Raw genomic sequence first — 144,179 nt, forward strand, 5'->3', positions numbered from 1 at the left:
GTACAGCTGAGTACTAAGACTGAAAAAAAACAGAAAGAAAGCTTATAAACATCCTACCACCTAAAGACCCTGATAAACACATCATGTGTAGTTTGTTGAACCTGCACAATTATTTATATTGTTTAACCAAACAGTTATATATTATTCAACCACAACAACATATAAAAACAACAAGTTGTGCTGGTCAGTCAGGCTAACTGTTTCCCCGTTTTCAATCTTTTAATGCCACGCTAAGCTATTTGTTTCCTGCACATAGCTTCAGATTTAACAGATACATTTGATTTGTAATGCTGCAATCCATTGCAAGTTGGAGGTCGATAATTCAGAGTTGGTATTCCAGACTTACAATCGAAGCGCATCTCAGTTTGTCTGCTAGCCAAAACATGGACACCCCCACCAAACTTGGAAAGTCTCTGAGCTTTAAGAGATGATCACACCGAGATGCATCGCGTCAGGCGTGACTGCTCCAAAATCGCTTAGAAGCACGTCTAAAAAAACAGCTGGGAGTTCCACTGAAGCAGGGCTGTGTGCACGTGGCCAAAAATGACATTGATGAGCCGTGCAACTCCGCGCTCTGAGTAGAGAGGTTAAAAATATTGTAACTTTTCTGCACGCCCAAAAGCCACCAGAAAAAACACAATGCACAGCAGCTAGAGAGAAGCGCCCAACAAGCGTCTTGTACCATAGGGAAACAATGGTTTTGCTGGCGAAGCTTCTCTAGTGATGCGTCTTTACAAGTCAACTGTCTTGCTTATCTTTGCTCATTCAAATAAAGTACAACAGCACAAAAGTTTGTAAACCGCTGTCATACAGTACAAATCACAACAGCTGATAGCATAACATTATTGTGTGAATTGGGTTTGTGGGGACGGAGATACACATGCTTGCAAAGACATCGACTGAACACAAATCAACTAAATGGAAATGGCAGCTACAATGTTGTTCCAGACTGAATCACAACAGAAGCACCATGCAAAAGACTAGAAAGGATTAAAATTGATGAAAAGGTCTTTCTGCTTGGCGCACTATGTGCACCGCCATGTTGCTGTGACATCACATTATATCAGCCAACTTGGCCTTAATGGATCTTGCCTGAGTTTCCGACTTGAATGACCATTTTCTATGTTGGAGCTCATTTCTTTCCAAGTTCTGAGCAGTTCTGGATTGCAACATATAAATCTTCTCATCCAACACTTGGTAAGAATGCAAAGAAGCACATTCCCCAAAATTATTCCCTTAAGACCTGTGTTTGTTTTTTTAGCCATGCTAGGAATCAACAGCTCTCTTATGGCAATGTAGGTTGATCAGTTCGTCCATCATGTCGTTCCAGACTGCAATTACTCAGTAACAATTTGATGAATTGGGTTAAATTTTATACGAATATTCAAGGTCCCCAAAGGAGGATTTCTACGTTCTTTGGGGAACCTTCTGGCTTCTCCTCTAATGCCACCAGCAGTCTAGATTTTCTCATATCTTGTAAATATTTCAATACTGAATGGATTGGTGCTCAATTTGATAACGATAACCATAGTGTCCAGATAGGGCAACTTACTGACTTAGATGATCCCCTGATGTTTTCTGTGGTGCCAAAATTAGCTAAAAGATTATGTTTTTAAATTAAATTTTTCAGGATCTACTGGATGAATTGCTGTGAAATTAGGTAAACACATCATTAATAATCATTAATCAATAATCATTTTTGATCCACTGACCTTTCATCTAGTGCCATTATTTGACCAAAATTTAATTTATCCAATACTTTGGCTTATTATCAAGTACATGCAAAACATAAGACATCTTCATCAGCCTCAGATGTACTTAATGGTTAGACCTAATATGAAATGTCAGCATGCAAACATGGCAAACAGGCTAAAAATTATACCTGCTGCATGTAATTATCAACATGCCTGAATTATGATTGTGCACATGTAAGCACGTTGATGTAAACACTTATTTTAAATACACAGAGCATGCATGGAGCTGCTAGCACGACTGCAGACTCTTAATCTTGTTTATTGGTGTCATGTCAAGGCCAGGAGCGACTTCCAGTCTTTGCTTATAAAAATAATGAATTCTTTCATCTTTTTTTTCTTATATAATTTGATAGAAAAAGAATGGGCGTGTACACAGGATGATGAATACTTGGGAGCAACTGATGGATCACACCTAATAAGGCATAAAGCAAAGAGCCATATAAGTCTCTCATCCTTACATAAGAGAGGAGCAACATATCGACAGCATGCTCTGAAGCTGCCCTCTTACTGCTGCTCTGTAGGAGAATTATTTATCTCTTGCTCTATTCCTGGGAGGATGTTGTTGACAGCGTCTCATCTCACTGTCTGAATACCACTGGTTTCCATTAGGGCAGGAATTGCAATGTGATGTCTTTGTGGGAGATTCAGCACTTGAACTATATTTAAAAGCTTCGAAAGCAGAAGTAATACTGAGGCAAGAAAGAAAACATTTATTGTTTATGAATGTGGTGTCACACAGGTCCCGTCAGAAAAAGAACAGGGAGGTGAGGTCTTGGTTTGAGGTCTCTGAAATTATCCTGCCTCCCCTCTTCTCTTTCAACAGGCAGTTGGACTTTGGAATTGTTCCCGTCAAGAATAATCTGCACATTCGTGTAAAAGCGATACATTGCAATTGCAAAAGACAGTCTAACATTCCACATGACAACTAGGTTTTACATTTGTGATGCCCACTGTAGTTTATATTGTTATAAAAATGTACAGAATAACATTTTTGTGTCTCAGTGCAAAAGATATATTTGAAAAGAATTTCAGAAAAGCCGTGCCCTTGATAAATGTCCCCCCACATCTCCCCCTGATCTGTGCCCCAACAGTAAAATAATTGGCCTGTTTACAAGACCACCAATAAATAACCAACAGAAGCAGTTTTACAGTCACCGTCAGATAGCAGCAGTGTTTCAGCTTTGACTTTAAATACATATTCACAAACAACAGTGTGTCACTGTACACCCACAATTCATCAGAACAACTTTAACTATAGATAATAATAATTACAGTTGTATTGATAGTAATTACCATGACAATAACAACCAAAAAAAAAATAAAAAGAAAGAAATTCAATGTGTCACATCTGCATTAAAGTATTTACATTGCTTTTTCAAGTTCTGTGGCTTAATTTCCCGTGTGTGAATTTCCCAAGTAAAAGAAGGCAATGAAGTGTCTGTAAGGTAAAAGGCTGGGAGTGGGGAGTTCATCAGCTGGTGCAGATGCTGTTGATGGAGATGATGGCGGGGTCCACCAGGCCCAGCTCCTCGTGCTCGTTAACGCACAGCTGATAGCCGCAGCCCCGCCTACGCTTCAGCGGGGTCACCTTGGCATCAGGCTTGGCGCGAGGCGGCAGGAGGAAGCCCACACTCCCTGCGATCAGCATGTGCCAGATGCTGTGAATGTAGAAGTAGTTCTCCTCCGTCTCCACGAAGGCGTAGAGGGCCACTGCAGACGTGGCAATCATGGTGCCCGGGAAGAGGAAGAAAACCCAGCGCTTCCAGGTGGGCGGGTAACAACGCCGCCGACGGATGGTGCGCACCGTCTGACAGGCCAAGAGATAAAATGGATGGATGGATGGATGGATGGATGGATGGATGGGTGGGACAGGACGGGCAAGATTAGTAAATACCGAGAAGGATTTTAGTTATGCGCAGAGATGGGAGCAAGTCATTATTTTGCAAGTCAAAAGTCTCACGTCTTTGCACTCAAATCTCAAGTCAAGTCAGAGTCCTAAATTTTGAGTTTCAAATCCTCAACAAGTCCTAGAGTTCTTCACCAAACATATAGCCACTTTAACAGCAGAGTAATAATATAATACATTTTATTTTTAATTTATGCTTTTTAAAATTGTATTTATTCAACCTCTTCTCAAACCCAACTCATCAAAACCGACATTTGATCAGTGGCTCGGCAGTGTTAATCCAACCGCTTGCTTTGTTTCCTAAGGAAATAAACCTAAAAACAAAGTTTATTACCTATGTTGTAAGTTTATCGTGAAAAAGAGATGATGAATGTAATGAGTGTAAACTGAGCTGCTGTCCCTTAACAAAACTTAGACAGTAGGAGTACCTAGCGTGTCATATTTTTTACGTGACGTGCCACTGACAAAGAGTCAGTATTTGAAGGGTTGGTAATGAGAATATGTTGCTGTTAGAGCTTTTAATTGAGTAATTTTTTAAAGAGAGATAAATTGCAGGATTTCAATATTTAATCTCGATTATCTGATTTTTTAATCACAAGTTTTGAATTCTATTATTTTGCATCACAAAACAGGAAGTCCATATTGACAAGGTATGACAATTCTTAGCAGATTGTCTTGATTAGGAAGTAAATAACAGCCAAAAATTGCATGGGACGAGCATAAAGTGGGCATGTCTGTAAAGGGGATCGTCATGAGAACCAACAGAGCCCATTTTCATTCAGATACTGTATCTTGAGGTCAGAGGTCAACAGACCCCTGTGAAATCACCATGCCAGTTTTTCACCAAAATGTACCCCAACTTTGTAGAATTATTTGGCCCCTTTCTGAAAAGCTAGCATGACATTGTTGATTTCCTTGATTCCTCAGGTTTTTAGTTTCATATGATTTTCATCACTCTAGCTTTAAAACTCAGCAGGATACAACCTCTAAAAGATGAAAAAGTAGAGCCGGTGATTAACATCATAAAAAAAAAAAAAAACGTTATGTACAGACCTTAATCGCATCGCATTGAATGTGTTAACGCTGACAGTTTTATTAGATTTTAAATTTGATTTATTTGTTAAAACGTGCTGGAAGTTGTTTTGTCTCTGTCTGTAATGTTGACCCACATGTTTTACAGACTGCAGTTTGTTTTTTTGTTGACCATCATGCAGTTTTGTACGCGTGAACAATGTTATGTTTGGTTTCATTTTTTTTCCAACTGGCGCTAAGTGACGTAACAATACATTAACATAACTTCTTTATAGCTCTATCCTGCAATTTGATTGCATGCTTTCAGATTGGGACAGCTGGGATAGACTCCAGCCCCCCCGCGACCCTTACGAGGACAAGTGGTTACAGAAAATGACTGACTGACTGGCTTTCAGATTGGTTCAAACAAATCATCTGAGGAAATCTAAACTTTCTGGGAATGAATAGCATGAGGATCACTTATGGCAGTACAGTGCTGAAACCGAAAGGTCAACACTACACATTGCTGAGATATGGGAGGTGTGCATAAAACATAATTCCAGCATAACACAGTGTCTTCGTGTCTTATGCTAGAACCTGAAAAAAACACAATGTGCTGGGCTTTTTTTCTGTAATCATCCTCAAATTAAACAGCCCTTTCCAAGAAACTTGCTAAGAACAGTTGCATATCAATAGCTTTCCAGAATTTTTTAGGAGACTCAGGGACCAATAAAATTTTGCAGTTTATTTCTTTTACAATTCATCTCAAAGGCCCCGGTGTTTAATGTTCTTCTTTCCTTAATTTAATGAACACATTTCATGCAGAAACAGGATATTGAAGTGGGAGATCACACAGGGAGCAGTCATTCAAAAACGACACCAATGGGATTTGAGTGTGGCGAGCAGCAGGCAGTTTACTTTGATTGGAGGAACAGAGGGACGGGATTCTTCATAAATCTCCGTTGGCTTTATTGTCTGGAATTTGCATTCCCGCCTACTGCTGCTGCATAAAGTCACTCACAATGATCATCATCAGCAGATAGATCTTTTAAATTGGCCACCAGTGATTGGCCAGTCTCTGCTTTGGCTATTTTGTTATTTATGCTCATGTTCTGTTTGCCAGTGACTGTACATGATGACTCTCAGAGAATGTGCTCAGTCTTTGTTGAACATGCCGCACAGAGAGACTTGGACGTTTAATTTCGTTTCTTCCTAAACAGCATTTAGAGAGTGCTTCATTATTGAATTCAGTCTCTATTTTCATCGCTTCATAAACACTGATTGCTTGCATTAGACTTTTTTTCCCAAAAAACATTACCATAAAGAATCACAACATTCTCAAGGGAAATGCAAGCCATTCATGAATGACACAATTAATTACATGTACTCTGGCAGTAAAATAGCTCTGATTGAGTTATTATGCTGTATAAATTTTAGGTTGAGAACTGATAATCAACATAAAACCATGTGGAGAGAAACATAAAATGTGTTGTTACTGCTTAAGTCCCCTTGGGTGTGCACATTTTTCTGGTTAAGACAAACAGTTTCCAACCAGGCTGATCCTTTTATGCACAAGTCAGGGACCTCATTTAGTTTGGAGGGTTAGGGATATTTGGCATTGACAGATTTGAACTTCTCCCCTCCCTCTTACTGCTCATGACACCTCTGCAAAGCAGCAGACGTTCTGTGCCCTTCACTTGACTGATCTAATTCGGTTGTGTCTGGGAACATTCAGAATGCCAGGCTTTGCAGAAACATGACAAGTTGAAATGAAAGGGCTCTTGTTGAAAATGTGCGGAGCTCAAACTCAGAGGTGCAGCACTGAGAGAGTGCTGAAATGCAGACATACGCTATTGAACAGCTGATAAATTATGAAGTGTCACATAATCAAAGCATGAGCTCAGGTTTATCTTTAAAAACTGCAAAATTAGCATAAGATCCAAGTGACTTTATAAGGAAAAGTTGCTGTGCTGAGTATTGTGGCTAGTTACTGTGTGCTTCATTGCCATTGGAAGATCAGAGATTTCGTCTCTCTAGCCTCATTCCTACTGCACAAAAAACCCGCTAACACCTGCTAAAATCTGGCTGTTTAATGCAATGGGAAACCGTACAATAGGCATTCACACCAAGGTCAAATGACTCTGCAGTGGTCACATGTTCTTTTTATTGCCCCCAGCTCCGATGGGAGGACAACACCCAGGTTAACACATTAATTTTAGCCCCTTAACCAGTGAGATGCAGTGACGCACCACCACTGATAACCATCCATCTCCTCCTAAGCAGCACTAAAATATCGATCCAAATTAGTCTGCAATGAATTTGAAAGAGAGACTGAATAAGAGATACATAAAGAGACGTAACAGCTATAAAACTTCACAGAATAGTGTCCATGCTGCTTTCTACTCTTTACCTCTTCTCTGTTCCCTCCGTGACATTGAACGTTCACACCAAGGAACAAACCAAAACAAAACAAAAGGCACACTTATCTTTTGCAAAGCCATGCACAAGATCTGCTCTCCTGGCAATGGTAGAGCAGTCAAAAGCCTATTTTTAGTGACTTTACCCGTGTTTGAAAAACCAGCATACACGTGCTTATTTTGGTGGGAAAGGGCTATCTGTTTCAGTCATTTTGACATCGCACAAAATCTGTGTGTACTTCCACTCTGTAGAAACTGTGGCAGTAGACCATAATATTTGCATTTTACATTTGTCAAAAAACATATGTCAGCAAGCCATCTATAATTGAATTACAAATGAGCTAAAGCCTAAAGAAAACCAGCCAAACAGTGGAAGCCAATGGCTTTATGTAAATCTCCAAATACACTTACATTTGAATGACACAGTATAAATTCTGAAGCGCTGTTGTTAATCTCAGAAGAAAAGGTCTATGGTAAAATATACTATCTCCTACCTTTGGTGCTAAAACTGGAGGGTTTACATGGTGGAATTAAACAATACTTCATCTTCCACCGTTTCTGTAGGATCCTCCAGCTCACAGACAGATAACTCTCAGAGCTACAACTCCCACACTTTATTCAAAGCAAAGCTTTCTCCAAGGAAGCCACAAACCTTGTTTTCAAACTCATGTCAGAGGTTTGGTGTTAAAGGCTTTTTTTTTCCAAGAACCTTGCCTGAAAGACTATTATTTTTTATCTTCTCAGTTCAGGGAGCACATTATGACTCGGAGAAGAGTCAGTGAAAGTACAAGCTGACTTATAATGGAACTACAACCCATGACTAATACCCACAGGCTGCAAAACTTTTAAAGCCCCTTCCATGCTAATGTAAAATAGCTTCATTGGTCAGAAACCCACCGTTTTTAGCCATGCACATGTTCCAGCCCCATGTTTTAGCCGTAAGCTTAAATGATGGATTAAATCCTTTTACACTTACTAGCATGAGGGACAATAGAGGGACAGTGTTGACACATTTCATCTGCATGTTTCAACAAGCTTGTCTATGCATGTCAAACACACAAGAGCAAAAATTAATCATCTTTTATCCTGCGTTCAAATCCCTTGTAGGCTAGCTGTTCAGACACTGTAAGAAGTAACATTTAAAGGAGGGAAAAAATATGTCCTCACCTCAGAAACACAAGATTAAGAAACTAATAATTATAATTTTGTCAAACAAAAAAATGCAGTATTTTACAACAAGCTAACTGAATTAAATTCCTTATTTTTTGCCACAATCCTTTTTAACTTCGAATGGTAATTACATTTCTTTTTTTAAAGACAATTTATTTGGCGATTTTGCCTTGTTTTGATAGGACAGAAGCTCGATAGCATCAAATGGGGAGAGAGAGGGGATGACATGCAGCAAAGGACCGCAAGCTGGAATCAAACCCACAGCCGCTGTGGCAAGGACACGGCCTTTATTTATGGGGAGCCTGCTTTATCCACTGAGCCACCGGATGCCCCAAATGAATGGTAATTTCTAAATGTGGCAGCAGCTGTTTTCAAATACAAGTAAGCTCATTATGGAGTAAAGCCATTTTTTAGCTGTAGGCTACTGGTCTATTGTGCAGTAAATATATAAGTTGCCCTTACCCATGCCACGGCCATGATGCCCAAAGCAAACAGACTGGGTCCCAGCAGGTTCCACAGACCGTGACGGTCCAGCTGCAAAGCCATGGACAGAGACATTGCCCCCAGCAGATACAGCACCTTAACAAAAAAAAAACAAAAAAAAACACATGGATCAATAACAGTCCTCCATAAACACCACTGACATTGTTACATCCCCAGTAAATAACAAAATATTTCTGTGGTCAGGAAACAGCAGCTTTTGGAGAGAAAAATACTGTCAAAATTTTAATTTTCTCCCCACTTGTAAGAAAAAAATTGTGACAGAAGCTTTGCAGTTTTTTAGTAATGATTGACAGTTACCAAAACACCAGGAGGCAATTTTCACACACTGATAGTGAACATTTTATTTCTGCACCTGTGTCCTATTTTTTTTTTTTGTTTTTATTGTTTTGGGTTGTGAGAGTTCCTCTTTTTCTAACACAGCTGGCACATTCATGGAGGTCTAGTTTAGAACTGTGTTGCTGCAGAAAAAAAAATCTTGAATGTATCACAAAGTGGCAGGACTGTTGTAGTGTTTAGGGTGGAAGTCAGTACATGAAGAAAAATGAATACAGTGAAGGACTAATATAATTTGTCAGCATTTATTTGGTACAAGTCACTACAATATTGCTCTGTGAACCCTCACTTGAAAAGTGTGAACAGTTTGTTGTGTTTTAAGTTGTTATGTTAGTATGTTAAGAAGCCAGCTATGTAATTTGTAAAACTTTATTTATTAACAGATAGGACTGGAGATTTAATTTTTTTTCATTATTGTCAATAACGGTGTAAAAATCCATAAATGTGGTTGATATATTGATTCAATGATCAATGATCCGATATCACTGATGCAAAATGAATAAATAATTCCATGTAATTATTTTTAAGTTATGCCTTTATTTTGAAATTCCCATGGTTCATCTGTGTCAACATCAAACAGTGCCAGCGCCAGGCAGATAATGGCATACTGCCAAGAAAAAAGACAATGAGGATATTTTACTCCACTTATAAAAAAAAATCCGCAGTGTGGATTTCAGAGAATAGATGGATCAACACACAAAGCACATGCAAAGATATGCAAGTAAGGACATTACGAGATAAAATACTGAGGAAACACATAAAACCTGGCAGGGCATCTCACTCTGCTAACTTTTTGCTCTCGCTATAGCAATATTAGCTGCTCTGTTTCAACAGCGTGAGGCTGCCAGCTGAAATTCAACCATGCTGTTCTGTTGGTAGACATACAGTGATTTAAACCAATGTAGAGTAAGAAAAAGTATAAATAACACATCCACAAACAAGTCCACGAGCTACTAAGGTAATTTATGAAATTTTAGAGGGCTTGAGCTATTAATAGTGATCAGCAAAAAGCAAGCTTTTTCTATGAGCCTTGATGGTTATTAAACCTAATTTTATACTTGAGTTAAATGTTTTTATTTAGTCATACTCCATGTCCTAATTGGTTGCAATGGGAGCGAGCATCAGTGACTAAATCAGTTCAATTGTAATGTTTGCAATTGGGATTTCCTAACTGCAATAACAATAATAAGAAAGGAAGTACTTGTTTATCTTTTTAGTGGTTACGTCTCAAGTCTGGTGTCTCTAAGCGCACAGCTGATAGGTCTGTGGTTTGTTTACATGATGTAACAGAGTTCTACATTTAATGGATTAAGTGTGGGCAGAAAGTGTCTAATGTAATGGGATGCGGCCTTATAGTCGGATGCAGCATGATAGTCGGATTTATGCGAGTTAGTAGAGTAAATTTAAAATATGGCCAAAAGCAAATAAGAAAGGATTGGCAGCTTTGTCTGTAGCACCTTGTGTGAAATGGACATAGTGATACCGTATTATATCGATCGCAGACCCCTGATCTGAAATGAATCGAAATCATATTCTGGCAGACTTGTTCTGTTCTATCAGCATATAAAATGATTGTTGTCCAAAGGATTAACAAAATTTAATTTCCCAAAGAAACTAGTGATTTATACCCCTAATTGTCAACCAATACCATGACAGTGAATTGTTCCTTCCACTGATCAATTGAATTGATCCTGGTACTATAACCTAATAATGCAACATGATCTCATCTACATACGGTCAAGCTATCCTCCTGTGTCAGTTGTTGATATTTGGATGCCGCAACCAAAGCTAGGATGTCAAGAAAAGCACATGGTTAGGTTTAGGACACCAGGCTCCCAGGTGACAGTCCAGGGTTTGTTGGACCTAAACACCACCCCTCCCACCCACTCGTCCAGCTCTCTATATTGCATTGTTACCAGCAGCGTTTCAACCTAATGACGTATCATACTGCTGCACCATGTACTGTATGGTCACCTGGCTGATGGGCGTATCATAACAGCGCAAATGGTTCAGGCTTTGTATCATACCACCACAATGGGCGACTTTTGGCGTTGGTGTTTGACGTCAAAATCACTGACACATCAGCAATATTTGACGACTTTGGGATGAAAATGGGCTAAATAACGTAGTTTTTGTACGTAACAAGTATTGCCTGTGTATTCAAAGCCTCATTTGGCTTATTCCTCTGTGCAATAGACCCCCACTGGCCCCACAATTGAACTGGGTCACATGTTCCTTCTTAATCATGAACACACACACACACACACACAAGTTTATATATGCATATGAAAATAGTCCTTGAAAAATGCATTTTTTTTGTCCTGTTTAAGTAATACAAAACTAAAATGCAGTATTTTAGGATTAACATATTTAATGAACAATATATCTGAGCTCTATTGTTGAAGATATAAATCTTCTATAGGAACAAATGGGCTTGGGGCACTGAAGTAAAAAAGTACTGAGCGATGGTTTACTGAATTGAATTTGTAGGAAATTGTGCCAACATTTTCCTGTAATATCAACAGCCACTATAAGCTGGCTTTCACAAAGAGCAAATCTGTGTTTTTGAAAAAGGTAAAAGCCTGCCATTATGTAAACATGCCATCAATTTAATATATAAGTGGGGAACAGCCAGAACATAAAGTAACTGTGTCTATTAAGTTTTGTAAAAGTGGAAATAAGTATTTCATATTGCTTGCACAGTAATTCACCATCTGAACTTCCTCAATATGAGTAAGAGCCACAATATAACAAAGAAACAAAACACTGACTATAGAGGCCCATGCTATAAATAATGCCACTTCAACTTTTTTTTGTCAAGCTCACAATTTGACATAAAGCCACAGGATATAAAGGAGATAAAGTGAGAAGGAAAAAAATCAATAAGCTGGGCTACACATGCTTTGGGAGAACTTATGCCTGTCCAGGATGCCTGAGGTCTGCATTCTTCTGTCTGAAAGGGAACGTGAGGAGAAATTGGGGATTTTTGAGCGGGCAAGGGATGACCTGTGCTGCAGGAGAACAGGACTAATTGGCACAAACCGAGGAGGAGAGGAGCAGCCTGGTGCAGCCCGAGGACTCTGCGCAGCAACAGTCATCAGTCATGCTGCAACACCGAATCATACAAAGGGAGGGGAAAACATGCATGTATACATGTATTCTATGCAGGCATGAATGCATGGGCGCTCACAGGCAGGGCTTTTGCTGTAATGAATTATTATCTGTCAGAGTGATGGGGGAGCCTTTGGGAATTCTGTTAGGAAGTCTATTTTTATCTGCTACATATATTTTCACGCTTACAAATATACAGTAATAAAGACTAACACTGGCTGTATGCATGTGTGGGCAGTGGATCACAACACGCCCAAGATTGGTGCTATAATATGCTGCGTTACAAGGGCCATACTGAATGCATAACATTTTTAATCATTTTAACATGTACATTCAATCTTGGCTTTTGGTAACAGTATGTGGTGAAGAGCATTAAAGCCCAACGGTCTACTTACGAGCTTTATGAGCGTTCAAACAAATCTCATGGTCATTCACAAAAATATAAGACCTTGGTGCTTCTACATCTCTTCAACATTTTAAATATAATAATTTATTCAAGTTGAAACCTTGTGTGTGTCTGCATTATTGCATGTGCTTTTACAGCTCTTTCCTCTGATTTCTGTGCAGCCTGCTGATCCACCTCTATGATTGGCTGCCTCCAAACTATAATTGTATAGTTTCACACAACCCTTTGTCCTTTGTCTCATAAATCTGTTACATTATGCCTAATTATAACAATAATGTTGAAGTTGGCAGTTTTTGTCAAACTTTCAGAATTATTTATTTTAAAACACTAATTAATGCATCATCAAATTTAAAATGAATAATTTTAAGTAATCTCTTAATTCAAAAGATACAAATAATATTAAATATATTTCATTATTTCAAAGGATAATTCTTTGCCTTGGTCTGGACCTTTGAAGCCGCCAGCTTGATGTATTGGAGTTGACTGATTCCTCTAGCATTGTGACATGAAACAGCGTTTTCAAACACTGAATGAGTGCCGTGAAGGGACTTTGTTAGCCAATCAGCACCACAGGCAGGCCTAATGCTTTAGTCAAGCTTTCATCAAGCTGTTGTTATAACAAAAGTAGCAATGTGTAGACAAGATAGGTGATGCTATCGATGTCATTCTAAATAGACATGTCTTCTCAATACTGCCCCACATCATAGTTTGTTTTACTTTGCTCTGCTCCACCCTTAAAACCGCTGTAAAACACTGGAATATTGATGTGTTGGCATGGCTGCGAATCAGTGTGGACTTAAAATGAGGTTAGATGCAGATGCATACATTGGTTTCTAAAGATTGGTTAGATTGGATGCATGCAATATTGGACTGAAGATGGAGACAGAGTGCAACAAGTTGACTGCTGTTCTTTCTAAAATCAGGCAAAATGATTCTGGCTTTTTTTTTTTTTGGTAATTTAGGTCACATTTTCGTAGTTGTCGCCATCATTCCTATCAGTATTATAACATTGCACCCACCAACTAATTACCTAAGCCTGGATAAGTGGACAGTTTACAGACGAACACACTGTTTCAACTTTGACCTAGCCACTTGCTGTAGCTGTTTCTTCTGTGCAACAGACATTTTAGGTGTGCTCACTTTCCAAGTTAAGCTGTTGAGATCATTTGGATACATTTTTTTGAATGTCTGAATGCTCATGTTTCAGGTCTTGTATCAGGATCACAGCAAGAACTGTGGTGAGAACAACTATCAGAAACTGCCAGAGGTCCAAAACTACACAGATGAGATCCAAGTTGTAATAAATCTTAATTATCCTTTAAATTGATCTATCAGATTCTGACCGGTGACCTTCAGCATGTTGAGATTCACAAATCACCTGAAGCAAAAACACCCTTGCCAAATGTTCTGCTGACATATTTGTGAGGACGTTTAGACCTTTGAAGGTCCGAAAGTCACATACACACACACACATACACACAGACACAGACACATACACACACTATCAGGTGCTCCCAGGTCCTTCACCCTCTGCTGCCGCTGCAGTCATGGACATAAACAAACAAACAAACAAACACAGAGATACACAAACAAACAAACATACACACACACATTGTCTCTCTCTAGTACACAAACACGCACAGCTCCACTTGCCAGTCCTGACATGTGCGATTTGATTAGTGACTGCGTACTGCAGCGCTCAGCAAAAATGAAAACTCTAGAGGACAGCAGATGTTCGTATAGTCTCCCTCCCTCCCACTACTCCTCCCCCTCTCCCCCTCCCCCCTCCCTCTGTCTCATTTATGGACACAGACCCACACACACACACACACACACATACACACAATTTCCCTGAGACTGCTTCATCTTGGTGTGCAGCCAGAGAGTGACCCAGGGAGAAGGTGCACCTGTTAGTGTTTACTGTTATCCGCCGCAATATGTCAACAACCGAAGAATTTAGCACCACGCCATCGCTGACTCTAACACACTGATCTTTTTATTATTAACTAAAAATTGAGGCATATTCGGTGCTCATGTATATCTCTCCGTCACAGCTCTACTTTTCAGTCATCTAATCCCTGTTTGCTTCAAGGTTTATCTCAATTTGTCGACCGCTAACAATGAGCTCGTAGGTGCTGTCAGGCTGCAACACATGACGGTGGACATATATTATGGTCCGCTCTCAGACGTCTGAATCACTGCCCACATCTAGCATTTTGTCCAGAAAATCAAACTTGCCTGGCATTGATCTTGTGAATTGCCACTTCTCCATTTAGAGACACAATCAAGCCAATCAGAGGCTTCTCTAAAGGTGGGGACTTCTGCTCCACATGGCCGTGTCGATGTGCCACTTAGCTTCAAAATGATCTCTATTAAATCATCTAATAGCCCACAGCTCCTACACTTTGTCATGACTTAATCCACTTGAACGCTGTGCCAGTAATGTAGTGTGCTCAACTTCCCATATCTAAAAACTCACAAGTTCTTTGAAGTGGAGGCAAAATGGCCATTCAGGCAGACCATCAGGACAGATGTGCCTACACTCACTGCTCTTTGCCCAACTACGGTTCCATTAAAATAGTCATTTCTCCTTTTAACAAGTCACTTGACTCTCTGTTAGGATAATATGGGTGGAACTACAGAGGGGCACCTACCTGTTTGATGATGGACTTTAGCCTGGCCATTGCGATGACTGTGACCCACACTGACATGAGCGACCCGAGGAAGTCACAGAACTGTAGGACATCATACTCCATGATGCAAAAGACCACAATACCCGGCTGGTCACATGCATGGTAGAACTGTGAGAGAGACGGAAGAAAGCGTGAGCAGTTTAACCAACAAGCAGATGTTTTTTTTTTAAAAAAAAACCATCAAAAACTGATTCTATAAAGTTATTAATTATCCAATTCTCTTTTTTTTTTTGGTGATGCTGTGTCTTAATTTGAATACATCTGTTAGTGCACCTCCATGTGGTACATTGTGTACCAGTTAGTGCGTTACTTTCAACAGGGTAGTCTTATCTCAAGTCAAACACAGCTGTTGTGCACCAACCGGGAAAACGATCAAATTATTTGACTGCTTGTCTTCCTCTTTTAAATGACAAATTGCAACCAGACAGACCACTGCTGTTAACATTTGATCATGATTCTCGCCTGCTAAAATATCTGCTGACTTGTTTATTTGTTTACTGGAGCAACCAGTGCCACTGCAACTTCCTCTGCTGCCATTTTCGCAAGTTTGGTGGTATTTTGCCTTCCACTTCACTGCCAAGATGGCAGCAATTGAGGGTGAGAAGTGTCCAGAGTTCCACACTTAACTTTTTGACTGTTATGAGTACACCATCTGAATACTGATACTGCTCTGCACGTATGCACTCAGAAACGCAGGTGTAAGCACAGAAGAATGCAAACTGAGACACAGTATTTTCTCACCTGAGAACAGCTGACACACACACTATTGTTTGATGAGCTGAATGTTAAAATAGGTTATTTTAGTCACCACTGTCACATCCTGATTCCATTCTGACAACATCTGCGTTTATGTTTGTACATGCAATAATAGTTTCTTACAATTATAAATTTGTTGTTTCTGTATCAAATTGATAAAAATTGTTTTCAAATGTTATTCAACAAAAACTATGTGAATATTAGATATCTGGTTTGTGATTCATCTAGTCAGTGTCTTGAGAGAGCTGCATTTTTTAAGGTTCAAGTTGGACTGACTAAAGCCTATTATACTTGTCCTTTGCAAAGAAAACTTTTAGAATATTTCAAATCTTTCAGTGTTTGCAGCCATGTTTGCTAGCTTGAAGTCTTTTTTTTTCTTGCTGGCACCTTGCTTCCAAGAAGCAACCACTGGGGCTAAAAAATGAAACTAATAGTGATTGCCAAAAGATAGCAGTTCCTCTAATGGCCACTTGAGGCTGACTCCATCAAGCTGCCAGGAAGAGCCCCAGGCTCTGATGCAAATTTTACATAGTGGCCAAAAGTGGATTTACACCCTCAGGGTCGTCACATGATGTCTACTGCTTCAGAAGGACTTTTCCCCTTTGACTTACATTGGGAACGAAACATCTGTAAATCAGTGGATAATTTTTCTGAGCATCAAAACCCTGCGGAACGGCTCATTTCACTATCTAGATTTAAGCCATCCAGTCGGATTAAGTTTGGAAGTCTAAAAGAGCTGCAAGATTACATTTTTTAGACCACCAGTAAAGCTAGTGAAGCGCTAAACCAGAAATCAGACGCTCCACTGGCATAAGTTACCCGCTCGCACACTCCGCGGTGCTCAGCCACCGTAAGTCTCTGTTGCGCAAGCCTCATGGGTAGATCTGGGTATTTAATACCTGGAAAAAGAGCTATTTTTGCTTCATGCACCAATGAGCAGCTCTCATATGAATGAATGAGGCCCCGCCTCCATGGCTGTATCCAGACTTTCTTTAATACATCCATGAGCGAGTCAGTCCCCATAGACCCCCATGTTTAAAAGCTCAACTTTACAGCAGAAATAAAAATGTTAGCCTCGTACAAAAACGGTTTTGGTCTCCATATCTAATTTTAACATTTATGACAACTGTACAGTGGTTAATTAGTTTATAACATTATGTTTAAATTTGATCAATGTTTAAAGTTATGCATAATTAAGGTTGGGGCCACTTTGCAGGTTACTGCTACCAACTGTCTATCAGTAGAACATAAGGAAACCAGTAGCAGGAATGTATATTGTGTCACCCCTCTGCACGATAATGTTGATGTGCGGCTTTGTGGTCGTACACAATACAAATAAAGCATATTTTAACTTGCATTTATAGTAAAAGTATCAGCTGTGTTTACCACTTCTATCACTGACAGAACATTCTAGTTTATCTGCCGATGAAGCAGCATTGCAGCTTTCCAATTGTTTGTGCTTGTATCAGACCCAAATTTATTTAATAGGTCAACTCTGTTTTTAAATATTTTTTTTATAGAGGACAGAAAACCAAAACAATGTTTTTTGGCAGTCACTCACAGTGGAGAAGAACATGGTGAAGATGTAGACTGATGCCTCCAGCAGGTAGTGGCTTCGGATGGCGATGGCCACAGGCGGGACGAACATCAGGTTACTGAGACAGAGCAGCAGGGTGGAGAGGAGCTGGAAACTGTAGGAGTAGGCCTCCGAATTGTCTGTGCAGCCCCAGCCATCCCAGCCTAACACACACAAGCACACACAAGCGCGCGCGTACACACACACACACACACACACACACAAACACACAAAGTCAGTACTGCAATATTGTATCAACTGCACTACTAATAAAATGGAGCTCGAAGAGAGAAGAGAGCTTTTGTGCTTGCAGGCTCTTGAAGTTTGGAAAAAGTTGTAAAATACACAGTATGCAATTTTCCACCACCAGGGGTCAACCAATCACAATATTAACAAAAGACGTAATGTGGGATAATGGGAGTTAGTTAAAATAATTGCTGCCTTTGTCATTAAACAATCACCATTGCCAATGAAAATCTCACTGACATGACTAGATATCTTCTTTTGTAGTCACTTTGGTACATTTTGGTCCCCATAGTTTGGAGCGGAGTAAGCGCTTTTGACTTTCACGCTACTCTTTGGTACAAGCTGCTGCGTAGACGCAGGCAGCAACACAGGGGGGGCTCTGCATGGTAAGGCTCTGGGAAAACATTATGTTTTCTTCTCTGCTGAGAAGTGGTGAATTTACAGCTCACAAAAAGTTAATATGATACAGTCTCAGGTTCTTGTTTGATATCTAGTGTCAACGTAAAATGTTGCATAGTGCCAATCTGCCATTAACGCCATTAGCTTGTTTACATTATTACATGAATGCCGTTGTCATACTGAAGGTCCCGCTGAACCCCGCTCAAATTTTAAAAGCTTATATATATAAAAAACCTTGAACTGTTGTGTAATTATAAAAAAAAGGGCAGGAACTTGTGACTAAAAAACTCAGTGTGTCACTGCACCCTGAAGAAGGCACAAACCGACACATGTTGGTGTATGTTTAATGTCTATAGCCCTATGACTTAAAGGACTTCTATGCTTTTCAGACCATCCTGAGTGCCAGGATCTGGATCTTATACACCACAGTTTTTTTGGTTACAAGTTCCTGCCCTTTTTTTGAAATATTCCCTTTCATGAGCACTGGTGGTTTGAGGGACACAAGAAGTGCTCCTGTTGTCTTCCTTTTGTTGACTAATTATATTGAACAGCCAAATCTGATCTGACTGGCACATTCTGAGCTGGGGAATAGCCCTTCTGTGGAAATCCAGCTTTTTTGGCTTCATGTGCCACTGAGCATATTTCAAAGGAATCAATGGGGCCTGCCTCAAAGGCTGTATCAAGGTCTCTTTATACATACAAGGGCAAAACTGGGTAAAGGGAAAATGATGTCATTGAAAGGAAAATGAAATGCACCATTTCCCTAAAATAAATAAAAGATTTCTCTGGGTTTTAACTTTGTTAGAAAAATAAGTACACACATCAGCAAAATATATAACATAGGTCCATTAATTTTAGACATTTTTCTGTGGAAACCTTTGAATCAGTTTCAGTCTTTCTAAACTGTAAATAAACTTTAGGAATGTCATCTTACATCTTTTGTCTGATGGATGAGACGGAAGTCTAGTGTGGATGAATCAGTTTGTTTCAAAAAGCTCTTCCCTTTAGATTTTACAGTATCTCTTAAAATGGATAAAATATTTATCTCTCGACAAGATGAATGCTTCATCAGCCCTTTCTTATAAACAGGCATTTCTCTGTGAAAAACAGTCAAGCACAACTTTGTGAAGTTGTTTATCCTGTAAACAAAGGAGCCGCCTGGTGTGAACTCCCTCTTAGCCCCTCCCTGCTTTGCCACATGAATTGGATCTTTATCAAGTGGTGGATTGGATAAGACAGTGTGAATTAAATATTCGTGAGCACTGTTGAACAGAGGGTTTGCAGTGTGAGACGGGCCAAGGGCAAGTGCTGAATGCAAAAGTGCCTGCCAGGAAGCAGTCACACATATGAAGTATGACAATGAATTTAACTGAAGAGAAAGCAGCTCTGATAAAAGAAGATCAAAGGCAGGATTTAAAAAAGCCTCAGAGGACATGCTTTGTTTAGCTTCATAAGCTCATCTTTTATTGAAAAGCTGTTCATAATTAAGAGTCTGTTTTATTGGCTTATATTAGGCGATTAATACCGGGCCGCTGTATGACTCACTGGACAGCGGCGCGTACAATTTAATCACTGTATTGCCCGTTCAACTCTGCAAAGAGACCTATGCCACCCCACCTTGCTCTCTCCCATTTTCTTGTCACTCTGCATGATGTATTTTTCAACAAATTCGTAATTCTTTGCCGCAGTGATGACCCAATTTCCTCACAGAAAGTTTTATCTTATCTTGTATGCAAAAAAAAGCTTTTGACTGCTTAAAATCACTTCCAATTATGAATTAATGTTCAAGCTTTTAGCTAATTATTAATTACAGTTTAATAATTGAAGGCATTGTTGAGTATACATCATATTTGTACCATCATTTCTCCACTTCTATAAAACAACTTGCTTTCCTCTGCTTGTAACTGGCTTCCATAACTAGGTTCAGTCAATGAGCATGCAATTTGAAAATAAAGTGGATATTGAAATCAAATCAAAAGGTGACATAAATAGACATTGTGCACAAATTCAAATCAACAAACAACAAAGAAAAAATAACACATTGACAATACAATGCATGGCAATATATTTAATAAGTAAACTATTACCTGCTTTGCATTCACATGCAGCATAAAGGTAGTTGTTGGTACGCAGCAGCTTGCACTGTCCATACGTCCCACAGTCATTGATGCATGGAGTCAGGTATGAGCGCATATACACCTCGGCGGTGATATTGGTGCACGCCTCAAATCTGGAAAAGTCGCAGACAGGCAGAACTTAGAGCATGCAGAACATCACTGCAGTGCCTCTGTTAAATATAGGCACCTTTTTACCAGTGTGACAGCAAAAATGTGCTTCTGTGTCCCTTTAAAATGGATTTCAAGTGAAATACTCTACTCTCAAGATAAACCTTTTTTCATGCAGTTGTTTTTAAATGGCGGTGTCAGTATAATCTGGACTGAAACACCTCAACAAATGTGTCCATTTGTCTGTAAAGTGTGATGTTTTCTGTGTTTTGTCTTCTGGACAGCTACATGTAATTGTGAATTTGCCTTATATTTTATGTTCTTTGTGATACCTGCCTTAGGACTACAGAAGAAATTTAGCTGTTGTACTAATTTCAGCATATTTACAATGATGCGCTGATATGTATGCTGATATATCCCACTGACTTTGGTGATCCCCATAACCTTTTGTTTGTGGCACCGTGAGGTCCACATTTGTAGTTTTGTGTGAGATGTCTCAATAACTATTGGTTAGACTGCTATAAAATACAACTATCAGTCTATCATTTCTTCTCAGGATGAACTACAACTGTTCTGATGATCAGCTCACTTTTAATCTAGTATCATCATCAGGTCAAAATCCTCAAATTTGTCCAGTACTTTGTTTTATTGCTAAATATGCCAAAATGTATCAGTAGAATAGTTCAAACCTTCATGTATAATCTTTTACATACAAATCTAAATCAACATTTGAATGCTGCACAGCTTTTTTTGTTTTGTTTTGTTTGTTTTATTCTGTTTAAACTTGATATTTTTCTGCACATTTGCAGATAAAGATGAGGCTACACTAAAAGCAGTGGCTGAGTCGGATTGTTTCAAACCAGTGTGATCCAAACATTTCCAATGACTCCAGCGTGTCAGGTCAAAAACTCACAATTTTATTGAAAATGATAGATGTCATAATTTCCAAATTACTTTTTTTATTATTAAAAAAACAACCCTAACTTTTTTGATCCAATTAATTATTTTATTCAAACTGTGAATTTAGTTTGAGGAATTATTATTTATTATATTATTTATCTTTAGGGTGGTGACATCATTATATTTAATGACAGAGAATTAAGCTTTATTTGAAACCTCAATAGAAGCTTTTGAATGTAAAAAAAAAACAAAAACATTTTGGCATTTGGTACAGCCCTGCTTATCAAATGCACATCAGCTTCAGCTGTACTTCATGTTACTGCTACTTACCAAATGTTGCTAACATGCTAAATTAAGATTGTAAACATGGTGAACATTATATTTACATAAATATCAGTGTTGTCATTATGCGCATGTCAATTTGCTGACATTCACATTTCACCCAAAGCACCGCCAAATTAAAGTCTCTCACAGAGCCGCTCGAGAGTCTATAGACTCTCAGTCTTGTTGTTTAGTGTGCGCACTATGTCAGAGATCAAAAGGTCGTTTTAAGGGTTGTCAGATGTCAGACATCTTTACTCTGCCAGGCTTGTGCAATCTCTAGAAGCAATTACGAAAGCAATTTTCCACAAATTATGTCTGTGCTTTATAGACCAACGAGGAAGCCAGAGTTCTGCTGTGATAGTTTAACCTTCATTAAGTATCTCAATTAGGTACCTTACTTGGAATTTTTCACAATGTTCTCTACCTATAATGAGAAAGGAGTAAAGTTTTAATGTCGACATTTAATTTGTTTGTATTTCTATAGAACTATTTCAGACTAAAGATACATTATTAGTAATTTCACAGCCTGATGGAGGTTGTTGTTATGCAGTGAACTGTAGCGTACAAACTAACAACTACACATAAAGCTATACATAAATCATTAATCTCTGATACTACATCTGATAAGAGAAAAACCCTGTATATTTGTGCCTTCATTGCATCTTTTCTAATTGCTGTGTTATCCACCAGCCACAGAGAATGGAGCTCCAGGAGGTAACAAATATGTTTCCTTGCCTTCCCCCAGAACCCATTTTTTAATTGGCACAGCTGCTCACTTCTTAATCTTTAAGTTATATCACTCAACTTAATTGAAGCCTTGAAGAGCACCTTTCGTTCACGCTACCTCTTTTCTTCACTAACAAGATCTGATTAATTTAGCATGTGTAAATTTGCTGAAACCTAACACATAGCTACGTGAACGTTTTCCACATTTTCATACCTCAGCAATGCTCTCATGTGAGGATGAGACCATGTCCCGCACCATCTGTTATTATTTGTTATTCAAATTCAATTGGAACTCCCGAGTGGCCGGCAAAAAAATCTGCTTAATTTCATTCTGTTCACATTTTCGTGCCATTAAGGGTTTCGGCAAAACAGCTCAATCTGCTGAATAGCTAATACTTAGGAAATCATGAAAAACAGTGCATTGGACAACTTAGTGGAAACATTTCTCCCTCGCTCTCTTTGTGACATTTCTCACAAATGACTTTAAACAACCCTCGGTGAAAGAGTGTGCATCCATGTGTGCATTAATCTGTGAATGACGGTAGAGATAACAAGATATTTTTTTGTCAAGAAAAGATAAAAGGTGTGCCCTTTATAAAAAAACATGTGTAAGTGAAATGCATTATGGTCTGCTTAGCATACTAAAGCTGGAAAAATTATTATTTTTGCCTCTTTTACACTGAGCTTTTAGCTGTATGAATGGTGAACATTGGCACAAAATGACAAAGAAAGAAGCTCTTGTGTTTAAATGTCCAAATATGCAAATGTGGAAAAATGAAAAAATCTGCTTTTTAAACCTCAAAACAAAACATCCAGTTCATGTCATATGCTAGGTGTGGACCAGAGGCACATTTATGAAGCCAATCCTAAATTAATCTGCTCGGTGACAGATGGGAGAGGATGTGGCTGAATGAGGGAGGCAGCACCGTTTAAACAGTGAGCATGGTGTCTTCATTAGAGCACTGAATTATTCATTTTGGTAAACAAACTAGTGATTGTTATACAATGATGTTTTTTAAGAAAAACTGAATGTCCTATTTTGCAATTGTCTTCCTGTAATTGACAGCAAATGTCTCACAGGTTGCTTTGGGGCTCTGGGAGTAAGTCAAAGAATTGATTATGAGTCTGTCAAAAATTTATGAGCAACAGTCATTCAACTGGTTTCAGTGAATTCTGCTTGAAAATATTTTGGAGAGTTTCTGGGTTGTGTTTTGTTTCCATTTTAAAGGTCTAAAGGAAATAGTTCTGCACTTTGGGAAATACACTTATTTACTATGTTGCTAAGAGTTACGCAAGAAGATAGATAGCACTCTAAACATGAAGCTACTGCTTGCAGTTGGCTAACTTAACTTAAAATAAAGACTGAGAAATAGTTGGCTCTGTCCAAAGGTAACAAAATCCACCTTCTGGCATCTTTAAAGCTCAATAATTAACCAATATATGTTATTTGTTTAATCTGTATGGGGGTAATGGGTTAGTGTCTTTATGACACACACCAGGCTTTCAAATAAGTCCAATCTAAATCCTGCAGCAATACTTGATGCTGAGAGCAAATGGGGTAAAATGCAGAGTGGTAAAGTGTACGTAGGATGGAAGAAAGGGGGGAGAGGTGGTGAGTCAAACAAAACCGTACTTTCATCCTGGAGACTGCTGTTTGTTCTTCGTCAAACAAGAGTCACTGTCATTTTAATGTTTCATTATGTAATTCACATAATGTCGACTGATGTCATTAAAATGATGTGTTTAATTCACATTACGTTACTTAACATAAGAAACATATTTATTTCAACCCAAAACATGATCTTTTTGAAGTAATTTTGAGTCCTAAACCTGACTGAGACTATCAGAGACAACAGTAACAACATGTTTCAGCTAGAAACACTAAAACTGTGAGCATCACGTCACTACCAAATGCAGAAGCGCATGACAAAGCAAAGGTATTCTACGAATTGAAAATGGGTTGCCTTTTTATGCTTTGGCTTTTGTGAGGACTGAATGAACTAGATATAGTTTGGTTATAGTTTTCTTACAGCACCTCTGTAAGATATATCTCAGGCTATCTCTTGCATTTTTATAGAGCCACGCTAGCTGTTTCTCCATTCATGCTTAATGCTGAACTGAGTTGGCTGAGTGCTGGATATATCCTTATATTTAGTTTAGCCATGAGAATGGAATCTTATTTGAAGATCTCATCTAGAGAGTGAATATGCATATTTTACTGAGGTGTCAAACATTTGCTTTAAAGACAAGATTGGTTTTTTTTCATTAATATAGTTAATAATAATAGTAACACTTTTTTTTCATAATATAGTTGATTCCTGTTATCTAGTGAGCAGAGTGTAAGCATAAAGGATATACAAATATTTATGTATATGGCACCATTGCCCGTCTTACCCATGTTCAGTGGCACATAGAGAGCGCAGACTGAGATACCAGGTGCCTGTTTGCGGGTAGGGAATCCTCAGTTTGGTGATGTTAGCAGAGGCATTCAAAGAGAGGAAAAACCCTGCAACCGATTCTGCAACAGAGGAAAACAATGATGGAACAATGACCTGTAAACCAAGCTTTACACAGGAAAAAACAGCATTTGCGTTTGGATCATCTGAATAATATTTACATTCGTTCACTTCTGAAATTTTGCAGGTAAAACATTTGAAAGTGGTGAAATAGTGCTATCGAAATAATGGGAGAAGCTGAAATAGCAGTTGGAACAGAGTGCTGAATGAAGCTGAAGTTTAGTTTAAGTGTAAGCTGTAAGGTTAAGTTGAAGTAGCAATTAACAGTGCTGAAAGGAGTTAAAAATTCACTTGATATGTCAGCCGTGTGTAGGTGATAAATTGAGCTTGAAGTGTCAGTTTTAGTGGATTTTCTGATAGAAATTAGCACCAGTTAAAGTGATAAACTGAAAGGTGGTGTCATCTGAAATGTTAGTTTTAGTTTGAGCAAAAATGTTGCAGTAAATTGTGTGTGATACATCAAAGTTTTTAAGGGTTGGAAGTGTTTTTATAAATGTGTTATCATGCATGATAACATCGGGACATCAGCAGCAGCGGCAGATATTGGCTTTTAAAATGAAATATCGGAAATATCACAAACCTTTCTTTTTTTGACAAAGTGAACATGTACAAAAATCAACCATAACTTCAAATATTATTTTAAATTTTAAACACAATGAATGAATTACATACTTTGAAAAGCATTGTTTTTTATGTGTCCATCTGCTTGTGGGCCATCAAGATAAGCGTATGAATAATATGATGTTAATTCCATTACAGAAGAGACCTGATGATCACTTAAATTTGGTAGGGAAAAAAAGTGTATATATCAATACTGATATCAGTTATCGGCCAAATGAGTAGTTATAAACTGGCATGTCGCATATCGGCAAAAAATCCAGTATCGTTCATCCCTATTTTTTATTGTTCAAAGGTGAAGAGTCTTACACTTATACAGAAAAAGCAACAGTTACTTTCAGTATTCTTATGTAACAATAAACATTTTATTTAAATGGAGGTTATTTTGTCAATGTTAAATACCTGATTCACATTTCAGTGATGAGTTTTCCCGTAAGAAGAGCGGCATCCCGTGGTTCAGGCAGCCAAACACTGTGACATTCGCTCCTCTCAGCGTCGACTGCAGGAGGAAACACAAGCAAATGTCACCCATCCATCCAGCCATCAACCATCTGCTGCCATCACGCTGGTGAGCTAACACTGTCCATGATTACCTCAGGTCTCATTTCAGTCGCGAGATAGTAAACTTTAAAACTAACAAATCAAGTGAAACTGCTCTCCCCCTGTCTGCCCGAGGCACCTAAATGAAGATGTTGGCAGTTTATCTCCTTAAAGCATCAATTATACATTAACACGCTCAGGCATTAAAAAAAATCCTGGAGAATTATTCAAGCGATGGGAGCTGCATATGCTTAAACAAATTGGCTTATTCTACAGAGAGGTGAAAGGAGACCAGTACAGTCCAATTTGGTGTATCAGTAAAAGGACAACGGGAAATAGCAGCAATATATTAATGCATGTGTTCATAAAGTATCAGTGTGCACCCATGTGTTTCTAAATTCCTTCAAATATATTCAGTATCTCTGTTTTTGGGAGTGAAGAGCGTTGAAATGTTTTACAACTACTGCAAAAAAGTGTCCAACTAAGTTACAGTACCTGGAGCTGCTGATCAAAAATAGTAAAAGTGTTTTTTTTTTTTCAGATAAAAAAAACTTTGCAAGATACAGCACTTTATATTCATTTGCTTTGTGTCCAGAGGGAAATGCGCTTGGTGGTAGGGATAACTTTAGGCAATTATTTCTTGAATAAATAAGATTTCTATCACCCCCCAAGCACAAAATGAGCATAATGTATATGCAGGGAGTTGGCAAAGTTGTTGATTAATGCAATGACTCAACAAACACTTTGCCAGGTGCTGAGATTTCAGGCTTCCTAAACTCACCATCTGGCCTGTACTCTCTTGGTAGTAAGACTCAATCACGCCCACTGGCATTTCAAGATAGTCCCTCCCTCCTCCTCCCCTCTTCCATCCCGACTCTGCCCTACAGTTTGAAGATGAAGGACTGAATGAGAAACACTCGTGGATGGATTATCAGACGGACCAAACTGAGCTCAGGGGCTGCAGAGGGATCAGGAGGCCCCAAAAGCCAGACTCTTGATATGAATTTCAGAGTTTCTGGTTGGTAAGCTCAGTCGAAAACAGGGACGTAATTTAATGAGGGGACACAGAGGACATGTTCCCTGTACTTTTTTAAGAAAACAGCATTGGACCCCTACACTTTTTGCACACTAAGTCATCAAAGAAGAGTTAGTGCCTTCAAACTGAAAAAACCCTCCCAGAAATGTATTTGCCAATGAATGAAGATGATGTGTGGTAATTGTTCACATTTGAACCAATACCTGTACCTCAGATTCGGTACTGGTACCCACTGGTACCCACTGGTACCCACTGGTACCCACTGGTACCTTTTTCGGTACATTACTCTCTCTATAATAACAAAGCTGCAGTCACCAAGTGATTCTGCTCCTCTTTTCTTTTCTAGTCACACGTAGAACTAATATACCTTTTCCACCCAAATTCCACCCGGCATGTGTATGCAGGTTTTTTTAAACACGGGAAAATCTGCTAAAAATAAGAAATAGACTGCTTTCGCATTGCCAAAAGACTGGGGCTGTGTACATGGCTCTGCAGCACACAAGTATGCCCTTCTGTACTGTGGTGTGTGTGTGTGTGTGTGTGTGTGTGTGTGTGTGTGTGTGTGTGTGTGTGGTTGTTGTTGTTGTCAGTTCCAGGATTTAAGGACTTATTCCTGCACCATTCAATAATGACAGATTTATTCTCTATAAATACAATATTTATTTTCTATATCTATTTTTTATTTTTCCACACAATATAGTGACACAGTGCATAGCCCACACATGATCTGTGCCACGCAGTCCAATGCCCAAAAATCTGTCAATGCAAACAGCAAAGACCAGGAAGTCACAACACCAGTACTGTTATAGGAGTTTTTAAAGACAGCCCTATTAAGCCTGTATGACTGAGAAGACACAGTACATAATGAAACAGGAGGAAACAAGGTCCCTTAAAGTTGTTGCCCCTCCCCATGGCCCAGATAAAATGACACCTTATTGGAAAAAACAGCAAAAGGAAAGGCATTTTCTTATGTTGTGGTTCAAAACATCTTGTTACTTGTTCTTTCTGGCAAACGGAAAATCTAAAAATTGACATTACTGCGGCATGGGGAGGCATGCAGGAAGAATCCAGCCAAAAATAGCCTTACGCAATTAAAATTGAAGAAATAAGAATAAATAAAATGCCCTTTCCTACTCTGACTGTTATGCTAGTTTAATAAAATTATGCTATATTATTCCACTGATAAAATTTACATGATCAGTATATCCTGGAAACATTTTTATCTCAATCGAAGGTGAAAATGCCCCAAAATGAGAATACAAAACAACCCTATTTTGAGCCAGAAAATAACACACCTCAAAATATAGTTCTTGTAGTCTTCCATATATTTTGCACTTTTACCTGTATTAAATTCAAGAGTTTGTTCTTTAAATGGCATTCAACCTATTTTGTATGACATAATTTCTTTTATTATCGTCTTATCTGTTTATGCATATGGTTATTTCTTTTACTATTAACTTTAATCTGCTTATAGGTGGCAGGGGAGGAAATAAATGAGTTTCTAACATCTTATTCTATTCTGAAAACCTTTTTATCTAGGAGGCACTTCATGCTTAAGCTTGAAAAGTGCTATATAAATAAAGATCATTATCATTATTATTATTATTATTATTGAACCCTTTTGGTTACACTCGTAGTCGCAGTCTCTTCTGATAGGAATTTCTTTGGAAAATACTAAAAACTAAGACTGTGTCTAAGAGAGTTTTAAATGATCCCACCTCCTGTTGTTCGCCACCACCTTGCTGCAAAAGGAAACATCAAATTAAGATGCTCTCAAGATACAGATGATTATTTTGTGATATGTTTGATCTTTCTCCAATCTATCATCTGAACCACTCGTGTGCTGTCGACACCCGGAAATGCCTTTGTTTTCGACTCCACTCTGCCAGTCTGTGTGAAGTTCAAATTAAGATTTTACTGATAACTTTGGAGGCTCGATCCGTCTTCCAGCTCCATCTCATATGATGTCCCCTCGAGCTGAATGCTGACCCTGCACCCTGCATCTGTGCTGTCCGGTAACCAAAGATTCGAAAAGGATTTCACTCGCTTCTTAAAATACCATTCTGTTGTCAGGGCATTGCTGGTAATTTATGTTCAGCTCAGTTTTTGGTTTTTTTTTTCCTGTGTGGCCCATTTTAAATTCATGCCTGGAATTTTGATGTTAATTTTGTTTGGGGTTTTATTTATTGCTGTTACTTGTAAAGCACTTTGTAACATTGTTGTGAACATTGCTACATTAATCGCGTTTAATATTGTGATTTATATGCCTGATCCATTATGCAGCTGTTAGTTAGGGATTGTGGAATGTGAATTGCAGAGGCATAATTCAATCAGGAGCACCATCTTCCAGCAATGCAATGCTCAAGGTTACTGACTAAAGCAAACTACTATATAAAAACAAAACCTCAGAGTAAACACACCTTAAAAACAATTACCTCAACAGCACAGATTTCTGACTTCGACTCTCATAAAAATGCTTTCGGTGAATGCCAGTTCATCTCTGTTGTGTACTCATGTGGCTTTTTGCTTTGCTAAATTTCCCAGGAGTTACGTTTGTGACATGCCAGCCAAGACACAATGCCAACTGATGCGGGAACATGGATGAGGCTGGCATGTGTACTATACGCTGCACATTCCAGTACCCAAATTAATTAAAATAAACTCCAAGATGACTTTTAATTTTGCTCAGTAAAATATTAAACTGCCTTCTGTTTTGACTCATATTTCATATTCTGATTTTTTAAAAAAAAAAGGTTTTGCAAGCATCTCCTCCTCTAGTGTTTTATATTTCATCATTTATTTATTTATTTTCTATTTCATGACCCTCCCAGGAGCTAAAAATATTCCTCTCTCCTTTGACCATAAGTAACAATATTTAATGGTTTCTGGCAATGATAGATGGTGTGAGTTTGGACATTTTTAAAGAAAACATTTATTTATCTTTTGCCACATTTCCACATCTCTTGTATGATTATGAGTGTTGGGCAGTAATGCATTACTGGTAACATGCTACAGTGACAATAATTCTTTTCCCAGTAAGGATTAGTGTAATGAATCGCTCGGAAAAAAAAATCAGTAATAATATTACAGTTACCACAAAAACAAATTACACGTTACAAACTCATTTTTGTTGTCACCCCCTACTGATTCCAACAATTAATGCCTGGATTCATTTTAGTAACCATTCTGCTGCATGTACATCACAAAACAGCCGGAAAGAACGTTTACATCCAGCAACTGGATATATTCTTTTTGCTTAGATTTTGTGTGGTGAAAAAATGACGTGAGCATTGCTTTTCCAGGTAACTTTACTAAGACCTTATTCCACTACAAAAATCAACAAACCTTCTGTAAAACCAACCACTACCGTCAGCACAACAGCCTGAAGCTCGTGGAAATACACACCACCAAAGGTGAGCCCTCCTCTGCCGCAGAGTATGGCTGTAATCCTAAAATGGCTAAATAACCAAAACTGAATTCCAATCATGGATGAATGCAAAATACAAGCCACAAAGAACTGATGTTGCCTATCTCCACCACTACTACATCCTCCGCAACTGACAAAAAAGTAATAGAATTAGGTAACTTTTCAAAAGTGTAATAAGTAAGGAATAATAAATTACACTTTTTAAAATTAATTATAAATGTGCAATTGTGTCACAACTTTATTAGCTGGTAATATGTGTGGAAATAAAAAGGGACATAAACACATATAAAAATGAATATTTTAATAAATGTAGAGATAAATAAATAATAATAATAATTTTTATTATTATCATTATTACTATCATTATCATTATTCTTGTTGTTTTCAACAAGTGCCTCATGTTTGTGCCAGCACTCTCAGATGATGTGTGTATTACTGTGAAGAAAACAAACAAAACATTAACATATAAAAGCTAACAAGGCATACATTGATAGTCTCAGGGACTAATGCTCGTTACAGCTTATAGTGTCTTTCTCTGCAAACAGTAAGCCCCACCTGAAGAAAACTTTGAAAAATGGATCTAAAGCGATTAAAGTGATCCACCGCCAGTTGCGGTATCAGTGGAAATAAAAGCCATATGCATTCCTTTCACACTCTTTCACAGAGAGTGATGCAAGGCAGACAAGCAGCTCCAGCTATTGTCTCCTAAAGCCCCTGCAAATCTGCCAGAGTCCCCCACTGGCAGCAGCTGACTGGATTCTGCGCCTGTGACAAGCGAGTGACAGATCATCGCCAAGGGGGGAGAAATCTGTCCATAGAAAAATATAGCATGACAGTCTCTCTGAAGAATACATCTCGCGGCTCATACAGCAACTGCAACCAGGTTTCATCACAGCATACTGTCTCTGTGACATCCGCAGAATCCACCCAGTTAAAATCAACCGATTATACACACTGGGGCTTTGGGGTAGTGGGTTGGAGGGGTCAGGGTATATCCCAGGATGCATGAAGCAGGAAAAAGAAGGATGCTATTAAAGGGCAAACACACAGACATTCAAACAAAGGAAAACCTTCCGTTTACACCAGGATGATCTCACTGTGAGGTGACAGTAGTCACTAAGCCACCAAGCAATCAATCAATAAACCCTTGGATTCATTACAGTCAATTATTTCCTTTCCGTTAAAGTCAACTATTTGTGTTTCTCTCTGACATTTTGGGAAATAAGGCTGTTTGCTTTCTTACCGGGGGTTAGATGAGAAGATCGATTATCAATTTCATCTCTGTGTGTTCACTGGAGATGAAAGATGTGTTTAGCCTAGCTTATCACAAAGTCTGGAAGCTTGGAGAGACGGCATAGAGGCTGCATGATAACAACCTGAAACCTGACACTTTTTACAAGACTGGCTGCAACATTTGATCTTTTGTATTATCAAATAATCTGACATTGTTTTCTTAATTTATCGATGAATTGTTTTGTCTATAAAATCTCAATCAGCATAGTTTCATAGAAAAATGATGAAAACCGGCAAAAATCCATATTTAAGAAGGTGAATCCAGTAATTTTCTGCCTACTATAAATCCCTTATTGAAACTTTTATCTGTTCAAAAAACATATATATACTATACATATAGAGGCAATTAAGTTCCCCCTTGACAGTAAAACAATACTACATCTTAAAGGTGGATGCTTTGATTTTGGAGAAAGATTGCTTGTAATTGATCTCAACATGCAAACAAATACACCTCTTCCATCAGTGCTCTTTCAGGAGCTCCGGTAATATCTCGGATGCTTTTTAAGTTCATTACTATCAGGGTGTAACTTCTTTCCATGGAAGGACTATGAGAACTAATACTATTCACTGAATTTGACAAAAGTGTATTGGATTGGAATCGCAGACTCCCTCTCTAAATGAAGTAAAACTAGTTGCTTAATTAATTAATTTCCTGTAGATCAATTAATCAATTAATTGACGGATCCTTTCAGCTCTGTTTGTTTGCTGTATACTGATGTGTGTTCAGAGCAATTAGATTATGTATTGAGAGTTTTCGAGTGACTAATAGCTGAATCAGCTGCAGTGGAAGCTCTGCATGCAGCTATGTGAAGTTGTTGTTTTACACTGCCTTTTCAACCTAACCTTAACCCGAATAAAACTCTGGTGATTTGTGGTTAATTTGGGGTGAGCATGAATATAGATCGTTTTCAAATCAAGAAACAGCATACAAAACAATCTCATCACAAGGTCCTTTCAGTAGCAGTTTTGGAGCTTTTGAATGTATCCACACTATTTTCTACACAGTCACAGTCTTAATTAATAAGCAACAATGTACAGAAAAAAAATGTAATTAAAGGAACAGAAAAATATGGAGATTTTTATATTAGTATATCCCAAAATAAAAAATACACAATTTCCTCTGACCTGTAGTGCTAGTGAGAGTTGCTGAGTGTTGGTGATATCTGTCATAGAGATGTCTGTCTTCTCAAGAATATAATGGAACTAGATGGCACTCGGCCAGTGATGCAAGAAAAAGTTTAAAAAAATGACTTCACTCAAGATAATCCACAGACCTTGTTGTGAGCTGTTTCATGTTGGAACTATTTTCCTTCTACCAATCCATAGTGCTAACTGTATCACCGTGCAGAAGGTAGCATGCATCTACTCATGGACAAGAGGCTCATGCTGAAGATGCAAATTTTAGTGGCGATCCCCTCGACTGAGCTGTAGTGTAAGCTAGCGCAGTGGTGCTAGGTGAACTAGCAGTATGCACGCTTCCCTTTGTGTGGTGATACAGTCAGTGGTGTAGTTTGGTAGAAAGAAAATAGTTTCTACATGAAACTGCTCACAACAAGGTCTATGGATTATTTTAATGACCAGGTCATGATTTCTGGAAAGAAACATTACTGTTAAGTTTTCCAAAAGTAACTGTTGGTGCTTTGAGCACTACAAGCCCAGTGCCATCTAGTTCCATTACATTAGAGAGAAGGCAGACATCCCTGCGACAGATATCTTCAACAATCTGAGACTCATACCAGAATAATCTGAACAGCACTAAAGGGAAAAATATGAGTTTTTGATTTGGGGGCTAATTGTCTCCGTCTTAACATCTGAGATTCCATGACAACAGGGTAGCTCCACCTGGCAAGGAAGATCACGTGATAAGATCAAAAGCCCCAGAGCAGCTACTGAATGCACCTTGTGGTGAGATTATGTTGTTCATTTTGCAATTGTTGTAAAGGCGTACTTTTCCTCCCTTTTCTGAAAGTCAGCTGTTTCCTCCTGCTCCTGCCTTTTGTGCTAATCTACAGGTGCAGCAGGCTAAAAATATCCTTGACCAATATCTCCTCTGAATGCAGAGAGATGAAACTGATATCAATCTAACTCCCAGCAAGACAGCAAAAAAAGCATATTTCCCTAAATGTCAGGATATTCCTTTGAACTGAGCAATCAAAAGATATTTGCTGGGGTTTTATGCTTCATCCTCGAGTAACGTCAACACTGGCTGGCTTGCTTTCTATTAGGAGTAAAATGTTCAAAAGTCCATCTGCCAGCCTGCAGCTCTCCAGTTTCTGGCTCCCTGTAGACCTCTAGAGCCACTGCAGGTGCATTCCTAATGCCATTACTATCTGAAGGACAGCTTAACAAAGACATGTCAAATCCTGCTTGGCTGATATTTGCATTTTGTTCGCTCTCAATTAGAGACATATGTCACAAGCCCAAACACTGGCGCGTGTTTCATTGTGAACCTTTTCAGCTCCCACAGCAAAGTCTATGACTATACAAGCATCCATATTTAGCAGCCTAGCTCAGCCAGACATGTTTCTCTGTTTCCCCATGCCAACTGTTGCATATTTATTTAACTGATTAATTTGATCCTTTGCAATAGTGAAGCACACAGCACATTAACCATGAGGGAGGCAACGAAGCCCTGTCTAACATCTTGAACCAAAATGACTCCTTTAAGGGTTAAGGGTTCCTCTAAGAAACATTTTCTGACTGATATACCAGGAGTACAGTTATACAATATACAATATATAAGTTATACAATATATATTTAACACACCTGTATATGCCAATAAATACCTCAAGCATTGTCAAGATGCCAAATAAATAAAGGGCTCCAAACATATGCAAATGAATATATGTCACCATAAGTTATCCTTGCACTTACAGGCAAGTCTGAATGTATTGTTTTGTGTTGTTTTGGGTGAAAGCATAAATAAAAAGACTAACCAGCTTTTTTTTGACTATGCAATGAAACAAAGATACAGGTACTAAAATCGCTGCCATGCAGCTGTATGCCTCCATGAACCAGTCAAATTGCATTTACAGATTAGATCCTTGTCTGTCCAGACTCATAAGTAGGCATGACATTTGACAATGCCTAAAATACATATTCTAAACAGTGGATGCTTCACACGCATCTTTAACCCGGCAGCAAAAAAGATCCAAACAATCAGCACAGTTTCAAGATGGACATCCAACATCAGTGTCAGCAATTCAGTATCTGACCAAGTGTCTTCTCTTCTTTTGAATAAGGGCCTGAAAAGTGTTTTTGCAGAGCATTATGATGTCACGTTGAAGCTGACCTTTGACCTATCGGATATAAACTGTCATCCCTTCATCATTATATCCACTAAGACATTTGTGTGAAATGCTTCCAAAGTTATCAAGTATTTTCTTGAGTTACAGCCAAAAACACATTTTTCGAGGTCACAGTGACCTTGAGCTTTTGGTGTTCTTGAAATGTCATATTCACAGGAATCAAACAATCCACGACACCTCAACTTAAACCTTTCACCACCAAAATTCTAACCAATTCATCTCTGAGTGCAAGTGGATGTTTGTGCCTAATTCAAAGAAATTCCCTCAAAGTTTTCTTGAGAAATCGCACTCACAAGAATAGATTGGACATACAGACAACCTGAAAATATAATGCCTCCAAATTCCCGCTGGCATAAAAACATTCTCTGATTTATCGTGTGCGTGAACTGGAACAGTGTATGATCAGTAAATCAATGGCCCCCTCTGTTCTTGGGAAGGTCCATTCAAAGACAAATTATCAGGCAAGAATATTCCAAGTTCCTGGATAAGGAGACCATGAGGACATAAGCTCCATCATTAGTTAGTTATTATAATCTGCATTGCTTCATACAACTAAAAGCAAAAAACATAAGCTTAAAAAAGCCCAGAACAAACGAATACTGGTCATCCTTAAATTCAATCCAAGAACGCATAATAGCCCCAAACATTTTAAGAGTTCAGTGACTCCCTGTTGAAGGTAGAATTTAACAGTTAAAACTTATCTTACAAGGTTTATGTGAATTTATTTCACTGGGTTTGTTTAATATGTTCGGGACTCTCATGGCCTGAATAAGAGGACTAGTGTATCTAATCTGAAACAACCCAGTCTAAAACGTACAGCAGGGAGAAGCACATTCCTTTGCACAGGGGAGACGAGTGAAATGAAATCTCAAATGAATTAGAATCTGCTCATTCTCTGAATCATTTAAAAAAAAAACAGCTAAATAATAATGAGTAATTTAGTATCATAAAACATCCTATCAATAACAGTTCTAAGTTTCTGGTCTGGTTTCTGAGTTTAAGTGTTTTCATCATGACTGTGACTGTATGACTGTATAACAGTGTTTTTATGTCTTTGCATGAGGTGTATTAATAATAAAAATGGGTCATAAGTAGTATATATATGTAATTCCTTACTCCTTTCAGCCTCCTAGCCTTCAAGAATGCAATGGAAGTAAGTCATATGATTTAGTTGCATTATCCTGATAAACTCATCAAAAAAATAAGTAATCAAAATTCTCAATGTTGCCCAACCTTCATTTTTTTTTTGTAAATAACAGAAGCAAAATTTGCAGACATGTACCCAAATGAAGCACCTCAATGATAAAAAATAATAATAATTTTGAAAATATAATCTTGTTTCTTCTATAAAAGAAAAAAAACAACCAATTTGAATATAGCAATTCCTTTTACAACTGGATCATGGATTTTACCTTTGAAACAAGCAAAAATAGTGTCATCAGAGTGACTCACCATGTTGAGTTTGAGCTCCATGTTGAGGACTCCTCCGCTGTCTAAAACAGGCATCAGGTTGATGGCGAACACAGCGGCCCTGTCCGGCGGGATTGATATATTTGGACCAAAGAAGACGTAGAAGTGCACAGAGAAGGTGTCCAGCTCATTGCGCAGAGTCGGACGAATGGGCCAGCACTTGTTAGTGTCGGCAGTGGGGGCGAGGTAAATGATGCTGTCCTCTGAGGTGTGCAGGCCACTGGCGTTCTGCGACAGGCTGGGCAGGGACGCCATGGACAGCGTCTCAGACAGTGAGAAACCCATCGCTGTTCCGAAAGACTGAGGCATGTTCATGGAGGAGCTGGGCTGTGCTTGGTCCTTGGACAAATTGGACTTGGAACAATCTAGTTGGAAGAGACAGACATCAGATACACAAAGAAAATTCATCCAACTGATTCCCGCAGGATGGATTTTCACTGCAGAAGCTTTTACAAATGCACCTTGCAAAATCTTGTGCAATGCAATAATCCTTACCATAAAGTCAAACAACCAATCCCCAGCAAGTCTCAAACAAACAGGCAATAACCAAGTCAGTTATTTTACTTGCGTTATTATGCATGCTAAGCAGCCAAGTCTTTTGCAAATGTTTGAAATGATCCCCTTCGGCTGACTTCCGTAATGTAAACAGCAAAGTTCAGTGCTGTACACTGCTTTTTAATGAGACAAAGATTCACAGTAATTGCAAACAGTATGCTTTCACTCAACACAAAGCAACTCTGCAAAATGGTCATTGATGGCAACTGGCAAAGTACCATCACATACCGCCAAACCCCAAGGGCAAAGGATTTCAAAGGCTTTTCTAGCTCAGCCTCGTTTGCATAGTGTTGTCTCTGAAAGGGTTTGAAGTATTTTGATGTCCGCTCAGGCAGCTGAAGCACTCCTAAAAATACCGAAATACCAAATACTGCTGGCTCGAGGCAAATGTAAGTTTGGTAGAAACATGGAAAAATCTGTGTAAAATCAGTCCAAATATGTAGCACATGTTTATGTATGCATGTGTGTGGGAGTGGAGGGGCTGTGTACCGTTTCATAACATTCATAATCCAAAGGAACTGGCTTCATTTTGCTTTTAGTCACAGCATAACACTCTCTTCAGTGTCTAACTATCTATTGAGGGCAAGACACCTGCAGTGAAAATACTGTATAAACAACAATAATAAATAATAAAGTGCAACCTAGTTTCACCACTTCCTGTCTTGCCTGAGACCGTGATATTTGTAATTGGACTGAATCCAAATAAGTGCACATATTTCTGAGACAGCTCATAACAACAATAACAGCGAGAAAGCACGAGAAGGTGAGGACTCCAGATGGTCTTTTCCCCTGAACCTGAGGTGTTCTTCAATTTAAATCCACAAAAGGTCAAGTAAGATCTGCCTGGCAGGCACGGGGAGAGAAAGAGTGTGAATAATTAGTGTCTGTGTTGCCATGGTGATAAAGTGCACTGTACAGTGTCCAACAGAGGGAGGGGATCGCTACACGGGAGAGGACTTCCCACAGATTTGTGAGCCATCCCCGTGGAGTGAGCATGAAAAAATATCTCAGCTCTCCACAACCCCAAAACAGCATGTAGCACTTAAGCATGGTATCACTGGCCTCTGAGCAATCCCATGTGAATCCTCACAGTTTGCGCTCTGGTCTTTACTTGAACAAGCCTCTTAATGGTCCGACTGTGTCTGCCCTCCCTTTTCCCACTGAAAAACGTTCTAAAAGACTGTTGCTTTGATACAAGAATATTTTACATTGCAATCAATGATATTCTAAGAGCACCTGTACAAAAGAAAGCAACAATCCTTTTTTAACCTTGATTTTGGACATTCGATATGATGGCTGCAGAGATCTACTTTGAGCTTTTGTTTGGCCTAATTCATGACTTTTCAGGTTCATAAAAAAACACCCTGGCATCATCTTGAATTGCACATCAAAAGCAGCAGGAAGATAAATTATGATCAAAGCTGCGAGCAAACAGCCCACAGATTGTGGCGATAAACATTATCACAATTTTAGCATTATCTATTATTTGTTTTTAAATGATGAGAGGAAGATAGAAATCGAACACATTACGCCTCATAAATCATTAAATAGTTTTGATTAAATGGCATAATACTCTCATTTCAGTGGTTTGCACAAGACCCTGATGGGATGAATGAAACATTGCAAGCTGTTTTCACAATAAGACAAGATGCAGGAATACCAGAGAGCTCAAATATCATGCTTAATTTTAAAATCAAATCAATTAATCCAAAAAAAGATAAATTTGCTCAAACTTTTGCTCCATTGGCAATTGTAAATTTAAGCAATGAACAGAGTAATCATTATGAAAAATCAGGAACTCACTTAAGAGTTTTTATTCATGCTTCTTCTGATGTGATATGTAAAAATCTTATGTAACATATTATTGTTGCACACCACTGTATACAGACACAAGTCTATACTGTAGCCCTTGCAATTATTATGACTAATGATTGTCAAAATGATGATATTATATGACAGATAATATAATATATATGGAGGTGCCAGTACCCTGGTTAGAGAAAATGGGCAAAGGTCAAGGTTAACTTTGAATACATAATTAAAGGTAACAGTATTGCCAGAAAAAGTTAAAGCCAACCTCAGATTCAATCTCATTTTGGAAAGGGCTTTGTCTGCTTGGTGTTTCACTTTGCCTTTTTTTTCTCCACCTTGTCTGTGATTTCTGTAGCCTATTTTGATCAACATCACTATAATAACACCAGGGGCTGCCATTTAGGTGGTATATTGAGGGGGACTCACGTGGATAAGTAGGGTTAGATTAGGCAATTAAACCACTTGGTTAGGGTTAGGAAAAGATAGTGGGTGATATTAGTTTCATGAGAAGACTCACAGACCAAGAGAGGGTTGGCTGTTAGGTTTAGTCGACAAAATTATTTTGTTAGGGTTAAAAAAAGATTGTGGTTGATGTGACTTACAAATGCCTCACAACGACAGACATGACAACATAATTCAACATGACTTTTAGTTTCAGTTGTGACACAAACAGTCTCCTGGGTCAAAGTCATGTGCTTGTTAGGTCAATCCAACTTAGCAGACTTTCATAATCTTAACACAAACTGTAATGTTTTGACTGTCTGATAATTATTTCAATTTTATTTACTTTTCAATTTTATTTAGAAAGCCTGATATCACATATAATATATATAAATCACAATTTGCCTCAGAGGGCTTTACACATTTATGCATATGTGTTTATAATGGATGTAGTTTAAATCCTTGTGCCTCTCATACAGACGCTTAATGGTGACCCCAGAGTCACTATAATGACACCAGGGACAATGCCCAAACGGTATGATCATCAGTGACGCCTCTTGGATGTGTGCTGTTTACGGTCTGGCACCTGGTAGCTCCCTTTTTCTAAAGTTCCGACCCCACATCTGCACTGTTACTGGCTACACACCACTGCCCGAAGGCTACAGCCCATAAACGTCCAGAGCAAAACAAAATAATTATAAATTAAGAAAATACAGGATGATTGCAGATAAATGCGCCGCCATACACCTCTGGTGGGTCATAAGTGATGATTAAGAGGGATTACTTTTGTATGAATCTATACATTTTAGGAAAATCCTGAATAGTATCTTTATATCTTTAATGTTTCAAAGACTTTCAAGGATGAGGGGAATGGATGAGTATTCACATCTTCTCAGCATCTCAATATTTTAGTTCGATGTTTGTTTTTAATATGAAGAGAATGCAAATTAATGCTTTATTCTAAGCAAAGTAATCTGTGAAATGTAAAGTGAGCTCTATAGAAACTAAAAATCACAACAAGCCAGAAAAAAAATCATGAGAATAAAGAGAAAAAAAAACAACTTAAAGTTCATTAATCACATTTTGCCGGTATAATAGACTCACCTGTGACCTGCACCCCGATGCGGAAGTAGACGTTGCAGTTACTTAGATATCTCTCCACCAGGATGTAGTACCATTGTTCCCAGGCAGGTACGAGAGTGTCTAATTCACAAGGGTTCCACTCCCTGCAGTCGAGGGCACTTGAGTTATGCACCGGCGGCGCCCGCGCTCTTATCTTCAGCACCACGGGACAACTGTCACTACTCTTGTTCTTGGTGCTGCAGTTTACCAGCTGAACTTTCACCTTTGATATATAATTGGGGATGAACACTCTGCACAAGCACAAACACACACACAGAGCAAAACGAACACAGACACATGTTTTAGACAGTAGTAGTACCATCAAATACTATATCAGACAGCAAAATGTAGAACCGCACTGTATATAAAATATATTCAAGGTAATGTTTATTAATGTTTATCAGACAAAAAAAAGGCCCCAATAATTATTTCTAGAAGTGTTTTTCATTGTTCTTTGTCATTGCTGTTTAAATTATATGAGATACTTTTATGATACAGATTTTGCTGTTTTTTTTAAGAAGGTAAAGCGGTACATTTGCAGCAACTTTATAACTAATATCATTTGAATTAGTCTTTGGGCATTTTGCCTGTTTTCCCTCTAACAGCAATACTGATATTCTGCAAAGAATGATGCTTTAAAATTTAGAAAAGTATAAACATTTCATACACATAAACACAAAACACATAACTTAAGATGTTAATAAATTGATTATATAATATTCAAATAACCTTTACATCATTTCTTTTTATGCAGAACAACTGAGTCTCCTTTCATTGAGCATCCTTTAAAGATCATGAGCAACAGAACACAGACTTTGAAAATTCATATTCCTCTGCTCACAAGACTGAAGTGACTTTTAGAGAGGAGGAAGTTAATAAAGATGCTCAGACTATGAGCACACACTTGGAAAACAGTATCTTTTTCAACATGAAAATGCAAGATAAGCTTACAGAGAAGACTCCTAGAAAATCCCTATTTAAGAGACAGGTGAGGAGGTAGATTTTGCAAAAGAAAGGGAATTTTTCTCTTAAATAGTTCAAGATAAGGTACTTACGCTGAAACCAACATGATCTCACAAAAATACACAAAGTGACCACAACCTGTTAACACTGCATTACATAGAGGTGGCACATAATGTGTTAAATCACATGTGGGCAGCACGGCTGGGTTTCAGCACCAAAACAAAAGATTGTGTTTTTGGTAAAAATAACTGTTTCTTATGGGACATTAGTATGTCATGTAACATGAAATAACAGTGTAAAGGACGTAACTACATTAAAATAAGTCAACACTGACTTTCAGTTTCAGACAGGACATCAACAGTGGTCTCCTGGGTGAATGCCATGTGTTTGTTTGACAGGTCCACCATCTCAACTTCATCCCTCACATACTTTCTTGCTCTTTATACTACCTATAGCAAGCCCCAGCGATGACGTTGTGTAGACCAATGCAGATGTTAGCATTGCCCTGGTTCCCTCTTCAAAAAACCTATGGGATTTTTCCATTGTATTTTGGATTACTGTAGCAAATAGGCTCTGTTGCAAACAAACATTTCTGATTTCTGGTTTCTGACTTTTTGTTCAGCACGAAAGTCATCATGAATCAACACTTTTATGGTTATTAAAGCCTTAATGCAATTGCAAGGCTATAAACAAATTACACTACAGTCACACATATAGCAATTGGCTTTTTGAAGACACATAAAAGCTTCAAAATTCATGTACACAGTATTTTATGTTGTACACAAAACATGAAAGTCTCTTAAACTTGTGTTAACCACAGACCTTATCTCAGGCATCTAACCAAAAACACATTTACTTTGGGAAAAGGAAACAGTGAGTGCTGAAATGCTAGCTTATTTCTAGGTTTTAAGTCTCATTCCTGGGCTATTCTATTGCGTCGTAACATGATCCACTGCCACTGTGTGACATCATTGAAGTGAGGAATTTGTGTGTTCACCATGACAAGCGATCCTGATTGACTTTCATTGACATTATTTCTGTGTTGCCAGCATGTCATTTCCTCACATTACATGCCACTAATGGGGTGTTAAGAGGTTGTGGTAATTTCACCTATTTCTGTGGGACCTGGTTGCCAAACACACACCAAGTAGCAGTGAAGTGCAGCCTGCGGTGAGCTGCTTTGCAACATCTATGGAGAGCTGCAGCAGCCACTCTGAGCTCCCAGTGTTTGATTCTGGGGCAGGGGAATGTGGAACCTTTAGCGGCAAATTGTGACCAGCAAACACCTGTAGCCAATAAGTAAACAGAGTCCTATGACTCCCGTTGACCTATGTTATAAAAGATTTCTTTTAGCCACAAAATAAAAAGGTAGTTATTGCAGAAAGGTGCACACCACTGCTGCTTGGTGTTTCAACATCATTTATCTAAAAGCCAACCCATACTGACATTTGTTTTTTGGAAGCTCAGTTGAAAAACTTACTTATAAAGTGCGGATCTGTTATGGACAGGGATCATCTGGTCGATGAAGTAACCGGGATAAATCACTGAAATCCCAATGAGCCTCTGGACAATGAGCTGAGGTTGGAACAAATACTGGCATTCTTCAGACAGACCCTGCAAGCATAACACAGCAGCAGCTCAGAAGGTATTTTAGTGGTTAACTCACCAATATTTCTTAAAAGCTGGTAAAAAGGAGATTAGATATCACTCAGACTGGCTGAAAATTCCTAATGGACTGTGTGTATAAAGCCTGTCATAGCATCCTGGATTAATATCACTCTGTCCTCCCTCTGCCTGCCACACAGCGTAACATGCACCCACTATTTCAGTCATGTTGCTCTGAACCATTAATGCTTGATGTGCATTACTGTGTGAGATGAGCCGAGCAGACAGAATGACTTGGAGCCAGGAGGCCATGCATTGTTTCTCCACATGATCTGCTGTAAAAATTTGTTTCAGAAAAGGAATGGGGGCGTTTTTGTACCTCATTCAAAAGGACAGGTGTGAATGCCAAATGAGGTCCTTCATTCCTGTCAGCCGATCACTGACCCCGCCTGCTCGAGCCACAATTACCGTGGCATGTCATTAGTCCAGGAGCTGCTGGGGTGACCCTTTGATTTATTACAGCCTGTCAGTTGGACCTGCACATGTGTCATGTAGCGCAAGTTGTGTTTTAATTAAGGCTCTCAACCAGTATGGGCCTTTTAAGGCCAATGTTTTTACACTATAAGTGCAGACATCTTTTGATGGTGTTCAATAGCTTTAAATTAGACCATTTTCATGCCAAAAAAGATATAGGCATTAATTTATTTCCCCCAGAATTTGAGTCTTGGCAGGATGTTAAAGCCTCTAAAACCCCATTTAGGCCATGGAGCACTAAAAAAACCCATTGAAACCCTGACTAATTGCATTACTTTAGCTCTTTCAGTCAGAATGACCCACTGAGACGATGCGATTTTATGGAAAACTCTGGGGTATACACTGAGCTTCCACTTTATTAGGTACACCTGAACAATCTAATGCAATCCACTGCAACAGTACTGCAATAACTGCAACATTTGAAAGCTTGTGTATGGAACTCATACAAGCTTGGTCATTTTCGAGTCTAGTTAGTGGTGCTTTTGTATTGAATTTCATTGTATTGACACTTTTATTTCGAATACTCCCATTTGCACATTATAATGAGACAGGAAAGAACCCCTCTAAATATAACTTGAAATGGATAGTTTGCCTAAATTTCAAAAATTGTTTTTTTTTCTTTTGCCTGTGTTGCTATTTATTAGTCTAGATTGTTGTGTGAGTTGCTGAGTGTTGAAGATATCGCCGAAGAGATGTCTGCTTTCTTTCCAATATAATGGAACTAGATTATACTTAGTTTGTGGAGCTCAAAGCGCCAAAAAAACTAAATAAATCTGAAAAACTCAACAACAGTGTTTACATATCATACTGTTACAAGCACAAGTCCCTCATCTGTAAGTAGATGCACACTTTCTTATGCACAATGATACTGCTGAAAGAAAGTAGTTCCTACCTCCAACTAAGTATAAGAGGTCATGATTTCTGTAAAGAGACACTGCAGTTGAGTTTTTTTAAATGCATTTTTTGGGCGCTCTGAGCGGCACAAGCTGAGTGCCATCTAACTCCATTGTATTAAAGAAAAGTCATGCATCTCTGTATCTCCAACATTCGACATCTCATACCATAACAATCTAGAGTGGTAAATAACACTACAGGTAAGAGATGCTTTCATGATTTGGAGGTAAACTGTCTATAAGGCTCACACAGGAAGAATTTATTGTGGGAATAATATGTTAGATGGCATTAGACTTCAGCAGCTAAAATAACTTAGTGCGCCTGGTCTTTAGAAGAAGAAATATGCTAATTTGCAAAACATGAACATTTGAATTAGTAAATACTGTGTGAAAAAGATAGTCAGTTGCACCTTTTACAGACTATTTTTCTGTATTTGCAGTCTCGGACTGAGCCCTATTGTACTGACAGTCGACGACGCTGACTGGCCAACATCCAGCATTTAATAAAAAAGCTAATATATCATGTCAAAGCTTGATTTTAATGATCATCATAAAACAGTAAGATCTTTTTAAGTAATGGGTAAGTGAGAGAAGAGAAACCCCTCCAGAACTGTGATTGATGATATTAAGAGTTAGTTTTCCTCACCGAATCCCCACAACACTTGTTTTAATGAATACACTGCAGCCGGAAAACTAACTAGCGACACCACTACCGAGATAGAAGACAAATAGGTTGCCCTAAACTAACACTAAAAGATGGATGAATGCATGGGTAAACATTGTTTATCATGTATTACTCATTTCCCATTCATTTCTCATTTAATTTCCCTTTGCTTGAAGTGTAATGACTTCTAATTATGATATGAGACATCTTATCTCGATAAGGAAATGATGGGGAGAGTGTCTGGACAGTGACCAATGTTGCGCTTTTTTCCTCTTAAAGAATTTATGCAGTAAAAAAAAAAAGAGTAAATGATTAAAACAATCTCTTCATTTAACAATCTGTTATTCCAATACAGGTCAAATCACTCTGATGAAATATGGATGGTCATATACAGCAAATCTTGACAATCATGCAATCAACATTTCAGCAAGTCAAAAAACATATTATGGGAATATATTGTATATAATGGTTGGTTGGTAAAACCTTATGTCCCGTGTGCTAAGTTCAGTATTTGACGGAGATCGTGATAAATGCAGCGTGCATCCCTTCTGTTCTGCTTGCATTGCTTCCATCCGTGTTTCCTCTCTGAGCTGATAACATCACATCTTGGTGGCTAAAAAATTGCTTCAGACAGAAAAATGTGGGAAAGGTGTTTTATTTCCATCTACATAGTGTGTCGCTGGATGCCAGTCACATTTTAGCCACAGAGGTTTCTATTCTCAGTGCCCCCAAAGCAAACCAATTATTTCCTACATGCAATGTTGATAGCAACTTTTGATGATATTTTTGATTGTTGTGTATTCCAGGTGCACTTTTGCCAGCCAGTGGAAACCACAAAGGAAGCACAACCGAACACCGTGCCAGTCACAAATAAATTGCCTGAAATGGAAATCAGCAGGTGTTTTTATGTGGCCAAAATAGGAGAACATGATGAGATGAAGAAAAACTCTCCGACACTGTTCTGCCTCTTTAAGCTCTGCAGCACAAGCAGGAATACTAATCCCAACAAACACTTACATCATTTTTATCATTACGGGGAGTTAAGTAACCATGAAGTAAATATTTTAGATGTAGATCTCATTTGAGCTATCTTACATAACACTTCAACATAAATAAGCTTCCGTTTTACCAGTCTCCATTAGTGAGTGATGTATAACAAAACACCGTCTCGAGCTTTTTATGTGCTGATCTAAACAGCTGATGCTGGATGAGATTTTTCTTCACCCTCACTATGGTTCAAGGGCAATGTTGGTCTATTAAGTCCACCACTTTGGTCCAGACTGGTGTATGTCAGCAAATATTGGATGGATTTTTATAAAATTTTTTACAAACATTCATGGTCCTAAGGATGATGAATCCCAATAACTCTGGTAACAGTGACAATTTTTGGTAATTAATGACAGGGATTGCCAGTACAGACATTCGCGGTACCGAGAGGATACATCCTACGGACTTTGGTGTTCCCTTGACTCCAGCTAGCTCCACCCGCTGGTCAAATTTTCACTTATCCATTAAAATATCTCAATATCTGTTAGATAGTTTGGCACAAAATTTGTGTCTCCCACATGACGTTTCCACTGGCGTCACCAAGAGGTTGACATTTGTAGTTCGGAGTGAAACGTCGACAAATATCATAAAAATGTCACAGTGGGGCGAGGCGTTATTCTGTGAGCAACTCGTGGCGTGTATCTCTCCGTGTGTTTGTATGTTTTTGATGGTTGTTTTTGTGTTTTCCGTAGTAAGTTGAGCCATGTCTAAGACGGTTTTCTGTCACAACAGACAATAAAGGTTTTTGAATCTGAATCTGAAAATCAATGTCTTGAAAACTTTTGGTGATATTACCATGAAATTTACTTCAGATATTTGTGTAATAACTTTGGCCGAGTACCTCCACAGAAAACACTATCCCCATCAGCCCCAGGTGTACTTTGGATTTAGTGCAAATTAGCGAATGGTAGCATGCTCTTACACCAAACTAAGATAGTTATCTGGGGAGCTAGTTTTCATTGGTAGTCCCTTGCCTTATGTTAATAGTCTTTCTAAATACAATGAGAAAAATACAATAACTCTCATCCCAGCATGTCAAACATTGACACTTTCTCACGCCCCTTGCATGTTGTACCAACCCAAAGGCAATCTTCTGCGTCTCTATAAGATGCATCCCTTAAATTCTGCATGTGACTCACAGCTGTCTCCTGGGTGAAACATGTTGAAACACCTGATTAAAAGTGTCAAACCATCGTGGTCAGGTTAAGGTTATAAAACTATTTAATTAAGTTTGGAAAAAACAATATGTTTTGAGTTAGAATAAGTATGTAGTGTGTCTTAAATACCTCATGTTAATGACACAAGTACGTCATGGACGGACATAAGTTATGTATATAAAATAGCATTGACTTCTTGTTAAAATAACACCGACTTAGGGTTTTACACAGGACATGAACAGAGGTCTCCTGGCTAATAGTCAGGTTTGTGTTTGTTTGTTTGACCCATCCACCACGCCTCCCTCCCAGCTAATATGCACTTTTTTGCTCTTTACACTACATCAGTTGCTCTAAGCATCAAATATTGCTCCAAATGGGTTTACACTGGAACGCCTTCAGCGTTGGTATCATACACCAAGGGGTGTGACAAAGTGTGGACATGAGACCAAGCTGCTACCAACTGATAATCTCACAGAGCTGCTACCATGGTGGTAGACTCCTAGTCTTGTTAGAAGATAAATCTTGTTTTCTGCTTTTTTAATAAAAGACCATGGCTATAAAGACAAACAACACAGGAGAAATATTCATCCACTGTTTGTTTATAAGTGGACCTCTTGTAGGTGCAGTGCAGAAACAACAACGTGACCTAAGTCCGCACCAACAACACTGCCAACGTCCCAAATTCTATCATGAAACTGTAACATTTGTTTGCGATAAATGTTCAGGCTCACCTTGACTGAGATCTTGCCTTCATCCTTGGGTAAATGTGCGGCTAGGAACCAGTCTCCAGGGAGCGGGCTGGTCACGTTGAATGCTCCTGTTGTACGGTTTGGAAGAGTCCAGGTAAGAGTCACAGCAAAGGATCCTGGGACAACTGTGTCCCGGGGGAAGCGGGTGTACAGGGGGTTTATTACTGGAGGCGCCCCAGACCTGAAGTACCTGTTAATCACAAAGCCAAAATGTATTCCTTGTTAGGACTAATGCTTTCACAAGCAACAGAGGCATCTGTCAAATATAAAATTCCTCCATAATAACAGCTGACAGCATGAGCACAGATGGCATTGTCTATTAAAAATATGAAAAATTCTAATCAAAACATTAATAATCATATCCAGTTCTACAGATTTGAATGTGATAACCATGCTCACGTCAATCACAACATCACAGGGACACAGAAGAGTCACCTGAGATAGCAGCTCTCATGACAAACACTGCTTGCTAATATGATAAATATAGACAGACAAAATTAAAAGTTAAATGCCGCTAATGCTTTAACAGCAGTTCCTCCATATGTCAAAGCTGCCAGCAATAGCTGACGCTGCTCACGTTTACCCAGCTGCTATAACCCATTTCCCAAAGGTAAAGCGTATAAGGTGCTTATTGTTATCTTTTTATACCCTAGAGAAGGAGCGGCATCTAAGTGTCTTACTTCAACAAAAGAACAACAAAGGAAAGGCTTTGAGCTAAACACAAGCAGCTCCAGAGAAAGAAAAGAAAGATGCTTTGACAAAGTCTTTGTCTTACACAGTCACATTGCGGTTTGGGCAGCTGTCTCCAAACGTGCCCCCTTGCTCCTTGAAGGTGATGAGGTTCCATACGGCCATCATGGTGTCGTCAGGCACATTGAAGTGGAACAGTTCCACACTGGCGAAGGAGTTGAAAGCATTCAGCTTACGAGGCGTACGGGTGAAGTATTCAGTCACAAAAAGGCAATCTGTAGGAGAACAGAACCAGAGGAGAACGTCTCTGAATACTTGTCAATATAAGCAACACATGAGATATCCTCATTTAGAAAATTAAAGCGTTGCCTATATTTGATCAACAAGATTAAGAGTCTGCAGCCATAATAGTAGCTGTGAGGCTGTACTTCAGTCCAACCAACACCGTTTTGAGCTTTGAGTTCACCTCCTTTCCATCAACGAGAACCTTGTTCTCATTCTGGATTGGTGCTAATGGTTCAATTTACAAACTCTCTAAAAACCTGCTTGCTTTTCCACGGGCCTGAGAGCCACATCAATACATCACTGCATATGTCTGCATATGGCTTCATTTTCCCAACGACACTAGCACCAACTGCAACAATAAAAACAATAACCACCTTGTTTCTTTACAAGTGTTGCTCCTGGCTTTGCAAGTCTACATTAGCATCCAAACACGACTGATCCAACACATTTTTTCTTCTCTGTGCTGACTGCTTTGACTCGTAACTATGTTAAAAAAATAGATTAATAAATACATTAATGACAAAGTTAATGTTAGCTTTTGCTAGCCACCTAGCACCTACACTGGTATCTATCAAATCGCAGTCCAACAAATCTGTTAGCTTGCTAAAAAGTTTAAAACGATAAGGCTGTGCTATTGTAAACATGATAAGCATTATACTGTTCCTGCCTAACAATCTAAACTTAGTGTGTTTGCATGCTAGAATTGACAGTGACAGATGCTCACATGCTGTTAATAAGGTTTAATGTTGACCATCGTAGTTTTGCGTGTTAGCACACTAACATTAGTTAATTTGCACTACAAAGTACATCTGAAGCTTGTGGGAATATCATTAATTTGCAGGTATTAAGTCATAAACCAAAGCATTTGACAAATTTAAATTATGACCTGATGATAGGGCTAGATGAAAAGTCGGGGATTACCTAGAATTTGTCCTTAGAGAACCAACGGGCAATACTTCCCTCCCTTCCCTCACTTAAAGGATGTCAATTTTTTCTCCATCAGACCTTCACTTGAGGATCTGTGGAAAAACACACCCTGGAAAATCCATTCCCCTGAGAGCCTTCTTTCAGTTTAACATTTAGTCTGCAAATACAAACAGCAAGATAATTTGGCTATTTTGTCTGTGTTGTCAATTTGCTGTGGTTGTTGCTTGTTATGTGTTACTTTGTCTGTTTTAGGTAAAACATTTCGGTTCAATTTTATTATTAGGAATGCAACAAGAATGCACTAGTTTTGTGAATTATTCTTAAGGGAACATACAGGTGTGCACAAAGAAATGCCTGGACCCCTGAAAAGATAAAAAAAAAAAAAAAAAAAAAAAAGAGCCTTGGTTTCTGCTCACTATGCACAACTACCTTGTGACTTGCAAATGATTTGGTGCCCCGCTTGGATCATTGTTGTGCTAATCTTTCCAGTAGATGTTGAGAATTTTACAGAATAAATGGAAACTTTGAGATTCTGGTGGGATAAGAAGTCATGAGGTCACCAAAGTTATTAGACTTTATCCTCTGGGGACCACTGGTATCCTCTGACAGACAAACTGACAGACTAATCAACATTGCCACCCCTCGCCACGCTGCTAGCATGGCTGATAATGAGTTAAGACTTTTGCCTATAAAGACTGAATCCCGAGTACAAACATTTTCCAATTTGTCAGCACTATCATTCTTGTAAACAGTACAAAGGCATAAGCAGCCTCTCTGTCCATAATGACAAGCTTTCCCTTGAACCTGGCAAACTGTAGAGAGCTAGATCATCTAAATATGTGATCACAGACTTTAACTCCCTTTAAAGCAGCACAGGGAGATGTATGTATGCAGGCTCACTCACGTCCTGCATAATGTCAAATCCTTGGATTACATCCACCAAAGGCTCTGCATATAAAAGCAGCAGAACAAGTGGCAGGTGTAATCTGCCATATTACCTACATGAGCCATCGAGCTAGACCCAGCGGGTGGGCAAAATCTGGGGGAAATGGAGTGTGAGTCATTTAATTGCTATACCAGAACATACTGCATCTCGTAGAAGTGTTTTCACAAATATAAACATAAGTAGATAAAAAAAAGACAGTTGTATTTCATTAGAAAAATGTGGAGGCTGGATGTTTCACTGAAGGAGAATGATTTTCATTTGTAGCAAACTGCCTTTGTCTACCATCTGTACTTGGAATACCTGTGGTGATGGTGTTTCGCTGTTCTATTTCTTTTTGGAGACAATTTATCTCACCTGCAATTTGTGCAAATTTAGTAAAAACTAGGATATTACAGTTATACCAAGGACGCAATGAAAAGCCAGTGCCTCTAAAACAGCATGAGCCCTATTCATTTAAGAGTTGCAGCGACACAGTAAGCAAGCTCACTTTACTACAGTAATGCTGTCATTTGCAGCTGCATGGTTTGCCACTGCTTCTGCTTTTTACCTTGATGATGGCACGGGCGAAAGAAAACCAAGTGACCCTCTACAGTGACAAGGCACCGAGGCGTGCATGCATGAAGGAAAAGGTTGTCTTGAATGTGCAGTGTGTTCTAATGTGTGTTAGGAAAAAGAGAAAAATGGCTCTGCTCTGCTCCTCTCCCCCACGCTATTACCAGTCCTCAAAGCTCGCGCTGGCTCTCACCTATGGAAGCAACCTTGAATACTAAAGACGCAGAATAAGGAGGCAGAAACTCAGAAGAATGAAGCAATCTTACTGTCAAGAACTGAAGCTTAATCCCATACAAAGCTCCCAGCCTTAATTTCACTCTAATCGCAGCCTTCTTCTGCTACACTATCTTTGGAAATGTGAGCCTTCTTTACATTAAGGTTCTTCTTTATCCTTTTATTCGTGGATATGTATGACTGAGGAGTAACTGGTTCAATGTCACTGACTGAAGCGTCAAAATTCAATAGGTGGAGTGTGGCACTAACACTGCAGGACTTTTCAGTAAGCCAACCATATGTTTTGCTTGTCTGATTAAAAAGAAATAGGGGTTTTCCCAGCTACAAATTACAGCCAACAACTAAAACTTAATAAAATACTGTAACCACTTCATTAATTGTTATTTAGACAGACGTTTGAGAGGAAAAAGTCACCAATTTTGCACAACTGGATATAACATACAAGTCTTAATAGTAGCATGAATTGTGCATCGCCACATTATTCAAGCAATGTGACCTCAGTTACAAGAAAGTCGACATTTATTACACCAAAAATAAGCATCCACACATTCTCTAAATCAGTGGTTTACAACCTCATTGTCAGGACCCTCACAAGAGGTTGTGAGAAGATTAAGCAGAACTGAGAAAATCTAACCCCTGCTACAAAAAATATACTTATACTCTGACTTTTGTTCAATTTTTACCTTTTTTTTTTGTACTTTTACCTCTTCAGCGTAGAAAAATTACTCAGATATTTCAGTACGGGAAAGTCCCTCTTCAGCTGTACAGCTCACAAGTCAAAGACATGCACCTTGTGATGGCGTTTTCAAATAGCCGCTGCTTTGTATTAACAACAAAAATCTGGGAAGCAATGGTTTAAACAGCTTTGATTAGGTATGTGGAAATGCCTGTCAGAGTTCACTGTACTGAAATGGAGCCATTTCATACATTTAAAATAAGTGTTGACAGTGTGCAGCAGTCTATTTTAGTCACAATTTCTCTCCTGCACACCCATCTTTACAGAGGTGTGCAAAAATACATTCTTTTACTAGTTATTTATGTTTATAGATGGTGTATTTGCCAATATTCTAAAAAAAGCATTTTATCAATAACTGTCACAACCTTGTGTTTGCCAGATTTCACATGCCAAAGTTGCAATTCTTAAGGTTTTGTAATGCGTAAGGAACATAAAGGGTGGATACACAGGCAAAAGACAGGCTACATTTCAGACATATCAGCATCTTAGCTTGTTGTGACAAATTAAAGACACGCCTGAAGCCTGCATGCCAAGTTATTATTAGAAAATTAGAATAATAAACATGCATGTCTATTTTTAACTCTCCTCCTCTATGTGGAGAAGAAAAAAAGATTCTGCAAAGGCAATGTCTCAGTGACAATCCAGCAGCCACACGCTGTAACTGCACCTAATGTGAAGGTGTAAACACACCAAAATATTTAAATATGCTTGTTTGTGTGCCAGCTAAATAAAGACATTTAAAGATAAAGGCAGCAGAGTGCTTACAGGCATTCTTACAGCGCGGTTCTGAATTCAGTAATCTCAGTAATCTTCAATGAGCACCTCCCAACCACTGTTTTACTCTGTTAGAGGCTTAATACAGACATAATCCTGCTTTTTGTCATCTCAACTGGAGATTTACCCTTGAATGCTAAGCGGGGTAGTATTTAAACTTTGTTTTTTGGAACGGTGTAGGTAAAAGGCCGCTTCCTTAAAATTCTTCCTGTATTAGCTCGATCTTGTAACAACAATGATAAAATTTGGCACAAAGTAGCCATCAATTCTCACTCTTGGTCAAACACAGTATCCTAACTATATAAACTGACTTCCAGCTGTTCGTCAAGACAATGAGCATTTAAATAACCAACAAAAAACACTGAATTCTGCATTTGCAAATATCACTCAGATCCTCCTAACTGTAATACTAAAAAAAGAAGCCCAGCAATCCAGGAAAAAGAGGGTAAAGGGGGACACTGATCTCTTTGACTTCAACCAAGTCCAAGGATTTACCAAAACGGATGGAGAGAAACAGCAACAAGTCCGTCAGGGACTGCAACATCCTCAGACAGACCTTTAAGGTCTTCTGTGACCACAGCCAGTACAGTGTGTGCTGTAGGTATGGATTCATTGTTGTCTCACAAGTGAGCTCTGAGGTTTTTTTGTCTCATGCCTGTCTTGAAGCAGCGGAGACATCTTGGAGGATAGACACCAAAAACAGCAGAAAAACACTCTTCATATCATTAATTTTTTTAAAAAAAATTAAATCAGTGTACAGAAAGAAAAATATATTGTACTTTTTGGTGGTAACATTTTATAATGAAAGGAGCCGAAATTCAAGCGATTTTAAAGGTTTTACTTCAGTGGTGTTATTGAACTAAGTCTATTCGTTTGCAATTAGGGCACATTATAAACAGGAAATAACAACTCAAGCATTGCCCCATTGTCCGATGACTCCGCTCATGTTTTGCATTATGCCAACGTGTCTTAACTTGTCTTTGCCGTCTTTAACAAAGCAAAACAAATTCACGAACAGCCAAAGGCAACAACAACGAAAGCGTCCAGCCTGATGTGTTTCCTTGTGGCCACATTCAGCCCGTCAGTATCGTAGCGTGAAACATACAGGAGCATCTGTCAATGTGTTGCGTGCCATAATTAGCAGCAACCTTCCCCATGCATCGCGTAACTGAAGCCAGTCGGTGCTCGTGAACACGGTTTTGTTCGGTGGCCGAGACTAAAAGCAGCAGCTGTGGATGTTTTAGGAGACTGGATTGAAACCACAAACGGGATCGGATGCTGCTGCTGCTGCTGCTGCTGAGCTGCTGCTCTCTGGGAGGATTTCAGCACCTCCGAGGAGAGGAACAGCTCCCCGCGAATAAAAGCAACACACACTGAACAGAAAGCACTCACCTCCAAGAGCGCACAGATAGGTGTAAACAAGCAAGAGGAGCCTCGGAGGGCTACATCCTGAGCCCAGACGCTCCAGTTGCCACATCGTTAAAAGCAAAATATTTAGTGGAGGGCTACAGCCCGGGTGCAGTTCTCAGTCGCTGTGCTGGTCTACATTTTTTCAGATTTTTGCCAACGACCAGCTGTTTGTGCATGACGTAATTCAGACGACGATGGGACAGCGCCTCCCCTTTGGCTTTGATTTGACAACCTCAATATGTCGACTTATTTCATTGGACCTCCGGCCCTGTCAGTCCGGGGACGGTGCAGACGTACATTGCACCACAAGGCTCGTCACTTCGGCGTCCGAGCCACCACACACACACACACACGCACACACACACACACACACGGGGCAGAGTGAGGAGCACAGAGGCTGCAGCTGCCCCCGGAGGATGCAGCCTCTTCACCCGGGAGCCCGGACACAAAGTTGGGGGGAAATAAAGCATCTGACCTCATCTGATCCTGTGCGGCCCTCTTAACTCTTGCATCCAGATAAATATTTCAATTTTATCTTGTTGACATTTACAGCTTCTTCTGCATTGCAGTGCATTTCATTCGCAATAAAAGTGAGACTGCGTTTAGACGATTTCTATCTATTAATAAGTTGGAATCATTTAGTATTTCCTGTGTATTTCCACTCTTATCTCCCTTGTGCCCTCTTAACAACTAAAGAAAAAATTCTAAATATTTTTTACCCTGATATTTCTAACTTTTACTGATTTCATGAGACTTGCATACAAAGATGATTTTGTACTGCTGTTTTAACATTACTTCTGTAGGACCTCTTAAAGACCCCAAACTGTAAACTATGGCGAGATACAGGTTTTTTAAACATGTATTTGTAACAATAATTATTACACAGCACCGCCACTTCCAAACCCCAAACACGTGTGTGTATGGGTTTTTGTCACTGTTTGTTACAGTTTGACATCTTACTGACCCCAAACATTAAAAGCTTCAGTGTGCAGGATTAAGGGGTATATATTGGCAGAAATGGAATATAATGTAATTTGGGCTGTCAAACGATTATTTATACAAAGCCCCATTAATCGCAGACTTTTAATAGTCAATTGCGATTGATCACAGTTTTTAATCACATTTTAATTCCATTGTTTTGCATTTAAAAACAGTTTTGAAGTCCGTATCGACAAAATAAAGCAATTCTTACCAGATTTTCTTGATAAATAATCAAATGACAGCAAAAAACTGCATGAGAAACTGCATGAAAATTTCACCTAACTTTGGAGGGTTATTTAGCAACCTGAGAAGCTAGCATGACAAGGTTACCACTAAACTTCTCAAGTCTTCTAGTTTAATTTGATACCAATATCATCACTGTAGCTGTAACACTCAGCCTGGTATAGCCTCTTAAAGACTATACCGTACGGACCTTAATCGCATCACGAATAACACAGTAACGCTGACAGCCCTAAATATAACACCTATGTGTTCTTTAGTAATAATCACCTGAAAATAAGAATCTTTGTTTTTTGTTAGAATAGGCTGTTTTTATCTACATAGGGAGTGGGTCCTCTTCTGCAGAGATTGCCATCTTGAATCGCCATGTTTCTACAGTAGCCTAGTAAGGACAAACCAAACACTAACTCTAGACAGGGCCATATGTGTTTTTACATTTCTGCGTCAGCCACTATTGTAGCAGCCTCTCTCTGACCAGAGTAAAGGAAACACACTAATGTTTTTTACATTAAACTGCTGTATCCATTGTTTTTAAGGAGAATCACTAATTTGTAACATGAAACTGCTTTGTTCAGCAGCTCTGGTCTTTTTGGAGAGACAGATACCTCTGCAGGTAATCTGGTGCATAATAAAAACCTCCTGAACAATGAACACTGAAGGAATTCTCACCAGGAGAAATTTTAGCTGGTTACATCTAAAATACACTGATAGATGCCACTAAATCCGCAGAAATCTTAACACACTGAACTTAAGTGATGTTAATATGCTCGATAACATACTGTATATTTCTCAGTATTTGGCAAAACAAGCAGGATATACATTTGCTTTTGAAAAGCTTGTATAACTAAAACTTGATATAGTTCCTGTTCGGTGTTGAAACAACGCTTATGGTCTTTTTTTGTCACCTCCTGCAAATATTTAATTCCATTTTGCAGCTAATTGTTCCACAGGTCAATAACTAAATCAGCATAGTTGCACTAAACTGAGAGTGAATTCAAATTATTGCATTTTTGTTATTAACTTGTATTCAAATTGAAAAACAAGGCATATCTTTTCCCGTTTAATTAATACATAATTAGTTCTCCTGGACTTTGAATTATTCATTTCGAGCATCTCTCTCACGTTCAGCAGGGGATTGCAGACTCTTTGGAGGAAAAAAATGAATTTTTCACCAATGTCCCCATCTGACAATAAACCATTTCCCTCAAGGAGCTGGACATTAAGACCTTCTCAGTCATGATTATTTTTAGGCTGTGGAGTGACTTCAACATGAGTCATAACTGTCCAAGCAGATCTGTCAAGAGAGTGAATGAGCTCCTGAATCAGGTTGGTTATAATTCACTTAACATTAAATGAATCATTAAACCATGTTGTTCGCACTGAACTAAGACCACATTTCGCAGAGGCCGAGAATGATACATAGGCTTAATTTCAATTTCACAAATTTATTGCTGACCTCAAACTAACCTGACTCACAACACACGTTTAGGGGGATAATTGTGTCCACAGTTAAATCTCTAAACCTGCCTGGAGTTTATTTCACATCTAGTGTTCTAGGATTTAACCTAATCTCAGTATTTTAATGCATGTATGAACAATAAAAGAGCCACATAACCAGGGTTTGCTCTTTGCAGACTGGCAGGGATGTTTTGATAGTTTATTGATCTGAGATGGATCAAATCTTCCACTTGGCCTCCACGGGAAGGTCAACAAAATCTGGTATGCTGATATTTCCTAACACATTTTGGCCGTTTGCCAATGCCAGAAACAATATATGCACAAAAACTTTTCAGCCTTATCACAGAAAATATCAAGTCAAAAATACAATTCTGATTAAAATTTGTTACATAAGAATAAAAATACAGCATGTTTTACACCTAGTTCTCAGATGTCAGCTCGGTTAGTTACGCCCTTCATACAATCCTTCGAAGAGCCAGAAAAACGGCAAATCTGACCTATTTCAACTAATTACAGTAACATTAAGGCCTCATTATCAGCCTGTCATTTCGACAGAAAAGTTATCTCAGACCTATGCCGATATTTCATTTTAAAGCTGTTATCTGCCAATGCCGATGTCGTGCCGATATTATTATGCATCCCTACAAAACAGAATCCTATTCAAGACCAAGAGTTTATACTGTTTTTGTTTGTTTGTTTGTTTACCTTAACTGGAAGACTTCAGACTTGACACAATTTCAGACAATTATTCATTCCCATCCTTTCAAGAACTAAAAATCAACAACAACGATTACGTAAAGTCCATTTCAGTTACCAAGTGAGGAGAAATTAGGTGGATTCTGAGAACACATCTAAGGTGTGTGGAGTAATATAATCCTGTAATTTGATTAGGGTATGGAACAATGCAGCAAGAATGCTGATAGCATAGAGCTGGCAGCAGTCAAAGTTTACTCTCAAGTTTCATTCAAAGTTGCAAAAATGCCCTGGATACCAAGACCCACGCATAGCAACCTATTGTGTACAGCTGGCCTCGCCATTAAGTGCAGCAATCATCAGCTCAACTAGAATACAGCTCCACTGTGTCTGACTGAAGCAGCCTGGTGTGTCCTTCTTTATCTGTAGACACTATTTATCCCTGTAATGCAGTGGCACTTTAAAGATACAGTGTTGATAAGACATGGACACAAAATGGATTTCTAAGAGAAATAGCCTTGTGGTCTTCAAAAGGTTAGCGTCACATTTGATACTTGAGCCCTTTGAATTCATGCTTTTGAGGTTTTGGTCCCAAGACCTGAAGGCAATTTGTTAATTTCTTAAAGGGGGACAACTCGATTATAAGTTTGGATTTAGCTAAGTCTGTGTCCCGACCCAGACCCCAATGGAAAGGGATGGCAGGTTAACAAGGGAGACACAATTTGGTCGTTTTGCTAACAAGGGGGATGGTATCTCCTCATCCACCCTCAAATCGCCTTCTGCCTAAGACAGTTAAGTCTGGATACACAGAAAACCCTTTTCTTCCAAACTGGCTCTGGTTATTGGGCCAGTTCCATTCAGGATTTCTGGAACATTTGTGAAATCTAGCAAACCAGCCTGTGTTTCAACCAGTTTTGTAATCAAGCGTAATCAAGGGTGTGTCATTGATGGAGGGCGTTGCACAATGGACAAGGTAAGTATCAGCCTTAGCAAATCCCAGATCACATTGATCACCTGGAAACTTTTGTTCTTTTATTACAAATATTTGTTTTTACCCCCACAAAAAACCCAAGCATGAACCAACCATTAATGAAACTACTGAACGCTCCTTTTGTCTAACGATTTCTCACTCGACATCCTCATTGTTGCCATCTCCATTCTCTTTCTCTAACCTGGTGAATATGACAAGCCCACTGATGTCATTTTAAGTAGCATTTTAGGTTGAGAAAAATGCTATTTTTTGGTTCCAGCTGAGAACCTTCTTTTTGGTTGTGAACAAATTAATTTTTAGTTGAAATGTTCTGATGATTTAAATTTAGGTGCAGGAACTGGAACGTAATATGTTCCATGTTGATTGAAAAGGGTTATCAGTCTGATTGAAGCAGCTTGGTATGTCCCTCTTTAGCTGTAGATACTTATCCTTATAATGCAGTAACACTTAAAAGATACACTACGCTGATATATCCTGGACACAAAATGGGATTTCAAAGAGGAAAAGTTTTGCTCAAAAGGTGAGTGCCGGGTCTAACACTTGACCCTTTAAATGCTAAATTCCTGCTTTGGGGGTTTTAGTCCAAAGACCAGTAAGCGATGTGTTAATTTCTTAAAAGGGGAGGGGGACAATAGATGGATGGAGAGGGATAGCAGGTTAACAAGGGGGTCACATCTTGGTCACATTGCTAACAAGCCCTTATCATTCCCCCTCAAATCTCCTGCTGCCTTAGACATTCAAGTTTGGACACGCTGACTGCACACAGCTGTTAATGAGAGCATCTGTCTGTGTGTCTGGCAACCTGATTGCCATTAAATCCAGTGTATGCTGGGGAAGGCTGTCATCCTCTAAGTTGTGAAGTGGTGTACAACCTCAAAGCCAAAACACTCGACATCGAATCACAAGCTTGCCAGATATTCTGACAAGACAAAAGGACGACCTCGTCCTCCAGTAAAAGGAGGCCACTCAGTGAGTGATTATTACTGCAATTAAGAGCAGTCACAGTCAGACAGAAAGGTTAGGTCATCAATCTTAAGTAAAACCCTTGATCTTTATAAATCCCCCTGATTGATTGATATACAACATTTTCTGCTGCCTTTTTCTTTTATCGCATGAGACAAGACTTTTCAGAAACATTAGATCTCAACATCTTTGGACAGTTTCTCTCACTTCAATGAAATCCAAACTTTTTAAACTGGTTCATGCTGTTTGGTAATGATCCCAGTCACATTTGGTGGAACAAGATGAAGCATAACTAGCAAACCAGTTTTAAAAACTGGTGGTAGGAGGTGGTGTAGTATGTGTGTGGCGCACGCACGTACACTCGCACGCACGCACGCTCGCACACACGCACGCTCGCACGCACGCTCGCACGCACACACGCACACACCATGGGCTGAGTTATTTCTGCCTTTCCCTAAGGTGAGGCTCTTCACAGCCTCAGTGTCGAAGCCACACAGTTATACACAGAGGAGCATGAAGGGCTTCACGTTAAGCATTTTACCCAGCTGGCTTCATGGGGAGACATTCAAACATTCAAATCCACTGCTGCACCTAATCCCCGGCCACTAAAAGTCCTATAGAGGGAAAAAATGGAACTTGTTGCCAAAGTGAACTCAAGATGGTCTATACCAATATGTGAGCATACCAACTGTGTGCAGTATGTTCAGTTAAAGAGATAAATTGACAAAATGGAAAAGAGGGAGGGAGAGAGGGAAGGACAGGGTGGCCAGCTGGTAAAGTTAAGCACTCTTTCTCAGTGGCTCAGCTTCGGTACACAGCACTCTCTGCCTGCAGCATGCAATCTGTAAGACTACATCCTATTCCCGCCTGCTATAACACAATATTTGAACAATTATTAACATGAAAAGCAAACATTAGGCTGGCTGAGAAGGCATAAAAAACCCACTAGTGCCTCTGGACCAAAGATTTTACTCTAAGTGTGTATATAGAGATAATTACACTGAGCTTTGCCATCTTCAGAAAATTTTGGTTTCCCTAAAAACAGCTCCTCTGTCAATACCAGAACAAAAGCATTTAGTTTGAAAAAGGTTTCTTCTACCATCCCTCTGTGGCCAATCAGATATTTATAGCTAAACAGCGCCCCCTCATGAAGGTTGTTTTCCTCTGATATTCTGCTCACCAGTAGTGGTCCTGAATAAAAAGATAGCAACTTGTGTTTTCATGTATTTTTCAAAATTCATCATTTACAGTATCTGATTGAAAAATAAAAATAAAATAAGAAAACAATCCAAGTATGAGGGGGAGGAGTACAGTTTGCATTTACACCGGAACAGTAACAGTTAAGGCACAACTCATTGGTGGAAATATCCCACAACAGCAGCACACCATCCAATCACATCCCCACTGATCCGAGGTTGTGTGATTCTACTTCAGTGATTTTTCATCTTTTTCTGTGTTTGTTGCTCTAAATAATGTGACACAAGGAAAACTACAAATACTACTTTAAGCACAGTACATGTCCAACTCTGACAGGTAGATCTATACCTGTACAGCCTACATGAGCATTACATCCTGAACACTCCAAAGCGTGTCTTCTGTGTTGGTGCATTCAGTGCTGCACTGAGGCTCAGTCCCAAAACCATACGAGTATCAGCGGGATCGATAATCCCGTCGTCCCACAGTCTGTAAAAGAAATGCATCACATTATTAGATAGTGCATTACACCTCACTTATCTGATGCCTCTTGTAGTACTTGCGCTGGTCTTATCTACTTCTCAAGATTTGTGTTCCTTTATCTGAAAGACTCCCTCACTCATCCTCTAGTTTTAATATATTTGTAGAGGTTTTAAAAGGGATTCTTTACTTTTCTTTTTGTTTTGCTGGGGAAACAAGAGGTTTTTTTTTCTAGTATCAGTTACCATCATTGTGACAGTTGTATATCATACTTAAAAATAAATATTTATTTTGCATTTTTTTTTTGTAAGAAATATCAGAATGGTTATGAATACTTCACTGCTTTAAAGATGCTATTTCAATAAAACTAAGCTGTCTTTGCAGTAGAAAGATGCAGATTTACACATGCTTCTCACAAACTACAAAGCTGGTTGCTCTCTAAATTTTTGTTTTTTACTTATTCTTACTTATTCATCTCAACTGCTTTGTGAATCTTGATTATCCTCTTTTTAATTTATCTAATACATTTCAAGGCCGTATTATGTGCTTTGAGCCCTCTTTGTCGTTTGCTTTATGTTGGCCACTTTATAATACATTTTAAACCTTAGTGAGGCCATTTCCCAGTTGAATTAATATATATAAAGTATGACTAAATCTAACAGGCAATTTTCCAACATATGGTGCATTTTTTGTTTGTAAGACCTCTACCATCTGATATGTGCTCAGCTCACATACAGCATGAAAATAGCCTGCAGGATTAAATGAAAAGCAAAGATGGTTCATATTAGCAGAACAACGGGACATCTAATAGAGCAGAAATGCACTTACAACACATCACAGCATCAGTCCTCACACATTAACAATCTTTCGTATGACATGGAAAAGCAGTACAGCATGATATACTGAAACAATTTAAAACTTCATCAGTAACAAATGCTGATGCAAATGCAAATGCACAGTCCACCTCTGCACAATACTGTCATTCCACAAAGCCCATTTTCTCTCATTAAACTGATTTACTTCAAGCATTGAGTCAATGTCGTAGACAGAGACATACAGTTTGTTGTGTCTTGACGAAAGCTCACCTGGCACTTGAGTAGTAAGGACTGCCCTCCTCTTCAAACCGCTGCACTATCGGTTTCTTCATGGCAGCTTCTTGTTCTGCTGTGAACTGTAAATACATTGTTAAAACAAAAGAATTCGGGCTGTAGCTCTGCCAAAGATAACTGCTGAAAGAAAAAAGAGTTTACAGTTGTGTGCATTTAAATGCAGAATTAGGCAATAAGGAACTCTGTGCCAAAGCATTTTCAAGGCTGTCTGAATTGTGCAGAGCATGGTGAAAAGTAGAACTGAAATCACATTTCAGTATTTCATTTGCCATGGGAGTTAGTTTCCTTGGCTTGAATCCTGGTGGAAATTATACAAATAATGAAAACACAGAGTCAATGCTGAAAAGCTCTTTCAGTACTTTTAGTTTATCCTCACTGACATAAAGGGGTTGATCTACTGCAAACATAAATCATAATTCAACAGCAACACAAATTGCAGCATCCAGAAGAACCAGAAATAAATCAACACCTTTCTAAAACTGTTTAAAAGCTGTAACATAATAATCATCATTTAGTTTAATTCATTGCAAGGGGGTTGAACCAGACTGCACAAGTTTTAGTGAGGAGGACTGAAAAACTGGCATCTGGGTATACACTGTATAAAGACACAATGAAATAAAGAAAATAACATTTTTTCAATTTCTGATCAGGTGTCACTGTGTATTATTCAGTCAGCTCTTGTTATATTTTATTTTTTAAATCAAAGTTCCTCTCTTTTTTCAGCTTGAGAGTCCTGTTAGTTAGAAGAGTGAGTCCAAGTACAAGTACTGACTACTGTTATGATTACTTAATACAATTACAGCTCAAGCAATGATGTATTTTCACCACTCAGAGGGGTAATCAATAGTGAAGCCTTTTAGAGGGTCAACAAGGATGAATGTAGGAGTGTTAATCTTGCAGCTGTGTTGTGTAGCTGCCTTGGGATGCATCAATACATCCCTAATATATACCGTTCTGTCATTTACTGCACCAAACTTTTGGAGCGCAGACCACACTCTGGGCACAGACAGAGCAGCAGAGCGCCAAGTGACGTGAAAATGAATGTTAACCATTCATTGTGTTGGGTTTAAAAGTTTGCATTCACTCGCCTCTACAGGTGCTGCTGCTCTTATCCATCGATCCGATCAGCTCTGACCAGATCAGCAGATTAATTATCCACCTTGCAACTCAAACTCCTCAAACTGCTGCTGAGGAAAAAGAGAACTCACAATGTGTTCTACCTGCACTGTGTTCATGGACCGGAAAATATGTTTTAATTTAGAGAGGGGACACAGAATGATAAAAAAGTAGGAAGAGCTTCTGCCACACATAAATTCAGTTTCTGTGGGAAACACTGGTATCTTGTTGCTGTATTCGAAAAGCCAAGCCATGTCTACATCAAAAAAGACTACATTTGAAATTCATGAAAGAAAAAAAATTACTAATGACTGGTTTCCTTTTCGGTCTATTTAATGCCATACATTCTTAAACCGTCTTAAATGTCGCTGAGTGAAACGCCTGCTATCAGGGCACTGATGTGGGGTTTCATTCTGAAGCTATTAATGCACTCTTAATACACCCATAACAGCATACCTGACACAATTTAATTACAGCTGTTTGATGACTGCACTATTCAGGATAAGTCATCACTGTAACACTTAACACTGATATAATTTTATCCTTGTATAAGTGCCATGTCAAACCATTACTGAAAGAAAAGTGTCTTTCATAATGTTTATGCGTTTGGCAGCAAATCCACAAAGGCTAATTTAAGCCTTTCTAGTGAAGCACAGACGGGATGATTAATGTGAATCGTTACCTCCTTTCCCTCGCGTGCCCTCTGATCCTTGGTGATGGTGGCCAGGACGGTGGCTGCCTGCTCACCACCCATTACAGAGATTCGGGAATTTGGCCACATGTATAAGAATCGGGGGCTATGAGAGGAAAACAAGGAAGTGTCAATGTGCTTGTGTTTGCTGAGCCCGAGCAGTCAGCCAAATCACAGAATCAACAAAGATTGCATTAATGAAGATGTAATATTCAATTACTAGTGTATTAATCTGATGACAACTACAGGAAAAAAACATGATTTATGAAACCTTAGGCCGAAAAAAAAACCACTTAGGGAATGCTAAATAATTCAGAAAGCCTAACCAAAGGTGAGCATAAATTTCCCAAAACCCTAAATCATCAGTGCGGATTTAAATGTAACAAGAAAAGTTTTGCGACGAGGTGTTTTGAATATCTAAACTGATGGAAAATAAAAAAGAGAAAAAAGCTGAATGAGTCATAGATGAGAAAGGTTATATTTAATGAAATCGACAAAAAGCTTATTTCTGAACTATTTGCAAAATACATGCAATTTTTTATACTTTACTGAGAAAGGTATAAGCGTGCACGACCTGTTTACTGGTCATCAAAAGGTACTACTGCATATGTGGGAAACTTGAATAGAGCTTTTTGTAGATCTAGACACCATGAAATAACCTGTCTCATACCTTTAGAAGTAATGCTGTCTGGGGACAACTTGGATGAATGAAGAGGCGAGGAGTTCATAGTCAGTGTCAGAACAATAATTAAAATGGATGTTTTTATTCTTCTAAATATATTCTTAGCATTTAAGGTTCAAAATCAGGGTTCAAGGTTCAAATCTAAAAGCTTCTGTTGTTACAAAAGGCCATTTCAACCTAAATCTAAATATCCAAGGGCATCTGATGCAAATTATTCTACATACTGAACAGTATGCACGGTATACTGTATATAATACATTATACATCGATTCAGACACAGCTAATGATCTCCATAATTATGTAACAGGCCTTGACCACACTTCCATTGTGTTCATTCATGACGATACCATTGCACTCTTTTTCATTAACTTCTTCATACCTGTAGGCTCTGCCGCACATGCCGTAGTTTCCTGCACCATAGGAGCCGCCGATGATAACGGTAATCTTGGGTACATTGGCACAGGCAACAGCAGTTACCATCTTAGCTCCATCCTTGGCAATTCCTCCTGCTTCATACTCTCTACCAACCATGAAGCCTGAGATGAAGATAAAGAAGAAGGATTACAACTAAGAAGACTAAAAATACATGAGCAGTGATTAACAGGTAAAAACATGTTAAGATAAATGTGTACATCTTGTCATAACTGACAAGATGTAAACCGTGATCATATGACTTTGCCGTTTATCACATATGATTTTGCAGTTAGTGATTACAAGCTTGTATTAAATACACTGTTCATTCAGTGCCTTAAGCCCTATTCTCACGGGACTAGTATTACCATGGGACCTGATGTGATTTAGAAATTAACTCCCCACATCTGTTTCGTGCAGCATATCCACACAGGATAAGCAGGGTTCTCACAAATTTTCAGCATTTTAACATTTCAAAACCTCTCCATGACATTTCAGTGACCCATGATAAAATTCCCATGACTATTCATACATATAAGAGGAACAAAACTGTATAGAGAACTTTACTTCTCATAAATTATATTATTATACGCGGTCAGCAAAAACACGAAGCTCAACAGTTCGGCTGGCTTGTTCAGTTAACGTCTTCAAAAAAAGATGCTGTGTGCTGTGTGTACTGCTCTGTACCGTCAAACTACTATGCTCTATTTTCAGATCAGTAATACTAAATTAAAGTATGTTTTCCTGCTCCAAGTGACAATTTAGCACTCTAAGCTGTCCATTTCAATTGCTTCATCTCAAAAATGCGGTACAAACAGCAAAGTTTTTCAAGTTTTTCATGACTGTGGGAAAAAGGTATAGGTAACAAGGTATAAGTGAAGTCTGTATTTTACTCAAATTTACTGACATCACTGCCTTAACCTCCTTTTTTTAATGTAGGTTAAATAAACAGAACCGATTCTGACACACACTGTCACATTATCCCTCTCATTATCTTTTAAGATTTGTCTCTTCTGATGGATTTGAACTTGCTCTTTCTGTGAAAAAGTCTCCATGCTGTGTAGTGAGGTGAGCCTCCTGCACCAAAAACGCAGGCAGGACAGAGGTGCAGGAAAAAAACCCTAAATACCCATATCACAGAGATGTTGATTTACACGGGACTAATATTATCATCGCTGGTCAAACAGAAGGTAATTTGCAGCAAAACATTTACTTGACAATTTACTGACATTGTGGATTCATACTGAATTTAAATTAAGATCAGACGAACTCCTGAGTTCCTGCAAATCATGTGAGGTCCACAGAAAATTTTAGTTCTACATGAGTATGAGATCCCATTAAAAACCACAACACTAACATGATATTTTCAGTTACTTAAAGGTGGAGCCAGTGATTCTTAATAAAGCTTGTTGATATTTAAACTCACTTTACTTTAATCATATTAAATACCCTTCATTATAGTTTTCACTCATAACCGAGGAAATGGAGTACTAGGAAGAGAACACAAAAGCACCACAACAGAACAAAATCTCAGATGCCAATAATCCCCAAACCCTAGAATTCCCACTGACCTGTTATGTTTTGAAGAAAAATGAGTGGAATGTTTCTTTGGCAGCATAATTCGATAAAATGTGTTCCCTGAAAAGGAATTCAAATACTCAGTGAATCTTTTATAATCCCAGTGCAACAGAAAGATTGCCCAGAGGACAAAAACACAGACATGTACAATCACAACCTTAAAATTAAATGATAGGATGGTAATAATTTTTTTTCTTGGCACCTTAAATTATTAACAGAAATATAAGCTGCACCAGCAGAAACAGATAAATATATATTCAAAGCACACAGCTGGATATACTGAACTGCCTCAAGTTTTAGACTAGTGCCTTGGTATACCTACATTTCTACTTCTGGAGAAGCTTAAGGCTGATCTGAAAGGCCAAATCAAACTAAGTGTAAAATTGAAAACTGCTTCATTTTCATCAAAACATTTAGTGTGTATCTTGCAAGCAGTTGGCCTCTCCTTTGTCATCATCTTCATCTCAGTCGAGACCAGTCAGGACAGAAATTTATCAACTTGGGAGGGAGGTCATCGAGCTTCAACACTGGCTCTGTACTCGCTAGGTTTTACTTTGAATACAAAGAGCTGAATGGCCTTCAGCCTTGCCAGAAAAAAATGCACTGAACAACAAGAAGCTGCCAAGAGCTATTGCACAGGAAAACAAGCACAAAGGACCGTGCACTGTGCGGAGACACCTAATTTCCATATACTTTGTATTGCTGAATTACTCAGGTGTTTTCTTTATTTTGGCAGTTACCTCTGCTGGCTTCCTTTCAGTGAAGCAGCCTGCCTTGCATTAAAAAGCGTAAACAGAAGTTGGAGAGAGCATGAAAGACGGCTGCCTATTAGAAGCTGTCACTTGGTGAAAAATGATTCATCAGTTTGCTCCCAAATGCACGCACAACAACAGAAATCTAATCATTTCTCTGTTACCTCTCCCTTTCACAAACACCTGGGGAAAAGGCTTTTAACAATTTAACAGTTAAGCATAATAGAAGCCTGGGCACATCTTAAGTGGTGACAGCGTGTCTCAAAAATGCATCTCGAAATGCAGGTGCTGTATTGATTTTTCTTGGATATGCTCTCTAAGCCTGTCTGTTCCACATCTGTGTCTGTCTGAAGCACTGTGTCGGTCCCTTTCATCAGCGATTACACTGATGAAATAACCAATGCTCATATTGTCATATTGAGATCTCACAGAAAAAATGGATCACAGAAAGGTTTTGGGTTTTTTCAGGTCAAGCTTGTTATCTAATTTAAAAAGGTGTTTGAAAAACATATTAGTCTATAATCACAAATTCAGCTTCTCATCTTTCCTAAGCCTGTGTAAAGTTCAGATGTTCACGCCAGACTGGCTTGCAAATTAAGCGAATTATATTGAATAAAAATTATGATTGTCCCTTGTCCATGGTTTCTAAATGCTATGTTATTACAATGCCATTCATCAGAGAACTCCTGAGATGGTCCAGACAAGTGCAATTTGAGAGCTTATTGTATGAGAGAAATTTGGCGCCTTGACTGTGAAAGGTCAGTACGAACCATTTGTTGTAAGTAGCAAATCTCTGTGGAGAATACTTTCTTTAGGGCTTCAGTATTAAGTTAAAGTCCTTGACATTTAGAGAAAAACATTGTCGGCACAGTGTTTACTCCTTTGAAAATTCCACATGATCATGAGGCTTAGCTTTTTACACTTCACAAAGGTTTTGCCTGTTTGTTCATAATATCACAGGATCAAAGCTGTACCACGAGTCTGAGCGTTTTGAGAAGCCAGAGGCAAGTCTTAGGTTTTCTAATAACACTGTGGAGATAGTGGAGATACTTCTAAAATCCAGATTTATTCTTTAAAGAACATTCACTCCACAGTTTAAGTCATTTTTGGGTATAAATGATATTTACCTTTTTCGCAGACTCTGAAAACAAGACTCCATTGTTGCCAATGATTCCGACAGGGTAACCGAATACTCTTGCAAATCCTGAACAGGTGTATATTGAGAGTCAAATGTTAAGGTTGCTAGATTCAATAATAAAAAAAAAAAAAAACATAATAATGAGCATAATTTTTTGGGTTGTAGAAAAAATGTATTTCAAATACCTGTAACAAGTGTGTCTCCATAGAAAGCCTTGAACTCATCAAATTTACTGCCATCTACAATTCTAGCGATGACCTGCAAACAAAGGAATAGAGGGAAGGTGTAAAAGCCAATAACACAAAGCCAAGTAAAGGACAAGAGACAGGAAATGGTTAGACTTGTATTACAAGTTAATGCTGAGTTTTTTTCTGTTAACCTTCAATTATACTATATTTACTGAGCGCTTTACAAATAATAAAATACTGACCGTTTGCTATTTAATAACATTTACGTGTACATTTACTTTGATTACTTAAGTACATTTAATATCACAAAATTACTTCTGATAATGCAGTACAGTACATTTCAGATACTTTAAGTACAACCAAAGTCATATTTTGGTAGAATATCTGTACTTTTACTCAAGTATGGCTTTAAGGTACTTCATCCACCACAGGACATGTTACAGGGTGAAGGCCTTTGCACACTGTGTCTGAATTTTCGTATGTGTGTTTTTGATCTGTTATCAGATAATAATCATTATGCACAAAAACTTTGCACACTGACTGCAATGTGATTTATTGTTTTATTCATTGCCAAAATGTGCAATGTGGGACAAAACGGAGACATCAAGCAGTGAGGATGATTTTGTGATCATCTCTCTTCTTAAAAGTAGAAAAAGAAAATATTGAGATCATCCAATCCTGAGAAAGCATCCAGAGCAAGGAGTTTCACCTGCATATATGTAAAGCACTTAGGGTTGCCTTTGGGTATGAAATGTACTATATTATTATATTTGCCTTGCCATGCCGATAAACAAGCTGCAGAATTATCCCAACCGTCTCCACTTCCATTTCAGGATGTCAGTGATCCAGTTTGATTTGCTGCTTGCAATATACATACACTAAATAACAGACCTCAAGTTTCTGGGAACTAACTGATCCTGAACAGCTGCTGGCATTACGTTTTAGGTCGGGACACACACACAGGCGGATGCGCAAAAATGCAGAAAATAAAACCTGTTCCAAAAACCTTTGTTTCAGTTTTGGTGTGTAAATGTGATTGACACAACGTGAGGTTGTGCATATTTCTGAACGTGACCATTTTGAAGGAAAAATGCAGAATTGGCGTGCAAAAGCCTTAAGGCTGGCTGTATTGCATTTTGTTACTGTCAACAAAATCCAAAGCCCCAAATCATTCATTCCTACTGAAGATGCACATTTTTTTTTAATGAGCCACATACATATAGTTTATTTTTTAGTCATATTCTCAAACAGCTGGGTACTGTAATCTTTCGCAAAAGTTACTAAAGCAGGAGTATATTTGTGTGGGACCATTTTCAGCAACTGATTTGGTGGTACTGAGTATTTCTAACAGCAGGACAGTGTGTGTTCAACTAATTCAAAATAAACTACAACGGCCATGTTCATGGTAATGAAGGAACACGTCATGCAGTGTAACAGTGCTGCTCACTGATGTGTTTATAATAGCTTTTTGGCAACAATGGAGCTCTATGGTACAGAAGAATAAGCTACTCAGATAATACTCATTAGGTTTAAGTCATTGTTGGTTTTGGTCATTTCATAGGAACAGTTAATAACAAGAAAAGTTTACAAAATAACCAAAGTGATACTTTAAACAGCTTTCACTGTGTTGATTTAACTTAAGTGATTTAAGCGTGCCTTGTGTTGAAAAGCCTATTACAGTCGAAAAACTCCAGTAAAGTGGGAACAGCCGCTTGATCTTGTTTCCTAAACGGACTGCCAATACTGTTCTACACTACAAACAGTTTGACATCTCTGGAGTTAGCAGTAATTCTTGCTCCTGGGTCTACATCAAGAATCAAAGGCACAGGCTTCAAACCAAATGAGAACATCTGGCAAGCCCTGCCACAGAGAGCAAAAACCAAGTGATTGATGCCGGCTGTCTTTTATCGACCTAGCTCCTGACAGAGACACCTGACAGCTAAATATTGTTTAGAGTGCATTCTGAACTTGTAACCGTCGGCTTTGTCTGTATTTTTCACAAATCCTTGGTATAAAACAGAAGTGCACAGTGTGTGTATCTACTCTAAAATATTGTTTTCTGGTGGAGCTAAGGAATCATTTTAACAAACAATAATATATTTGTTTATTAAGTGTTTTACAGCTTCAAACATGTCTTAATCCACCAGGAGAAAATAACCTACATGTTTAAAAAACCGCTGTATCAATTGGTTGAAAATAATAAATATTAGAGTGTTTCTTTGTTCAAATAATATGTGAAAATATGAAGGCAGTTCTTCTTGAAGTACAGCTTATAACTTTGTGTTCTTGTCCCTTTGAGACACTGGACAGGAAACTGGTCAAATACCTCTCTGACATCAAAGTTGCGTTTCAAGTTATCTCCGACTATGCCATAGAGTTCATCTGCAGGATACAGCGGGGCTTCAGTAGGTTCGGTGGTGACCTGAAAAGCACAACATACTCCATGTCAACAGAAAGTACAGACAGCGTAAATCGGTAGACGATTAAAGGTGATTGTTGATAATTGTCATAACTGGACTGACCCCAATATTTTTCTTGTAGTTGAGACTTCTCACCGCCTTTCTTGCTAAATGGAGTGCGTGGTTATCGTCTAAAGCGTAGTGGTCGGTCACACCAGATTTTCTGTTAAATAAGCAACAAATCAATCACTGTGGCATTATTACAGCACATAAATCATTACTTAGAAAATAATAACACTGATGTGTTTCATAAATGTAAACAGCATAATGTCATCATATAACCATGTGACGAAGCAGAGCCAGTCCGGACCTCATAAAGGCCTCAAGCAAAATTCACCTAGGGGGCCCTCGTACCTGACCCCTGAGCCATGTAAACCATTTGCCATTACCACACTGTCACGCTTGACACCCCATTGCTCCCTCTACAATTCTTACAATTCTCCCTCCTTTGCAGCTGTTTGCTCAATCTGTTAGTCTAAGAATATTAGATCTATGAAGAACACAATGAGGTATAAAAACAAAATATTTACTGCATTGAATACTCATCCCAGATTCCTTTTACACATTTTTAAATGTAAAATACTATTTATACTGTGGCTTGGCTTTTTTTTTTTTTTTTTTTTTTTACAGGAACGCTGCATATTTACCCTCTCCTTCAGATGCCAGCAGAATACCAAGCTAATCAACATTTTACATTCAACATTTAATCAATAGTCAATGTTAAACCATTGCTTTCCATTTCGCATTAGTCTTTTTTTTCTCTTTGTTTTTAAAACACATTAAATTTGTACATGTGGACCTCTGGACTCATCTGACTGTTTTGTTGTGTTATAAAAAATACTGAGCTCTAGGTTGCAAATGATGAGAAGAGTAATGCCTGCACACTGACTCCAAACCACAATTTTATTTAAATGAGCAACGTTTCAATCCCAGTTGGGTCTTCGCATATCAGTAACACTTTGACCTGACAAAAATCCGAGTTTGAATTATTCTTTTCATCAGCTCTGCTTTCCAATAGCTTTTACATGTAATGTGCACATAATTATGCTCGATCCAAAGTGAAACACAAAGCGCACCAACAGTTTTAACTATGACAAACAATTCAATGAGGATCACAACCTACTTTGTGTAAACCCAGCCTGCAAAAGCACCACTGGAAAATGTTTGCAATTTGTCAAAATTGTTATCTAACTTAGATGGTTTTGAGAGTTGAGTCACTGCATTCTTATGGATAACCGCTTAATGTTATTCTAGCGTAGGTGAACAACCTTTCTCTAAAGCCAGGAACATGAGATAAAAAATAAGGCACGCAATGCAATAAAAAATACTGTTATTTCCTACTTGCAGTGAAGATCAGCACCACCAAGGTCCTCTGCAGAAACTTCCTCCCCAGTGGCAGCTTTGACCTATAAATACAAAAGCACAGAGACATATCAACACACGAACAACAAACAAAATACCAGTGAAGTGTTTTTTGAGAAGTGTATGCTCCCTGGGTGCCATTTACTGCACAGCTGTAATAAAATTACAACAAAGACAACATGGAAAAAATTATTATCTCTTGAGCTTAATTTATGACATTGGTAAAACTTATATTTATTATGTAAACCACCAATCGACTGTGAGGATTACAAGTCAACTTGATGCTCGCACTTTCATCCTATTCTTATATCATTTAACAGCTACATTTGTCCTACCAATGGAGGTCCTCCGAGGAAAATGGTTCCTTGCTTCCGCACAATGATGCTCTCATCTGCCATGGCAGGTACATACGCTCCTCCAGCTGTGCAGGAGCCCATCACAACAGCAATCTGAAAAAGTCAAGAAGAAGTCCAATATTCACACTGGATGTCACGCAAGCTTGATAGGACATAAAAGTTCTGATATCAGACAAATGGCTGATCTCTATAAACAAATATGAATTGCATTTACTCCAAGGAAAACTGAGCTTAAAGAAAGTTTGTGGCTTTAAACCTGATTGTAAGAGTGGGAATTCAGATTCAGTTTCAGTTTATCACTCCACAACAGCCATGTCCTGGCAGGCTTTTTTTAGTGAAGATTAAAATTTTTAGTACCATTAACAACCCTGTTAAGGGCACTGGCAAGTGGACATATAAATTTATATACAGCAATCTAGTGGTAAATGTGGGAGTAATATTAAATTTGGCCATGGAAAAAACTTACGGAAAAGAATGACTGCCACAGAAGGAAAAGCCTAGAGTAAAATATTGTTTAATCAAAGACATTATTGGGATGGATTAATTGGCATTTGGTTTGCTGAAATTGTATAAGCTAGTGTTGTCATGATACTGGAATCTCTAAAAATTGACACTGGGGGCGTAACATTTTAAATTTCCATTAAAATCTAAATATAACAGGTGAATAATATGACAACAGTGACTTCTTTTTTCTTGGTTAGTAGCAGAGAACAACAGAATGACTTCAGTAAATACTGACAATAAGTCACAGTGAGAAAGCACAGCAGGTACCAGTGTATTGTTACTGCAGAAAAATAGTATTTAAAGTGTTTCAAATATTCAGGTCCATAGATTACTATTTTTGACAACAGTAATATGATAATATCCACTTGTTTTTATAATATCTGGGTCTACTGGAGAGTGCTAAGCGCAAGACCTGAATCCATCACATTCATCAGGTCTTACACAAACCGACTTCTCTTTGTTTTATTTTTAAACACAAGGATGTCTATTTTTCAGTAGTCAATAGCAAGATGGATTTCAGTTGTCTCCAGACAATGAAGAGATGAATAACCTACAGTCGTGCAGATCATTTAAATTGACCACCTCGGCTCTTTTTCATATAATTTTTCAGACAACTCTGTCTGCTTCTCCGAACGGATGCATTAATCAATGCAGTTATTTCAAAAACAACAAATATACCATCCAAGACAACAACAATAGGCTGCAGTAAAACACAGAGACCAAAGGGAGATGAGGAAATTCTAAGGTCACGGTAAAGTCTCAGCTGCTTTATACGTTATTGGTTATCAAGCATCACCTGCGCTATTCCCTCTGAAGACAGTCTGGCCTGGTTGAAGAAAATGCGTCCAAAGTGATCTCTGTCAGGAAAGACTTCAGCCTGTCTGGGAAGATTGGCACCGCCTGAATCCACTAAAGGAGTCAAGAACATTAGAACATTAAGAAAACTTGATGATTAGAATTAAGATCTGGCTCTCGCTCTATTCCAGACACACAGTCTGTATTATAAGGTAAATAACAAAAAGACAAAAAAACATTACAGAGTTTTCCCAAAAGGCCTTTAAACATCTGCAGATGAGACCTGGCTGATGAAATTACTGAATTTAATATTTCATAAATCACAGAAAAAATACAACTGCTAAAATGCTTACTATATAGAGTTACTGATACATATTTTTCTTTTTCTTCAGCGTGACTTTCATATCTGTAAGTTTAATTCTTGTGGTGAATGTCTATTTTCCTCCTTTTTTATGTCAAAGTTTTTTATTTTACCAAACTCTTACAAACACAGAACAACTCACCTAAGTAAATGCATGGCAAGTGGTTCTGCTGTGCTATCTCTTGTGCACGAAGGTGTTTCTTCACTGTAACTGGGAAGTATGTTCCACCTTTGACAGTAGCATCATTTGCAACAATAACACATTCCACCCTGTGTGAAAAAAAGACAACTGAAATTTGCACCTGGAGCACTCAAGGGAAATCAAATTAAACAAAAAAACTAATTGCAAGTCAGAGAGATTAAATTAACGCCCCATGCAATTATCATAGACTTTTAAATTTGAATATTTTACATCTAGTTTTCGGAACTTAGGATACAAAGAGGAAGAGACAGTGACTTTAAACTTTATTTTGTAGTCTGTTTTAAATATCTGCTTATTCATGGCACTTACCCTGAAACCCGGCCAATCCCAGTAAGTATACCGCCAGCTGGGACTTCCTCTTTTCCATACAATTCATATGCTGCAAACTGAGAGAATTCCAAGAAAGGAGTCCTGCAAGACAACCAAAAAAACATGTAATACAGGCTTGCAATTTAAAATAAACCATCTACATCGAGATCTTCAAAATTTTTATGCATGAAACTGTGCTGTCTGTTAGGATGGTTGTTTATTTTAGTAGTTCACAACTAGCAGTGAGATGAGAGAAAAGCAATCCTCCTCACTTTGTTCTCTGAAGTGTGTACGGCTATAACTACCTGCAGCATGGTTTGCGTAATGACGTCAAACCAGAGCACTACAAATGTTTTGCATCTGGTCTTCTGGGTGTAAACAGCCATTATTTTGTATCAAAGATGTAAGAAAATGATACTGTACCCTGGATCCAGCAGTCGGTCTATACGTTCTCTAGGCAGGAGTTTCCCTCGAGAAGTGTGAAGTCTTCTGGCTTTTTCTCCCCCACCTGGATGATTAAAATAAACAGCATGCTAACAAAAAATTTGGCAACACTTTGGATAACCCAGTGTTGACTTTCAAGTGATTGGCAGTAGCCAAAGTGAGGATTCTAACTCAAACTGTCAACATATAACCTACATACTCAAAACTAAAATAAACATTTAGTATGTGTGGACACCTTTTCACAATATGTATCAAATGTCATGAAACATATTACAATTACACACTGTAATCTACTCAAAGTTAGATGAGTATCAGCACTGAAATATAGGCAAATAAACTTGTGACTGGCAATATTTGCACATTAGAAGAGATTAGAGCTTTTTACCTTTTATAATTTAAACGTTCGTATCCAGACCCTGAGCAGTTTTATCAGAACAGATAGAGGTAGCTAAAAGGTGTTCAACACTTTAAGCACTCAGATTGCCTCAACTTGGACACAAATTCCACTGTTGGAATAAAAACAAAAGTAATGACTCTAAGTTAGCTGTACTGTGTAATTCATCATGAACTCACACCTACCCAATTTAATCTTCTCCGTCCGGCACTTAAGTTCATCAACAAGAGCTTGCATCCGCTCATAATTCTCCTGAAAAACAAGAAGAGTATAAACAGACATTTGTTTATTCATCCTGTACAATGATTTCTACTGTAGGCAATGTTCTTCCCATTACAAACAGGAGAAGTTATGACTGTGGAGCTGATTAAATTGCTCAAGTCAACACATAAGTTTAATTCCCCGTCAACACAAAATGCATTTGCCAGGAGTAATAAAAAAGTTAAAGAACATAGCTTCAATAACAATGATTTAATGTGGGACAGGATCACTTAATAGATGAGTTTATGTTAATGTGTTTTAAACAAGTTTTTCTCCAAGTTGGAAATGTGAGTAAAATGTGCCTGTGGTGCCATCAAGTGAGATTTTTTGGTTTTGCATCAGTGAGAATGAATGGGGACACTGTGTAACAATAGTTACACTCCAGGGAGAAGATTTCATTTCAACATTATTCAACATACAACACATAATTCTCTGTGTTCATTCTGTGCAATAACCATAACAAAAGCCATTCTGTGTGATAACCAGATTTACACAGTTTAAAGTATTTAATAGCCTTTCATTTATTGTATGTGTACCTCATATTTAATTAGTTTTTGTCATTGTTTATAGTTTTAATACTTGCACTGTTTCAGAAGACGCACTTTCAGATTTCTTTGTACTTGTACAAAAACAATAAAGGCTTTGTATTCTATATTAAACAGTGTATATGGAGTTCCTCAAAAAAAATTGGAGAATCAACCAATTAATTACATGCATTCTGATCATTTTTTATACACCATTTTTTTGCATCAATTTATGGTATAAATGTTTTTTTTTAGTTCTCAGTGCTGACAGGGATGTGTCCCCTGCATAACCTTAAAATGTATGCCTATGGTTAAACTGATACACCTCATGGTTAGAATTATTATTAAGTTATAACTGCAATTGCTGAAAAGCCCCAAACCCTTTTTAGAGTGGAACACATGGAAGACAATGAACGTATTATATTATTATGAGCTTGTATCTGGTTTTGCCAACAGAAGAAGGAAATATCTGGAATTTCTAGCAATTTTTCTTGGCAATCTTGTGTTTCTCACTCTGCAAGTGAGACTTTACTATTTGGATTTTTTAACACAAAATTAGTGCTACCAGTTATTTTGAGATTTTACAACACAGTGTCATAAAAGTTATAAGGTCATAAAGTCTTATTTCAATATCCATTAAGGCCTTGTTTTAAGATTAATGAAACCATTGCCTTTTAAGACTTTTAAAGGATCCTTAGGAATCATGTAAAACCATAAACATGTAAAAAAAAAAAAAGGTATTCCTAACTTTTTTTATTTCTAGTATACGTTGCTGGTACAGGGTCGTAGATTTTGCTCTTTATGTATTTCACTTTTTTACTTATTATTTTTACTCTTGGGCAGATGTTCTCAACCCAACTGATTATCACTTTAGCAAGCTATTTTTCTATCTCGGATGCGCTGTGCACCGTCCTAGTTATGGAAAACTCAACTGTAAAAAATGAGGATTAGCCTACTTGAGAAACACAGAAAGTAACCATATTGGGGAACTAAAAAAACAGCATGACTACGTTTCTATACCATGGCTGAGAGTTACCAATTGACATGTTATGACATGTTGATAAAATGAAGGGTCTAACTGCTGAAAAGCATTAAAAACGTAAAAATGTCAGACAGCAGAAATGTAGCTGTGTGGCTAGTGTGATGATGCTAAGACCTTAGCTGAGCACCATGGGGTCTCAAGGTTCTGACCTCTTCCAGCCAGTTAACAAGCTAAAAGTAGCTTCTGCGTAATTAAGACGCAAAATAATATATACTCTTAATAGTCGTCAACATTATATTTGACCTTAGCGTGGTTCTGCCAGCTGTGTAACAGAACAGTAACCGTTGACATTAGCAGAAAGCTCTGTTACACTTTGGCTAGCTGACGTTAGCAACATGCTAACCTACCTGATACTCAGAAGATTGTTTATCCGGCTGAGACCCGAGTCGGGCGACTTTGTCGGCGTAGTAAGACCGTGTGCAAGCCGAGGGTAAACCCCTGCAACGAAACAACCACGGCCTGACCGTCTGGAGAAGCATGTTGGTGCTCACGTTTATCGAAACGTTCAGTTGTAAAGGACTAGCTTGCTAGCTAAACTAGCAGCGATCTTCTTCTGTGGTTAATGTTTGTAGGCGTAAAGCTCCACATCGCCACCTGCTGTTTATGGAAACTGTCTACATGTGCTCAATATAATACCAAATGTATCAATATAATTAAAATATTTGACAAAATATAGGTATTTTTATATTTGCTGTTTTATTGCTTTTTTTGCTGTTATTTTAATATATATTTAATATATTTCTCATTCAGCTTGCAGACTTGTTATTCATTTGTTTTTTATTTCAATTTTTTTTGTCGCTTAACAGTTTTTACTGCTTTTTATCATTGTTGACAGAGATCAGAGCTAGTATTTACTATTTATTATGATTTATTTTCATCATTTTGTTGTGGTTATTAATAGAAATTATATGTCCTTCTTGCCTGTATGAATATGACTTCAGGCATTGCTGTAAAAGAGCTTAATACTCTGTAAGTTTTCCCTGAATAAATAAGGGTTGATTATTCTTAACTCTTAAGTCCATTTACAAGCTTTTTATGAAGCTTCAATCTGCATCTCATGAATGGAGACCATAATGTGCTGCTGAAGTTTTTTTTTTAAAAAAAGGGGGGAAAAAAGCTAGTAAGTGGACCTTGAGTTCAGAATATTTTGTAACAATATTATTCCCAAGGTAAAAAATGAACCCACTTCAAAAAAATGAAAACATATTGTCCCTTGTGGAAAAAAACACATTTAAATATAAATTTATCCATAGCATGTATACCAAAATATGGTTTCTGAAATAAAATGTATATACTTTATAGATCAATTAAAACTTAATGTTTTTAAAGCATTTAACCTTTAAATATGGTTAATTTTATGCAAACACAAACACACACAAAGAAGATGTGGAACCAAAAGGAGAGACACCATTATTTAGATCCATGCTGCCATCATGTGGATTTTTACAAGTATTACAGTGCCAAAATCAGTGCATCATCTCTGTCTTTGTGATGAAGCTTTTACTTTGGCAAGAGTGCTTTTTTGTCAAACTCTACAAAAGAAATGTAGAAAAAATGCATTTGATGAATTTGAAGGCAAAGAGTTTATTCTTCGATTCTTTTCACTATTTGCCTTAGTAATAAAGCCATGCAATAGGAATCAAATACAAGTGCCTCGAAAAGGAATGAAGAACATTTCTATTTCACTGCAACATGTTACAGAAACACTTAAAGAGATGCAGAGATAAGGCCTTGTCTCGTTTAGAAATGGGAACTAAAGTTGGTTTTAAGTGGGAATCAGAGTTAGCCTAAAAGCTTCACAACACATCCCTTCTGACCTGAGTGCTTTATTCGAGCTAGAGTACATTTGGCAGAGTATGGGCTGAAGAGCATTCAAACCAAGAGCTTTTAGTTCATTTAGTTTTAAGAGGCCTTTCTCCTCCAACGCTTCCACCTATTCCGTCGGCATGCATAGAAATGTCCATGACCTCCACTCAAATGGCTGCTCCTGTTTTCTTAGGAAATATACAATCCTCCACTCTCTCTGCGAACTTAAACCCTCTCACTCACCCAGCTCTCTCTACTTTGCTGTGGCCCCTGAACCCTTCTCACTGCTGCAGCACTGAAGTGACAGAATAGATGTAGAGGCATGAAAAGCCTCTTAAAAGTAAAAAAAAAAATTAATAAATAACATATTTTGATGACTGTGAGTGGAGTGCAGAAAAGTGGTTGAAAAGCACACGGGTTGGATGAAAAAGAAAAAAGAACAGGGTATCATTTAGTCAGGGAATTTGGCGAAAATCATAGGGTTAAGTTGCTAGGCCACTTTACAGAAATATACAGGAATGTGTTTTAGGGTTGTTGGTTTTTTTATATAGTATTTTATTAGTATTTATTAGTCAGTTTTATACCACAGAGAAGCTTCTATGTTTTCTTGATTTGAAGCTAGAGCTGATACTTATTTTTCATGCTCATGGCTGGAATAAGGGCATGTTTCAAACCTCAGTACTTTTTAGGTATGTACTGAAATGTGTCTGTTGCAAAATAAATGAAAGGTGGTGTTTTTTAATGTCTGGTATCATTTGCATTTTTGCTCACTAATTTCTTTTATTTAGATGACTCCTGATTTAAATCCAGATTATCTGCCAGCGTATAATAACACCACAACTGATTCTCCCGGGCCATGCTTTCAGCTGATACCTTCCAGAGGGGTATCATGCGGATGCAAAGGTGACTTTTGGTGTTTGGATCTTTCGCCCAAAGCACAGACACACTGACTTTTTGCGACTATTTGACGACTTTGGAATGAGAATGGGCTGGGTTTTTTTTTTTTTTGGGTCTTGACCCTTGCTATGGACTAAAAGTCAAGAAATCTCAGCCACTGGCAAGTCTTCAAAGTTTATGGAAGTGCTATAGAAAAATAATGCAATGCCCCTTTAATCCAATTTCAAAAGATTAATCAAGAGCCAGTGCATCCCTTTTATTTAATTAACCTTTTTGAAATGGAACCTGTTTCAACAGCAGTAATTGCTGTTTGGGGTGAACTGTACAAAGAAAAGCTGCTTCTTCCATCCTTGCAATGCAAGGCAATGTTTAAGTGTCACACACACGCACACACACACACACACACACACACACACACACACACACACACACACACACACACACACACACACACACACACACAGGTCTAACAGTGACAGATTCCTCCCCTGTCTTTATACAAGCTGAGCTGAAATCTCTCATCCTTCCCTTTTTGAAAAGAGATAATGATGCTCGTTTCACAGCTCAAAGAAGTCATTAATGTGTGACACAGCCTTGAATGTAGGATATCAAAGCACTGCAGAGTGTGGCCCCCTCCCGCCCACTAACGGACACAACCTCGTTAAGACGGCAGAGACATGAATTAATCATTAGTCCACCCTGTAATAGGGCAGGAAATTGTAAGCAGCAGCATCAGTTGTGAGAAATGCCCCTTTGAATTGCTCGAAACGTATAAAGCGCCTCACAAATCTTTCATCTCATTACAGGATCACCATCGAATTTACTCCACCAGATAAGCTGATGGAAGCGCTCCCTCCTATCCTACCATCACCCAATCTCTCTCACAGATGAAATGAGAATGGCAAGGTGAGAAATGGGAGGAGAAATTAGTAAGTCAGATACGACAAGGACAGATTTGTGTGAGTTCAAACGCAATACAAGGCTGTAAAAGAGAATACTGTGAGCTGTATAGCTGATATAATCCTCAAAAAAAGTACGTCCTGAATACATAACATAAACTGTCCCTGCACCAAAGAAACAAATCTCTTTTCATAGATCTCCTCCTCCCAGTGTAGTAAAAACACATCTTTGCAGCACTGCGAGCATCGGGTTTTTTTAATATTTTTTATATTTTTAGTGGGGGCAGGGAGTGACAGAAATGAACTTTCATCCTAGCGTTCCACTAATGTGAAAAGGTGGGCTGAAATGGTAGCACTGTGACAAAGTGTTCTTTTCTAATGCCATGCTATAAAATGCCACGCTGAGTTATTGTCCCGCACATTAGTTGCTTCTGCTGAAAAATCCTGCAGGTGCACATTAGCCTCAGGTTTCTGTTACTTTATTCATGTCTGAGAGCAGAGTTTGTCTGATCCTGGGTTATAAGGTAAAGTATTGTACTTGGCAAAAGTTGTTAGGTTGCCAGCAGTGAGCTCATGTTCACAGCTAATACTTACTAGTACTCACTAGCCATATCACCGCCACCATCACCTGTGGTCAGATGCTACAGCAATTCATTTATGCTCAATATTAAAGTGGAAAAAAAACAAACTGACAGTTTCAGAATAATTGTCCTTTTTGTGCAGACTGTGTCTTCTACAGGGAATAAAAGAGTAAAGATACACAGCGGCGTATCCACAGCTGTCTCCTGTGTAACCCATCAAAAGAATGACCAATGTTCAGCTGAGGTTTTATGATCAAAGCAGAGTAACTACTGAAAAGGGATGGTGTTGTTCACTAACCTCCCCAATCCTGTTATCAGGTGTTAAGGTTTTGTTAAAAAAAAAAAAATCTCCTAGCAACCAGGATGGTTACTGTGCCAAAAGAAAGAGCGCTTTTATAGAGCGGTTTAATCTGCCCTGAGAGGGCAAATAAGCTCTGCTGATGTAGTAATTGATCTGGAAATCATTTTTGATTGAACATTAACTGGTGATGAAACAGCATCTGATGTGGGTTACATTGAATGCTGCTGTAATTTGTGGTTTATTTTACTGATTAGCTCTCACTAAAATCAGCTTGTATTGCATTTGGTTTGTTTTAATGGCAACTCTGCCTATAATGACATAATTCTGAGCTTCTTCTTTTTTACATTTGCAAAAAAAAAAAAAAAAAAGGTTTAGCAGTTACCTGTGAAAGAGAGCTTTGTGTTCTTTGATTTTAGCTACGTTAGCTCTGGTCTTAAGGATGACAATATCTACCTGGCAGTCTGTTTGAAATATGTCAGCAACTGATGGATCACAGATAAATTTGTACAGACCAAGAGGCAACCAGCAAAGCTGAAAAATGAAGTCAATGTGGAAGTGCTATAAAACTGCAGTTCCTTGAATGGCCACTTGAGGCTGGCTCCAAAAAGCGAGTAAATCCCCATTGATATCCATATTAATAATGCCCAACAACAGACTACAAGTCTGATCCAAAGAAATTGTTTTTGTCTCTATAGCTAATTTCAACATCCATGACAACTGTACGGGGGGATTTTTATATAACTGGCTCGTTTAAATGTTTTTGGGCGTTAAAGTTAAACATAATTCAAGGTGTGGCCACATTAAGTGACTTCAGTCTTTCAGTCAAGTCCACCCTTTGCTCCTCCACAGCTCCACTCTCTTATTCAAATATAGTCACTTCTGGCTTGTTTTTACATCCAGTTCTTTAGTTTATAGAGACGGTGCACAACATGTCATAAGCCTACCATGAAAATCACACCCACCAGGGGGGAAAACAGACCCCAAGCAGATTTGGTCCCCCCTAATGTTGACTCCATGGTTACGGACGAAGCTGAATCATTACAGCTTCACAAAGCCATTGAAACAATTGCAGACTCGTTTAATGCTTTTTCAGTGAACTGTGCTCTAAAGGACAGCATTTCATAGGCCTACTTTGTTTTGAACTGCAGAAAATATTCACTCTATTGCATCTATGGCCCTCTTCAGGAGACTCCAAAGTGTGCTGTCAGTGCTCTTAAAGTGAATTCATTAACAGCGATTCTCACAGTGCTCTGAAGTTAGCAGAGTAGTATTGTAATGGTTTTGTAAAGTGGCACTTTGCAAACATTATCCTAGCAGACTGTGAGGTCACTAACATGGTCATGACAGTTTTTGGAAAAACAACAAACAAGACAGCGGTGGTCACTAACATACATACTTATAACATCCAAGTGTGCCATCTCATTAGAAAGTAAGTCATATCTTTGCACCTTTATGAGCCAAATCTGCCAGCAAGGTGATGCAACACAAGATAGCTAAAGCCATCTTGCTATTGTGTGGCCTGTTTGTTTAATCCAACTTCTATGTCTGTCAGGAAAGTGGGCAATTTGCAAACTGCAAGTGCTCTTGATATAAAATGTTGAAGTAGGGTTGGCTCATTCCCACATTGCATCCCCACCTTTCCTCCTTCTCTCCCACTTTTGCTTGTTTGAAGTGCCGATTGGAGAGCTGTAACACGAGTATCATTCACTGTAATGGTGGAGCGTCCTCCTCCACAGCCCTCACTTAGATCACTTAATCCACTTCAACAGTCCAGCGCTGTGCTCTGCGTGAACACAGCACGTTCACAATAGGAGGTTAGACATGGACTTGCATTGACCTGTCAGCTTGCACTAAAATGCCACACTAAAACACTTGAAACCCTTGTTTCCCAGCTCACTTAATATGGATGTGGAATATGCCTGCCACAAACTCCAAGTTAATATCCAGAGATTTATGGGCAAAAAAGTTTGTCACAATATACTTTAAAGATCCAGTGTGAAGGATTAAGGGAGATATACTGGCAGCAATGGAATATAAGTATTTTTTTTAGTGTATAATCACCTGAAAATAAGAACCATCATGTGTTTGTTGCCTTAGAATGAGGCGTTTACCTCTCCATAGGGAGTGGGTCCTTGTCCACAGAGTCTGCCATGTTGTGCAAATGCAGATGTTTTTACAGTAGCCCAATGGACAAACCAAACACCAGCACTAGACAGGACCATTCCAGTTTCCAGCCACTATAGTTAGCACCCCCTCTCCGACGAGCCAAACATCAGAAAGACTCTCATATTGAATGTCAAACTACTTAATTTAGTGTTTTTATCAGGATAAAACACTGGGTCCATTTACTTTGGAGATGAAGATACCTCATTGGGTAATTCTGCTTCTAATAAAAACCCACCAAATGTATGGATATTAAGTTATCAGAGAAAAAGGTTTAGCACACCTTAGCAGGTGTGCAAACTTCAGAGAAACACAAATTTGTAACGTTAGACTTCTTATCCAGTGTATTTGCTGGTTTTAATCATGTGGTCAGTTTGTTTGGGATAAGAGGAGACCTCTGTAGGTAATTCGGCTCCTGATAAAAAATCCTTGTGAACAATGAACACTGAAGGAACTCTAAACAGGAGTTACCGCTTAGCACACTGATGAAGTTTCAGTTGGTTGTAATCTGCGACGTCACCACTAGATGTAAATCCAGCACAGTGGCCCTTTAAATAGAAGAGCTGAGTACTTCTTCCACCACTGTGCATCTTTTCCATTTAAACATCAGGACAATGAATCACTGTTGCAACGCTTCTCAGAAAGCCAAAGACAAAATACTCCACACAGTAATTTAATAAAATCAACCACAGACTAGAAAAAAGAAAGCAAAGGCATTTTGTATTGGAGAAGAAAGAAAAAACTCAACTAGGAACAGGACGTTTCTTTCCACTGTAAGATTGAATAATTACATGTTTACAGTCAGCTTATAACACCTTCATGAGTTTAGTCAAGCTAAATGCTCTACACATCATTATGTATGCAAGATCATTTCTGCATCGGGTCATATAGCCAGCTAACATAAATGAAATGAGTAACACTGAGGTTTGACTCTTGACATAACCAAAATGTATTTTATATTTTTCCATTATGAATGAGGATGAAGGTTGCACAGTGGCTATTTAGTACAGAAAGTTCAGATTTCATGACTTTAATTCAAGAGCAGAAAACACAGCTGAGCAGTCAGTGACAGTAAGGAGAACGAATCAACATTTTAATTCGAAAGCGTAAAGCTGACTGCAGCAAACACAGAAATGTTTCAGATTTAGAAATAAAGCACAGAATAAGGCAAACACTGTGAAAAACAAACCAATATCATGATCAGTCCTTCAGAATATACAGTGTCACTGTGTGTCTGTCAAAGAAAATACAAAAATATCAGTCATAGCAGTTATATCTTACATAGGGGTCCCTCCTGTATCAAACTCATGAGTTTGAAGTGGCTTTGCTGTGAAATGTCTCTTTGCATTCACACCAGTGCAGGTATTATCAGTAGTTTCTTCAGCTCATAGAGATCTGTCTGTGTCACAGCCACAAAAACTATTAATTTGGTAGAGAAAATTATTTTTTTTAAAAAAGAAAGAAAAATAAACGGCAATCCTCAAATGGGCTTCTCCGTGGCATTTAACTGAACAAAAATCTCATTCTTTCCACTGCAATACAGTATCAAGTACGAAGCACATTTAAATTCATCCATTTGATCTTTCATAAGGCAGTCAGTACTGAGAGAGGGTGCCCTTGTGAAAGGTAAGTGAAAGGAAAGACTGCATTGAACCAGATAAATAGGTTTTAGGCTATATGACACCAATGATACTAACATTTAATTAACATGTTCTAGCACATATGAAATGCGCCTTCTTATTATTCTGATCTTATTTTAGTTCCATTAATCTAAAAACCTTTCTCTGTTCTTTGCCAACTTCTTGATTTTTATGTTAAAAATGTATTTTTACACTCAAAGGGTTTAGAAGTGGAAGATGAAGCTATAATGTGCAACTCCTGGGATTAAAATAACAATACAAGTGATATTTTGTACATTAATAAGTCTCATAATAACCTTGTGGTGATGCAAAATCAAGGAGGCAAGTGAGAAAAAAAAAAAAAAAAATTCAAAATTGTTTTCTCTCCTGACCTTAATGATAGAGTGGGAAAATGTTTTGCCAGAATAATCTTTCAAAGTCCTTTCATTTTTTTTTCATTTCTTTCTCTCCGCAGGTGATTTTTTTTGGTAATACTCATTACAACTACAAGCCGCAGCAGTGCACCACTAACCAATGTTTTCCAGTGTTTAACCAATTTTCTTCCAGGTGAGTATGAGTTTCTCAGTGCACTCAGAGGCAGATTAAGTTATCACATGTGTGAATGTCTGTAAAGTTTTTAAGTGTATGTGAAGCTGAAGATGAATTTCCACTTGAGTGGACAATAAAAATGGCTATTATATTCTACTCTAAACACATGGTACAGATTGTGTGTTAGCAAGTTATGTAACATTACTGCCATGTCTTTCTTTTGGCTATAAATGTATTTTATATGGTGCTAATCTGCTGTTAGCGTAAATTGTACTGATGTTGGCTGTTAGCCTGCTATCTAGTGAATGAAAAACATACTGTTTGAGGCTAACCAATAGCTACAGTTAAGTAGCAGTTAGTCAACTACAGAGCTAACAATAGTTTACTGTAATGTTAGTCATGGTAACAGGGACAATTAAGTCTTTATGGGATGTTTCACCTATAACGTTTTTTTTTTAAGAAATATAATTGCATTAATTAACCCCTTAAGACCTGATTGACATCACTTTGCTTGTATTTAAAAAATATATATGAAAAAAACAGAGGAAACTTTCCAGAAAACCATATTATAATTATCAGAATTATATAGTCAAAATTATGTTACAAAATTATTATTTTAACCTTTTTTGTAGGTTATATCCTTGTTTGGTTTTGACTTCCCTTTTTGTATTTTTTAAGCAAGTGTCTTATCCCTTTTTTTGTAAATTTTTGGGTCATTTCTTCTTAAGTTTCTAATTGTCTTCTTCCTATGTTGAAAAAACAAAAGTCAATTTGCTCAGATTTCAAAGAGTTAAAATACATTTCTAGCCAATAGAAAGAAATTAAAGTAAAGTAATAAATACTACTGAATAAAAATAAAAATATATATATTATATATAAAAAATATATAAAATATAATATTCACTTGGCATTTTTTTTTTTACAGACAAAACAATATTGTGAAAAGTATGAAATAGAAAAAATGAAAAAAAGGTACTGAGAAAGACTATACTGGCAATGCATCTGTGTGCAAAAGAAAATGACAGAGCATTTTTCTAGGATCTCAGGTGCAAAATACAGAAAAAAAGGAAAAGTGAAAACAATTTAAACTGGACTTAGAAAGTGGATAACCAGATATTTTTTGTATTTTTACTCGCTTGCCTCTCAGGGCCTCCGGACCAAAAAGTAAAGTTCTATAAGTTTGTTTAGGTTAAGATTAGGGGTCGCTGGTGTCAGGTCATGTGTTCAAAAAATCTAGGAACTTGCACCTCTGCCAATAACTAGCCTACTGATGTGTTTACATACAATGTTTTCTTGCAAGTGTCATTTGGGCATGGAGTTGTAAAACGCAATAGCAATGAGAAAAAAGCTTGAAATCAAAAAGAAAAAGGACAGTGAAGAATATTGAAGCCTCAAATATTTCTGGTTAATGGCACCATGCTTTAAACAATCAGACTGACATAGCCATAGCCATGAATTGTGTATTTCACATGCACGTGTTCAGCAAAGCAGGCGACACAAAAAAAAGTTTGGTCCTGATTACTCCAAAATGGATAACAGACAATTGATACAAACTGGACTGGATAATCTGGGTTACCTTTGTGTTCCTTTGCTCATGACTGATCTTTTTCAATAAAATCCATCCTTAACTGTTGCACTCAAAATCTGTAATTTTTAAAAACCATTCCATCAACAGAGTTCACCATGTTTCATATCTCTGTGTAGTTGAACACTCAGCGGGACAAAATGGAGTCAGAAGCGCAGCAGCATAAAGGCACTGTGTTTTTTCTACAAGCCAACAGAAGTAAATCCAAGAGAAATCATGAGCGTATCGCTAACAGCTTGTTTTTCAAAGAAGTGTCCAAAAGGTCCAAATGAAAAGAAGAAAAAAGAAAAATCCAGGCAGGAAATGGAGGGCCGGTTGACCTCCAAACACCAAACAGTTTTACTGAAGTCTGACAGACAGAATCCTGTGAGCATCCAGAGGAGTCTGAACTGAGGGGGCAGAACCAAGTGCAAAGGTAACACAGTAGTGAGGGCACTGAGGGCAATCTTGTTAGTTTGTTTGTTCATCGCCCACAGGGTCAAACACACACACACATACACACACACACACACACACACACACACACACAGCTCGCGCCTAACTAAATTATGAGTTATGAGAGAGAATAAATAAAAATATTCACTTACACACATACAGAGCTGGTAGAAAATAAATATCAAAGGAAGGCTAATAACCATAATATGCATTTAAAGGGATATTAAACATTTTGGGTAATATGATTGTTTGCCTACAGTTAAATGGGAATATCGATACCACTCTTGTGTCTGAACTGTATAAAGTCACAGCCAGCAGCTATAGTTCCTGCAGGATGTTGTGATGTTGCAATTGCAACAATTAATGCACATTCAGGGTGAATTCTGAACAACCTTGCAATTCTGTCCAATCACTGCAACTTTATTCTACATTTGAGTATTTAAAACTGATAAAGAGAGCTGTGTGCCTGGGACAAAGTTACACACACAGTGACAGGGCTAACTTTTAGCATCACACAGCTAACTTTACCCTACGGTTATTAACAGGTTTAATGACAGAGTCAAGTTGTTTTGGTGTACGATTGTTGAGATTGTTTAATGACTTGGTGTCAGATTCTAGCTGCTGCTGTTGTGTTGGTCCATGTTAACCAGGCAGAAAGAGTGGTGAAGTAATGAGTCCTAAAATGCAGAAGTCTGTTCGCCTCTTAGCACTCCCGGTTCCCTAGTCTTAAAGTCTATGGGTTTTTTTAATGGGTTTTCGGTAAAATGCCCTAAAAAAGGTCTGTGGTTAACACAGGCTAAAGATATTTAGACATTTTGTTCTGCAACGTAAAATACATCTGCTTAAATACGATCTTCGAACTTTTAAGGTTTTACTCGTCTTAAAAAATGGCAGTTGCTAACAAGTAGCTAAATGGGAGTACAGTGTTTGTCTGGGACTATAGACGTCATCACACCAAACACAGAAACTCATTAAACCCAGTTGCCCGCCGTTATGGCTTTACAGACTCGCACTCGAACTTGTACATTTATCTGTTTATAATATTTTTCAATCATCTTTTAACGTGTTTTTAAAGTGTTTGTAGTGGTGACGTTTAATAAGTGCGACCACGATGTAGTTCGTGCATAGCCTAACAATAACTTTTTGCTTCTGGTGATTTAATTTACGCTTCAAAACACACAAAAGTGGTGTTCATCTGTGAAGATTATCACGCTGAACAAAATGTGTAAGTCTCATAAACTTGTGTTCGTCACAGAGCTTATTTATGGAGATAACTGAAAATCCCATTCAAAAACCCCATAAGGTTTTTGATGAGGGAACCAGTGCGATGCGTTAAAATACATTATCCCTTCACGACTCTATTGAAGATGGTCCTTCAGCGCTGCTTTGAACAGCAGCAACAGCTGATTGTCATGAATCAGCTGTAAGCCCCCATGCAATCCCAAACCATCACAAACAGAAACAAGGGGAAACAGCCTGGCATGTCAAAATGATAAAGGAATCTGCTTAACAGCTCCTCTAAAGCTTATTAATTTTGTATCTAATTTGTTCAGTAGCTATGTTCAGCATGCATTTTTTCACGAATTAAATTTTGATGTTTTTCACATGACGAACGCTAATTTACTGATTTAGACAAATATAACAAGAAGTGTCTTAATATCTAAAAAAAGAGGCAGATTTGGTATGAGGTATTAACAGACAGTGCCTGAAGGCAGGAATGAGAGAGCCAAAATACAAAAAACAACAATACTGCATTCAGAGCTCATAAATAAAAGCTGTGCAGCTCAATTAAAACACAATTAGAGTTACAAAAATACACCAGAAGTTGTCACTGAATAAAGCCATGGATACACTTTTTGAGTTGTTTCTTTTTCTTCCACGTGTGCATCTACAGAAATGAACGCTGCACACCTGAAAGATAAGTACATACTTGGTAGTGGCAGTACATCAGGATGTGGAATTAGGTTAGCAGGGCACTTTGAACGCATCAATGACATAAAGTTTTGAAGAGAAACTTGATATTTACATTAAAGGAGCAGCGTGTAGGATTAAGTGGCATCTAGCAGTGATGACTGCTGATTGTAGCCAGCTGAAACTGTTCCTGTTTGCCAAGCCTTCTGGTAAATTCCTTTAGTGTTTATTGTTCAGGAGGCCAAATTATCTGCAGAGTTCTCTTACTATCTAAAACAAACGGACCAGGTGATTTAAACTAGTAAAATTACTGAATAAAGCTGTTTGATGGTAAAATTGGTGTTTTTCAAATGCTGTTTGGCTTGTTGTGGAGGGGCTGCTAACTACGCACAGTGGTGACGCATAAATGCCCCATAGCCTGTGAGTGTGGTTACATGTACATGAATAACCTGTTTATGAGGCTTATCCGGTTTATAATCATATTCAGGATCCAGTGTTTAAATGAGCACAGAGAAATTGGGTTATTCATATTTAGCGTATAAATCCCAGTTTCTTTTAGAGTTCTTCCGTTAGCATATTTGGGTTTCTAATGAACAGAATATGCTATTTACATGCTAAAACACATAAACGGGTTACTCCAAAGGTTAGGTTATAAACAGGGTATTCATGCCCATGTAGATGTACACTGTGTTTGGTTTGTCCATTCTGGGCTACTGTAGAACCATGGCAAACTCCATGGAGTAGGATCCATGACATAGATAGATATAAACTGCTCATTTTAAGGAAACAAAAATGCGACTTTTTTTTTTAGGTAAATATACACTTAAGAAAGCATACTTATTTTATCATATTTTATTTCTGCCAATATCCCCCTATCCTACACACTGGACCTTTAACTCAATAATAACCATCTCAAGTTTTGTTATCTTTAGTTAAGTATGTTTCTGTTGTGTAAAATCTAAAGTTATCAGAGAAAATATTCTGGGAATGGTCCGGCCCCAATTCTTTTTAAGCCTTTAGGTAAACACAAAGTATGAAGGCAAGTATGTTATCAACGATGCTCATGGTTTAGCTGCTAGCACGTGCAAACGTGCTGGGGGAAAAAAAAAAAACGTAAAAGTGTAAAGGAATATTATCTGGCCAGCGCTGTCTCAACAGCATCCTCTCAAGATTCATTGGACATGGACATTCACTCCTCCTCACAACAACACAAAGATACTCAGTAAGAAAAAAAATCTCTGTGCTTGGTTCTGCTTCTTCGTTTTGATCCACGACAGGCTAAAAGGTCAAAAGGTCTCTGTCCCAGAAAGACTCAGCGGTTTGGTTCATTCCATTCAAATCCGTTTTATACATATTAAAAATTGTACATGGGTAACGGAGACATGGCCAAGTGCCTGGATGGAGAGGTGGCCGTGCCCTCCTAGTAGTTGACCTCGTAGACAGTCGCTTTCTTATCTCCCGAGCCTGTCACAATGTACTTATCATCTATGGAGATGTCGCAGCTCAGCACTGAAGACGACTCCTTTGACTGTAAGGGGAATAAAAGATTTGAGAAAATGTGAAAAGTGCTCTTGAGACTGAAGAAGAAGCCAAGAGGGGGCGAAGGCCGTGTGTGTGATAGACAGGTGTTGAACAGAAGATATGATTTATTTTTCTGTCTAGACCACAATATCTGCAAAAAGTGCGGGGACACACTCAGCTCCCACTGCAACTTCATCTTTTCTTTCTGAGACTCTGACAAAGGCTTCTTGTTCAAATGTTTGTGTCCTCGATATACAATGAGTTTTACGTTTAAGATTTCTGAGTTTACTGTATTCACCGCCTTCACTTGTGTTTTCAACTTTTTTTTACAGACCATCTTCCTCATAAAAGCAGAAAGATGTTTGAGATCTCGCAGAGATATTTCCACAAAATCGGCAACCTCTTAGCTACTGGACTGTACCATTTTGGCCCTTGCACTTTGTGTCGTCTGTGTTTATCTTGTTTTGATTCGTCCTTTCACACTTACCTGGAATATGCTGGCTCCATATGGGGTTCTCCATGCGTTGAGCAGATTGTCTTTCCCTGTGCTCACAAACCACTTCCCTGCAGAGGATGGCAAATTACATTAGGCCACAATCAAGTAATAATATTTGCTCCAAATTTTAAACATGTCTCAAATACTCAAACAACTCAGATTAGTGGTGGTTAACCTCTGGTCCACAGCATCTACCTTTACTTGTGTGTGAGATTTACCTTGTTGCACTGCTGCAGCTTGCTGCTGCGGCACCGCTGCTGTCTGCAAGCCCGACCTTCCTACATTGAGTTTGCTTTGATCGATGATAATAAAAGCGTGTTAACAAATTAAGGGATTCTGTCCACACAGACAGTGGAGCGCTTTTAATTTCAAGAAGTGTTTAGTTAAAAACAAATGTTTATACTTTAAAACTGTAGTGAAATATAAATGTAACTAGCAACAGATCATTTTCACTGTCCATAATTTTTGTGAGCTGCACATGTCATGCGCAAAATAAACGCCAAAATCGGAGTGTAGCCGGATCCAGATTTAAAGCATTAAGACTTTTTTTAAATTTTGTTATATTTTTTTTCAGTGATCTTATTTTTGCACAAAAAGTGACTAATTTTCTATGGAACAAGAGCATTTTTTTGGGAGCTTTTGCACTGTAAAGGCTTGCTGTGCAGAATGGACGTCATAATGTCACGACAATGGAGGACCTGTTCGTTTTTGTACCTGTATTATATTACAAATTATTATTACAAAGCTGTGATAACACATTCCAAAATATGTCCAAAACCGGCTGTCAGCTCCTGTATGAAGCAGTGGGACTCTGTCTCTTTCTCTACCTCATAAAAAGAGATGTACTCAAAAATCCTGTTTTGTTGAGTGAGGAGAAGGAGGAGGACAAGGTCATCATAAATGTATGATATTGAATCCACTGGGTTTTATTTTGTTATTTTTCTAAAGAATGCACTGGCGTGACTCTATTGGAACCTTTTTGACGTGAAATATTCAAAGGCCAGTATTTGGTATTTTTATGTTGTTTTTTAGTCACACCCCCTATGTGTTTAGGCCTCCAGTGGGAAAACATACAACACCAGCATATAATGCTCAAATATTGACAGCATGGACAGGCAGTTTACTTTTTTCTGTCTATTATACTTACATAAATACAAAAATATTATTATGTTGTGATATTTTTAAAATATGGTATGACTGTATATTAGCTATCTATGATACAGTGCTGGCAGACAAAGCAGCTTCAAATAAGACAAGTTGGGAGAATGGCCACTTCAAGAAACTATGAAGTGATGATAATGCAAACATCAAAATCATTTATTGTTTCCTGCGGATAGTGTATACTACTGCTCCATGCTAACACCTGTTGGCTGATTCAAGCTCATCCAAAACTCTAAATCTTCACTATTAGAAAGTCCTTATTGCTTTGCAGTCCTGCATGATTTCTGGCTATGTAATGCTCTCTTCTGAAAATCGCCTTCATTTACATTGTAAATTTCTGTAATCACATCTCCTACACAAAGATGACACATTTAGTCGCATTCCCATATCCTTCACTTACCATGCAGCACTATAAACGTGCTACAAACTGAAGCGTTCTCTGGTGCATATTAACACTCAATATAGTTAAAGCTAAAGCAGCAGCTCTCATAAATTAATGAATTTGATCAACAAGTCTATTTCCCCAAGACTCTGTACATACAATAAATTCCTTCTTTTAAGACCCTTTTAGAAAGATGGATAGGAACATGATTCAAAGCAGAATTGTCTCCATGGATTTGTGTTTTCTTACCACAGTGAGCAAATCTGAGTGAGAGCACGCAGCTTTCATGCAGGTGGAGCTGGTACTTGTCAGGTTTGGTGACATGTAGGACCTCCACATTATTGTTCTCCATCCCCACAGCCAGCCACTCACCCGTTGGACAGTATCCCAGTGAAAAAATCTGCAAACAACAGTTATATTTCTCATAGTTTATGAAAATGTAATACAAAATAATCATGTCTTGTATTAGTCTACTCTTGATTTTTTTCAGTGCATGATGACTGTGTTTGTGTGTGGGGGTGGCTACTGACATTAACATATCTATGGATGCTGGCAAAAGTTCAATGTATGCTTTTATACACCATCATAAGCATTTCATACTAATCTGTCAAAGCAGATGGCTGTTTCAGTTTCTAAAATCATATTAAGTATGCAACATTTCCTGCCAGCAGGTCTGTTGGAAAAAGCAAGTATACATCATGACATAAGGTGGGCGAACAATCTCATTTGGGAAACAAATCATAATATTTTTTTTAGCTGATGATGACACCTGATGGCTTGATGAACCTGCTAAACACCATTGTATCTTTTTCTTTGCCAATTTGCTGGTGTTTAACTCACTGGAGCTGTTAAGGGTTAGAACAGATATTATTGGACAGCATTAGCTTTTTGTCGGCCATGTCTCTGCCTGTCTGCCCTGCTCTCTTTAATGCACACTCACCTCCTCCTGTGCACACTGAGCTTGTGAAATGGGTCTTTTCCTGAAAATTGCACTAATGGGCTTTTATTGCTGATCTTTTCCTCACCTAAAAAAACTAAATTCTAACTGCCAGTGTTATTAGCGTTAAAGGTATTTGAGCAGAGGGCAGAAAGCCGGACCTCAGTCCGGCCTTCATGGTGGGTTAAATGTTACAAACTGAGCTTGTACAGTAAATTACTGCAATAAAGAAAAGCCTGAGAGTGTAATCACGCAAACTGTAAATGGCTGTAACTTGTACTGGGATGCACATTTTTTAACAATCTGTCCATGTTACTTTAACCACCAAATAATAGTGATTAAACCTGTGTAAAATCAAACTTACATGCAGCTTACACCTACAAAGTAATTCCACTGTACTGCAAAACAAACTATGGTCCTGATCCATATGGATTTTTTTACTCCTACCTTTAGACCTTTGTATCAATACAAATTGTTCTGGTGTGAGTTGCCAAGTGTTGGAGATATCAGCCACAGAGATGTCTGCCATCTAGTTTTATTAAACAAAATAGAAGTTCCATTATATTCTATCAAAGACAGATATCTCTACAGCTGATATTTCCAACACTCAACAACTCACATCAAAACAATCTAGACTGATAAACAGCACTACAGGTAAGAGGAAAAAATGTGTATTTTTGATTTTGGGGTGAAATGTCCCTGTAACATACATGCAGTGTAAAAAGTGTCTTGAGTACCTGGGAAGTGAAGTCGTGCTGCTGCAGCTGTCGGCCCTCTCTCAGGTCCCAGGATCGCACAGTGTTGTCCAGGCCTCCAGTCCACAGCTTGGTCCCGTCATTAGAGATGTCTATACAGCTGGCTCCGTCTGTGTGGCCCTGGAACTGCCTGCAGAAGAAACATAATCAGACAAACCCATACCTAACAGTGGAGCATTCACCATCAAATCAAAGCACACCTTTGAATATTTGTATTTAATCTTGGAGAGAATCTCTTAAGACAGCAAAGTTACAGTTTCAGTATGTCGGCCTAACGTTGTCAGATTTGTTGTTCAAGTTGGTTAAAATCAGCTGAGTCAGCTCTCAAAGCCAGTTTGAAGGTAAATTTGGAGGAATTTTGGAGGCACAAGAATGTACAGAAACACATCCTGAGCACAAACCATAGACTGACTGGCAGCACTTAAGTGAATAACACATTAGCACGAGGAAAACTTATCGCTGATCCTGCGGGATGGAAAACTGACTGGCTTAATTTACACTTACACTCTGTCAAGCATTCAACATCAGACATGGGTGTGAAATAGTGCTCTACGTATGGCAGTGCCAGTTCAGACAGTGACCTTCGCTGACACATTACCATTTAAAATAACTTAACTTCCGATATAATCATAAAAGGTGGGCATTTTCATTAAGAAAAAAACTGTGAGAACATGTCAGATTAAGTCAAGATTTGGGGTTACACAGTAAGAGCTGCTACTTGTCTCCTCACCACACACACACACACACACACACACCCACACCAATAAAGGTATACATAAGGGCATATGTAATAAGAAATTGTTGCATGCAGTGGTACAAACAAGGACAAACAAGAACAGTAACAACAATTGGAATATTATGTGCAAAGAGAGTAAAAAAGCCTAAGAACGCCCTATTCATTACCTAAATATTATAAATCAATATTAAAAATGTCAAATATAAACATAGATTATGTAAGACAAACATATTAAATGACAAAAATTAACTTTATAATGCAGAGAATGAAAACTGTACAAAAGTTATCCTCATTTTTATTATTTCGATAACTTATTGCTCCTACCTGCATGTTTGCACTATTGTGCGTTTTTTTTGGTGTATTATGTTATGTGTTTGTATGCAGCTTTGCTGTTTTTGAGCGAGTTGGGCAATAAAGTCAATCTAATCTAATCTTTTAGACAAATTTCAAGGGTATGTTCTCTCTTGAGTAAAAAAGTGAATGATGTGTTTGACCAATCATTTGGGGACTTCTGGACTGGACTGGAGATTCAGACATTTGTTAGATGCCATTGGTTGTTTTGTTTTTTCAGCTTAATTGTAGGGGGTTCTGGCAACTGGTTTTAAGTTGGTGAGACATTCAAAATGTGGTTCATCAAAACTGTCACACTGTACACATCACCCTCCCCAGCTCCATACCTAACCAGAGTCTGGTTGTGAAGATCCCACACGGCTATGTTTCCGTCAGAGCAGCAGGAGAAGCAGACCTTGGAGTCAGGGCTGATGGCCAGAGCGTAGCAAGCAGGTGCTGATGAAGTGAGTTCAGCCTTGATACGTGGAGTTGGTGTAGCCAAATCCCAGATTGACAAAGTACTTGCCTCGCCCCCGACAATGAGAGTCCGCCCATCCGGAAGTAGCCGACAGGAGCGGATGTAGTTATCTCTGTTCTGATGTGACAGATGCACAGAAGTGGTTTTGTACTGACATTAAAAAAGTATCACTGCATAAACTAGTTGCTATACACGGCAAAATAACATGTTCTGTGTTTCAACTACATATGAAGTAACACGGCAGTATCATATAAGAAAGGCTCACTGCACTCACAAGGCAGTCCAGCTGGGATACAGGAGTCTTGTTTCCTGGGTGACTGATGTCCCACACCTTGACGCAGCCCTTGCCCCCGGTGTAGACATGACGCGTTGGGTTACTGATGGTGACAGCACACACCACCTCCCCATGGCTGAGAGTATTGATCTGCCGTGCGTGGCGCGGGATGCCGGGGCCGATGAGCGCGTCCGGAGGAAAAGGCACAGGCTGCATTTGTCCATCAGCACTCACATGAAAGGAGTAGGCTCTAAAGGGAAGAAAAGGGACATGTGGAGAGAAGAGAGGTGGAAGTATGGGTAAAAGGACATGCAAATATGACAAAGAAGATTAAATAAATGGTTATTAATTAACAGAAACAAGACATACGGTTTTCCACCAGGAATGCCAGACAGGTTGGGAGGAAGGCCAGGGACACGTATGTGGTGGTGAGGATCAAATCCAACCTAGAGATATTAGACAGAGAGTTAAGAAAACAATTTAATCATTAACAAATTACACAAAAAAGTATGAATATAGCATTTTATTTTGCCTGTTTAAGTTGTTAATGACAGTTTTTTGGCAGTCTTCTGCAGGCAAAACTTATTCATTCCATACGCTGACTGAGTATATTGGCATGTAAGTGTACAGAGACAATGTGAATATGTTTGTGCATGTTTGGGTACCACTTGTGTGCGTCCGTAAGCTGCCACTGCAGCAGCAGCCACTGCGCTCATCTGTGGAGAAATGTTATGCAGGCCGGTGTATGCTGCTCCGGCACCACTCAGTTCTCCATTCATTCCCGGGTGGGGAACCATTCCAAACGGACTGGGGTACGAGCAGGGCACCGCCAACGGCGTACGGAGACCTGGAGCTGCAAGACAAAATATGCACAAAATATTTAGCTTTTTACCCTTATTCTAAAAAAAGATGATATTCCTTCTAAGCTGTTTATATGTCTAATGAAAATGAATACTGCACTAATATTCCCTTTTTCATGCAACAGTGCATACTCTGAGAAATATGCCCCAAAATGTTGTTTATCACATCAAAATATGGAAAAGCTGAACAGCTGGAGACACCCGTGCCATTTTATGTCTTTGTATCAAAAAATACATTTTTCCATCTTCGACTGTGTGAACGCTGCTTCCTTCTTTCTGTTCTTCAACCACCTCTCAAAAAGCTCGCAATTGTGATATTTGCTCAAATCCAGAAACATATTTAAAGTAGTTGTGTTTACCCTTATGACCAAAAATATGGGGGCTCTTTTTTGGGGCATGCATCTCCACACCACAGCCTTTGTGTCCATGACAACACAGAGCTGACCATAAACAGACAAAGGCGATGTGTTGCAAACTGCTGCAAAACCCCCAGTTGAGATGCATATTCAACATGCACTGCACACATACCCAAAAAAATGCTTCTAATACCTGAATAATACCAGCATATCCCATGTCTTAATTGGAAAATGCTATTAGTAATAAGGCAGAATTCAGAATATCCAAACAGAATACACTGTTTACATAACTTGTATCAAATTAAGAATACTGTCTTATTTTATTTTATTTTTTTTAAATGCGCATGTAGACAAAGTCACTGATACATGTGAAGAAAGTTTCTGCTTTGTTTGAAACACTCACCCAACGTCTCGACTCCTGGTGGCTTACTAGTTACAGACCTCAGGCCCGGGGTGGAGGTGCTGCTAGGTGTTGGGGCGTCAGAACGGGATGTGGGGGTGCTGGACTTAGACACGGGCGTTGTGGACTTCTCATTCTATCACAGAAAAAAGGCTCAAATCTTAAGCACAAAAGCTTTTAACACTAGTGTAAACATTGACCTTGAATGAAGCTGATAGCTCTTTGTGGAAGGGTTTTTTTAGACACATGCAGCCATTTACAAATTTAATAGCAGAGCAGAAAGATTTAAATAATACAGGAACTATTCATGCAGTGACTCAGTTTATGACTCATAAAACTGATAGGCTATAAAAATGTATTAAGTGTTAAACGATTTCTGCACTTGAATTAATCCTACATTTTGCCATTAAGTTACAAACCAAACCTACATTCTTTTCTATACTTTACTTACAATAATGACATTTTTTTCTGAATGCCTAAAATTAGAAAACTACCCTGAGAAATGATTAAAAGAAGATCAGGGGCTTTAATTACCCCAATGACTCACCAAATTAATCTCTTTGGATTTGGATGAAGGTGTGCTGCTGGAGGAGGCGATGGAGGACGGACTCAGCGGAGCGTCCTTCTTTAACAGGCGACTTTTGTCCAATCCGTTCTCCCGAGGCGAGTGGGCAGGACTTCCTCTAGGAGATGCAGGATCCTGTGGGTGAACACAAACAAAGATGAGAGAGCGAGATGGAAATATTTTTTCTGATCAGGTAACAGAAATGACAAATTGCTGCCTAAACTGTTTTGTACCTCGTTGGAAACGTCCACGACCAAGTTGTCATCACTCTTCTCTCCATCACTTTCCTGTGAGGAAGACAGCAAAGGCACACACTTGACTTTCACTCCTTGGTGAAAACATTTTGAACCTTTTTTGTGCTATATTTATATACACTGTTACAGAATAAACTAGTGCAGTTGTTCCCATCTGCTCCATCCACTCGGTCCAGATTTCTCCTTAGTCATTAGTTCAAGGTCTGCACATATGAGAAATTACTAAATTTTCAAGTTGTTTTGACAAATATGAATAACGTGGGCTTTAAGAAGTAAAACATATTGCAAGAACAAAATACAATTAAGGAAAAACTAGGGGTGTTTCTAGGATGTTTCTTCTTTTAAAATTTTTGGTGATTTTTAAAGAAATCATGCCTTCCAAACCTGTAGGCCCGTCAAAATAGAAATCATTGCATTTTCAAATTTCCAACAGTCCTTTAACATATAATGTGTCACAACACTCAAGGAGGCTCGGGGAAGAGTATTTGTAGCTTTCGGGAGTGTGGAAAAAAACACAGCCACCACCCTTCTCTGTTAAATGAAGAACAGTCCTTCAGGCCTAAAACACACTTCAAAATAAAAGCTCTGTGCTGCAAATTCAATGCACTTTAAAATGTGTTTTTCACACAATTTGACATGGTCGCCAGTCACTTGCGATCCGCAAACCACCAGTTGGGAACCATAGAACTATGTGTGTATGTGTGTGTGTGTGTAAAATTTGCATGTGCAGTTAATGTACAGAGAATTGTGTTTTATTTTCAATAAAATGGACAGATGTCAGTGGTAAAAAAAAAATTCCAATGTCACCCTTCAGAGGTATAAAAAATATGTATAGATGTGCTCAAATATGTTAGTGCACCTCCACATTAAACAAGGAAAGCATTTTTTAAAAATAAATTAGCCTTTTTCCCTTCCTATGAAGCATTATTTCAGTGAGCTGTTACGCTACCAACAAACCTGTGCAAGACTGTAATTAACTTAATGCTCCATCACTAAAAATACAGATAATCAGGGCTTTTATCAAATTCAGTATCCCATTTATTTTACACATACAGTCATAAAAAGGGCGATCATAAAATCAAGGTTTTAATTAATGCTCTAAAAGAAGGCAGCAAAGGCTATTTTAATCATTCCTCTGGCATTTCTCCTTTTGTATTTTCGCTAGTTAATTATCAGATAGTAGTGGTCGAATGGTTCCACTGTGCAGCATCCAGATGGCTCATCTGGATGAAGAGCAAGTCATAAACTGAAACAAGCTGAGTTCAATTCCCAGCTAAGACCTCTGACATGTTGGGTCTCTCTCTCACTGTGATGTCCAAAATAAAGAAAGCGTGGGTTTGAGTTTGGCTCACGTGAGATAACTCCTCATACTGTCCACCAGGCTGCTTTTGGTTTGTTGGGTATTTTGTATTTGAAAGTTGGCATCTCTCTTTTTTCTGTAAAATGCTTGAAATTTGAGCCTATTTTCAATTTTCACTAAAAGTCTAGGTAATGTAGTTATGAACACAAAACAATCAAATAAAGAACTTCCCCCTTTCCATTCTCTCAGCCTCAGAATTATCAAGTCAGAAAAGGTAAAATTTATGTTGACTCACGTAGCGTGTAGAGGCCAGCTCCTTATCATCTGTCTTCTGTTTCTTGCTGTCGGAGGAGTAATCGCTTGAACTCCTGTGCTTCTCTCGGGTACGAAAACTGGCTGAGGGAGACACTGATGAGCTCTGGAAGACACAAGATGAGCTAAATACTTAGAGAGGCATTCAAACACTGGAAAGATAGTCTTTTCATAAAAGTAGGCTGTGTATGCTGTATAAAGAAACAAATACTTTTGAAATTGTTGCTACATCACCAGAGAAACTGAGAAAAAGGACTTTGGCATTCACTTTGGCTCAAGAGGTAGAAAACCTACAACTACCAGAATGAACTGATCTTCACCGTTTGATCCAAGTTTTACAGCCTCTGTTTTCACACTACAGGAAACAGTTTGATGCCATCGTCCTGTTCACAAACTCTCACTATTGTAGCCACACAAGGCCCCGTGTCTGACCACATTTTAGGCAAGAAATAGGTAATGCAGTAACATAATCTTGGTTTATATTTGGCATTGCCTCGTTTTAGCATTTGGACTGAGTTCGGTCTGAGTTTGAGAGATAGAGGCAGGTCTGTCTCTTGATCAACTTTTAGGGAATACAGCCCGTAGAGCAACAACCCGAGAACCACTGAAACTCTACTGGATAATGTGTTTTGAGAGGAGAGCAGTAAAATCAAAGAACTGGTTAGATGGTGGGAAGTTTACCACATTGTTATGATACAAAGCTTTGTGAAAATCGATGGAGTTCTCTAAAAATGTCCCTGGACTAAGGATTGTCTTTTACAGCGCAAATTACAATACATCAACTTTGCGTGTACAGCATGACAACGTACGTGACCCAGCTGCCATGTTGGCTACAGTTAAAGGGGGTACCAAACACCGCCCAGCAGCTAGACCAACGTTCTCATTTTACAGCTGAACAGTATAGTAAAATATGATTTCTGAAGACATTTGAGGCGAGAAATAAACAATGCAGTAACAGAATCATGATTCATATTTGATCAGTGCTGCCTCGTTTGAACTGCAGATCACGGAGTGATTGACATAATTGAAAGCTGCGTTAGAGTCTCCTTTGCACTGATTGGTTATTGCTGCCGTGTCACAGTCTTATTTTAGCAAATGCCATTAGAGGCAAAAGAAGGGGGTGGCGAGACGATTTATAGATGTAGTAACTCAGGCTCCTGGTGAGGGAGGTAGAGAGAAAAACAGAGATGCTGCCTCGCCATAGTGTAATCTATATCAGCTGTGCACACGCACAAGAGAAACATGTCGGAGAAAAGTTCACATAAATGCTCAGACGGCCACAGAAACACTATTGGTATGTAAATGTTCTTATATTTTTGCTGAACAGTAAAGTATGGCTGCAAGTTTATTCTTTATGTACTGCACGAGCTGTGTTGATATGCAATTGTAAGCAGTGATCCATTCATTCATTCATTTATGCCATTTAATTTCTGTGATTTGTGTAAAATTATATTTCAGAGCTTAGGTGTAAATAAAATGATGTACATTTATTTTTACAAATATTTGATTAAGTGATTCACTGATGTGCTTTATGATTGAGTCATAAGCACTGATAGATTTTGTTTGGACTTACATTATACATTATTTCAAAGGAGCATAAGTATTATTTAAGGCAAACCATAAATATTTAAAAAATTGCATTGCATATGTTAAATAAATATGTGGCACACTATGGTATTGATAAAATGAAATATGGTATTCAACATAACATGATGTTTACATTTAATTGTTTGATTGGAATCAAGTGACTTTATTTAAGACATAGATTGTTTGACGTACCTGACATGATTTATGTTATTCAAGAAATGAATTTATTGGCTGAATTAACTAGCATGATTTGTTTTTCACACACTTCTACTTCAATCATCATCATTTCAATAAATGGAGTTGAAATGAATGGAGTTGTCCTCTGTGGTTTTCTACGCGGGGTCGAGTTCAGGCAGGCATTGAGGCTTTAGTGCTGTCATCATTGTAATCATATGAAAGTATGCACAAGGTCTCTTAGGTGAAATTATTATTTATTAAAGTTAATTCTGGTAGATAACAGGTCTCATTTGCTTACAATTTAGAAGAGGAGGAATGAGGAATTCTACAGAAAGACATACCAAAGACATGTCCTCTCTGAGTGGCTCTCTGAAGAGGCTCTTTAGTGGATGCAGTCTGAGAAACTGAAACAACTGAGCAATAAAACAAAGACGTTCTTTTCCTTTCTAAACGCTGTAATAGGTTGAGGAAAATTACTGACATTTTATGCCCAGGACAGGGTGAAAAGCACAAGTACAACTTAAATGCTGCAAATCCTCTGAATGTGTCAAGATTTTGAGCTAAATTAGGACCAATATCATGCAGCCAGATAGAAATACAAACAGCACAAACGCCACTCGATGGCTTAAAAACTTGTCCTGTCAAACCATTTCATTTGACTGCATCTCACAGAGCAGCGCTGCATCCTTGACAGTTTGACTACACCATCATGGCTTGAACTCAGCGGCATTATTTTTTGAAATGTGGGTGAAGCAGAGGGGGGAGTTGGTCCACTGATGTCTCTCTTTTGTTAATCAAATATGGCATCCTTTAAATACCATTACTGAAGGATTAATCCTCTTTGAGAAGCAAAGATCAAAATAAGGTCAACTAAACATTTCCCCTCTTGCTCGGCCCGTCCCTGCTGATCTCTCTCCCTCTCTCTCATTGGGAGGCTCTCCTTACCCGGAACACGGCGGACAGAGAGAAGAAAAATAAAGCAGGACCTTTAACTCGACCTTTCCACTAACTCACGCTTGTAACCTTTCCGCTGCCCTTTGCCGTGCTGCAAGTGTTGATGACAAAGATTCTGTGGGGGAGGAGTGATGTCCGGTGTGTGTGTCTGTGTGTGTGTGTGGTTGGGCAGCACTTGTACCTGTTTACACTTTAGTACTCCGTATGTGCAAACAATGTTGAGATGTCAGTGCGTGCACAGGTGTCTCTCTTTGAGTGAGACAGAGCAGGTTGAGCCCCCCCCCCCTCTCTGTCTCTCTCTTTGCAGACTGATTAGATTAATTAGCCTGCAAATTAGCTCTTTGAAAAACATCAAGGCAAATTAATTTTGCTGCAGAGACAAATGGAGCCTCCGCTGGCAGTACAAGCACTGAGTGTGAAAAAGCGTGCGGTGTGACTGGGTGAAAGTATTAATTTACCAGCACATCATAATTATATTTGCCTCCCCGTTTCAAATTGATTCTTCAAGTCGTAATAATGATACCTGTAACCTTCACTGCTTTGCTCAATTTCAGGTTTCATAATGAAAGGCCCAGAATGACCAAACTTCTATTGCATATATTAATACTGTTAAAGGGAAAGCTCACCCCATAATCACAATTACACATATTTCCCGTTATCTGTAGTGCCATTTATCAATCTAGATTGTTTTGGTGTGAGTTGCAGAGTGTTGGAGATATTGACTGTAGGGAAGTCTGCCTTCTCTCCAAAATAATGGAAGTAGATAGCACTCGGCTTGTTGTGCTCAAAGCACTAAAAAAATAAATCTGAAAAACTCAACAGCGGTGTCTCTTACCAGAAATCATGACCCGGTTACTCAAGATAATCCACAGACCTTGTTGTCAGCAGTTTCGTGTAGGAACTATTTTAACCATATTACTGGTAGACTGTAAAAATAATGGATGTAGCTACTGTGAATCCAGCATTTTGGCAGACGTCACCTTGTTTTTTTGGAGCCATAAGTGACCATGTTTGGACAATAGGCTGGTGCTGTGGGGGAGCAAGGGGTAGATCTGACTATGAAGCTGAGGACACTCTCAGCAAACATCCTGTCACTCAAAGCAGCCCGCCCTTAATTATGCAGAAATTTGTGCCTTCAATTAGTGTGTTAGTGTTTGGTGAGCTAGCAGTTGGCAGGCGAAATATGAGAGAAAGAAAATAGATCCTACATGAAACTGCTTGCAACAAGGTTTGTGGATTATCTTGAGTATCTTGAGGTCATGTTTTCTGGAAAGAGAAACTGTTGAGTTTTTAAAATGTATTGTTTTGGTGCTTTGAGCACCACAAGCCTCGTGCTATTTAGTTCCATTATATTCAAGAAATGGCAGACATCTCTACAGCCAACATCTCCAACTCTCTGCAACTCTCACAAAAACTATCTAGATTGATAAACAGCACAACAGATAAGAGGAAACATATGTATTTTTGATTTTTAGGGGTGAACCGTAAGTATCATGAAGTCAAGGAATCCACAAGGTGGATATTTGGGCTGCTTTACACATTCAGAACAAATCAGAGAGAAGAAACTCAGTGTGTCTGTACTTTAACTGTAGAATTTCTTATGCTTTATCTATCCAGGGAGGTATCACTGATTGTAACACTCTCCTTTTATGGAACCTCATACTCACACAGCTCACATCTAAAAGCAGCTAAAGGGATATTTTGTGAATTGTTAACCAGGTCTGTGGTCTGTGCCTGCAGCACTGAGTACTCTTCACTCGTGCCATGAGCAAAAATCTGCAAGATGACATGAAGTGTACTGTTTCAACGTCAGTGATGTCATTTTTTGCATCATCTGAAAGATATTGGCTGGCCGATGGGCAGGAAGCTCCAGGAGCTGACAGCATAGGGGATGGGGCCTTCACACCATGCATTTGCGCACACACTCCCCACAGACCTGGTTGAAAATCGACAAAGTATCCCTTTAAGGGCCTTGTTTGCGGGCCCTCAGTTGTGGTTCTGCTTTCAGTTTTTACCCACATATATCCTGTCAGTCTGGGGATTGTACCAGCACAAACTCACTTTTCTGCTCTTTCTGTTACTGCCCCTGAGATTTCTTTTTAATAAAATACATCCATGATGTAAGATGTGATGTATGTGTTTTAACATCACTTAATATAGCTCTAGTTTTCTCTGCTGCTGTTTCAAGGTCAGAAATTAACTCCGAATCTCAGTTTTTGTGCCAACATGGATGAAAATTGCTTAAAGTGCTCAGAAAAAACGTGAACATCTACATTTCTATGCCAACAAGGCAAGACAAAAACAGCTTCTGAATGGACTCAGTGGTGTGGGGTTTTCTTAAAAACACTATAATTTGTATTAACAATAAATTCAGCCAACTACACAATATTTTCAATGGACTCAGTTTTGATAGTGCCATTACTCTATATTAAAACTTTACTTCCTTTGACTTTTACTTTTGTATTGTCTGTTTTCGTCCCTTAACTAAGATATTACAAGTTTGTAATTACTATTTGGAAATACTGTATTGCATCCCCTTTGTTTCTCAGCTTCTTTTGCTCACTACCCTACAAAACCAATGCTTCCATTCACACCAAAAAAAACAAACCTTTTTAACTGCAAGTTCAATTCAGTTGATTCTCTCTATAACCTCTGATCCTTCTGTCCGACTCAATTTGTTTCTTATTCTGCAGCCAACACAGCATGGAGGGTGCGACTGAACACCGCAGACACAGTTTTAAAAAGAGCATCCCAGCATTAACAAAAAGACTGACTGCAGCTTAGCAGTGACAAAAAAAAACTACGGGAACAAAGTACAAAAAAGAAGTGTGATGGCCACCACAGCTAATAACAAGCTGCAGTATGTTAACTTTCGACATGTGACTCGTGCTCAAAGGTCAGTCTAACCCTGAAAGCAGCCTCATTAGGAAATCATTCTCCATCTTCTTCTAAACATACAGTACATAATCAAGGATGCAAACTTTGTTAAAGAGGGATTTTACCTCAGATCATTATTACAAAAAAGCAACAATCAATGGCACTGACAACTGAACAAGCAATTAGCTTCATGAGATAGGAGCGTCTGATAGGGCTGCGGAGTACTTGAACATACCACGACTACACAATAGACCGTCTGTACTGGCAACAATACACAGACACATATGACGGTCTGCACCCACATAACTTTATCAGTGTGCAAGGTGCAAACGCCAAGGACATTAAGGCACAGATGTTCATGCAATTCAGACACACTGTACCCCGTGGACTGTTGCCAAGGCAACTGTAGACCACTGACAAGGGGCTTATTGGTTTCATGAAGTGACTGTTGGCTGTGTGTTCTCACAGGGTGCTAATAAAAGGCATTCATCATTCTGGTCCCTCTATCTTTACCACTGGTTTCTGATGCCCTCACACACACGCACACACACACGTGCGCACACACATGCGTGCGCGCACGCATGCACGCACGCACACGCACACGCACACACACACACTGCTAATCGCTCCCATCATGGTGCCTACAGCTGTGTGTGTGTGTGTGTGTGTCTGTGTGTGTGTGTGGAGGAGGATATACTACATGGGGGGCACAAGATAACATATTAAACATTCCTCCCGTCTCCACCTCCTCCAAAACCACCAGAGAACACCCACAACCTGCTTAACTCATTCATGTGTGTGTGTGTGTGTGTGTGTGTGTGTGTGTGTGTGTGTGTGTGTGAGCGAGCGAGCTGCTGGAATAAAGAAATGCTAATCTGCTCATTGAGTATTCACCAAACCAAATGTTTGCCTTGGGAAAAAAAGCTCAGTTTAAGGGACTAATTACTACAAGTGCTGGATGTAATGTTGCTCTGTTGAACTGAATCTTTTTGCCCCCTCCTTCTCTCACCAGTCAGACATGTACTTTTATCTTTTCGTCTCTTTTTTATGCGCTTCTTTTTTGTCTCTTTGTTTCCATTTGCACAGATGAGAATGTTTTAAAATACATGATTTTTTTTTTCAGGGAATGTGGGAATACATAAATGCCTAGTGTCAACGTTTTGATGACTGACTGCCAATTTAGGGAGCAAGCATGTGATTAAGAGCAGCACAAGAAAAATTGCATACAAAAAAAGCAATTTTATTCTCTCACTTTCACATTAAGCCGCTGAGCTGTAAACCAAAATTGCTAACTTTAGCCAGCATCATGAGCGTCGATGACAGAACATAATTCCAGATACGCTCGCGATGTGAAGCCAGTGACCATGCAGCCAGTACCTTTATACAAGTTGACATTCCTCACCTAACAGCTGCTTATTCCGGTGGTGCAGTTTGACGTAGTAGCCAAGTATAGCATTAATAAAAATAACTTATAAAAGTGAAAACCAGTGTTTCAATATTACATAGTAATAATACTTTGCTCTAGTCCTGTTCTTGTTCTGTATTTTTCACGTTTACTCCAGAACATTTCCTAAATAAAATGTACACTTTGACTCTATTTCTACTAAGCATCTTTGTTACTTACTACAAAATATAGGATGGTAGGAAGAAAGATACTTAGATACAGTAAATATCAGATACTTAAAGACTTTTAATCTAGTAATATTCTAATAGGTGACATTAACTTCTACCCAAGTCATTTTCTGGTAAGAGATCTGCAGTTTTACTTAAGTATGGCTTTTAGGTATTACATCCACCGCTAGTGAAAAATTCTAATGCATGCATTTCATGTCATGTTCAGGGGCCGCACAAAATGTTTTTGAGGCCTAAGCGCTGTCATTCTTAAACTTTTTACACTGCGTACCAACTTAGAAATATTAGGCTCTTCAAGTAGCATCACTATGAACCACGCTAACATGCAGTAGCGTAGAGGCTTACGCTTTTCAGCTATGTAGAAAGCAGGTTTATTCCTAATCAGAGGATTATTTATCGTTAACTGTTATCAGCCACAATGTACAAAGGTTAGCACTAAAACTGGCAGTCTTCCAAAATCTTTTATAAACCCAGAGGACTAGCCCCACACCAGGTGCTGTGGAGACTTCACTGGAACTGCTTAAGTAGCCAAGTAGCACTTAGTGCTCAGTTGATTGTCATCCACTCCAGTTTAAACAAAGCTGCTCGAAATATTTTTCTCCTGATCTGCACAGCTCCTTCTAATAGTCCCCACTTGGAGCAATGATTGCAGTGTACTTAAACCATTTTTTTTAATTTTTTTTTACCTGCGCTTACTATCTTGCCTTTACAGTTTAGCTTGTAACTAATCATATAGAAATGTGTGTGCTATGTTCATGAACAAAATAAAATAAACTTATTTTAAATCAAATTTCAGAAATCTCAAAGTATTATTATTATTCGAAATATTGTACAATCTCAATACCAATACATATGTTTAAATTATTATCACTATTTTCAACTGTATGCCTCAACTGAACATGCAGTAAAATCTATAACTATATAAAAGACAACAAGTTGACAAAAAACATTTGAATTACTTTGACAAGGAAATCATTAGCATATCATATTAATCAGAGCATGTTGGGACTCTGGTTTTGTCTCACGTTTTCCTACATAGTTGACACAGTTTTGCAGGAAGGTAAGTATCATTTATCAGACACACTTCATCCGGTTCATGTCCTTTGCATATGATATCAAATATTAGTCTTTTATATTTTTCAAACTCAGTTGAGTGAGAAGAAATGAAACTCTGCTACACAAACACGTCAGTATGTAACAGAAAATAAAAGGAAGGACTTACCTTGACTGAGTCTCTGTCTGAGGAGGCGGAGGGCAAGAGACAGAAAAAAAGACTAATTAAGGCATATGATGTGTGAGCAATAAGTGCAATAGTGCATAAAGCAAAGAAAGACACAAGGAAAAATGGACACCTACACACACACACACACACACACACACACACACACACACACACACACACACACACACACACACACACACAGAAAGCTGGAGAGAGAGGAATACAGCTAATGAAGGACTGTCACTGATTCTCCTGCTTGGGGATGATATTACCTGATCTTTCATTAATGCCAAATAAAGCTTAACATATATTAACTTAGAGCTTTTATGTTTCTTTTTACATGGAAGCCTTCAGCATGTTAAGTCAAATGATATGATGGAAAACAGACGCAGAAATACATTTTTATACTAACTCAATATACTTTGTCGGAATACAGTGTTTGCATGAAGAAAAACATATACAGCAATGCAGCAGCATGCTGGCAGTTTAAAGCTGGCCGTCAATCGACTCAGTTCTGAAAATATTTGTAAAAGGCTGCTGGAAACCTGCAAGAGGTTATAAATAGGGTTGCACTGGTATGAGGATGTTGTCAAAAAGGTGCTGGATTTGTAAATTAAGGTTTCCAGGAAGTCAAAATGAGACTAAATTTGTCAAAGTGACCTAAATGGACACGGCATGCATTAGAACAAAGACATGCATTCAAGATATCAATCAAGAAAGCTTGTTTGCCTACATACTGTACACGCTGATTCACAGGAAGTCAGCTGAAGGAATCAGGAATTATTGATTGCTCCTAATGGGCGCAAGTATTACCTGAGTTAGGAGTTGTTAGCTTTACTGCAGCTACAGGGCAAGGTTAACTGCTCTACTGCACTGTAAAAACCCTCACAGTCATTCTGCAACAGAGTAATTAAGAGCTGGCACACAGTGTTTTACACACACACACACACACACACACACACACACACACACACACACACACACACACACACACACACACACACACACAAACGGTCTCTATGTACTGTAATTAAATGCTTGAGCTGAAAGTCAGCTCGCAGAAGAATTAGAGGCGTTTTGCGTGTACAAAAGAAAAGAGGCATCATGGTGGTTGTGTATCACTCTCTATTAGGCCAATTAAAACAGCATAATGACAAATCAGTTTTTAATTGCTTTAACTGCAGTTCATTCAGAGCACCAACAATCAAGCATCAGCCAGTAGAAGTGGAGGTATAATTCATAACTTTGACTGAATATTCCACACATGTAAAATTAGTTTGAGATCATTAACTGAACCAAAGATAAAAGCTTCAGTATTTATGTCTATTAAACAAAGCTGTTTATCAATGACATAAAACAGCACAAGTTTGCGCAATTTGTATTGCATTTTGACATGTTAAATTGGGTTGTCTGCATTTAAAAAAAATCTCAGATAAACAGAGCAAACATTTTAGACTAAACTTTATGTAGACACATAATCTGTCAGTGGATATGAGAAAGAAAAATGTAAAGCTTTACGCCTTATAAAGCTCTTATTTTAAGTTGTACAATGCAATAATGTGACATACTACAAGTGTTAACAATAAAAAAAATGAAATGAATGAAAAGACTAAATGAAGCATGGAAGATGTACAGTTTATTGCTCTCTCATATGTCTGCATTAGTGACTATAAGTAGAAAAAAGCAAATGTTCGCATTAAATAAAAATGGAAAAAGGAGGGAAGTCACCAAACAAAAACAAAACTTAACTTTATGACTATAAACATCAGCAAAGCATGCTGAGACTTTTTGCAGACATGAAGACGCCAACATCTGCACACACACAAAGACATAAACACTTAAACACCTACTGTACACACATGCAGAGGAGGCCTCACCTCTTGGGTGTTCGCTGTTGTTGTCGTGGTGTTTCCTCTCATCTTTGAGCGGCAGTTGGTGGCTCAGTGCGGAGGACAGAGCCAGCAGGCTGGCAGTACCGGCCCCAGGGGGCAGCGGGGGCTGGAGGCCCGCTGGGTGTGGCGTGAGCGGGACGGGGATGGCGTGGCCGTGCGAGAGGTGCTGAGCGTGGAGCTGCTGCTGCTGAATCACACAGAAGTAGTGATTAGTGTGAGTTCTGACTTGATGCTGTCTGCATGGTCGAGGACAAACAAGAAGCTAGGAGAGACAGACAGATAGACAAGAAGGAGGACTGGAAGACAAAATAAGAGCCGGGAAAGGCTTTTAAGTATCTGGACACCTGAATATGTGACAGGTGTGTCTGAGGAAAGAACAACATGAATAAATATGAAAAAAACAACGTGCTTACTACTGGTATATTTATATATTAACAATGTATCAGTGTGTTCCTGATGGAAGATTAGAGCCAGCAGTATTTTTATAATAATTTTTACAAAAAATCTACATATGAAAATATCACCCAAGTTTTTTTGTTTTTGAGATGTTTATTTAAATAGAGCCCTGTGGGTTTGGTGACGGCAGTGTTTCTGGTTAAACAAAAAGGATCTCACTCTTAAACAAGAAGGTTTTTTTCTGTAGGGATCTTTTCCATAATGTTGTCAGACACTTACAGAATATGATGATACTCATAATCTGCGAAAAAATAAAACGGCCGGTGATATAAAACCAACTGTAGAAAGCAATCAACAGGTGCACTGACATTAAGAAATACTGGAAGGTCTATATTTTACATTGTACATCTCAATATTTAGAAGATGATCCAGGATTTTATATGGACCAGTTTACTGAATTTTGGTGACAGAATAAGCTACAAATATGTCAAAATCTGTCATTTTTCTTGTTAAATGTTCATGTCGATGAACTCTTCCTATTGGCTTTAACTTAAGTATTGTTTTTAAAATGTATTTTTCTATTACTCTCTCCGTATAACCTTTTTCTCTAGTAGATCTGTCTTGCAGCATCCTCTACCACTATGTCTGTTCATGTGTGTGCGTGTGTGTGTGTTTGCAATACACCCACTCCTATGATGGCGTTGAGTTCAGCCATGGTGACCTGCTTGGCCCGCTCCACTGCCTGCACCACCTGCTGCTGATGCTGGAAGAGAAACAGACAGAGACGATCAGACAAAGTGAGACATCGAAGCCACAGTTGAGACAGAGAAAAGGAACTGTTAAATTCTGGATTTTTAAAGAGGGACTACGTTGGTTATAACCTCTATGGACAAACAGAAGGAACAATGACAACAAATATAAATAAAGATAAGACTTTGTGTACACCTCACATTAAAGTGATGCTTTTTCCATCTGTAGAGATAAGTCTGCCTTTTCTATCAAACCTAAATCACAGCTAAATGGCAGCTGTCAGTCAAACACTGTTACATTACACAGCCTGACACACTGTTATCAATCAGCAGTGCACTGATAATAAAACCTGACAAACTGTGCACATCTCATTACACCAGCCATAAATGTTCAAGTTTTTCACAATGGCCACTACAGTTAGCAGCCCTTCCACGACAGGCAATGTCAGGAAAACACAGATTTTTTTAACATCAAACTGCTTTATTTAGTGTTTTCACTGGCTTAAATCACTGCTTTTGTTTGTTTTGAAGAGGAAGAGGCCTCGCAAATAACTCGGCTACGGGTAAAAACCTCCTGACTGTGTAGATTTTTAGATTTTAGTTATTATAGAAAAAGGTGAGCACACATTAGCAGGTGCTGGGCTAGCAGCCCATCTACAACATGCTAAGCAGCATCTAAGAAACACTGATTTATAACATATAATTGCTCTATTCAGGGTTATTATTATTAATTATTCTTTTTTTACCAGTTTTAATCACCTGGTTTTGTTACTGAGAGAAAGCAGATAATTCGGCTCTTGGTAAAAAACACATAACCATACATAGTTCACAAAGCACTGCCAGAAATTCACAGAGAAAATGTGCTGCTCTCATCTCCCAAACAACTGAAGCAAATGGTGACCAGGATTCAAACTTTAAAAAAAAAAAAACCATAATGAAACAACAAAATGTCTCCTCAGTGCTCGTCCAAAGTAATGCAAGTGTCCTGAAGCCCCGACGTGCCAAGTTGGTTTGAAAAATGTCACTGGCACCATCTTTTTAGCCTTGTTGTGTAGCCTGTAGCCTGTGGCACCTAGTGTGGAAGCCATGTTCACGTACACGCCCGGACAAGACCAAAGAGAGCTCATGGTTTCTGCGCACCAGTGTTTACATGCTACCCAGAAACCTTCCCCACACACAGTAGTTTCTAACCAGACAAGAGGTACCTGCTGCTTGCTGTTAACTCGGGAAGTCTGTGTCTGAACGTGTTGGAGGCTTCCACAAGCTCTCGTTGGTCTTGCTCACGCGCATTCATGAATGTGGCTACCACACTAGGAGCTACAGGCTGCAGGCTACAACAAGGCTAAAAGCCTGACGCCAGTGACATTTTTCAAACCAATTTGGCACGTTGGGCCTTCAGGACACGTGGATTACTTTGGACGAGCAGTATGGAGACATTTTGTGGTTTTATTATGTATTATGTTAATGTTTGAATCCTGGTCATCATTTGCTTTAATTGTTTGGAAGATGAGTGCAACGCCTTTTCTCGTGAACGTCTGGCAGTGTTTATTGGACTATGAAACTTTGCCTGACTTTACATCAGCAAACGGGTGAATAGATATTGACTGAATTTTCGTTTTTGGGTGAACAATCAAATTTCACTTTCAAATATCATCAGAAAAGAACCAGAGAAATCTCCCTGTTTGTTAACACTGCTCTTTGCACTTCACTTGGAAAACAGATGCCCCTCCTCACAATTTGATGTTCATCAGTGTGTTCATTAAACTCACAAAGAGAAGAAACGAGCAGCTAATTAGGGTGAATTAGTTGGTCAAGTGTAACTTACACAGGCCAGTTAATTCCTCCTTTGGGGGACTGATTTTTTTAAACCAAACCAAACCAAACAAGTGGAGGCCTCATGGGACAGCTCAAGGTCTATGTTTGCAAATGTGTCCAAGATACATTGTAACAGAAATGTTCAAACATGTATAAACACCTACAATATCTTACAAGAAGCCAAGTGTGTATGCATGTAATTATGTACAATGTGCTGGAGATGATGTTTTACTTTTGTGATGGTAAAACATTTTCAATCCATCAGTTTTTCAGTTAATGTGGTTATGGCATAGCAGCTACAATGTACATAGTTTGTTTTCTGCCCACACGTCTCAAAAAGGTGTACCTGCAAAAACATCAGAGAAACAGACAGAGAGAGAGACAGAGAGACAGACAGCTAACAGGGCAAAGTCATCCAAAGGGTAGAGAGCGAGAAAGCCAGTGAGAGGGAGAGCAGTAAAGATTCATCCAGGAGCGCAAAACATCAAAGTAGAGATGAAAGAGCTCATCCAGTGTGGAAATGAACCTGACCATCGAGTTCAGCCGCACCTCTGCAGACTAAACCTGCCTGAACGTGACTCACACACGTGAAAAGATCCATCAGTCTGATGAATATTGGCAAAGAGCTGCTGAACCATTGTTATCAATAATTCTAATAATTGTCGACCTGGACACCAGATATTCAATAAACAACAAATTTACTTTTCCAGCAAATCAGATGCTTTTCATTTAATCAAATTGTCATTAGAGTTTCTGTTATACATGAAGCTTGAGGCAGAAACAGCTATCTGAAACACTGCTTTATTGGCGGCCCAGATTTATTAAAACACTGTGCCTATGTGTCTGCATTAGCTTAAGGGAGATGAGCACAAATTACTTCAACTCAAATGAAAAACAAATGCAAAAAAACCCTGATAATGTTACTTTGGTCATACTTTTGTTAAACGTCTTTATTGTTGTTGTTAATCTAAAGTGAGTGGATTACTGAAAGGCTCTGTCAATATCAAAAGTTTCCTGCAATCATTACAAAAACTTTGTAAAATGATCGCAAAGTAAGATATTACATTGCACCATGCAATAATGGGCTAGTAATTGTCACATTTAAGCAGACATAATAACCAAAACAATTAGATCACTCAGCTAAATTATGCTGAATTTAAAGCTGGATTTTTTTTTTAATCTAATACCAGTGCCACTATGATAACTGTGGTTTTTAATTTGCACCGCTGGAAGATATTTTGCTCATTCTCTGACTCGAGAAGGGCTTTAGACATATAATTGTACAAAATTGTAGATGTTGAATTACAATTAATAAAATGCTTCCCATTCTCCAGCTGTTTGAATCTCTCCTGTACGCGGGGGCAGATGTAACATTTAACAACTAGTGTTTTATCAATTTTGCTACGACCAGTGGTTGTAGAAACTGATGACTGTTAAGAAGTAGAACACAGATGCAAGTCAGCTGCATGAAAAAATGTATCCTAATAGTTCAAGAGGTTAAGAGTAATGACAGCAAAATCAAAAAGTGTCGCCATGAACTTCCTGTTGCAGTGACAAAATGACCGAATCCTGATGCAAATGAGAAAGAGCTGGTATATATAAAGATGCTATGTCAGTTTTACCACTGATAAATACTTAAAGGGGAAACACTGAACTGAGCTTTAAACACTAAAACATTAATTAATTGAATTCCATTATCTGCCAGACACAAATACTTCTCTTTAAAAAAAAAGACAAACATGAACAATAAATTGCTTTTCCAAGAGAAAATGCTGTGTACATTTAACAAAATAATGATTTAAGTTATGACATATCAGATCGAAGAATGAGCATAATGTAACTGCATTTCTAATCAAATTTAAAAGGAATACTTCACCCCCCAAATAATCATTTGTATAACAATTGTTCACCCCAGCTTACATGACTTCAGAAGGAAAACTTTGTATTTCTCAATTGTGTCCACAATGAACAAAAAAATGATAAAAAGCAAACATTCTTGATGAATTGAAGTAAAGGGTTTTTGAGTTTCACAACAGCAAATCCAAACATCTGTTTACAAACTCTCACATAACTAGTCCAGTGTAATCCAAGGCTTAGTTTTACAGTCATGTGATCAGTACCATCAGAAACACATCATATTCGCAAAAATTTTGATATTTAAAACACTTGTGTATAAACATGGAAAAGTACTTGCGCTGTTTATGTTTAAATGTTACCATTTTCACAAAAAATGTGTCTTAATGTGGTTTTGCTGTTGTTATACATGGCCCCCTATTACTTCAATTTCTTTCACTGTGGAGGCATGAAAAAAATGTCTTCACCAATTCAAATTTACCATGGAGTGAGTAACTGACATAATGATAATTTGGGGGGTGAAGTATTCTTTTAAGGTGTGAGACATATCCTGTCTATATATGCTAACTATAACTAACTATAACTATATTGAGTCCTTATGAGCACATATACAGGTCGACTGATTCATTATCCTATTAGTGACAACAATGACCCTGTCAAAGAAATTCCCAAACGACAAGCAGTAACAATATCAGAAAATGACAAAAATAAAAATAAAAACAAAGAGCTCTCACAGACAAATGCACACACAGTCGACATGATTTGCTGCACAATAATAATATGATTTTTGTTACATTTCATATGCACACCCTGTGAACGAGGCTGTGCATCAAAACAAAGCAGTAAAAGCCGTTTCCTCTCCCTGCCTCCCCTCTCTGCGGGCCTCAGGGCTGTGTAGCAGCGCCACAGTCTAATGCCATTATTCCTAATCCACCCTAAACCCTCCTAATCCATGGCTAATCTGGAGGAGAGCTTTGGAGTCCACACTCACTCCTTCCTGCTGTTCCCACCCCTCAACACACACACGAACACGCACACACACACAAACACTTTTAACTCCTCCAGAGAAAGGATTTACCAGTTAAACACACAAACACCTAAAGAATCCATAATAAACATACTGTATAAAACACACCCACTACTGTACGTGCACACATTTACAGCATATATAAAATGCGTGCAGGTGGACAAATACACAAGCACACAAAATGAATCCAAACACAAAAGAATTTTCTCACACACACACTCACACTCAGCCGCTGGCTCCTGCATATGTTAGTGGGAGACATTTAATAAGTTCAGAGCATATCTGCCTATCCCGAGCAGGGAGGATTAGCCCAGGATAATCTGTGTGTACAAGGTTGTGTGCATGCATGTGTGTGTCTGTATCTGTCTGTTTTGCCCCACAATCCACCACACACTTCTCCTCCTTCTATGGTTCCTATCTGTCTCCCTTCCTACGTCTCTCTCTCTCTCCCACCTCCGTCTTAACTCACAGCGACAGGCATTTTTGAGTCTTACCTCTTGAGAGAGGAACGGGATGACTTGGGCGCAGATTGCGTTCAGCCGTTTGACGATCTCTGCCTGCAAGACAGAGAGGTAGGTGCAGACAATACAATCATCTTCAAATTTACCAACAGACAAGAAGGCGTCGTCCTCTGCACACAACCTACAAATGCTCACATCAAGTCAGTTTAATACGTTAAATTAAAGCAATAGCCCACATTATTTTCACATAGTGGCCAGTAATGTGAAACAAATGATTCATTCTCAGTTGATGAAAGCTTTTACTGGTGTTTTTTTTCCAAGAAAAATCTTTAGCTCATGAAAAGCCAGGTTTGCAAACGTATTCACGAGGATCGAAATGCATAAAACACATTTGTTAGACCTCAAGGATTTACAAAATGCATTTTAATAAGTAAACCTGAATGTAAACATAACTTTTGTTTGTTAACAAAAAACTCCACAGGGTCTCTTTAAGTTCAGGATTTTAATGAAAAGAAGACGACGATGAACTGGGAGGATGGCATGAGCAGCAATGGCCATGAAAAGAGCAAAACCACCAAAAACTAAAACTTCATCTTCAGAGAAATGGAAGATAAAATACATGAAAGTACCGCCCACGTTGTGTGTTTTAAAGACGATCTCTGGGAAGTGCAGAGCACAGACAGCTCTGTAATGAGCGCTTAGCACCAATGTCATCAAAACAGAAGAAACAAACCTCACAGAGAGGGTGCCCTCCGAAACTTTTGTGTGATTTTTGTAACAAAGATTGCATCTGCCAAGAAGTCAGACTATAAAGACAGAGTGTCACTTTTTAGACCTAAACAAAAATGTAGGTAATGACATGGAAGGATGATTAATTGATTAGTTGATGGACAGAAAATCAACCAGCAACAACACTGATTGGTTAAGTTATTAATCAAACACAAATGCTTAATGATATCTGGTTTCTGACTCCATTCCCATTGCCAGGAGATCAGAGCCGTGTACACAGCTCTACAGCAGACAAGTATGCCCTTCTATGTTTTTTTGTTTTTATTTTTCTAATGTGTCACATTAGGCATCTTGGACAGGCCAAAATACAGCAGAAAACAGCATAGAAATTGAAATTGTACCCTGCCTACATCTTTTTTCATATCTCTTAATTATTGTGTTTCTCTCCGTGCAAACTAAATTTTGAAAGCCATTTGAGCACTGCATGGAAAAGAGTGGCCGGTAATTTGTGTCACATTGCAAAGGGGCAAAAATTACTTCCCTCACCACTGTTCAGAGCAGACCAAAACACGAAGACACGCAGATGCCAAATAAAGTGACTTCAACATGAAATTCACAGGTTTCCAAAAGATGTTTAAACAAAGTTTTAAAAAAATTAAATTACATTTATCCTTGATCCTGCTACATCTTTGAAGTTGAAGGATGAGTTCATTGAAATCAGCAGCTTCTATGAAAAATTCCATCCAGTTGTTTGGGCATATTGCTGCTGGTGGCATCATTTAATTCCTGCAGTGCATTTTTTGAATTTGCTTCAGAGTCTTGTGTCCTGTCGGCTCTGAACAAGGTTCGCCCATCCATTGCAGCAGCTTGATCCGGGATGTTAAGTGTTAATCATGTCTCTGTGAAGATGTGTGCAGAGCAGTCTCTGATTTCCTGCTGCTGAGTGAGCCTCAATCACATCAACTTTTCCCGATGTTGATAAGTGCTTCTCTATCATAGAAAAGTCGTGCTTCAGCAGAAGGGGCCATGGAGTCGAAAAAATAGAAAAATATAGCAAAAAGGTAGCAAGGATTTGAGGAGCTGCTGGCTGCTGCATGTGCATGCACTGCCGTTGTCATAGCAGCTGCTAGCTGTTTTAAAATCTTGTAGTATTTATTCATTGAACTCATGCCTCTTCAGATAATTAGTCGTCTGTCCCATAAGTTTCAAGCAAAAGTGATTTTGTTAATTTATTAAAAACACTGTTGCAAGCTATAAATATTATGTCATCAGTGTCATTTGTGCCAAGATAACTTGGCCTGTGCATCCTGCTGCTGTCAAAACCATTTGAGACAGGATACTGAAACAAAATAATAGTCTGTTCAACAAAAGCCAGAAACAAAGAACAATGTGTTTTGCATGGAGAGTTGTCGACTTTTTTATTGTCCTTCCTTGAAAAAACCTTGTGCCTACATTACCCAAAATGCAACCTGAACACTGACAGCTCAGTCAGACATTTGGGTGTCATTTCTAGATACAGCTAATAGTCGTAGCTGTTAGAAGTACCAGCATCATCCTAAAATTATCAGGCTGTACTATTTAGCCTTTAGTATCACTGTAAGTTATTCTACTACTGTTCTCTCTGAACATCAATTAACATCAGTCTAATGGATGATTTGTGAATGTAATACCAGGATTTGGCCCTCTTGAGAGTTTGGAGGAGTACAGAGAGAGGAGTCCACTTGAGCACACAGCTGAAGGAAAACATGAGATTCTTCTCGATTTAATCAGCTAAATTAAGAGATTACTGCTGAAAAGATAATTCAACCAAGTCCAAACCAAATGCAAAAACAGTTACACGTCAAGCGCTTGTTTCATGTATATAACCTTGACAGAGGTGAACTTTGCTCTGGTATCAGTAGTAACAGAAGCCTCCTGAGGGTATGGGGGCAAACCTGCAGACACACACTGATACAAGCCCTAAAGACAGACGCACAGGCAACACTGCAGCACAACACACAACCATTTGCGCACAAGCTCAAGAAGATACACACTTCCACAGCCTTCTCTGTATTCATCAGATGGTTTTACTGAACCCAAGGGGTGGCTTTTAAAGATTATACTGCACTCTCTCTCTCTCCACATCAGGTAGGATTTTTTTTAACAGGAAATTGCCTGATCCACTGTCCCAAAGGGAGTGCTAGTAGTGCAACTCAAATCCAAACACAAACACAGAAAGAAGACAGACTCACACAGTACACAGTGCTAAACGTCACTCTCTTTATTTGTAAGACTAAATACAAACCACTACAGAGCAGAAAATCTGTCTTTGAGAGAGAGGTCACGTGACCTGCAAGCACAATAACTAGAAGACTCTGGGGCTTTTCTCAGATTTTATAAATAATTTGACTTCCAAAAATATTTTCCTTGGTTATACAAACTATATTTGATGTCAAGCAACAGGGATCTGTTGACTTGACGATTGAAATACAATCAGCAAAGCGAAAAACTACAGGATGCAAACAGCACTGCAACTACTGATGTTAGCACAGAAGAAGTCGCATCCATTGTGCTACCTAAACAGTAAGTTTTCCTGGAGGTGGTTGTCACTTACAAACTAATGTGGCAATGTGTAACAATCTGTTAAAATAAAACTCAAGAAAGAATGTGATGCCTCTTTGGACAATGTGAGGGATTTTGTAACTAAAGTCAACAGAGTACAAGGACCGTGAAATGCCAAGTACTCATCAACGCTTCAGGGAACGAAAAACTACAGCACAAGTTTGCCCTGTTAGAGGACCAAATGTCACATCTGGGGAATTCTGTCAAGGAAGGGGAGAGAACTCAAACGCAGGCAAATACATTTCAGGTGAGCAGGTAGGATAAAGGAAATTTAATTCAAGGCACAGGTCAGGAACAGGCTTACAGGTTGGCAAAAGAATGGCAGTCAGAACAAACAAATCCAAGACAGGTGAGCAGGTCAGGTACAGAGCTTTGATTCTCTGCCAGACCTCAACTGTGCTTGGCTGTAATTTCTCACTATTCCCTTGGGCTTGAATCGGGTCGGGTTCTCGCCAAATTAACAAAACTGATGTGAACTGTCTTATGCTTAAATGGCACTTTGGCAGGAGTTTTAATGGACTGAATCAAGACAGAGGGTGGAGAAAGAGAGAAAGTGAGACCATGTGGAGATCCGGGGGAGAGAGAGAAAGCACAGGCGAGAGAGGGACAGAAAATGAGAAAAAGAAAAAGACAACTGGTTGTCAGTTTCTGCTTCTCTCTCCCCAGCAGTAGAAGAGAGGTGAACGGTATTTATCCTCTGCGTGCTGCATCACCATCATCATCACCGTGCGTCCTAGTTGGGAAGTGAAGGCTTAAGAATCATTGACAATAATGCCAAATGGTTTTCCCATTATGGAATAATGTTCTGGAATTTATGGAAGATTGGTTTAAATGTTTTCTGCCCCGATCACCACAGCTATGTCTCCTCGGAGATTAAACAGTTGTGCCTAATTTGAATTTGAAATATTCATGTAGAATTCTAATAAGTGGATTGATAACATGTGCTCGGCTAATTCTTTCGATGTTGGAAGGAGCCCAAAACCTTGACGCTAAAAATGTGGAAAGAAGAAATGATGGCAATAGTTTCATGTGAAAAAATGCTTGGAAAACTGACCTGGAAAAATCAGTTTTCTAAGGAGCAATGGGAGTTTCAGCCGGTATATATTAGAAGACTAGAACCTGTTCTAGGTACTGATGAACCGCACAAGCACATACATGCAATTGTGCGTGCATAATTATGCATTTATACATAATAGTCAATAAAGGTTTAAATTATAAAAAAAAGAATCACTGACAAGCTTTCCAGACACTAAAGGAAATGGGACGGTTATATACTGAGGGGATGATGAGGGGAAGTGTAAACCGGTGAGAAAGTGGGCGGGAGAGGAGTTACTGAAAGAGTCAGGTGAGTGGGACAGGTGGAACAGAGAAGGTAACAATTGATGCATCCTGAAATTATACCACAGGTCCCAAAAGTGTCGAGATAGGGTTAAAACACAAAATATTTGCACATAAACTTTATAAAATTCAAGGACATAGTCATCGTGACGTCACTTATTAGTTTGTGGACTCCGCCAGAAGTGACCATATCTAAATGAGGGCGTGAAGCTGTGATGTGACCGAATACCCAAGGACACTAACTCAAAGTGGCAATGCCCTTAAATACGCATAATTTTAAGCCTCAACAAAATCTAAACTGGTGAGTTATTTGAAAATTCACCATGTCATGAATGGGAAAATTAGATATAGAGAGCAAAACCATCTTTTGCCAGCATCAAGTGGCCATTCGAGGAAAGAGAACTGCAGTTTTTGGTATTTTCATGTTGGCTTAATTTTTCAACCCCCCAAGGTCACAGCTTAAATTTACAACTCAAACTTTATTGATGTTTGGAACCCAGGCATTCTAGACAACACTTTTTTCACATTCCATAAATTGTTTTCAAGGACTGACAATTTTTTACGATCTGAAAGACACAACACCTGTTCAGTCTCTACCAACCACATCGGGTGACCACAACCCATTAAGTTCTCAGCATCGATTTAAGTTTCAAATCTGAAAAAATATCAGTGATGGTGCTTCAATACTTTCCTTTGAAATGGCGGGGCCATTTACGAAGTTTACAAAAAGAACTGTTGCATTCGTTGATGAGAAATTGCAAATACCAGGTTGCGGATGGCCACAAAGGTTTTCTTCAGTTATTTCACAACATTGTACAGTAAACATCACACCTGAAAAGATTAGAAACCTCAGGATACAAAAATCTGAGGAAAAAAGTTTACTGTTGGAAAAGACGGGTCATTCAAATACAATAAGAGCTGAGTTGCAGGTGGCTAAACAAGAGTTGAATGGCCGACTGTTGAGACACACACAGAACCAGACAAAACTATAATTGTAATGGCAGCAAACAGCAGGCTACTACTTCTAAACTAAAACGGTTTGAATCCAGGGCTTTCAGATTCTATATAATATCCTTTAAACAACTGGGTCCGAGGGAGATACACAACACTTTTTAAACGTATCCCAAAGATTTGTACACATCATATTTCAACCCAGTTAATGTAATAATTTTTGCAAGGCATGGATCTGTAACCGGGGAACTGGAGGAATCTGCAAGCTCATGTTTGATATGCTCTGGCGGATACGTCTGGTTCCCCTCGCATTGCCTGGGTCAGGCTACATTAATAATAATAACATAATAATAATAATAACATCTAATATGGTGTGTGTTTCAGACAATGACTTACAACTTGCAAAGCTTTGACACTTTTTGCAGAATACAAGATGATGTAATTTGTGACTTATGCACATTTACGCTGAAGAAACGTACATCTGGCTTTTTAAAGAGGAGCGCCGTTGAATTGTTTTCAAGAATAACCAGGTGACTGCAACTGATGTGAACTTTCTTCTAAATTACAATTTTACAATTCAGATCACGAAATTGGCAAGACATATTCATGCTACACCATCAAATTTCATCTCTGCACTCTGCTGTCGCTTTACATTTGTCCGTTGCTCAGTGCTGCACCACGTTTTGTTGCTCTTATTGGTTGTAGGTCTGTTAAATTGAGTCCAGACATAGTTTGATCTACAGCCGTTAACACTCTTGGAGATCAAAAATGAACTGAGGGGTTTCAGACTTACCTGCATTTGCAATTTGGTCTAGCAATGTCATGCATATGACCTTTGTTACAAGAGCATGACACAGCAGATTTCTCAGTGTTTCTACAGGAACTGAAGACTGCATTGAGCAGGATGTCAAGAGGGAAATCTCTGGGCCCTTAGGGGATCCAATTTTAGTATTTCTGCACCTTTGGAACCTCTTTTGGCCAGCACTTGTGAGCTCCATTGATTTTCTGTCAATAGACTCATTGATTAATCCTTTCAGCTCTATACCAGAGATCTACAAAACATCAGAAGTACCAGAAGTCAAGATAATCTGCCTTTAAATGCAAAAAACGTTCACTTTTTAATATTATGTCTAACATCTCTTCCTAACACACAGTTTGCAAGAAAAAATGGATGGAGTGCAATAAAGGTGTTCAGATTTACTATGGATGACAACAACATTCAGGAAGCCTAAGGAGTCCTAAGTGAATCTAAGGAGCAGCTTTCTGTTGTTTGAGTTCGCAAAGCTTCGCTAAAACAGAGTGAAAACAAGATCATTTCAGTGGCTATGGTTACATGCACATCAATATTTCCTTATTATTTCCGACTATGATAATATTCTGTATTTGATGTGGGTCATAGAAACAGCATAATCCATTTAATATTCCGAATTAGGCCATTTTCCAAAAATTTGCATTTTCCAATTACAACATGGGATATGCTGGTATTATTGTAGAAGTGTCTCAATTGGATTTTTTTCTGCAGTTTGCGACACACTGCCACTTGTCTGTTTACAGGCAGCTCTGTGTGTTGCCATGGATACGTTATAAACAAACCAACTCAGTCCTTATGAAAGACCTGGAACAGGTTTTTTGGATGGCCATAAAAATCACAGCGCCGACTTTTTGAAGGCAGTGATGGAAGGAAAGTGGGAGTCCAACAAGTCCACCCCTGATAGGAAACTGAAAAAAAAATCCTACTTGATGCAAAGAAGCAGCATGAAGAGCGTCTCCAGCCATTCAACTTTTTCATATTTTGACGTGATAAACGACATGTTACGGCACGTTCAACTGAGTCTGTATTGCTGCATGCAAACAGGAGAGGTAGTGGAATATTCATTTTCATTAGCCATGTAAACAGCTTAGTGGGAGTATTACCTTTTGAGAATAAGGGCAAATCTGCAATATTTTGTGCATGTAAACATACACAGTCTTTTCCATGTCCTAATCAGTATGATGCTTATTTGAAAAACCACTTCCTGTGTTCAATGAGACACCGAGCAGACATCTTCATTTTGAAAAAAATGATACAATGAAATGTTTATTTAGTTGAACGTTTGCATCGCGTCTAGTTAGGCAGAGGTGTAATACTTCAGTCCAGGACTCAGAGTTGACTTTTACATGTATGTCTTTATCTTCACTGAGGCAAAAGGTGTGTTCTGACAAAAAAGCAGCACCGGCTCATGTAAATGTTTTGCGTTATGGTTTTACGTTAAAAGTAAATGCTGCAGAAAATGTTCAGCCACAGAGCAGACAGACAGAAAAACAAAGGTGCAGAAGACTTCAGGCTGAGTCTAATCCATTCTGCCGACATCTTTCAGTCATTCCTGAAGATTTGAGGGGTAATGCACTGAGGAGGTTTCACCGAATACATTGATTCATTTAGTGTTAGCGTTTCATGATTCACTTACTGAACACCAATGTCAGAAAATACCCTAAAACACATTTGACATCAGAGCACTTTCATTCTGTCTGATGATATGTTCGTATCACTGAGCGTTTTACAGAGCTTTTAAGACAAGACTTGAGAGGCAATAAATGTAGATCTTAAAAATATCTTTTGTGAGACACAGGATGTCTGAGCACCGGCTATCATTAGAGTTAGAGAACCATTTATAGTCGAGCAGATGGGGAACTCCAGGGAGGGTTGCAGTTCAACATACCTGTGATTAACACAGTGCTGCAGCCGCTCACGCTCCCACAGACAACCTAAAACACTGACATTTTCATTTTTATATTTAATGTTTATTCGGGGAAGACTTGCTTTGCACACATGCCCTTTTTCAGCTCAGTTATGCGTCACATTCATACACAGCAGGGAGCTGCCTGGTACATATTAGCTTCTGAAAAACTGTGCTGCATTAGATAATTGGGGTTTAAGTGCCTTGCTCAAGGGCGCCTTAGTGTTTGAGGCCTAAGGACGTCAGTGTTTGCACCTTAAGAAGTGAGGAAATAAAAGAAGTGCTTCCTGGGGTCTAGCATAGGGAAATGGATGTTCAAGGATGCAGTGAGTGGACAGCAGACGGCCACAGAGGTGAGAGTCAGGCTGTATGAGGTATGACATCTGCTTTGATATGAGATCGCTGCTAAGCAACGCCACAATTAATACAGCATCACCTGTGGTTAATGGACTGCATCTATATAGGACCCTTCAGCCTCAGCAGACAAAGGGCTTTACAATTTGCCGCTCATATTCTGGCAAAGCTGCCATGCAATGTGCTAGCCTTGCCCAGTGGGAGCAACTTGGGGTTTGATGTTTTGCTAAAGAAAACTTTGACATGCAGACAGGAAGAGCCTGGGACAGCCTGCTCCACTCAAAAATGTGTTTTTCTGTGTTTATGTCTCCTAAAAGATTTGACCTTGACTTAATTTTCCTGTAGTTTGTTACTTGAGAGGTGTTTTCACATTCCACTAAAGAAGGTTGCAATGTCTGCGCATTTCCCTTAAGTCAGAGATTCAAACGTGCGCCTGGCGAGCGGGATTAGGTAAATCACAACTATGAAAGCCAAATGCTGTCTAACATGGGAATTACGTATTGGAGAAGAAACCTACCTCAAGCTGAAGCAGTGTGCATGGCAGAGGCCAGATCCTGAATTTCTCAAAAAGGGAGAATCAGCAGATCTGCTTTCAGACCCTTTTTAGAGTTTTTTAACTACAATGTGGGAAAGCCATGCCAAACTAATTATTAGTGTATGTGCTCTAATATATCTCAATGCATGTAATCTCCTTATTGCATGGCACTTTGTGCTGCATTCCTTGTGTGAAAGGTGCCACAAAAAGCAAGTTGTTGTTATTATTATTATTATTATTATTATTATTATTATTATTATTATTATTATTAATGTAACTAAGGGGCAATTATGTTTCAGTTAGACAGGGCATTAAAAGAGGCAGGAGTTCTTTCAATTTGAATTTAAACTGTACCTTCTGATGTTATAACTTTGACCAAAATTAATGCAAAATGTATGCTTACTGTGATATTTTAAACAACTTAGTATCTGCTAATTGAGTCTCCTTAATAGTCTACAAATTCATTCTTAAAGAAATGAATTGAAACTGTCTGGAACACAACTATGTGGTTTTCTTAATAGTTTTTATGTAAAATATACATAATTTAGAGGTGAAACATAGTTGCATAATCAATTCAGTATTCAAGAAAAAAATTAATTGGCAGAAATTTTGATAATAAATAAGTAGTTAAAAAAAAAGTAAAAATGTCACAGACAAGGCAAGCTTCTCTTCTTGATTCATCATGGCAATGTGTGTGTGTGTGTGTGTGTGTGTGTGTGGGGGGGGGCTGTACAGATTCAGATCTCCACTAACAACTCTACAAGCTGCAGCTCCAATCGATTCGTTTTGAAGAGTTGACCCTGAGATGTTGGCACAGAAAAGGAAACAAAAGCACTGGAGCAGAAAAGGAAATGGAGATGCTTTTCCACGAGGCAACACAACCAATTTCAGGTGACATTTTACATCAATGGCAGACAATCGTGACCGTCGGCCAGAGTGCAGGGGATGTCAGCCAACACGTCTGTTCACACTACAGAGACCAAAGCAAAAAAGCAGGGCTCCTTTTTTCTGTGTCCTGCAGTTTGTGTAAACCGAGGACATTTTTTTTCTGCGGCAGACGGGCCTCGACTTCGACCTGTCACCGTCTCAGCGGTGAATAAATAACAAGAGACGACTTGCCAGAGAGTCCTCTAAGGTTAGGACTCAAACTCGGGTCGATCCATGGAGCTTATTGCAAGATTAGAGGACTCTGTGGTCACATAAAGCCCAGTAACCTCTAAGGCAAGATCATGCGCGCTGAATTTATCTTTGACCCTCTGTGTGAGTCGCCAGAGAAAATGTTCAGTTGAAAAAAGAGAAGAAAAAAAAACAGCGAGCAGTAAAACATCGTACTTCTTATTTCATGGTTTGCCCTTTGTGATCAGATCAACAACATGCACTAAATGGTGTGATCTGACTGACGAAAAAAGGGCTACTGCACGATTTCCACTGAATATGCTTTCATTATTTACCTGAGAGCACCTACTTGCTATCTTTTAGCTTCCTGGATTACCGTACTCTCTTTGTGATAACAGGATGGTGAGCTAGCGCAGCACAAAAACAACCCAGCATAACCACTTATCGCCAAAGTTGTTGCGCAAAGGAACGGGAAAAAAAGGAAAAACAGCTCAAATACTCCCACTTTAACTCCTAACAACAAAGAAATTAGATCAGGCAGGAGCCCTGGAGTCAGATTGGTTCAGATAGAAGATCAAATGTCCATCTCCCCTGTGGAGCTTTGTAAGCACCACATCAGCACCACTTTTCACCACCAGCTAATACACCTAATGGACCCCACCATATAAAGGCTGTATTCCCCTGTGACTGTATGTGTGTGTGAGTGGGTGTGTGAAAGACAGAGCTAAATAGGTAGGGAGGGACAGAGAGGAAAAACAAAAGACAGGCTGCAAAAAGCTCAACCTGCAAAGTTAGTGCTTAATGTAAATGGTGCAGCTCTTAAGTATTTTTGTGCCTTAATAAAGTTTAAAACAAATCCTCTCCTCAGTAGCAAAACAGTGTCTTGATAACTATAAACAAGACTACATTCAGTATTGACATGAGTACATTAATGCAAATAAACACGCCACTGGTTCCTTTTTAGAATAATTACTTTAAAAAGTGATGTAATGTCTATATGTGGCCAAATGTCACAACTGAATATATCATAAGTACCCTGGACCAGGGTTTCTACTACCTATGGCAAGTGAGATTTAAAACTTTTTGAGACTTTTTTTAATGTCGCTTAGAATAAAATTTAAGACCAGTTTTACAGTAACCAGTAACCAAAGGGAAAAAAAGCATGATCTGAAAAAATAAAGAGTCCGATTTATCCCCAAAAAGAATTTACTCCCAAAAGATTTATTAAATATTCAATAAATCTTTTGGGGGTTAATGCTAGTGTGTAGATTTCTTCTGTTTTTCATATCTGTTTTTGCTTAATCCAGCACCTAGTTTTCCTTGCCTTTGGATGTGCGTGCTGCTTGAACTTTTCTCTAAAAAAAAGTATGATCTGACATTAATTACTTAAGGTCCAGGAGAATTTTATTTCATTTTTCAAATAAATATTGTAACATAAAGCATGAATTTTTGGTGATGTTAATGTGAGAGACATTCAGGTAATTTTCACTAATATATTTTAAAGATACCCAATATTTTGAGCTTTTGCAATGCAATGAGAAGAGAAAAACGATCAACAAAAACAAAAATAATCCAACTTCCCATGTCTGAGCATTTTTAAGACTTTTAAAAGGGTAATCTGAGACGTTTTAATGCCAATCAAAGCTTTTTCTTTAAATTAATGGATTTACTGCCTTTTAAGACTTTTTAAGGATCCGCAGAGAGTTTTTTGCAGCCTCAAATTCATAATTCAAGGTGCGCTCAAAAGTGACAGTGATGTCGCTGCAACATGTAAGTGATCCTAATGTTTATTTTTCAGGGCACAACTGCTGCACCCTTCTGCATTTATCATTCTACAGTAAATATGGAGGAGTAGTTGACTACTGTAGTGCAGGGATAACAAGAGCTATACAATCTGTCCCACCGGCAATATTTTAATAAAAACACCTGGAAGAGGATCAGCTCTGAATTTAAGATTACTGGTAAGCAGACGATGCAGGTTATGGTGAATTAGCAACATCAGGCAAAACATGCATTTCATGCCCTTGAAGTTAGCAGAAGAGTAGCACCTGCTGCTCAAAGACGCAGCATTCGTAGGATAAGATAAAGGGCTGATTTCACCAAATTTGAACATGCAAGCTGCAACTTGTTACAAGAAAAAATCGAAATATTTATTTTAACATAAAGCATGACTTTTGACTGACAGCAATGCAAGTGGTGCTAAATGCTCAATAATTTACATATAGTTATCATTCCTAGTGTGGACGTCTCTTTACAGTCTTTATGCTAAACTAGACATTTATCAGACACATACAAGATTGATATTGATCTTCTCATCTAACTCTCAGCAGGAAAGAGAGTAGCGAACTGCTCCCTCAGTCCTCTTAGAGCCACTCAGATCAGTCTTGAGGCCACTTGTGGGGTCTTGACCCCCAGGTTGGGAAACAACACAATGCACTGTTGCGGTTTTACCCAGCATTCCACCATTTTCCGAAAACAATTTCAGAAAAAATGTTGGCACTGAGCGTTTCTGCAAACCACGGATATTTTACTTATGTACGTTCTTATGTGGCAGGTAGGTTCAAATTTCAAATTTCAACAACAATGTAGATACGTTTAGTCACAAATAAACACTTGGTTATGGTTTAAAAGTGTTTTGCTTAAAATACCCTGTTTTGAGAAGACAATCCCAGCAGCAAAAAGCAATGAAATCACTCAGATGGTGTGCTGTGCATCTCTCTCTCTCTCACTTTCCTATGTATCATTTTGTCATCTACGTAATTTTATTGTTCTTTGTGACATCTATTGCACATCTGTCTGTCCTGGAAGAGGGATCCCTCCTCAGTCGCTCCTCCTGAGGTTTCTACTTTTTTTTCCCTGTTAAAGGTTTTTTTGGGGCAAAATGTGATTTATGACAATGAGTTTTATAAATAACATCGAAACTGGATTGAAATTGAAATATTAACACGTTTCATGTGAGATTTTTATGTTCATAAACCATCAGAAAATATGAAGAAATAATTACAGGAGTGTCATCTAAAGTCTTATTTATTGTAATTTAAAGGTTCCAATATGCTTTTTTAATCTTGTTCTAAATGCATTTTCCAAAAGTAAGATGTTACGTGACCAAAATCCTCGAAATGAAACAAATGGGTCCCTCTCCGCTGCAGTAAAATGAGTTGTCAGACCTGGTTGGAAACACTGCCACTCTTCAGTATCAAAACGTCTTATTACTTCCTTCTTTCACCACTCTCTCCTCCCTGCTCCGTCCCTTTCCCTCGCCGTCCTTCGCTTGCTTTATTTCTCTTTCAGCCTCGCTAATTTGCAATTGATTAGCTGTCCTCCCGCAGCTCAGTCCCATGCTCTACACCCCTTGTACCCTCCCACCTTCTCCCTCCTCCCCGTCTCTCCCTGTCCGTCCTCTCCTCCATCTATGAGTCAATTTCTCTTTAACGAGGGCACCAGAGCCCTTCTCTGTAAATAAAACAGAGCCTATAGCCAAAAATCAATGGGCCTATTACCCCCAGAAAATGCTAAACAAGCAGTATTAGTAATTCGCTTGGTAGCGGACGCCGACTGCCTTAATGGCACTGGTGCTCGACACCCCCCAGACAACATCACCACCCCCTCCTCCACCCCCCGCTCTTCAATCTCGGCATCCACTCAACGAGCCACACACGTCGTATCATCATATCGAATGCCCTGGATAGAAGACACACATTAACACCCATGCACGCTGCACGTCAAAATCATTTGCTTCCAAAACTCACTCACACACACACACACACACACACACACACACACACACACACACACACACACACACACACACTCTCTCAAAAAAAACCAAACATGCACACACACAGAGTGCTGGCAGAAATTAAGGATTCACTCTCCAAAACTGTTTCCTGACAGAAATCATTGGGCACCACACAGAACCACGGGGCACATTTTACCTCTATTATTTATTCTCCCTCTCCACCAAAACACACAGACAGACACACACACAGACACACACACACACACACACACACACACACACACACACACACACACACACAGAGCAGACAGCAGGATTTATAGTAGTCACCCCATATTTCATCAGACAAGTCTGATTAGTGTGCCAGTAAAAAGCTGCATGTGTGTGCAACATCCACACACTGAAAAACACACAGACACACGACAACAGACTCAAACCAAGACCAACAAACACACAAGTAAAGGTGTACTATATAAGAGCGCACACAACATGCACAAATAGTACACACACAACTAAATAAACAACTACAGTGTGCATCTAGACAAGTACACACAAACCTACACACACACTAAGTAAACATGTACAGTATACATACAGGCTGTTATACAGATAGCCTGCCTCACACACGCGCAGGCACACACACACAACCAGAGACATACACAAACACGCACTTGCAGCAAAGTAAACACACAGCAAAGATACACACAAACAGAAAATCATACACACAGCGAGACAAAGGCCAAGCATTTATCACTTCCTCTCGTACTCACACACACATTGGTGCACACGCTACACACACCATTTCTCTGGAAATGAACGTGGAGCTGGTTAGCCGTGGCCCATTTAGCCTGGCAGCTGATGTGTGGTTAACACAGACATTTATGCTAATGACCCTCCACGTTTAAAAAAAAGGCAGCAGTAATGTAAAGGCTCGTTAAAGGCCAAATCCTCGTTCGCTCAAGTCATTTTTCAGCCCATTTTCGCGTTCAATTAAACTGATGAAATCATTATTCACACATGGAATTACTATTCAACCTCACAAGGCAACCAAGCTGCTGCTTTTTTTACCCTGTAAATCACATTTCCATTCTGAAATGTAGCACCTTTAATGTATATTCCGGGCTGATTGTGCTTTAACACTTGCCTTCAGTTTGTGCCGCTCATGTTCATTCAACCCACAGCTCAGCACGCAGTTTTCCTTAAAAAATAATTACCCACTGATCTTTGAAAAACCCAGAGGGTGTTTGATGAAACTGACCGCTGCGCTGAAGGTATTCCCGGACTCTTCAAAGACTCTTCTAGCCATCTGGTTGAAAAAAGATTCTGAATGTTGCACTTTTTAACCTGGTTCTCATGTTGTTACTATATTTCCTGATATAAGAAGCCAGGAATAGCTCTTTTTTTACATGCAAGAAAAATATGAATGCATTGTTTTGCATGAAAATATAAAATATTGGAGAGAAACATAAAAAAAAATATACTGACACCGATAATACAGTTTCTAATTTGGGATGACATTGTGCAAACTAATGCAAGGAGTCATTTCTAACTATATCTTTGTTCTGATTAGGAATAAGATCTTATCTGTTGTTTTTTTATCCAGATGTTAAGTCTGAGTATTTTGGAAATAACTTCAAATAGTATTTAATGACCTTTTGGGCTTTTCAAAGATCACCAGGTATAAATTTATAGGGAAATAAGATGCCCAAATGTCAAACTTGAAAGGCCCAAACTGGAGTTAACACTACAAAATCACAAGCTGATTTCCAACGAAAAATGAATAGGTCATCATGAGAAGAAAAAAAACTATTAAAAAATGTGTGTATGCTTGCAAGCTTAGGGCCTCAAAAACATAGCGGGACACTTTGAAACTTCAGTTTGAAAATTCTTCAAGTGACAGCAGTTTAGCCCTCTTATGATCACCTTATAGCAAAGGTGGTAGTTAAAAAAAAATCTCCAAATGTGCCTTTATAGATATTGTACAATTCAGCAGCAACTGCAGACTTTAAATGAAAATAAAAAAACTAAAAACTTCCATTAATCTTATTCACCATTTGCATTCCTCTGACACCTGCTGCAGTGTGGTTTGAATCAGTTTTACTTCTTTTTGACATTCGAGTAAAAAAAACCTTTCCTACCTGTTTGTGCATCTCGATGTTGAGTCCGTACGACATCTCATAGTACTAAAATAAAAAGAGATCAAAGCAAGGTCAAACAAACGTGTCTTCTCTGTTCCTCTTTTTGCACAAGCCTAAAATACTGATGCATTCATGCGTACGCACACGTGGTCAGTGAGACTCACCATGACATAGTGCCTCTGCATCTCAGTTTTCTCACTGGCCAGTTTCTCACACTCCAGTTTCAGACTGCAAGACAGAAGGAACATGTTTTTTTAGTGTATGTTATCATCGTCACACACACGGGTTTGAAAGTACAACCGAAATGATTTATCACTTTAAATTATGACACTCTGCATGACGCCTTACATTTCTCACATGAAACAAAGTCACAAATTGAGACTTAGAGAAAATTGAATTGGAGATGTCACCTGCAAAACACTGAGCATGTAGCATCCTGTTACTTTAAATTTGCATTTCTAAATTTGAGTGCAACAAAGAAAAAGAGAGTAGCTTGGATCACACCAGCTTCTCCCTGCAGACGCAGACACTTACTCAGCAGGTGCAGTGCAGTAATTAATGGATCAATAAAAGACCACACAAACCTCATCATATATTCTTTACAGCGTGAGTGGATGCCCCAAACTGCACCATCGACAAAAAAGCAACCATATAATGAGGATCCATTTTACAACTACAAAAGCTTAACTCTTTCAAACACTGTCTGTTACTGGAAAGCATCATTAATACAGCACGCTTCTGTACATGTAATTTATGAGAAAAGTGGCAGGTAAACGGTGTTGCATAAATTTAGGATGCCAAAGTGCTAAACGCAGACAAGTAGAGACATATTTGAAAATGACTGAAATTTAAATTGTAGTATCAGCTGAAAACTTTAGCACTTTGAGATTCAAATTTTGGATCTTCAATATGTTAACACAAGCTTTTATTTGAGCTTGATGCATTTTTGACAGCGTATTGTTGGTTTCATTAACCGAGGAGGTTGGAGAGTTTACACAGCGAGCAGTCTGAGTTGGAGGTTTTTGTTGACACAATATGAATGTCAATGATTTTTAAGATATTTAAAATTATGTAACATGTCACATGAGATTAGATGAGCTCAAAGAAAGATTTTTTTTTTAACTTTCTTCTAAAAAAGATAAATAAAAATCTCCAAAGAAAGGAATGATGTGTATTCAGCATGTATATCTGACTGACCCTTACTTCCTTTTTTTTTCTGAAATCAGTGCATGCCTGCAGTTTGGATTTCACACACATGCAGCAGTTTGATCACAGCATCATGCATGCAGCAGCCTCGGTTCAGCTCATACAGCTCCAGGATTGGTCAGTAGACTGGACCCACTGGTTCATCTCACCAGGTGATTGGGCAATAATTACCAGGAGGCCAGAGGTGGGCGATTATTATGCATTGGTATCGTGCTTATGGTTCTGCCCCCAAGCAATGTATTTCACACTTCATCATGTCGGGTGAAAAAGTATTTCACGCCACTTGCTTTTGCAGAGAGAGACGTGCATACCAAGGTTGATGGGGTCTACCGGTTAGTCACCAGTGATAGATGGACCCTGAGACAAATGTAGCGGCGTGTTCGGAGGGTCTGAGGAGATTTTATGGGATCTCCAGATGGATGTCAGACTAAGAATTTGATTTCTCAATCAAATCCTAAACATAAAATCAGTTTCTGTCTATTTCATGTCATTGCATCACGCATTTCCAGAAACATGTTGGTCACACTGTGTGACTTGCAGAGGAGGTCAACATCACAGACATGACCTTTTTTCCTCACACAGTCTGGCTGGTTTCAGTTCATAATACCAACTAGTGCTGCTTTTATTCTCATAATCAATCAATCTACTTATTATTTTCTCAATAAATCATTTGAAAATGCCTATAACATTAATCAATTTACTATTTTTGCAGCTCTTGGACTCAGAATAGCACACTAATCAGATATGCTATCACTCTTTAGCTCGACGCAAAGTTTGAATGTTTAATTTTTTTGTCACTTTTTTGCTTTTTTCCATGCACGATCCAAACTCTCACCTGTGATATTGGGCTTGCAGGAAGTGGAACTCCTCTTTGATCCGGTCGCAGGACTCGGTGACAGTGAACTTTAACGGCTGTCCCGGCTGGTGGGGGACCTCAACCCAAACCAAACAGCGTGAAAGGGGGGAGGAAGAGAGGAAGAACTGAGCCACCAAAGTTCAGTGTCACCACACACAAAAACACAGGCAAGACTGTCGATGACAATAGGCCTCTGTTTCACACATGGCCTTTGGTTTCACTCAAGTCTCTTTACACGTTAACCCACGCACACTCGCAGACACACACAGCTGCAGCAGTTTGACAATGAGCGCAATTGTTCGTGCGAGCGCGCAGTGGCACGGAAACTTGATCTAAACTGATTACGCATCAGGCGCGCGGCTGTTAATCTGCGCTGTTTTGACACACTGCCTCGGCTGCTGCTGCTCTCTACTTACCGGATGCCGTGCCGGGGGGTACATCTTGCTCAGATCTCGAATCATTAAAAATGAATTGCAAAGTTCATCCACATAAACACGAAAAGCAAATGTGCGAGCACGGAGCTTTCCCTGTGCGTAAAAGCTCGGTCAGTGGCCGGTTTGCAAGCTATGTGCAGCTATCGTGGAGAGTGCAAACATCCTCGGACCTTTGGGTGGCCATCATTTTTAAGACTCTGTTTCAAAAGTCCATTCGGTGCGATACAAAAGCAGGAGTTGTCTCAGTCTTCTCCAAAAATCTCCAGCGCGTTACTCTATGCGCAAAAAGCTTAATATTATCCCTCTGAAACTAACAACGAATCCTCAATTTCCTCTGTTTTTCCCTACAAATCATCGACTTTTGACACATCGTGACCTTGCTCGTCCGCGTCTGAGGTTCTCCGTGGCGTCCCGTCGTCACGCATTTATCGGTTAATTTCCTCCAGCCTCCGTTAATGTTCACATCCTCCCACAGCGGCGGCGAACCAACCACCTTACTGACTGTAGCAGTCTGCCACCGCTAAGCCAAATTTAGAAGCAACCAGTCGTACGAGCGCAATTACATATTCACAACAATTATAGGTGCCCGTAGCGTGACGTCGGGACGTGTAGTTTAATTCATATTAGTAGATAATAAGCACTACAGATGTGCGTCTGCTGTAGAGAACTACAACTTCCCGGCTCCACCGCGAAGCCCCACAAAGCCAATGGTGTGTGGTCTGAAGGAGGAGCGGCCATTAAAGACAGCCAATAGCGACGTGTGAGCGAGCACACCGCGCGCCACCTCCTGCCACTCATCGATATGTTGTCCAATCACCTCCAACAGGATGCAATTTATGCAGACTCCCCACGTGGGTGCTCGGTCTGGTACTAAAAGATGTCACAGGGATTAATCTGGAAACTATCTGTTGACTTATGTGTTTTTTTATGGAGACTTCCAGGCAGAGGCGAACATATGGCCCCTAGGTGTCTCATGTTTTTCCTGTTTTTTTAATTGAATCGCCCAATAAAACAGTCTGCTATTATGTCCACAGATTGCACTCACAGCCCTGCAATTAAATTCTCATTGAGCTCCCTTGTAGGTACTTCTGCCTGCTTGTAAAGGATTTAACTCATATAGGGGGAGACAGACTAATGTAAACACTTAATTAACCTCCGTTTGAATTATTATTTCTGCTAAAAAGGTGGTTTATATTAGGGTTTTTTTCAGCTGCCTTTATATTCTTTCTCTTTTTTTTAAGGTTTTCGAGATTGTTTCTGTTGACATTAAGACTTTTTCTGTCTTTTGACTGTTGTACCTGTAATTTGGCAGATGCAGAAGAAATACTCTGATCTACTACTCAAGCAAAAGTAGTTATACCACAAGGCAGGAATACTCCAGTACAAGTAGAAGTTATGCATTTAAAGTTTTATCAAAGTAAAAGTACAAAAGTGTTGTAACTGGTTACGGTACACATTAGAATTTGGGATTATTTTAGGAGGAATGATTCTAAATTATTATTTTGGATTTACAGAGTTAATTTGTATAATACATACAGTAATTATTCCTTTCTCAGTAACAGCACTTGAGCTGTTATTTTAATTATATATTTTTATATTTTTACATGTACCCTTAAGTTGTTTTTTAATGTCCCCTATGAGTATGCTCACTGTCCCAAACGCTCAGACAGAAATTGTGAAAAGGGCCTCGTACTCTGCACCTTCAGCCTGGAATGTTCTGCATAATGAATACAAACTCAGGGAGCTGGTGTACTTACATGTTTTAAATCTAAAATGAAAGACTTAGCAGCAGATTCTAGATGTTGATGGGGTTTTTTTTTTTTATTCTGACTCTCAGAAAGCTCTCTTTTGACTCATAGATAGTTGACTATAACCATCAGAATTTATGTGTTGACTGTATGCAGAAAATTGAAACAAGTATAAGAACAATGTGCAATACATTAGAGGGAAACTTTGTATTTTTCAGCCTGCACCCTATTTTCCCTTGGTTTTGTGTCTAAGTGACTAATGGTGACAGGAGAGAGCGCTGCAGCCAGCAGCCACAAAACAGGCTGCATTGTAGTTCCTTTAGGCAATTTGTGCACTGTAAATTTTTGCCCATTAAAAGTGGATTCTTTTGCCACTGACAGGCTCAGATTGTTATTCTGTCTGACAACATTATGGAAATAATCCCTTCAGAGAAATAAATGTTCTTTGCAGATCACCAAGCTACACTTTTTGTACTTCAGCAGCACACTCTTTTTGGCAGTAAGAGTCACTAATGTTTCCAAAATTGTTTTTCTGGCAACAAGTCAGCTCTCGCAATATTTCAGATTGAGACTTCTCCTTGAGCGAGACTTGGTTACAATAACGAGATCATTGAGAGGCAAAGAAAGGATCAATGAAAGGTAAGAGAAAACATGTAATTTCTCATAGTCATTTCCAGAATATTGTCAGACACTTAAAATAATGAGCCTGTCAGTGACAAAAAAAGCACTTTAAGTGGAGTAGATTGAAACATTTTTTCTTTATATTTTGCTATTTGTTTGTTATTTTGTGTAACCAAGTACTGCTCAAGGAGAATTCTCGTTAAATAATCAGTCATGACAATGAAAATCCTTTACATAACACTAAGCTTCACTTTCTGTACTCCAACACACTCTTACCAGTACTCCTCTCTTCAACTCTCACTTATGTTTTCAAAGCGGTTTTTCCTGCAACTAGTCACCTCTTGCGGATTTCGTTGGCTTTGCTTTCTGTATTCCATCACAAACTCTTTCCGGCACTCCTCTCTCCAACTCTCAGTAACATTTCCAGACCAGTAAAAAACAAAGAAATATTTAATTTCTCTGTATGGTACTTTCTGTAATGAGTCGACAATCTGGGACGGTCAGTGGCAAAAACAAGCACTTTCTGTGGATATAAATTAATGGTGCACCATTGCCCGTAGGATTTACATTGTAGCCTGTTCCATGGCTGCTGGCTGCACTGGTCTCTCAATACTGGACCAATTTTTAAATTTTTTTTAAAAAATGTTGTTTACATTAGTCACTTAGACACAAAAACAGGGCAAAATAATAGGTCGAAAAATGCAGATGTTTCCCCTTTAAAGGAGCACAAATCTAAATCAATTTACAGATTTTTTTGTCTACAATCCAATGAAGACACATATTGCTGAGTAAATTGAAATACAGTCTGTTATAACCTGGACTCACTAAGTCTCTCTCTCACACTGTGAGGCAATGAGTGCATATGTCAGCCTACATTTGCAGCTGTGAGTAGATATTTAGTGTGGGTAGATGAAACACGCTGTTGCTGGGTCAGCAGCTCGCTTAACCACCGCGTTCAGTCATTTAGCCGCACTAACTGACTGTGTCGAAAATCTTAATCATCTTCTGCTGCATTACCCTTTGCATTCCTTCTCTCTGTCTCTGGATTTGTTATTGCCTCTAATAGCTACATTTATAATCGTCATATGTGTGTCCCTAATTGTGTCTTTAAGCCGCTGCGCTGCTTTACCGTGAGAAAGGAGGACTTCTATCATTGTTGTATCTTTTATTTTCTCTCGCGCACAAACACACACAAGTGTATAAATTGTTATCCACAATATGACACCACATCAATCCTCTCTCACCCGGTCAGTCTGTCTGCTTCTGTCTCACTGTCTTTCCTGTTGTCTCTGCCTCTCCCTCATACATACAAGGTTTTGTGCACACATACACACTGCCTCAGCCATTCAAATACACATCTCTATCTACCACACATACAAACTAATATCTCAGGTAAGCACAGAGCCTATAGTGACCTGCTGTCGTCTGCGTGAATCCACTAAGGCTCAGAAAAGGTAATATCATGCCCTCCCTCTTTCCCCTCCACGGGTTGAAGCGTGATGTGGGCGAGCAGGGGAGGTGCAGAGGTGAGGGAGGGGGGCAGGTGAGGAGGAATAAACAGATTTATTTGCCTGCGCCCCTCTCTGATTATTTTGCCCCTGCCTTTTGTTCCAGACCTTATGAAACCCAAATGTCAAGTGAGGCGAGGGCCTCATATCGAGCCCTGTCAATCACATCCCTTTGCGCACCTGAAGCCCTGACGCCGGATTATTGGCTTCAACACAAGGGCTGCCTTTGCCGCCCGCCACGACGCCTCAGACGCCTTCAACAGCCAGGTTTTTTTTTTCTAAAGAGGAACTTCATTTGGCAGCTGATGCGCAGGTGATTGCACAGGAGCAGATTTGGACGGTAGATGGGTAGCGAGCTGAATATGTGTGTGTGTGTGTGTGTCAATGGGGGGGGGCGACTGGTTTATCGACGGAGGGGGGATTAAGGGGGAGGAGGTGAGGTTGGAATGGGTTGAGGTGGGGTGTGGGTGGCCTTAACATCTTGCTCAGTGCACTGATCCCAATGAGCTATCAGGACCTGTACATATGTCTCTTAACCCCCCTGCAGCTCTCTGTCTCCAGTCCTTCCTCCTTTCACACACACACACACACACACACACACACACACACACACACACACACACACACACACAAACACACACACACGTCTCTTATATTGTACTGCCTCACTTTTTACTAACTTTGCCATCCATGCACTCACACACAGACTCACTGGTCATAGTATTAAAGAAGCTTTTCAGCGATGTAGAAAAGGACCTCACATAAAACCAAACTGTCTCTGCAGCAAAGAGACGCAAATACTTTTAAAATTGGTGCTACATGATCAGAGAAAACCGAGAAAAGAGTGCTTTTGCTCAAGAGGTAGAAAACCTGCAGCTACCAGAATGCTACGCTCCCCCCGGTGGGTGACATTGGGGATTTGCTTGAGTGAAACAATAACGGCGGCTGATTCTTGTGTTAAACGACAAAAACATGTTTCTGAAAAAGTCTGAGACATGAAATGGGCAACTTAGCTTTATATTCAATCAGCGCTGCTTAATTTTACAGTTTGATCAACGTTTTTTCAGCCTTGGATTTCACTGTGCAGGAAGTAGTGTGCGCACTTCCTGTTTACCAACTCTCACCATTATTTTGAAATTGGGAATTAAATTACATTTCTGAAAATATTTTAGGTGAGAAATAGGCAGTGCAGTTACGTAACTCTAAATAATATTCGATCAGTGCTTCCTGGTTTTACAGTTTGATATTATTTTGGTCAAAGTTTGAGAGACAGAGAGAGAAAGGTGGATGTGTCTCTTGATCATCTGTATACTCGTTGAGGCGGCGGCTGGCAATGTGCAACTGTGGGCAATATGAAAATGGGAAGTACAGCCTGTAGTTGAAGCAATGGTCCCAAGAGACGGTGAAACTCCACCAAATGATGTAAATTACGTTGTCGGGGGAGGAGGGATGTCTGGCACTGATTAGATGGAAGAAAGTCTACCACAGTTCATCTACACATTGTTTTGTTACAAAGCTGGTTAAAAATCAGCAAAATATCTCTTTAACCCTCCTTCTGTCAGGATTTAAAAGAGTTCTCAACCTCATCAACAACATTTACTGGCAGCCTGTCATTGTACTGTTTGTCCATAACAGTGAATACCGATTGTAGCCATTCGCATTAAATACAAAAACCAGATTGCAGCAGGTGTTGGTGAGTTTTCTAGTCAAGTCGGAAAGGGGCTTTAGCTTTCTAATGAACAAACATCAATAACCTGCTTGACGATTATTCTATCATCTAAGTTGTTATTTTTTTCGGTCAAACATATGAGGGATTTCCGGGAGGTGATAGATAGATTTCACAGAGTAATTGTGGATTCAAAACTTCCGGATGATCCGCTTAGCTTCTCAAGAGTTATTCAATGCAATAACACCTGTTTTAGTGCCTGCTGCATCATGCCTGAGGGAGCCAGGTCCTACCAACAAGCACATAGCCAAACCATCATGTGACCTATAAAAGCATTTCCATTGCAGTTTTGTGAAATATGGCTTTTTCGCTTGAAATACCACTTCATGCAAGCATAAAAACTTTTGCAGTAAAGGAGAGTTTTTTTCAAAATTGGCACGGTGTATTTTACAATTTATTTTAACAATTTCAACTTGTGCTATATAAGTGTAAATGGAAACCAGCCTATTGTAGATGCAAAGGCAACTCAAAGTGCTTTACAAATACAAGAAAGACAGCATAAGACACAAATCTTAAGAATGTAAACCCTTTCAAAATGAATTAAACTGATAAAAACTGACATCAAAATGTGGACGCTGTTTTTCCTGCTGCAGGCGTCTGTTGTTGTCCTAAAGGTCAGCAGAGTTACAGAGGTATATTTGCTATAGAACAAGCACAGTGGTATTGTCCTTTCACAGCCGCACCATCCTCAGGGTATAAAGAATAATATTAAAACACCTGTCTGTCATTGTCCGTGTGTGTGTGTGTGTGTGTGTGTGTGTGTGTCTTGGAGGTTAACTGTCTAACTAATCATACTTCAGTGAGCACTAACCACTGGCCCGTGTTCCTAAATCTCCTGTCCTTACAGCAAGCCGCGTCTAATCTCTCATGCTTGCCCCTTTAACACGTCATTAATCCCCGGCGGCCGCCCCTTTGA

At 38.8% G+C, this 144,179-nt stretch overlaps 3 protein-coding genes across 5 annotated transcripts; all 3 read right to left on the reverse strand.

Annotated features, from left to right (window-relative positions):
• Window positions 1-2,010: 2,010 nt before the first annotated feature.
• tmem8b (transmembrane protein 8B) lies at window positions 2,011-57,450 on the reverse strand. The gene is made up of 13 exons (XM_042488716.2): window positions 54,745-57,450; window positions 48,984-49,173; window positions 48,191-48,398; window positions 43,040-43,173; window positions 40,579-40,847; window positions 36,649-37,031; window positions 25,994-26,090; window positions 24,852-24,975; window positions 20,370-20,512; window positions 17,623-17,801; window positions 15,267-15,413; window positions 8,721-8,837; window positions 2,011-3,561 (listed from the first exon to the last, which is right to left on the reverse strand). The coding sequence occupies exons 1-13, from the start codon at window positions 54,827-54,829 to the stop codon at window positions 3,226-3,228; spliced, it is 2,412 nt and encodes an 803-aa protein (XP_042344650.1). The 5' UTR covers window positions 54,830-57,450; the 3' UTR covers window positions 2,011-3,225.
• Window positions 57,451-61,299: 3,849 nt separating this feature from the next.
• Window positions 61,300-79,018, reverse strand: mccc2 (methylcrotonyl-CoA carboxylase subunit 2). The gene is made up of 17 exons (XM_042488296.2): window positions 78,788-79,018; window positions 76,799-76,865; window positions 76,199-76,283; window positions 75,776-75,877; window positions 75,407-75,534; window positions 74,905-75,017; window positions 73,584-73,697; window positions 73,228-73,292; window positions 71,950-72,049; window positions 71,754-71,849; window positions 69,425-69,497; window positions 69,229-69,305; window positions 67,343-67,409; window positions 65,740-65,896; window positions 64,670-64,784; window positions 62,848-62,933; window positions 61,300-61,771 (listed from the first exon to the last, which is right to left on the reverse strand). Exons 1-17 carry the CDS (start codon window positions 78,917-78,919, stop codon window positions 61,654-61,656), a joined length of 1,695 nt encoding a protein of 564 aa, XP_042344230.1. The 5' UTR covers window positions 78,920-79,018; the 3' UTR covers window positions 61,300-61,653.
• A 7,000-nt stretch (window positions 79,019-86,018) lies between these two features.
• On the reverse strand, window positions 86,019-138,245 carry LOC121944316 (transducin-like enhancer protein 4). 3 transcript variants are annotated; one of them, XM_042488061.2, is made up of 20 exons: window positions 137,643-138,245; window positions 137,206-137,291; window positions 135,329-135,392; window positions 135,165-135,209; window positions 118,980-119,042; window positions 113,729-113,803; window positions 112,630-112,831; window positions 110,753-110,769; window positions 102,287-102,409; window positions 100,671-100,724; window positions 100,420-100,572; window positions 99,876-100,008; window positions 98,922-99,109; window positions 98,626-98,702; window positions 98,257-98,506; window positions 97,852-98,099; window positions 96,421-96,568; window positions 94,996-95,146; window positions 93,195-93,271; window positions 86,019-92,714 (listed from the first exon to the last, which is right to left on the reverse strand). In XM_042488061.2, the coding sequence occupies exons 1-20, from the start codon at window positions 137,685-137,687 to the stop codon at window positions 92,607-92,609; spliced, it is 2,307 nt and encodes a 768-aa protein (XP_042343995.1). In that variant the 5' UTR covers window positions 137,688-138,245; the 3' UTR covers window positions 86,019-92,606. The 3 variants fall into 3 exon arrangements, with proteins under 3 accessions (XP_042343995.1, XP_042343994.1, XP_042343993.1); XM_042488060.2 differs by having other exon boundaries at window positions 112,630-112,828; window positions 137,206-137,303; XM_042488059.2 differs by having other exon boundaries at window positions 137,206-137,303.
• Window positions 138,246-144,179: the final 5,934 nt, after the last annotated feature.

The sequence above is a fragment of the Plectropomus leopardus genome, chromosome 4, assembly GCF_026936395.1.
Source record: "Plectropomus leopardus strain MGB_pleo_1.0 chromosome 4, ASM2693639v1, whole genome shotgun sequence".
Classification (NCBI taxonomy): Eukaryota; Metazoa; Chordata; class Actinopteri; order Perciformes; family Serranidae; genus Plectropomus; species Plectropomus leopardus.

What these genes read in the sequence shown, in the direction of transcription:
- tmem8b (XM_042488716.2), bottom strand. Translation starts at nt 54,829, where the DNA reads ATGTGGCAACTGGAGCGTCTGGGCTCAGGATGTAGCCCTCCGAGGCTC. An exon ending in CTATCTGTGCGCTCTTGGAG is followed by an intron (nt 49,174 to 54,744) that starts GTGAGTGCTTTC and finishes GTTCTCCTACAG; the next exon opens with ATTGCCTTTTTGTGACTGAA. An exon ending in CCAAACCGCAATGTGACTGT is followed by an intron (nt 48,399 to 48,983) that starts GTAAGACAAAGA and finishes TGTGATTAACAG; the next exon opens with GTACTTCAGGTCTGGGGCGC.
- mccc2 (XM_042488296.2), bottom strand. Translation starts at nt 78,919, where the DNA reads ATGCTTCTCCAGACGGTCAGGCCGTGGTTGTTTCGTTGCAGGGGTTTA. An exon ending in GACGGAGAAGATTAAATTGG is followed by an intron (nt 76,284 to 76,798) that starts GTAGGTGTGAGT and finishes TTAATCATCCAG; the next exon opens with GTGGGGGAGAAAAAGCCAGA. An exon ending in GGGATTGGCCGGGTTTCAGG is followed by an intron (nt 75,535 to 75,775) that starts GTAAGTGCCATG and finishes TTTTTCACACAG; the next exon opens with GGTGGAATGTGTTATTGTTG.
- LOC121944316 (XM_042488059.2), bottom strand. Translation starts at nt 137,687, where the DNA reads ATGATTCGAGATCTGAGCAAGATGTACCCCCCGGCACGGCATCCG. An exon ending in GGCATTCCTGGTGGAAAACC is followed by an intron (nt 98,507 to 98,625) that starts GTATGTCTTGTT and finishes TCTTCCCTTTAG; the next exon opens with AGCCTACTCCTTTCATGTGA. An exon ending in CACAACCAGACTCTGGTTAG is followed by an intron (nt 96,569 to 97,851) that starts GTATGGAGCTGG and finishes TTTCTTCTGCAG; the next exon opens with GCAGTTCCAGGGCCACACAG.